The sequence below is a fragment of the Amblyomma americanum genome, chromosome 11, assembly GCF_052857255.1.
Source record: "Amblyomma americanum isolate KBUSLIRL-KWMA chromosome 11, ASM5285725v1, whole genome shotgun sequence".
NCBI lineage: Eukaryota > Metazoa > Arthropoda > Arachnida > Ixodida > Ixodidae > Amblyomma > Amblyomma americanum.
The window spans coordinates 49,881,299-49,986,147 of record NC_135507.1 but is presented as its reverse complement, the minus strand read 5'-3'; the positions used below and the strand labels follow the sequence as shown (position 1 = coordinate 49,986,147).

General features: G+C 47.8%; 2 protein-coding genes and 1 long non-coding RNA gene across 3 annotated transcripts; 2 read left to right on the top strand and 1 right to left on the bottom strand.

The window, feature by feature from the left end:
- Nucleotides 1–10,995: 10,995 nt before the first annotated feature.
- On the top strand, nucleotides 10,996–13,277 carry LOC144110302 (uncharacterized). Its single transcript, XR_013309795.1, has 2 exons — nucleotides 10,996–12,988; nucleotides 13,080–13,277. It is a non-coding gene; the product is annotated as an uncharacterized LOC144110302 (long non-coding RNA).
- A 9,743-nt stretch (nucleotides 13,278–23,020) lies between these two features.
- On the bottom strand, nucleotides 23,021–24,420 carry LOC144110937 (uncharacterized). The gene is made up of 2 exons (XM_077644007.1): nucleotides 23,798–24,420; nucleotides 23,021–23,714 (listed from the first exon to the last, which is right to left on the bottom strand). The coding sequence occupies exons 1-2, from the start codon at nucleotides 23,984–23,986 to the stop codon at nucleotides 23,463–23,465; spliced, it is 441 nt and encodes a 146-aa protein (XP_077500133.1). The 5' UTR covers nucleotides 23,987–24,420; the 3' UTR covers nucleotides 23,021–23,462.
- On the top strand, nucleotides 24,417–80,686 carry LOC144109595 (uncharacterized). The gene is made up of 3 exons (XM_077642413.1): nucleotides 24,417–25,231; nucleotides 77,621–78,174; nucleotides 80,655–80,686. The coding sequence occupies exons 2-3, from the start codon at nucleotides 77,811–77,813 to the stop codon at nucleotides 80,684–80,686; spliced, it is 396 nt and encodes a 131-aa protein (XP_077498539.1). The 5' UTR covers nucleotides 24,417–25,231; nucleotides 77,621–77,810.
- The last annotated feature ends 24,163 nt before the right edge of the window (nucleotides 80,687–104,849 follow it).

Below are 104,849 nucleotides of genomic sequence, written 5' to 3'. Positions count from 1 at the left end.
AGTGAAGTTGCTGTAAATCTTGTCATTCTTTTCCACACCCTATTGAAGCACCTTTTAATCTGCCTGTACTTGCAGTAGAGTTGCTGGAAGTTTTGATCCTTTTCTAAATCCTATTATATAGAAGCATGTTTTTGCAGTATTATGGAGCTCCTGACTGTAACTGCTGTGTAGTTGCTGGAAAGTTTGTGACCCTCTTCCACACCTTAATAGCACCTTTTTCTAGCATTGTGGAACACCTACTTGTACCTGCAGTGGAGTTGCTGTAAATGTCATCCTTTTGCACACCTTATTTTAAGCACGTTTTTGCTTTATTGTGAAGCACCTGTCTGTGCTTGATGGAAAATTTGTGATACTTTTCCGCACCCTATTAGAAGCACCTTTATGCAGTATTGTGGAGCGCCTGATTGTACAGGTGCCTGAAAAATTTCTCTGAACTGTGTTCGCATAGTGCTGAGCAGTCTAAGCGTGCAGCCTCAAACTGATTGGTGCGCATTTCACTTCATTGCCCAACCTGCGCAGTTCCTCAACCATTGCCTGGCTGCACCTGCAGGCAGTGAAGAAATTCATTTTTTGTGATTTTGGTGTTCAATGAATTTTTGTGGGCACCTGTGCACATACTAGAGAGTAATGTGCAAACATTCGAACTATTCATTTTGGGCTAATGTCATCAAGGGCCGCTACATTTTAACGTTTTTACAGTTGCCATATGACGGGGAAACCACTGTCCGGACGAAGCCACCCAACGTGCCTCCAGTGAAGTATAATCATCCCTATCTCTAGGGCTGGCACAGTCGGTTTGCCTCTTGATATTCGGGCCAGTTTTTCAACTCGCACCTCCATCCCTTGACCTTGAGCAGCTGCTTCACTTTGACCACCGCGATGTAGAGCAGCCTTGCTATCGACTGTGGCTCGGCATTGCTTTCATGAGCCGGTACTCCTCGCACGGTATGGCAAACAGTGCTACACTAAACATGAATACTCCTATATGGGAGTGAAGAGAAAGTAGGCTGTCCTCTAGTGCGCTCCCATTTAAGGGCAGGTGCTGCCCAAGTTCCGGAGCACATTTCGATCCCTAAATATACGGAATGGTTACAGTAGGCAGCAGGTATATTCCGACTGCAAATCACATTCTAACGATGCAGTTGGCAATGGGAGGAGGTTTTTAAATATGGCATCAGAGTTCTTGAAGTTTGCAAGTAGTGGAGGCTGAAACCTCGGCTAAAATTGTAACTGCTTGAACTTAACATCTTTTGAAGAGGGAATTGTTTCAGAAGACAACCATTATTCCATATTTTTAGTGATGGAAATGTTCCCCAGGGCTTGGGCAGCATACCTTGCCTCGTAAAGGGAATGCACTGGAGGACAGTTCACTTTTTACTGCTTTTTTGTTTAGAGTACGTGTAGCTGAGATGAGAATATAGGATGGTCTGCTTTATGAATTCCATGTGCTTGTAGCTTAAAGGTTGACTGCAGTGCTGTGTTGCTGTGCTTTATACTGTCTTGATAGATGCCCATTGTCGCAGAATAAAATCTTAATTAGCCCATCGTAAATAATGTCCATATCAGTTTCTAGAGTGCTCATCACACATCGGCGCGCCTGTAAAGTGCTCTCTGCCCGCTCGCCATTCCCACTCGGGCCAGGCGCCGACTTGTGACGTGTGCCCGCAGACGTGGCTCGCACTCTTTCCAGTCACGTACTGGTTTTGCTTTCGTCAATGTGAGGCCCCAAATTTCCTTTGCGCTGTAGCAGCGACGAGAATGGCATTTGCGAAAGTCTAAAAACTGATATGGATATTTTCAGTGGGCTACATACCCCTCAAATAAGTAGCTATCGTAATGAAAACCATTGAATTCACTAAACATTGATTCCTCCTCGATATCCTCCTTTATGATGGAGCTACTCTAGAGCCAGTGCTTTCTGCATTCTTTTCTCATGTTTTTCCTTTCTGTGTGCAAGGTGCATATATAGACCTTTCCAATAAGGGCTCCATGGGCGTCGCCATGTTGCCCTCTGGGCTGTTTGCACATGACGGCACTGTCGAAGCAGGAGCAGAACCCATTCGCGTTGTCGGAGTAGGGATGGCTAAAAACTTGTGGAGGTGTCGCCCTACTCGGAAGCAGCAAGCTAAAAAAAATTGTGGGTTATAGCTAGTTCCACGCAGAGCTTTTAAATTTGACTTGGATACTCGCAAAGACCACCCATGCAGGTTTGTTGTGTTAAATATGACTGTCAAAATCATTTCAGGGTCCCTTTAATAAAAAAACCTGCGTCTCACAGTATGGCTTTCAGTAAGCCCCACAAATATATTTAGTTCAGCTACTATAATTAAAGACAGCTGAATGATGGCACGTGCGCAGTACGTAGCTGCCTCTGTGAAATTCACCAATCGGAAATGTTCCGTAGTAGAAACTTCCACTGTTACTCTGTGCTGCTGTAAATTAGGCAAGCGCTGTTAATTATAGTGCACACATTTGACAATTTTAATGTTAACAAGCACGTAGACAAGAACTAAGATATCTCTGGGCGAAGTGAATTAAGGTGTAAGCGGATAACTAGTCACGATAAATGTGGATAGACAAAAAATTTTGGACGCTAGCAAACGATATGTTTTGCTTCATGGGCGTGACATATGCCTCCTATAGTAGTATACAATTTAAATATACAGCAGTTGCTAACACTAGGCCACTGTCCGCGGCGTACTGTATTACTCCACTGGCCAATCGCAATATTAAATGAAAAAAACTTTTTAGTGTTCGACTATTAAACGTGCCAGACATCAAAATTCTAAAGGTTATAATTTGTGTTCTGTTTTTGTTTCGATAAAAGTTTTAACAACGGACTACATTTTGTCATAAAGGAAATGTGTGCGGTGGTCGTGATTGTGGGCGGAACTTCACTGCAAACTTGTGTCCGACTATAGCAAGTTTCAGTCGCAGGCGTTAAGTAGTGGAACAAAATCTACATGATTTCGAATGCTGCGCCCGAGGGGCCACTTATTTCCACCCGCATAAAGTGACGTCACAGTGCATTTGCCCAATTATTGTGACGTCATACGAACGTGGTGGTTGCTCATGGAAACGATTTGCCGACGTCATCAGTATTGTGGTAGTCCAGGTTGGTCGAGGGACGTCAAGGTGCACATCAGCGCTGGCGCCGACCGAAACTGCCGGTACGAAATCGTTTGCAATTATTCACGCTTCGCACTGATGATTTAACGCGATAGCGTTAAGGAGCTCGTGTCACAGAAAATCCGGAGTCGTTGACCCTGAGAGAAAAGTCCACGAAAAATCCCCTGCGAAGCATTGGAGGCGTGCAGGTAGAACCGTTGGGTGGAACACCTAGGTTGCGTGACCTTCCAGCTTCATCACAGCCTTCCCACAGCCCACCGTGGCAGTGGCCGCTCGAGAAGAGCAACCTGGGTCGCAAATTAAGGCCCGCAGGTGGCAGCACCTGCCATCGCAGGGCAGTGCCGGATCGCTTGATTAACCACTGAATGTAAAAGAATGAATTCTGCATATAAGAGAATTAACCAATTACGCTATCGCGTCATACCTTTAATATAGATCTTAAGTGTAATCTTAAACTCCTTTCCCTCTTTCAAGGCAAAAATCGGATACGCAAAAACTAATCTAGCATAGGCAACACATTTGGCTGGGTGTTTTATTCCTTATAATGAAGCGTACGACATTATAACACCATTAGGTATTTGCCTACGACTGCTAAGTAATTTATAATCGCGATTCTTCTCTCACCTGTATCGGTTTCAGTAGCCGAGAGAGAACAACTTTTATTTCCACCAGAAAGGTACGTTTCCCTCAGGCCTGCGTGCCGGGGGCGGGGAGTTGCGCGTCCGCGGTTAGAGGCTGGCTGGCAGACCTTGACTGGTAGCGGCCTCTTCCGCCAGAGGTATGATGTTGCGTTGGAGCTCAGGGTCCGGGCTTCTCAGCAGGGTCTCCAAGTCGTCTCTACTATCAACATTTTTGCCCGCCCCGGGAGAATTTGGGCACTCCCAAATTATGTAGTCGAGGGTCCTTCTCGTCCCACAGTGTGTGCATCGATCATGCGACCTCAGCTCTGGGTACACGTGGTAAGCCCCTACCGGGTTCATAAATGTATTAGTTTGCAGCTGCCTCCACGCGACAGCTTCTCTATTGTTTAATTTTGGGTCTGGTGGGGGTACCAACCTACGTCCCAATTTGTAATGGTTAACAATTTCCACGTAATAGTAGCCGAGCATTATCTATGACGTCAGAGGTCGGTATAAGCGTCTTGAGACATGATAAAAAATATTGATATGAATGCTGCGTCGTTTTAATTCACTGCAGCGCTAAAGCCAGCCTGCCTTGAATTGAATTGGCTGTATGGGAAAGGAAATGGCGCAGTATTTCTTTCACATGTCGGCGGACACCTGAACCGCGCCGCAAGGGAAGGGATAAAGGAGGGACTGAGACTAGAAAGGAAGAAAGAGGTGCTGTAGTAGAGGGCTCCGGAATAATTTCGAACACCTGGGGATCTTTAACGAGCACTGACCGTACAGCACACACGGACGCCTTTGCATTTCTACTCCATGGAAAAAGTCAGGTTCGAACCCGGGTGCTTCGGATCAGTAGCCGAGCGCCTTAACCTTTGAACTACCGCGGCGAGCGTGCCTCAAAAGCCGAATTCACAGTAAGTGGAGAAGCGAAACCGAAACCGAAACAGTTCAAAGGAAAAATGTGCAACCAAAATTTACACAGATGATGTCCACTCCCAAGTTCATTTGTTGGTTAGGCATGAACGAAACTGCAGTAGTCATACCACATAAACTTTACATCAGCAATTACTATCTGGAATCGAACAGAGGATTTCGCTGCTCATCTAAATACCGCATGCGCGCGACCTGCCTCCATTCTTATTTCTTTTCCTCACCTGAATAATAATAATAATAATAAGCTCCGGTTTTTGGTACAAGGGCTTTAAATGCAGCCAGTTTCGAACTCTAGCAGCTGCGAAATTCCGAACCGAACCTGCAACTAATTCCTAAAGGTTGAATTAATTTAAAAGCTAACAGATTGCAGCGCTACCTATGATCAAGGAAAACAAGCTATTAGAGCTATAGTTGAATTAATATTTTTACGAACACAAATTTCAGCAGTTATTTTAAAGGCCACAAGTGGCGCGACAACTGATAAACTTTTAAACCTTCGCCTAAGCAGAGGGTTGCGTTTGGATGCAGGGTCCAATGGGGAGTTTCATCACTAATAGATTCATAGATCAACTGGCTTTGTGAGAGTGAGAGTAAAGATTTGTAGCGAGAAAGCGAGGGCGGATAGGAGGGGACAAGCGTTTCGGTGCAGGTGGGCTGGAAACGCTGATTGGTCGAACAAAATGTGACGTCACGCTTAAAACGTCACGTGACGTCATGGCCAAGTGACTTTTAATGACGTCGTGTCCGGTTGGGAAGAGACATATTTTCCCTAGGTTTTTCTCGGAATTCCCCACGTTTTTGACAGCGCGCGCGGGTTCAAAAAGCGCACCTGATGCGCCGCGCTTTCACACACTGCATGCGCGTTTCTATATTTTTATTATATATGATATCCTTGAACTGCTGGTGTATTATTTTAGTGCGCTCGAACGGCGCGCTTCGTTGTGCATTTATTATAATCGCCACTGCCTGGCGGACCCGATACAGCTTTTGCAGACCTGAGAGGTTAAACACGTACTATCCATGCAAAGCCACGCAAATGCGCCTACAGGTGACCACGCCCGTCTATCAGCGCTCCGTCGAGTGCCTGCATTTACAATCGAGTGCTGTAGGACTATGAACCTGACCTAGAGCATACATATTATAATTTTTGCTTGTATTCTACATTCTCTACATGCAGGAGACTACACTCATAGCTTTCGTTAGTGCAGAAATTTCGTACAACCGTGTCAAAATTTGGCGGTCCGGTTTTGTTCTACACGACGTTTTGGAGGAGAAAAGCATTGGGTCTTTGAAGGACGACAGTCTATATAAACTCCTATTCACTGTGTCGTCGTACCTATCGTAATTAATGACGACATATAAAGGCTTTTGATACAACTCTCGTGATTTAAAACAAAACTGTTCGTTTCACTAACCCGCGAAAAAATATTGCGCGCAATCATTCGCCACAGCCCGTTGCTGCGTAATTTTTGTTTTGTGCGGATTTTCTTTTATAATATGACAGCTGCACGCGATAGCTTATATATATAGTTGCGCAGCCGACCACTGCAGGTACCAGCAAACACGTACCCCGTTTAGAATGAATTTAAAAACGCGGTCGGGAGTTGGAATTATTTGTCCGGGACGCTGCGGTCAAAGTTCGCAGTTTTGAAAATTGAAACACGGAAATTTTTGCGCATAGCTAGTCACTCTTGCATAAGTAAATATCTTATTCCTACCCATCATCCCTTTGTCAGAACACATATATTAATGAGAAAAACGACCCATTTGATGCAATTAAGTTCACAGTCCTACAGGGTGGGTTCCACAACAAAGAGAGCAACGGGAGTCGTACTTTATTTACAAATTTGTAACAATTGCTCACGGCATTAATGAAAGTCCGGGTTTATTGACCTCCATCGCCCCTTTCAGAGCCAGTGCTGACCTTAGGAGTGCCGGCGCGTCAAACCTCGGTCGTTTGCCGCCAGCGGCATCTTTTTCAAGCTTCGCTGCCCGTCCGCTTACACAAAGCTCATAATTCATCCCCCCCACCCTGTCTTCCCAGTTCGACGTACCACCTTGTCGAGCGGGGTGCAATTGAAGAACCAAGAACCCTTGATTAAATGCTCCTACCGTTCACCTTTACCCCCCCACAGGACACTTTCGCGAACTCGTATGTTTTGCCGCCTTTTTCTTTTTCTTTTGTGTGTGTGTTTCATGCACAGTGCACGTGTGTGTAGTTAAGCTAACTGCGCCGCTGATTCCGCCTTCACTATTCGTACCGAAGACGCTCCTGGAACGTCTCCTGCCCTGTCTGAATTTATTGTTTATTTGTTTGCTCGTTTTGGCCGGCGGCACGGGCAGTACATGCATCTATGATTCTTATCTGCTCCGGGACTCCGCCAAAGTCTGTCATTGTTGCTTTGAGGGCCCGGATGCCCTCCCTCCCCTCGTTATTCCTTTTTTCCCCCGGGCTGGCCTCCCGCGCAAGCTCGCTGGGCGGCAGGGGACAAAGCGTTTTTCTTTTTCTCTTTATTTCTTTCTCCTTTTTCTAGTATTTTTCTTTTGTGCCCATCAAGGGTTCTTGGTTCTTCAATTGCACCCCGCTCGGCAAGGTGGTGCGTCGAACTGGCAAGACAGGGGTGGGGGATGAATTCAGAGCTTTGTGTAAGCGGGCAGCGAAGTTTGAAAAAGATGCCGCTGGCGACAAACGACCGAGGTTTGTCGCGCCGGAATTCCTAAGGTCAGCATTGGCTCTGCAAGGGGCGATGGAGGTCAATACACCCGGACTTTCATTAATGCCGTGAGGAATTGTTATTAAGTTTGTAAATAAAGTACGACTCGCGTTGCTCGAGATCTCTTTGTTGTGGAACCCACCCTGTAGGACTGTTAACTTAATTGCATCAAATGGGTCGTTTTTCTCATTAATATATGTGTTTTAACAAGGGGAGGTAGGGATAAAATATGCGCGCGGTGGTTATTAAAGCGAATTCGTATAAAGTTAACGGCCTGCCCAATGCACTGCGTACTGCACACACTGCATCCTAGGAGGTATATTACGTTGCAGAAATCCCAATCAGAGTTGTCATTAATTTTCCATTTGAATCCTGAAGCTGTGCTTATTTCACAGCTTGATGTTTGTAATGTGTTTGCAGACCTGGAATCTACTTTTTCCACAAGGTCGACACCCCAAAACCGGCTCTTTATGTGACTGAGTGTATTAGAATGTTTCGAATGTTTTTCGGTCGTCTGTAGACTGCATGAGGGAGAGCAGTGAAAATTTTGGCGAGGCGCTAGCTCGCTTTGTTTGAGAATGTTGAAATGTTTTTTTGAAGATTTTGTTTACGTACGTTAGGCGGCTGGGTTACTGGTGAAGGGAAGTACGAGATTTGCCTGATGGTCTGTTTGCTCGCTGTATCGACGTCACTCCAGTATTTGCTCTCGGTTGGGTTTAGATGTCCTTTGAATGGCATCGTCGGCAATGGCGACGGGTATCGCTGCTTAATGAGGACTTCTTGCATGCGTTTGGAATTTTTTACGAAGTCTTCATCTTGGGAACATATTCCTTTAGATCGATGTGCCTGAGAGTATGGGATGCTTGTTTTAGAGTGACGAGGATGGCAGCTTTGGAAGTGTACGTATTGTTGATGGTCCGTCGGTTTTCTATATACACTGGTGGTGAGTGAGCTTTCGTTTACCAAAATCTCAACATCTAGGAAGTTAATTGTGGTGTGGGCGCACGTGTAAGTGAAAGATATGTTGGGGTGGACGAGGTGTGTCAGTCCAAATTAAAAAGACGTCATCCAAGTAGCGTTTGTATAGGGTGGGCTTAATGGGACAATCTTTCAAAAATTTAGACTTATTACTATGCATGAAGATGTTGACGTAGGTGTGGGCCATCCTTGTACCCATGGCTGTGCCGTTAATTTGTGAAAAGTGTTGATTGATGAATTCGAAGTTGTTATATTCGAGTACGATTTTCGACAGTATTTATAAAACACGTGGAGCAGGGGAGCATCAAATCACTGATCGAAGCGTATGAACAAAACAGAAAGGAGGAATCCCCTGCTGCACGTGTATTAGATATGTTGTTCACAGCAACATCTTGCATGAAGCTGCAGGGAAGAGAAAAGTCGATGAGACGTAGCCAGTTGTACTTGAGCCGTCTACATCGAAGGAATCACCACCGATCCTCTCACCAGGTTTCGTGAAGCTTGCGCTTTATCGTGCCGGTTTACCACTGTCCTTGCTAGTGAAGCGATTATTTTTTTAATGTTCTCTTTTTGCCCCATTTGCCATCTGCCATTTTTGATCGTGCCATCTTCTGGGCAAGTACTACGTTTGAGGTTCGAAAAAGGTGCATAAGCGATCACGACCTATGCAAACAATAACAAAGACGAAACACGCTACAAGAGCACCACTAGCTGCATATCTGCTATAAAAGTAAATATTTCCAACAATACATTATCTTTTAGTATGCACCGTTTACTTGCCATACATACACACACACAAGCAAAAAAAAAAACACGCCATAATGAAGAAAACCGCGAAAAACAACGATAAACAAACCGGCCTCCGAACTCTACTTGCCACTTTTACACGCCAGAGCGCGCGGCACATTTCGGCGCGACATCTGAACCGCGCTGTGTGTGTCTTGTGTGTCCCTCCTGTGTCCGTGTCTTTTGCGCTGTTTAAAACAAGTATGCAGCACCAACTAGCCCGCACGTCTACCCTTGTAGCCTTCATTTAAACCGCTTTGAGCGGGCGCTCGAGGCCGCGCTTCCGCAGGACTGTTCCGCATAGTGTAGTCGATTTTTCTTTCGTTAAAATTTAAGCAGCGCTAACTTTTAGGACGAATACACAGAAGACATGACAGCGCCCGTCCTGTCATGTCTTCTGTGTATTCGTCCTAAAAGTTAGCGCTGCTTAAATTTTAACGAAAGAATATGCATAACCAACTAGCCCCGCAACGTGTTTTACTTAGTCGATTTTTCTGTGCCAAAATTCCAAATTTGATTTTTGGTGGAGGGTTACCCTACCATACTCCCTTAAAAACGCACTGATATCATTGCCTTCAATACCTTTGATATTACTTTATTCATCGGGCGCACACGTCCACAAGACAATAACGATAACACGAGGGGATCGCATTCCAGGATTCCACCACGCAATTGCATGCTTCAGCGTTAAAGTGGGTATTACGAGATAGTAACTAGGGCCACATAGCAAACACGCGTGCAGATATTGAGCCAGGTGATGGCAACAGAAGCATATAGCGCAAGTATCGCAAACCTTCGTGATATTGTTGAATTGGGCATTTGAATGCTGTATTTTCTGCAAAGTACAAAGTTCCGCTTTTTGGTATGTACAGTGTATACATGAAATTATGGTGCACATAATCCTCCATGTTTTTCGAATATTTTTCAAGCATTGTTCATTCGTCACTGACAATGACAGTGCCTTCAGTTTTAACACCTTTCTACACAATATTTTCTAAAGTATTTTTTATGCATTTTACAGAGTTCCATGATTGGAAAGGACAGGAGGAAGCGAGCCAGGTGTGCAAGTTCGTGCTATCCACAGGTGAAAAAAGGCTCGCCAACGGATGTACGAGCACCTACTACACTTGCAACAGGTCAGGAGTGGCACGACCAGGCCGAGGCAACAAGACTCGTGCGATGAAAAGTCAGGGAAGCTGCAAGTGCGGCTAGACATGCCTTTCTTTTATGATCGTTACAAGAGACGAGGGTACTGTCAAGGTCTCGTACCAATTAAAGGACGCATTATGGGCATGATGCAGATGTTGAACACCTGAGTATGACTGACCAGGAAAGGGCAAGCATTGCGGATGACCTTTCGAAAGGAGTGCCCATGAGGACAATATTGAAGAAAATAAGGGAATCGGTGACAAGCAAGCTAACTCCTCTGCATTTGACAAATCGCATGGACTTGCACAACATCAAGCGGCAATATAACCTCACAGTTCCTGAAAGATGTCATGATAATGATGCTGTGAGTGTAAGCATATGGGTGCAAAGCATGAGGAACAAGGGGCAACCTGTTGTTCGCTTGTACAAAGAGCAGGCAGTTGTTGACCCAACGAATACCTTTAGTACAAAAGACTTTGCTCTTGCCTTAATGACGGAGCCACAGGAAGAGCTGCTGAAAGTTCTAGGTACAGGAACAGTCTGTGTTGATTCCACACATGGAACAACGGGGTACCAATTTGAACTGGTGACTGTTCTGGTGCTGGATGAATATGGAGCAGGATTGCCTATGGCTTACTTCATCTACAGCACGATTAATGAGAAAACCCTATCAGCATTTTTTGAATCCCTGAAGTCCTCCACAGGAGCCCTGTCAGCTAGAACTTTCATGACAGATGATGCATCCGAATACTTCAAGGCCTGGTCAACAGTCATGGGCCCACCTCAACATCGACTACTCTGCACATGGCATGTGGACAAAAACTGGAAGCGAAGGATTTCTGAGAAGATAAAAGGAAAAGAACTCGCAGTAGATGTTTACCATGCTGTTCGTACACTGCTAGAGTGCCCAAAAAAAGACGAAGTGGCTGAGCTTCTCGAGTCATTTCTTGCCAACAAAGATCCCAGGCTTCAGGAGTTTATTCAGTACTTCAGAGGAAATTATGCTCACCGCCTGGAGATGTGGGCCTACAGTTTTCGAACTGGACTTGGCATCAACACAAACATGTATCTTGAAAGGATGCACAGGACTTTAAAGCATAGTTTCCTGGAAGGTAAGAAGAATCATCGTGTTGACAGGCTCATCACTGCACTGATGGACATGACATACGAGTCTTTGATGAAGAGGTTACAACACATTGTGAAAGCAAAGAGAACGAGCAAGATGAGCCGGATCGAGAAGAACCACAGATCTGCTGTGGCAATTACTACACCTGCCAAGAGGAATGAAGATGGAACATGGACTGTGCAATCCCAGTCCACAAGAGGCCTCACATACAGGATTTCAAAAGAGAAAGGTAGTGCCTGCTGCCCTCTGAAGTGCAGCGAGTGCATGGTGTGTGTGCATAGCTATTCATGTGATTGTGAGGAGCACGAATGAGCTTGACGATCTGCAAACACATTCACTGTGTGGTCATCGCTGGCGCACCTGAAGGAAGAGATCAGAAGATCCTGAAAGCTACTGAAGCAGTGTCATCCAATTCAAAGGCAAGCGAGGCTTTCCACATTTTGGAAAGTGTTCAAACAGCAGAAGCCTCTACAAGCATGACAAAATCTGACTTGGTCTTGGCCAAGATGGAATTGCTCAAAGAGTATGTCGCAGAGCAAGAAATTCCTCAAGAAGTGCACAACAAGGCCAGCAAGCTTTTGGACCCTGTACTGAAGATTTATGAAGGCACTAAGAAGCAAGAAATGCCCCACACATCAAGGGAGCCTGCAAACAAGAAAATCGAACACCAAGTCAGGTTTCATTCCACTAAGAAGCAGAGGCTGTCCAGCTCAGGTACAAGTTTTTCAAAGCCAACTGAGCTTCAGAAGGAGAACATAAAAAAGCAAATCCTTAACAGCAATGATGAGGCAACTGTTATAATAACATCTCCAGGACACAACTACATATGAAAGATGAGATCGACTCTATGGCACTCTCTTCTGGTTTACAACCCGTCTACAAGTTCATCTGTGTACTTTAGACCTCACCTATGAGGTGTGCAGCCGTCTCGAACCAGATGGATGGTGTGTGCGTTAGAGCGCGAGAGGCACCTCCATACTGGCCATATATGCTGCAGGTAAGTATATTTTCCTTTCAGCAGCAGCTTTGTGGTACCAGTAGGATGGTGTGTGCGTTAGAGCGCGAGAGGCACCTCCATACTGGCCATATATGCTGCAGGTAAGTATATTTTCCTTTCAGCTCAGTGTGTTGCACACTTAAACAACTGAAGCGAAACCTACAGCACAATGGTTTCTCTGCATCTGGCTTAGCCAGACCATTTTTTTCTCTCGGCAGAACCTGACTGCTAGAGAGCGCGTCTCCCAGGTGGCGGATAGGGAGGCTCTTACCAAGCACCTGAAGTGTGCAGCTTGCAAAAGGCACAATAAGTTTGATTAAATGAGGGAACCTTCTGGCATGGTGTGTCTTATAAGTACAGAGTGCTCGGTAAGAGTGGTGCGTGCACCCGCGGACCAACAGGGGTTTCACTGCCTTGACACATTCCCCACCTGTACATGCTTCCTTTTTCCTCAGGTCCATGGCTACACATTGCTGGCAATTCACAAAGTTGCTGTTAGGGTGCAACTTGATGCAGACATTTTCTGAACAACTCTGCTAAGTGGCACATGGTACTATTATGCGCTGTCAAATAAGAGTTCAGTGTGTGCAGAGCTAAAAGCGACGACTGTTCTAATTTGCGCTGTTGTGATTGTCTTTCAGGTGACAAACAACCAAAGAGACGTGAAGACAACATTGATGGCCTTTCATGATTGTACTGAAGATGTCATTAGCATCAGTTATTGAAATACTTGGAAGATCGCAACTTATACTATGCCTTACCTTTCCTTCAGATTCTAGTATATTGCAATCTGCCTGTCATAGCACAGAAATAAACCTATATTTATTTTGTTCCTGCAACTGCGTTGTCGTCCAATCTCTTTGCAGGTACATGCATCCAGAGATTTGAATTTATTACCAGCATTGTCTGGCGTGCAGTGCAGAAATAAACAAAGCTGCAACACTTTTTAAAGATGCATTGTCACCACAAGCAATCGTAAATTATTTTTCCAATAAAAACAATCTATACATTGTAGATTGTTTACATATTTTCTTAAGCACCCACATAAATTAAAGTAGATAAATTGAGGTGTGACAACTGAACAGATGTGTGAATTGAGATATGGTTAAGTGAGTGCACAAAATAGACAAAGGGACCACAATAACACTGTTCATAACACTGCTCAAAATGCTATACTGTTGCAGTACTGTAGAATCTGCAGAAAGGGCCACACAGCATTTCACTGAGTTAATAGGTAAGATAGATTAGCCTGCATTCATAGTGACAGTCATTAGAACAGCTGCATGGCAAACTCTTTAAGAATGCATCCAAGTCATCAGAGCCTTTTTTTATTAAATAATTATTGCATTAGCACTGCACAAATATTTACTGTTTACATTACAATAGACTACATTGGTAACAATAGCTTGGATTATCATCTCCTGATATGCGTATACAGTTGAGCTTAAAGTGGTATAGACACAAAATTTTTGCTTACATCTTCTTTGAAATGATGCATCAAACATTAGTATAGACGGGTCATCACTTGACATTTGCCTACGGCCGCTAAATAATTTGTAACAATGTCACTAATTAGGTTACATTGTTCACGATACAAAATGTGTGATGCATGTTCTAGGTTTGGGCTAGGATTAGTGTAATGTATGCAAGTCATTTTTCATTTACAGGAGCTTATTCTAGATGTTCAATAAAGCCCAGGAAGGTGTTAGCAGAACACACAGTTATTCTTTTGATTCCATGACAGGTATGACTTAAGATGAACACCAAGATATTTATATCTTGTGATAAGCACGCTAATAGCTGTTATCTGGAAACTATCTGGAGGATATTCGGGTACTCTGTGAATGATGAATTCAGCATTAGAGACATTAAGGAGCAAGAAATTGTTTCATCGAGATGTGACCTTTAATATTAGCAGTCCATATGAGCAATCACACTGAGGTAAATCAAAGCATCATCAGTGAATAATCTAGTCATGCAGACAATCTTATATTACGTGTCGATCAACGACTGGTTCCATGTGATGAGTATAGGGTAAACTGTGCTTGATGACCTGCTTCAATTCGAACTTCCTCCCCCATAAAAAGTAATGCTGATATTCATATGCCCATACACACGCCCATGCCAATATTCATATGCCCATACACAGAGTGTTTAGCGTGGGAGAGTTGAGATGCAAATATGCAGCAGTATGCAGGCCTCCATTACATTTCTGCTACAAAACAGCTCGAATGAGTTCTGCACCAATTGCGTGAATTAATTATCAACTCTTGCAGGAGAAAATATACAATTTAGATTTCAACAACATATATCATACAAATGCTCACACTGAATTCGAAAATTTTGCTGAGGCTCTTGAGTCTGCCATATCGAAATGCACATTATGCACTACCCGTAGGTACGAACAATTCTTTGTGGCTGTGGATGAATCAGAACATACTTGAGGCTATACAAGAGAAGGATCAATGGTATCGTAAGTGGAAACGTCAAAAAGAAAACATTTGTTATTCAAACAAGTTCAGATCCTCCAGAAACTATGGAGTGGCATTAATACAGATGAGAAAGAAAGAATACAACTGTATGCTAATACAGAAAGCAGAAGGAAACTCCTGAAAAATGTGGGATTTGGGAAATAGCATAATCGGTAGACAGTTAAAACAGCGCGTAGTTCCTGAACACATTGATGAAAACACAGTTGATAGGTTTGATAATTCCTTCACAAACATTGGCCCTGAGTTTGTAGCTCATATCCCTAATCTACCATGCTCTGTTAATGACCCTTGTGTTCATGACACCTTCTTACCGCAAGCTGTTGCCGATTGTGACATCACAGCAATCAAGAAAACTCGTTGCAAACAAGGCAACCAGACATGACGGGATTACTTTGAGAGCATTAAAGAGAACATCCACCAACTTGCTCCACTCCTATCAATAATAATGGATCATGCAGTTTACGAAGGTATTTATGCAAATATTTTGAGGATCGCTGCAGCTATACCAGTTCACAAACAAGGATAGTAATGATTCAGGCAGTTACCGTCCAATCTCGGTTTTGAGTATCATTAACACTGTGTTCGAAAAACTTGTCGGAAAGCAACTAAATGACTACTTGGAGAGAACTAGAATCATATCTCACTGTCAACAAGGCTTCAGAAATAACAGGTCTACATCTACAGCAGTAATGGCATTGTCTCAAGAGTTATGTTCATCTTTGCATAATTATGAAATGTCTGCAGCCTTGTTCCTAGACTTAAAGAAAGCATTTGATACTGTTAATCATAACATTTAATTTAATTCACAAGCTAATGAAATATCTGCAGCCTTGTTCCTAGACTTAAAGAAAGCATCTGATACTGTTAATCATAACATTTTAATTCACAAGCTAGAGCACTATGGTTTTAGGGATTCCACTCTTGATTTCTTTACAAGCTACATTACTAACAGAAAACAATTTTTCCACATAAAACACTTAAAATCATCTCGACAGCCTGTGTGTGCTGGAGTGCCTCCAGGGGTCAGTCTTAGGCCCTGTGCTGTTGAGTGTTGCTTGCTAATACTTTGTTCACTGATAATTTATAACCAAGTTTCATGTTGGCATCTTCTGTTGCTGTAATAACAAATGTGTGCATTGGGCCTATACTAGCTTCGGCTATTGACCCAGCAGTTTTTGCAAACGTTTTGTAGTATCTGAAGTTAAAAGAAAGTACATGCTCTGAATTAAGCATCTGTGATCACGACCACTGGTAGAGCCGGGTCAAACAAGTGCATTACGTCACAAGTTGAAAGTAGTTGCTTCACTTCATGAAAGCTTTGAACTGCCTCAGAGTCCCAAGCGAAAGCAACGTAGTGTCACAAGAGCCTGCGCAGAGGCTCAACAACACCTGCATAGTGAGACCACAATTGGGACCACTTGTTAAAACCACTTGTTTTGAGGTGGCACCACTTGAAAACAAGTGGGACCGTTTGGAATCCCACTTCATATTTGGAATCATTGTCTATAAAGTGGGGACATTTGGAATCCCACTTCATAGACACCTCGAATTGCCATGAACTACTTAAGCGCACACTCCAAGGGAATGTTGAAAATCCGCTGCAGCACGAAGAGGCTCATGACTGAAAAAATGCAGATGCAGGAACCATTGGAAGCAAGCTGTTGTCAATGCACAGTGTTTAGAGTAAATGGTACCACAGGCCCACAAAGCGCAGATTTTGTTTAAAAAATCGGCCGTCTTGTTAGCATCAATGCCGCAGTGTCCAGGTATCCAGTGAAAGCGCATTTCTTTAACATGTAGTGGAATGAAAAATCTTAGAGAATGGCCCAGAAGAGCGTCCTTCGAGCCTTCGAGTGAGTCAGGACAGAAAGGCTGTCAGCAAGTATAATGACATCAGTAACGATGCAAGAGACCTTATCTATAGGGCCAACTGAACCCCTAGAAAATGAACAGCGAATATAGGTGTATAATCAGGGGCCCGAAACGAATAACTGCAATCTAGAGCCAATAGCTGCCTATAGGCGACTTCATGCAAACATTTAAAGTGAAAGCCTTTAATGGCTCTCGTTATCCATCCGTCCGCGAAATCTGTCACACTATGACGTCATCAATGGTATAATAATTGATATAACCCATATAGTCTTAGTAATTAAGAAGTAATTGGTGATTAGAAATTGCGCATTAGTTTGTAATTACACATTAATTTGTGAAGTAAATTAATAGCTCAAAACGAAACGTTAAAAATAAAAATAAATAACAATTTTAAAGAAACAAAAATAAAAAGGAAAATTAACTTATGTGACAATGCAGTTTCAGAAGCGAAAAATTAAAAATAATTAAATAAAAATTAAAAGAAGCAGCCACAGTGGGCGCAGAAAGGCTTTCGCCTCGCGCACTTTACATCGCCAAAGTGACCACTGAATTTTAAAAAAAAAGTGCCTCTTCGTACAAGCGATTAATCGCCTTTTCCCGGTTCGCCCTGCACCTTCGAGCAACAATTTCATCTTATGAAGTTGTCCGACGCAACGCCAGAAACGAGCTGATCACGAACAACAGTGTTCACGGAATTGTCGAAGTCGCAGTTCTACGCAGGTTCGCGTAACTGAGCAATGTAAACCTGCAGCTGACAGGCTCGCCAGGGTTCTGTAAACATATCTTGAACCGCGGTAGCGTTCCGTCGTGGCTGAGGACAGACGGTTGCAAGTGCTGAGCGCGGTTTGAAACGTATCTTCGCCTTTCGTAACTTCACTTATGGCGAATTCCACTGGTGGATCTGAAGTGAGGCGCTCGAATCGCAAAAGAGCGCCCCAAACCGCCTCGGAGCAGATCCGCCACTGGTCGGCGTATCAACCTTGTGAGCTCCGTTGGAACGGAGTTGCTCCAATCGACCAGCGGAATTCGCGCGGTCGGTCCAGGTCGACCAGTTGAACTCGAATTCGTCGTCGCGGAGCAAGAAAAGCTGCTCCAGCACGACCAGTGGAAATCGCCATTAATTTAGGTCCCTGCTCCTTCATTTTGCGCTCGTGGCAGGAGGCGTTAATTGCGGAACGACGCTGACCTTCGACGCCGCGCGACTGCAAAGGCATGGCTTTGCGCCGGGTTGCAGCAAACTCAGGCCAGACGCCTCTAAGTAGGTAGAAAACAGTGCCTTCCACTGGTTCCATGGTACTGGTGACTGGCCCGGTGTTTCTAGGAATGTACGAGGGGGCGTAAGATCCCGTGCAACTACCTCGTCGACACGTTGTTGTATTGTAGATGCAAGATCGAACGACACACCGGAGCGAGCGATGTCATGATGACGCCAAGTTTCCGCCGAACCCCCCCCTCTACTTTTCTTGCGTCACGTATACGTGGTGTCAAGAGACATGCATGTGACTGAAACTCTGAAGAAGCGAAACTGAAAGTAAGACAACCGAAACTGAAAATAAGAGAAGAGAAACTGAAACTGCCGCACAGTTCATTGCCTGATGGACACATGCAGTATCACGTATTATTTAACGTCTTCATAAAACCGCTGTTTGTTCTACTATAGGATTAGCAGCATTAGTATATGTTTGCTATTAATGACACCCAGGTAATGAACATGATTTACCAACTTAAGTAGTGTTGGTTCTGGTGTAACACACGAAAAATTTATAGGCATGCCTTTGTGTATATGCCCGAAATGAAATTGTGAAGCAAGCCTTGAAACTGCCTGTGCATTTCTCATAAAAAAAAAGAAAAACATTATCTTGTTTTCAAAGCATGCGTGTCATCTATATCAGATGTGACTAATGTTGAGCTATAACTTTAAATGGCTCATGCTGGCTGCCATCAAAAATCACTTTTTTTATTCAACAAACCTCATAACTCATTTCTGTCACGAAAGCAACGAAATGCTTCACTTATATCTCATTGCTTTGGTGCAGTCATGGTTCATTATGCAATGTAAAATCTGATTCACGAATATTTTTGTTACTTGTTGCACGATACGTTTGTTCCTGAAATTCAGCACATCCACCAGTATTGCGTTCCCGCGCGGCTTTCTTTTTTTTAACTGAGTACAGGTGAATAGCCACCGGATTCTTGGCTGATCGCCCAGTGTAGGTATGTGCCATCTTTTGATAGGCTAACAACATCAACAAAATTCGTCTTTCACTTCCAATCATGTGTGCTGCGGTATACTTTTTCTTCGACTTTGTATTGATTCCATCCGTAGTAGGCATGGGAGGCATTGGCCACGCTATCAGCTTCCGCAAGTTAGGTTCACGCAGAATTTGTTAGCTCCGCTTCAAGTTGATCTGATCTCCTTGCAACGAGTTGCTGAAGAAAACGGGTGGACGGGGCAGTGCGGGAAGAAGAGTCGTCGAAGGAAGACATTTGTAATGTTTCTTGAATATAGCCAAAGTTTCTGTTACCGTTATTCAGTTTTTGTCCCCCTGTGATTTATCAGCTATTATTCGAACCCCCAAAGTTTAAAGTTCAAAGTAGTAGCATTACTTTTAAATTCAGAAGAAGCTACTAAACATTACAATTGGGATATATTCGCAGGATCTGGCTTGGAGGTATTCTGTTTGTATCCCTGATTATTCTCCTATATTCTTCGTAGATTTTTTGGTTATTTTGGCTCTTCTCTTAATTCCCAGGCATGTAGCTTGAGTTCTCATTCTTGCAGACTGCCTTTCAGTTCTAGTCTCCAAAATTCCGGAAAATCGTTATTGAATTGGTCGCTTAGGTTTTATGTTCCGTGCACAGTGCGTGAGATCCACTTGGTCTGAGTACCTGCCTATTCGGGTGTTTATTTTAACGAGGTGGCTGATTTATTGGCAAGGTCAGCTCTCAGCGCTCCTGTAATCTTTCCTGTCCTTCACCTCATTATGTTGAAAACTTCACGTTTCCAGCGGTTCCAACATATTTCAGCCAGCTTGAGTGATCCGTTGCTCAATACCGTGGATTTTCACCACTTAAATTACCCATGGAATGTCCAGTGGTGTAAATCAAGGCGTTGCGAGGTGTCAGTGACGCTTCTGCGATGCAAAATCCCTCACTTAAATTTATACTTGCGCCGATGCGGGTTCGCTGCGACAAACCTTTGTGTCTCATGTGGGCAAGTTGAAACAATAGGTCATTTTCTCGTCTCTTGCCGGCGGTTCGCAGTTCAAGGAAAGCAGTATTAGGAGGTCCCTCTTTCGAGGTTAGGCCTCCCTCTATCTCTTCCAGTTCTTCTCTCGTTCGGTGCGAGCGCCAAGGAATTCCCGTTAAGCAGTGTTTGTGGCTACCTTCATGATCGCATAAGTGCGACTGATCGGTCACCTTGTTAGCTGCATACAAAATTCTGTTGCATGTCTAAAATGCTTGATTCTATTCTCGGTAATTCATATTTCCTAAATTTTATTGAATTTTCCAATTTTTATTCTGATTCAGTCTTCTACGCCGCCGCCTCACGTCTTTTTTTCCCCCGTGCAAATATTTCATTGGCAATCTCCACTGTACCTTGGCAAATCCCCCCGCGTGGGTATGTGCCATATATATTTACTGACGTGAAGAAGAGTGTGGGCTACGAACACTGTCTGTACTTGTGCTCTTCCTTTTATTTGTTGTCTGTTTGCATTGTAAGGCATTAATAGGTAGAAAGGCATGCACGTAATGGGCATACCCTGTACGCATGAATGCGGAAGATGGTCATGGTTGTCCAAGCATTGCCATCAAAGCAACGGGACCTTCAAGAAACAGCTAGGATATGGTTGTGACCCCTCACATGCAGTGATACTCACACAATTTGAAAATGTTGCAAGTTACAGCAGTCCCGTGGTTATATCGCTGCAAAACAATTAAGCTAGCCCATTCATGCGGAAATATTTTTAGAGGCTGCCAAAAAGGAACATGTCAAAAAGTTACACGTCCTGTTTCATTGTGTTTGAAATGAGGCTTAAGATTAAATTAATGTTACAAATACGCGCTGAAGAAATGAAACGATTAAACTCTCATGTGAAGGAAATACAAAAGGGTATATTTACGAAAACTTATTTACAAGCTAAAATAGCATCGCACACACACTCTCACGGGTTCCTTGTCGTCTGTGAGTCGCCTCCAAGCGCTGCAGGCTACCGCGCACCTGCAGTGTACCGGAAGCGCACACACACACAAACACACACACTCTCACGCGCACACGTGCATGGGTCCACTTGAAAGGAGACGCCGCACGGCTCTCCGGTTCGTACTTCTGGCAGCGGCGGCATTTCCCGCGGCCCTAACGACCACACCAATAAGCTAACGAAGCGGGCGCCCATCGGTCCGTTCGCAGAACGGAGGGTGCCGCCAAGGACGCACTCCCGCACCGAAAGCACACATGCGGGCACAAAAGAACGCTCGCTGCGCAGAACGACACTCGCAGAGAAACACGTGTATATGAGAAATGGCCCCTTCTTACAAATGATGGTGGTAAACGAAATGAACAAGCAACTGCTGTGCAATCCATGCACTGTCATGCAGTACTTACACAATCACAGTCCAGTGACTGCAGAGCGGTCTGCAACCAGTAACTTGCAAAAAAACTATACTATGCAGCGAGCTTGTTTGCACGGTATTTGTTACATTTATCGAACGATCACATGAAATTGGTACGGCTATTTCTACACAGTGCATTTCCTAAAGACTCCTTTCTGCCATACTGTACTTTTTACCCAAAATGCTTCTTACAGAGTCATAAATTGTTACGTACGCGTATAAAGATGTTTGTAGCAGGTGTGTGAGCCTGAACAAAAAAAAAAACCTTTTATTTTCCTTAATTCTTCAGTATTCCTGATTATGACGACATATGGGCATTTATATGTTAGTACAATTTTTTTCACGCATCACAATTAACTGATGCACCGATGTGTTTGGTACACATTCATCTTCAGACATTTCATGTCTGTTTGGTCAAAAAAATACGAAATAATAGTTGACTGCATTAGTTTTGACTACCATCACACAGCATGCTCTTGAAATTCCTCTAGCTGTTGTACAGAAGTCTGTAATTGGCTTCATTGCATAGCTTCATACTTGAACCATTTAAACTCTGCAAACTGTTCTTTTTACCGCACATGGCGACATGGCATGCGAAGCCGCGTGGGAACGGGCGAGGAGGATTCGGAGGTACAGCTGCAACTTCGCTGGAATCCAAAGAAAGCTAGGCACTTGTCACGGTTAATTTCGGAAAGGCGGCTATGCCCCAGTAAAGTTGCGTAAGGTCTTTCCTTGCAGACCTTACTAAGTTCCTTCACTTCGCACCAGAAATGCTCACCGCCCGATTTTCACGGCAATGAATAAGCTTGCAAGGAATGTTATCGGCGGTCGCACGTGCATGACAATCTTTTCGACATGCGTGACGATGCCCACCGAAGGCATTTCAGGCTGTCGAAGGGACTTGTACGCTGGCTAAGCGAAGAGCGCGGAACATGCGTCACTGACAGCCCCCTTCCTTTCGCCGTCTTGTCCATCGTGCGTCGCGCCGAGCCCGACAAAGAAAAGGCCGTCACCCCCCCCCCCCTTCTGAATCGAGGGGCGGGGGGGGGGGGGGCGGAAATTCCGCAAATAGTTTCCCAGAGGCATCCTTTTTTTTTTCATGGGGTCAAGGAAGGTGGCCCAAACAGTGCGAGGCAACGTTCTCTGTTCATTCTAGAGAAGCAAGCTTACACTGCAAAATTAAACCTTGTCTTTCTCTTCCAAATGCAATTAACTAGGAGTCCTGTCCAAAACCATTTCAGGTTGTTATGTGGGCACCCCCAACCTTTTTTATTTCCGTGTAACTCCAGCACTTCTTCACCTTTGTCATTGTAGCCGCTATTGTTCAAGTACCATGCAACATCTTGTTATTAAAGGACCTTTTTAATTGGAAATGAGAGCATGTGCACAGGGTGGAAAGCGCGTGATCTGCCAGGAAACACTAAAGCGGCCCCGAGAAGGGATCTTTATTAAGGATGCCAGCCATCTTGGGCCTCTCCACTTGGCAACGACGACAAAGCGTGTGCGGTCCCTATGGTTAGGCCCCAGCTGTGGAAGCCATCCTCGGACACGACCATGACCTTCGACATCTGATGTTTTTATTTAAAAACACAGGGACCAAAGTCGTGCTGTATGCAGTGCAATCGCCATGTGGTTCCATAATCATCCATTTAGCCCGGCTCTTTGGACGGATTCAGGAAACGACTGAAAAGAACAAAAGTAACGAGCAAACAAAGGTGCGGTGCATAAAAGTTAGAACGTAAAGAGACGAAGGCACGCTGCGCTAATGCTGTAGCGAGGTCTAACATGTAAAATTTCGCGGCTGGCGTCGATTTCTACAAAGCGCGAGTAGTGCCTACGGAAATAAACAAAGGCGCACTGGAGATGGGTAAGTCTGTATACAAGCACGAGTTTTTGTCTCTACCAGCGATTTACTAGCTCACACCGCGCGATTTTGATGTCTGGCTTCGATTTCGACAGAGAGGGAATACGGGCACGAAACGGGACGCTCGCGATCTGCCAGGAAACAATGAGGTGGCCCTAAAAAGGGCCGTTTGCAGGAGCACTTCAACCGCGACCTGCAGCGGCGTGGCGGCGCGGTGAGCAGTAGGCCCACAGTGGTCCGTCTTGTGCCCTTTGGCTCCGCACCGACGACACCGGTGCACGACGTACACCTCTCCTGGTCTTGCCCTTGAAGCCGACGCTATCCCTGGTCCGTAGATCTTGACGAGGGCCGCGACGATAATCTTTCTGGTCGATGCCCCGGTCTGCGGCAAACAAGGACAGCATCGGCTCGCCAGAAGCATCCAGGAAACGATGCTGCAAAAAAAGTTACGTTACAAGCGCCGCAATTTGGCGAGTTCTGCACGAGAAAACTTGCGAAAACGTTGTTCAACCCTTACCTCGTGATTGAGAACGTGCACGCCAGACAAGCGCTTCATCGTGGCTGTCAGACGGCGGTTCAGATGGCGACGCCGGCGGTCCTCAAACCGCACCTTATGTGGGTCGTCGTAATGGAGTTGCAAAATTTTGAACACCAGCACGACGTGCTCCTGCAGCAGGAAAACGAGGTCCTGGAATGCGCAAGGCATGTAGGTAAGCGGTACAGCACTTCATGAAGCGAAATTTGAGATAAAATGCGTACCTTTATGTCGCTGGCGATTTCTCGCGGGTCAGCGCCTTTTGGGGGTCGTCGCAATGTCGTGGAAGCAAGAACTGTACAGAAATTTCAGCTGGCTGCGCCGACGAGCGCACCACGCAAAAAAAAAAAAGCCATACCTGGACAGCTTCCGAAACGCGCGCGCCGCCGCCTACGCTCACGAAGAGAATGCCCGCAGACCACGCACGCCCGGCGGCCGGCCAGCCGGCCCTAGCGATTCCCTAGGCACTCTAGGGACAGGCCGAGAGAGGCGCGGCGAACCCACGTCCGGTTGAGAACGAGGGAGAAGCAGAAAAACGTCACGGAGAAGCGCATCCCATCGACCAATCAGCGTTTCCAGCCCACCTGCACCGAAACGCTTCTAGGAGGGGACACTGGTGGGGGCGCTGCGTATCCCACGATGCAACGCGTGGTGGTGTTCCTGGTGATTATTATGAAGCTTGTGAATCATGGCTGTGATCCAACAGGAGGCTGCTCCGCGTTGCCGCCGCGGGCTGTTGTTTCCCGTTCGTCCGCCGCGCAGCTGAGTCGCGTGCGCCTGCCAAGTTTTTGCTAATCTCGAGCGTGCGGCGCCCCCCTCCCCATTGTTTGCGTGCGAACCTCGGCGGCGACGAGAGGAGCATCGTCTGCTATTGTAGTACGCTACGGCCCGCTATCGTCGTCTGCACCTGGATCGTGGACCTCCAGTTGTGCTGGAAGCAAGTCGGCAAACCTCCCTCATCGCTCGGCCAACGCAAGGCGTGGGAGAGATTATAGTGGTCGGGTAATCATGTTTCCGGCCGCTCCGTGCGTTTTTTGTGCGGACACACCGACTTGCTTCGCCGTTCTGAACGACGTGCTGCACAGCCGACCGTCGAAGTCGACGTGCCGCTGTGTGTGCCATAAACAACGAGTGTTGTGGTGTTTTTAGCGCCGCCGTCGAAAAGGAACAGGCCTTACCGCAACTTTGCGCATCGGCGGAAACGACGTTGGAAAGAAACAAGACTTGGTGCGGGCTCAAAATCAGCGATCGCAGGATATTTTGCTTCCTTCGTGCTTCCTCGCTTCTTTTTTAGTGCTTTTGTGTCAGTAGTGTTCCGCTTGCAATTTTTTTTTTTTCAACGACGACGGCTCGACCGACTTGCTTCGACGATGGCCTTCGTCGTGAACAAGTTTGCGCGCCGCCTCTCGAAGTCGGGTAAGTTTTTTCGTATTTTATTTTTTTTCTCCCACCTCTACGTTCATTTCAGCGCAGCTCGCGTTATTGCTAAAACGCATATCTGAAAGCTGCGCATAAATTGACCCTGTCACGCGCGCCTCCCTCTCTTCGAGTTTGCCGCGGGGTGCAATTGTCGCAGCTGGAGATCCTTTGCATGCGCGCGACACGGGGTGATAATGCGCCCTCCTTTTGCTTTGCGCGAGAAAAATAAAGAAGGAATCTGTGCTGGCCGTATCAGAGGTGACGAAGCCAGGTTATACACGCGGAGGCACTGTTTTCGCAATGATAACTACACTTGTCCCGCGCGGAGTTGTGCAGTCCCTGCGGATGTGCATTCGCTGGACGTGCCTCACAGCACATTAGTTCCCACTCAGCGGCAATCGAGTACTTCCATTCTGTCGTTGCTTGGTTGGGTAAGTCTCCAAAACGTGCGGAAGACCTTCACGCAACACATTTGGGTCCCGGAGGTTGCGCGAACTCCTTCCCGTCATCACGCTACTGGCGCGTGTAAAGAATGTATGACCGAAACCATGCACGAACCATTCATCGCGTCGCGATACAACGCGCGCTGATGTTTATTTCTTTTCATCGCATATGATCAAAGCTCGAGCGCTACCTACGCAGCATATTCCGGGTCTATGCGGACGTGTAGTACCTGATGCATTCAAGCGTTGCATGCTGTGATTAAGAGCGCTGCGAACCATGCGACGCCCGATGCAGACGATCGACAGGGCGATGTCGTCTGCAAACGGGCTTTGTACTTCGATGCAGATGTGTATGCACCGTACGTAGCGTCGTCCGCATAGCTGGTCAAGCGTTGCAGGCGACAGACTGTGTGGCACGGTGGGTGAAAGCCAATTATAGTCGTTTGCAAGCGGCATTTCAGCGCTAATTAATTATTGCACAACGGTGTGTGCTTCAAGGCTGAGCTACAGGTTTACGACCCCCAAGGCTGCGCGCCTCACCTGCTTGACGTGAGGTGTCATTTCGACAACTTTCACGTCTTGGGTTTGTTGCATAACAGGCACCGAGGTCGAGTTTTGAAGTGAGTGCTCCATTTCATCAGTGTTGTGTTGCAGCATTAATGTACGCTAGAGCTTTCAGTAGTTCATGTCCAGCTTTCTCGGGCGAAAATTTCGAAAATTGGAAAATTTTAAGACACTGTTATGGAAATATTGAAGGTAATGGTTCATTATTGTGATATTTAGCAAAATCTTTCTTTTAAAATGTTTCCATCGATCACATCGAACAGTTAAGACTGCCATAGAAAACCAATGGGTACGCTTTTGACGATAGCAAAAACGTGAATAGAAAAAAATACGAGACTGCCCTCGGGTGATCTGAGGTTATATTCATCGTCATAGCGAAATCGTACATTATATGAAAAATTGCATTCAGTAACAGTTCCTGCTCAAAAATGCTTTTGTCCAGAATTGCTGGGTATGGGATGGTGAAACGCATCAAAAGAAACAAGCTGGCATAGTAAACGTTGAGTTAATGTATTGCAGAATTAGGCCGCACTTGCTTTACGTAACTAAGCTGCAATTTACTGTTGCATGTGCCTTACATTTAAGCATGTGTATTAACCATAGCTGCCTCTCACTGCATTGTTCGTTGTATGCACTGTGTGCAAATGTCGCTGGGATGGGCTCCTTGTTGTCAAGCCACTTGTGCGGTTATCGCAAGGTGAGCTGCAAGGTGAAGCGCTGTAGTTGCCTTTACTCGCTCCGTCTTGCTGATTATGCAGCTGCTGTTTTTCTGAGGTGTACGCGATAGGTAGCACTTGATTGTACTGCTGCGAATTGCCTGACTACAGCACCCGCACAAGTTTCTAAATATAGCTCATACCTGAGTGCCTCTTGGGAAGCCATGAAGGCTCTTTGAAAAAACATATTTACTCGCTTTGCTACCCAAGCCAGTGAATATGTTTCCATAGGGACGTCTCCGAAACTTTTTCTGCACATAGCATTACTTCGTGTCTTATAAAGCTACCACTGTTCAATTTGACCTCGTAATCTACAGTACTACATAGAACATGCAGTAATTCATATAAACCACATGCATGGACATTCAAATTGTATACGTGGTGCATATAACTTAATGTTAGTCATAGTGCAAGAAGGAATGGAAACTAGTAAGCCAAAACAGAATATTCATAACAAAACCTCTCTTTGTTTCACATGACTTCATGTTATAGTATTCATTAATTTTTGATTGTAGCATCTTTCTGTACTCTTACCTGTCGTTCAGTTTGCAGCTTCAATACTTTTGCTCATTTATTCGTGTGTGCCTAAGTTTCAAAAACGTTAGTTTATGTTTGCTCAATGCAACATATGTTATGTGAGCGGCAGTCCTTTTTTCCATGTTTTATTAATGATTATAGCGTTGTTTATTTCCTGTACAGAAATACAAATGTCGGCTTGCCACAACCTCAGAAGGCTTGACTGGCACGCCGGGCAGCATGTAACACAACAGGCACGTACTGTCACTGGTTTTATTATAAAAGGAAGGGCTGCAATAAAGGCAGTAAAAGCAATAGAAACTATTATAACTGAAATTTGTATAAGGAATTGGATGGCTTTTGGAGCTGGAGTTGAATATTATCTGGCAAGACTTGCCTTTCCTGTATGATGTATGTACAGGCCATAAAAGGAAAAAACACTTGGAAAGGTGCATGCACCTGTAGTGGTATTGTTTACCAGTGACATGGAAAGATGTACAAGAAAGAAGGTTTTCATAGGCATGGCTCTGGTGAGAAAATTTTCTTCTCAGGAAAATGAAACCTGCTTGCTCGTCAGGGTGTCTGTTTGGGTTGACGAGAAAAGTTGTACACAGAGTGCTGCATAAAGAATGCATACTTCAGCAGTGCTTATAGGTATTTGGCTATTTAATTCAGCAAAAACCAAAATGGTTTATCTTGAGGTAGTTCTTTTTCTACATTTTCTTCACAGTTTGTGTCTGACATGCTCTTTTTTATTGATTATTGATGCTTTTCTCTTTTCTTCTTATACGGTTGAGAAATGCATGCCTTTGATCTGTCATTGAAGTTCTGCTGTCTAAAGTTTTCTTGGGCAGCTAAGTTTGCATGAAATGCACTCCTGTTGGACAGTGCTGGTAGACAGTCATTATCATTCTTTAATGGTTAGTGACCTTTTACATGCCCAAGCCGCAGTGTGGGCTGGGAGGCAGGCTGTAGTAGAGAGCTCCAAAGTAATTTGGACATTCTGGTGTTTTCGACTCGCTACGGCAGCTACGGCGAAGCCAGTGCCGTTAACACCAGAGAAAGTCCCGCACATCGTACTATGCATCGTCGCCACTTACGTACATGGCTTGAGGCGTGAAGGGATAGCATTTATCGTGGACAGCCTGTGTCGAACAGCCGCCGTGTTGGTGGGCCGGGGCCACGGGGAAAGCATGCGCGCTTACCTGATATATTTATCTCCACCTGGTCCGATGTGCACATAGTAGGTGGTCACAGTCACTGCGTTAGCTCTTTAGGGAACTGGTTGGAATCACAGTCGTACATAGACAGACATGGACGGCAGCACAATATGTGCTTAGTGGGCTTGTTGGGTGACTACTGCAAAGAACTTACGCCCAGGGCAGGGGTGGGGGTGGGGGGGGGGAAGTGCTGGTTTTTTCTGGTGGACGGTGGCACAGCACCCTGAGACATGGCTTCCAATGCTGTCATAGCGACCTCCATTGTTATGAAAACCAGCTTGCACCATGGAATCTATTTTTTGGCCACATGCGGTTCTTGCACTGGCACCACACATCACACGGGCGTTTTTGCATTTTGCCTGCGGTGAACTGTGGCCAGTATCCATGTCCGCTATTTCCTGCGGCAAGTGAAGACTGGTGCTCACAGCCCTATGGAGTTTTATGTGGTTACTATTGCTTTACTCAATTTACTATTACAGTAATTTCAGAAACTCTGTTCAACCCAATGTTTGGATACAGTACCGAACACAGTTTAGAGGCATGGAGAAGGCACAGGGTACAATCGCTTGCAGGGGACGGAGTGCGCCACATGATGGCGCATTAAGAAAAATAGTGGTTTCTGAGACAAGGAAATGGCGCAATAACCGTCTCGCTTCTCGGTGGACACCTCAACAGCGCCGCGAAGGAAGCCAGGAAGGTGGAAGTGAAAGAAAAAAAGAGGTGCCGAAGTGGAGGGCTCCGGAATATTTTCGACCACCTGGGGATCTTTCAAATTCACATGCCACCGCTGCCTTTTACGTTTCGCCTCCATCGAAACGCGGCCCGTGTGCTGTGCGATCCTCAGATGGTCGGGATCCTCCACTATGCGGCACCTCTTTCATGGTGCACCATGCAAATGCGTGAGGCACCATTTGCTACCCGTACAGCATTTACATTTGCGTCAAGCCTTTCCGTCCACTAGCCACGTGTCTCGCCGCGGAAAGCGTGGCGGACATAAAAACAATAAAGGAATGCACCGCCTCAATCACGTGGAGGCGGTTTTGTTTTTATCGGGGGCTTGGTGGCAAAGCTTCAAAAACGTCACGTGGTGTGATCGGTTGTACGGTTCTTTTCTTCCTCCTTGGCCGTAGACGTCGCACGTGTGGCCGTACGGCTCCTCTTAAGTGCCGCTCGAGTGTCTCGTCGACATCCGCTGCGCGGGTAGGCTCGCTGAACGTGGGCAGCGTTTAATTGACCTTCAAGTGCCGTCCGTCGCTCTGTAAGTCAGGTCACATGACGGAACTTGGCTGCCACAAATAGCTAGTGCTTTGCTTCTCAAGAGGCAAAGGCTAATAGAGACCTTTAGCAAAGCGGAGACGTACTGTAGTCGGATACAACTAAAAAACGCAGCGGCTTTTACCCCCCTCAAACGATCCCCTTCCAGCCAATGGCGTGCGACAACGCAGGGAGCGGTAGATGAAAGGAGCTTGCCTCTGTGGTCGGGGACAGACCCTTCTCTCCATTCTGGCGCCACTCCCTGGGAAATCCGCTGCGTTCTTGAGTTGTATCCGACTATAGATATAGAGTAGACGTGCACTCGTTTACCGGATGCCTCCTGCGCATGCCCAATGGCCACGCCCCTGCTATAAACTGGTATATACCCGCCGCGGTGGCTCAGTGGTTAGGGCGCTCGGCTACTGATCCGGAGTTCCCGGGTTCGAACCCGACCGCGGCGGCTGCGTTTTTATGGAGGCAAAACGCTAAGGCGCCCGTGTGCTGTGCGATGTCAGTGCAGGTTAAATATCCCCAGGTGGTCGAAATTATTCCGGAGCCCTCCACTACGGCACCTATCTCTTCCTTCCCTCTTACACTCCCTCCTTTATCCCTTCCCTTACGCGCGGTTCAGGTGCCCAACGATATACGAGACAGATACTGCGTCATTTCCTTTCCCCCAAAACCAATTATTATAAACTGGTATACGTCTGAACTATGTACCGGAGGTAAAGAGAAGCTTTCTGCGCCATAGTAATACCAGTGTTGGTGGACGTCACAAATTTTGCGAATCAAATCCTGTTAACTAATAAAGCGATGAACCCGGTTCTAATAATTGACTTTTTAACTATTGCCGATAGGCGCCTGATTGTAGTTAGAGACTTGTAGCCGACCGTTAGTATTAGCCATATTTAAATTAAAAGTAATAACCATTTTTGAAATTTCTGAAACGTGAATACCCTCGCCGCTATGGCTCAACAAATTTGATCATTTCTCGCGCCATTCGATGTTCCCATTGAAGTGATTTTAATGCACGTTGAATCAGTGGGTCGTTAATTTTGTGTCTCTTTGCGTGCAGGCACCATGGCGGCACCGGAAATGGTTAGTGCAACCACCTATCGCGTGCTTTAATCCATACTGGCCGACTGTTATGATAGCACCGTTGAGAACATGGATATAAGCCTGCTACGGTTGAGAGTCGTCAGTTGTTCAAGCTGGCCGAAGGAAAGTGATTTGCTCCGGAAGGGAAAACGCCAAGCAGCGTGCTGTAGAGCGAATCGTGTGCGGGACGACATTCCCCACCGTAGTTGTCGACAGGTGATTTAGAGTCGCTGGAGTGCAAAGCGTGCCTCTCCTATAGATTTCCTCCACTTAACCATGTCCTTCGTCAAGCTCCTTGTCCTCATCTCCTTACCTGACCCTTTTCCGCCCTTTGCAGAGCGTCCCTTCCCCTGTCCACTTTCCCATCCCCACGGTCCATCGACCATCTGCTGTGTGCGTTACGCGTCCCGCGTAATCCCGTTTCCCCATCTTCATTTCAGCCATTGCACACCCTAAACAAGACTAAACCAATATGGGAGTAAAAGGGAGTACAAACCCGAATACAACTGCACGGGAGTAAAAAGGGAATAAGCTGTTTAACGCACTCCATTCTATACAAAGGAGTGTGCTGGGGATGGCTTTCTCTCTTTCTGTTGTTTAGAGTGTATCAGCAGCCGGGCTCTCTTCTCAGATTCAAAATGTTCTCTTTCTGTCCTCATGTTATGCTTCCGTCGTCTCTTGAAGAGACCGGGATGGAAACTACTCCATACAATAATCGCTTTGCCCTATGTGCCTGCCTTGTGAACTTTTTTTTTTCTAGTTCGCGCTAACTTGTCTCCCACGAGGCAGAGTTCTGTTAATTGTAAAAATCGATTCTGCGGGTCTTTCTGGCACCCGCCGTGGTGGCTCAGTGGTTAGGGCGCTCGGCTACTGATCCGGAGTTCCCGGGCTCGAACCCGACCGCTGCGGCTGCGTTTTTATGGAGGCAAAACGCGAAGGCGCCCGTGTGCTGTGCGATGTCAGTGCGCGTTAAAGATCCCCAGGTGGTTGAAATTATTCCGGAGCCCTCAACTACGGCACCTCTCTCTTCCTTTTCTTCTTTCACTCCTTCTTCTGTCCCTTCCCTCACTGCGCGGTTCAGGTGTCCAACGATATACGAGACAGATACTGTGCCATTTCCTTTCCTCAAAAAACCAATATTTTTTTCTGGCCTCGCTGATGCTTGTTTGGCAGGGAAAGACGCGTTTATTGGTGAAAAAAGAAATTAGACCTAAAATTGGTCCCCTTTCCCACGCCATTTGATTCAACGTTTTGAAAATTGAAAATTGTTTTTTTTTTGGGGGGGGGGGGGGAAAGGAAGTGGCGCAATGTTTGTTTCACATATCGGTGACACCTGAACCGCGTCCTAAGGGAAGGGATAAAGGAGGGATTGAAAGAAGAAAGGAAGAAAGAGGTGCCGTAGTGGAGGGCTCTGGAATAATTTCGACCACCTGGGGATTTTTAGCGTGCACTGACATATCGTACAGCACACGGGCGCCTTTGCGTTTCGCCTCCATCGAAACGCGACCGCCGCGGTCGGGTTCGCGCCCGGGTACTCCGGATCAGTAGCCGAGCGCTCTAACCACTGAGCCACCGCAGCGGGTAAAGGAACTTTTTGTGTTTTTGTTATGAGGCTGCGGTAATGTATCGGTACATGCTAACTTCAGTTACCTTTAATTACCTCAGTGTACCTTTTAATTTTACTTTCCATCGCTCGTTGTGCTATCCTTGGCATTGTTTCGATCGTCTTCATCATCCTATCCTTACAAAAACCTTATTTAGACAGTCTATAGACTGTCCATAGACTTCTATCTATAAAGTAGATAGAACACTCTGTATAGACAAACCCTAGAGAACAGTCAATAGTCAATACAAATCTATAGACAGTCTATAGACAATGTATAGATTTATGGCCATACACTTTCAGCTGACTTTTGTCTATACGCGGTCTATAGACTATGAGTAGACAAAAATAAATATCTATAGGAAGGGAATAGAGCCTATAAGAAGTGTATGACTGTCTATAGACCATTTTTGTGAGGGTAGTTTCCGCCTCGCAGGCGATTATTGTTATTATATATGCATCGCTTATATCGGTAATCCGCTGAGCATCGCCTCGTAGCCTGCGTATAGTCAACCTCTCAGCCTACCATGCGGCATGGTTTCGATTCAGGTCACGCGCTGCGCTGTTGCACGCTGGTTGTGGTGGTGGTGACGCACACCTCGAGTCCCATTCGACGCAGCCTTGATTGTAAAGAAGATAGAGCCACTTCGTGAATATAGATGGCGTGCCGTGATGACGTCCCGCGTATCCTGCTTGACTTCGCGAATGCCGGGGAAATCCCCGTCAGCCCTAGGGATCCTGAGCTTGCTTGCTTGCTTGCGCGCCTCATATGGTGTTTTAGCCGATGATCGAGGATCCCCCGCTTTGGAAATGCAAATTTTATATCCGACCGAACGGAACACGTGCCGGTTGAGAACCGGTTTGTGGTATACAAAACTTGCACTGCTGCGTTGTCGATAGGAAAGGGAAAAATGACGGCTCGAATGCAACGGGGAAGAGTGATTCGTCCCTTTGTTTATTTATTTATTTGGTTATATATTAGTTCCCGCCCGCCACATGAGAGGTGGGTGGGGAGCACGGCAGTTATGACAAGAAATGGTTTTCGGTGGCAGACTTGAATTGTTGAACATCTGTTAAAGAAGCGACGTGGCCGGGTGTCGTCCTGAGCGCAGTTCTACCACCGAGCAATCCCCGGCTTCGAACCCGACCGCGGCGGCTGCGTTTTTATGGAGGCAAAACGCTAAGGCGCCCGTGTGCTGTGCGATGTCAGTGCACGTTAAAGATGCCCAGGTGGTCGAAATTATTCCGGAGCCCTCCACTACGGCACATCTTTCTTCATTCACTCGCTCCTTTATCCCTTCCCTTACGGCGCAGTTCGAGTGTCCAGCGATACATGAGACAGATACTGCGCCATTTCCTTTCCCCAAAACCAATTATTATTATTATTATTATCAAGCCAATCACACAACACTAACCCCGTCTGGGACCATTGCTGGCCATAATTTTCTTACCCGTCGCATCGCTGGCGTTTTCATGTCGACGTCTCTTCCAGTTCTACCGACCATACCTGTTTTATGGCACAGGAGGTTTACAGGTTGGGGGTAACGTAATTGAGAATCGCAGCTGATCGTGATTTTCATTTTATTTGGCGTGCTGTGCGATGTCAGTGCACGTTCAAGATCCCCAGGTGGTCGAAATTATTCCGGAGCCCCCCCCCCCTCTACGGGCACCTCTTTCTTCCTTGTTCTTTCACTTCCCTCCTTTATCCCTTCCCTTACAACGCGGTTCAGGTTCCCCGCTAAGATGTGACATATACTGCGCCATTTCCTGTCCCCAAAAATCAAATTTTTGAATTTACCTGAAGGTGCCTCGCAGAGCAGACAGGACACATACCTATATACGTAAAGAGAAAGGGACAGCATAGCACAGTACAGCAATAACTAAAGCTCGACCAACCATGCTCAGTCCAAGTAAAGTAACGTTAATAACAACAACAATAAAAGCTAGCAGCAATATTAACGACTTATTCCACTGGCCTTTTCTCTGATGAGTTCACCACTTGCAGGTCTCCCTGAGGACATCATCGTGGCTTCCTTAACTCGGTACATTATCAGGGAACTGGGGGCAGCGCCCAGCCAGTGTTCCGTAAAAACGCTGGTTAAGCCTAACTGCCTATATACCGCTTCAGTGGCAGCCACTCGGTCTTTCTTTCTTTCTTTCTTTCTTTCCTTTCTTTCTTTCTTTCTTTTTTCTTTCTTTCTTTCTTTCTTTCTTTCTTTCTTACGTCACGGATGTTGTCAATGCGCAATTTTTAATGTTCAAACCCTATTGAAAACGATAGAAAATTTTCTGTTTGTCACAATAGGTTTTCCTGTGGTATTTTGTGACTATACAACAGAACTTCTTGTAGTAACACCAGGACTCTCTGCCTATCTGCGGCGTTGGCCGGCGCAGTTCGGCCTAGAATCGCTGCCGGTCATCTCCTTTTCCGCTCGGATGAAGGAGGGAGAGGAGAAGGGGATGGTGGCCTAATCCTTTGGTGGGATTTGCACAGGCTGGGGATGGGAGTGCAGCGGATTATAGACAGGCTGATGCTGGGGCCGGATAATGGACTGTAAGGGGGCGAGGGAGAGAGGGGAGCTTAGGCCTCTGTGTCTCTCCGCACCCCTCCTCGAACTGCGGCGCCTGTGCTGTCCGAGATAAGGAGGTCTTAGATAGAGGGGGCGTGCCTGTCTGACCGCGTGCGTAGCAGGCATTTCCGTTCAAATAGGTGCAGTGTTGCGGATGCTACTGTGGCGGGTTTTCGACCTGGAACAATGAAGTCGGAGAGGAGGCGTTCGTTATGTCTGGATTATTGCCCCCCCTGGGCTGACCGCAACGTGCGCTCGTTGTCTGCCTTACTTCTCACCATAGGGCAAGCTGTTTAAAATGGCGTTGTTCGGGAACGTTCGCTGAGATAGAGAGAAATGGCGTAATGTCTGTAGAGGACTCGTAACACTGGTGAAAATTACCCACAACTTTATCGGCTTCTGAGAGGAGGTCTCGTTTCTTTTTTTTTGCAGCGTCATTTGTTAAAGGGTTTCTTGTGCAGGAGATAGCGTCGTTCGCACGAAATAACGCCGTAATCATGCGACCACTATTGGTGACGGTCATACAGAGTTGGCCACACTGATGGGCCCATGTGAATCATTGTGTGATTCGGTAATTGTCAGTGGCCTTCTGCGGAATTTGGATCGCTCGCACAAATGGCGTTGCCTTCACTAAGTCATGAGCGGTGATGCAATTATTCACATTAAGGGGCTATGTCCTCATTGCCATGTGACCTGTTAAATATAAATGGCGTCTGGGAGTGTGTGAATATCGTCAGTGACTTCATCGTCGATCGTGGTGGGCACACTGCCCTCTGTCATCGGTCACGTATACCCCCATGGATCACGTGAACCATTGGTCACATTCATATTGTCATATTCCTCGTCATGGTATACGTCGAGTGACCGAGCCGCCGCGGTGGACTCAGTGGTTGTGGTGCCCGGCTGCTGACCCGAAAGACGCGGGTTCGATCCCGGCCGCGTCGGTAGTTTCGATGGAGGCGAAATGCTAGAGGCCCGTGTACTGTGCAATATCAGTGCACGTCAAAGAACCCCAGGGGGTCGAAATTTCCTGAGCCCTCCACTACAGCCTTCCTCCTATCTTGAGTCGCTTTTTGACGTTAAACCCCCATAAAACCGCCATGTGACCGAATAAGCCTGGCTCTTGCAATATGCATGTCCCTGACCCGTTACATGATCCGACCCTCTTAGTACGTGACGGCCGAATGACGTGTGGTCACATTATGTGGACACGTAATGTGACCTTCAGCCTTGTTCTTCCAAGCTGCTCTTGACGGTGTATAATTAGTCGCCGCGACTATAGAGAGCCGTTCTGCACTGCGGCCGAATCGGCGAACACTTCGTTCGCCCGCATACAGACCGCTCCATTATGTCCCCGCCTCCGAAACCTGTCGCATGGCTTCGCTTTCCAACGTAATTGGGTTTCGGTTCGAAATCCCGTTTTGCCCTCTGGACTTTTTTTTTTCACTCGGAAAGAGCTGGACCTTCTCTAAAATTGATTTGAGTGCTTCCTTTTTAGCGGTGAATTTTTCATCCTCTCCTCGATTTTTTTTTCACTTGGGGCGTGTGGCATGCTTTAATGCTGATTAAGGCCATTTCTGCCTGGCTGTCGTTTTCTTCTCTCTATTATTATTACTATTATTTTGATGACCTGCACATATGGACACATATAACACGGAAAAAAGTCCGAAGTTTTCTTCCCGAAAACAATGGAGAACACAAGAGAGAAACGAGCCTATAAGCTTTAGGCAGCGCATCCCCGTATGACAAAGATGCATGTGGTCGAATAAGGCTTTTTGGAGGGCTAGTTGGTGCATAAAGTTAAGTGAAGGAAACAGCGCTAAAGACAGGGACGTGCCACGTCCCTGTCTTTTGCGCTGTTTCCTTCACTTTACGCATATGGTGAAATCTGTGGCAAAGTCGGAGAAGGGGGAGGGTGTATAATAATAATAATAATAACGCAGATACTGCGCCATTTCCTTTCCTCAAAACCAGTTTTCCTCCATCGAAACGGGTGCTTTTGCGTTTCGATGGATGCGGAATAATAATAATAATTGGTTTTTGGGGAAACGAAATGGCGCAGTATGTCTCATATATCGTTGGACACCTGAACCGCGCCGCAAGGGAAGGGATCAAGGAGGGAGTGAAAGAAGAAAGGAAGAAAGAGACGCCGTAGTGGAGGGCTCCGGAATAATTTCGACCACCTGGGGATCTTTAACGTGCACTGACATCGCACAGCACACGGGCGCCTTAGCGTTTTTCCTCCATAAGAACGCAGCCGCCGCGGTCGGGTTCGAACCCGGGAACTCCGGATCAGTAGTCGAGCGCCCTAACCACTGAGCCACCGCGGCGGGGCACGATGGATGCGGAAAAATTTGAAAATTGGTTTTTGGGGAAAGGAAATGGCGCAGTATCTGTCACAGATATCGTTGGACAACCGAACCGCGCCGTAAGGGAAGGGACAGAGGAGGGAGTGAAAGAAGAAAAGGAAGAAAGAGGTGCCGTAGTGGAGGGCTCCGGAATAATTTCGACCACCTGGGGATATTTTGAAAAGGAATTCCGTTACATCCTGTATTTGTGCGTAGTGCATACTACCCCCTACCCCTATCCTTTCTTATTATAGATCCCCCCGTTCTTTCCCTCTCCCTGTCCTTTCATTCCCGCTATTCGCAGCTCAGGCGCTTCAGGTTTCGATGGCAGATGCCGCGGCTAGCAGCATCTTTTCCCTCCATTGTTATTTTTATTAATAAGTAGCGACTAGCAACAACTGCATGCGTCTTATCAAGTTGAGTTCCACGGAGGTACAGAGAGCATTATTAAAAGCGGTAGCAAATGTATGTAAGTGTGCTGCCGATTTCTTTCTCTCCTTTTTTCTTTATTTCCTCGCATATTTCGAACCTTTCGCAACGCCGCCTGGTGTACATGGCAGTATGTAGACGGTATGTGCGCTCAACCGTGCACGTTGGCGGCGACGTCGGCGGTGTAGAGAGATCCTGCTCGTCGCGTGACGATGCGTTGAAGCTAAGCGGAGCGTAATATTTTCTTTTAAAAAATTTGTAACGTTGAACGCCTCTCGGCCGAGGCTGGAACAGGGGGAGTCTTTTGGATTGCGCCACAGCGGCAGATAAAGACCGCGATCCTGAAAGCTGGGCGCCGCAAATGGACCGTTGTGATGGGCGCACTTCTCTCTCTCTCTCTCCATATTTCTGCCTATCCCTTTCTCACGTCTCTCTCTCTCTCTCTCTCTCTCTCTGTGCTTTCTTCGAGGTTCCATCAGCGTCAAGTGAAACGTGAACAGGGGGAAAAAAGTACAAGAATTATTGCCTGCTGGAAGAGAAATGCAAATGGATTACATTAACGCTTTGATAAAAGCTGTTTTTGTAAAAAGTAAAAGTCAACTGCGCTAGTGATGATGCGTTCCTCAACCAATATCTTCCCACTTTGCTGTTCGAGGCTCAGAATTGTCTCGTTCGCATTTCGTCTGACGCGGATAGTAATAGGGAGATTTAACATCAGGGACTTTTAGAATAGGTTCGAACCCGACCGCGGCGGTTGCGTTTTTATGGAGGCGAAACGCTAAGGCGCCCGTGTGCTGTGCGATGTTAGTGCACGTTAAAGATCCGCAGGTGGTCGAAATTATTCCGCAGCCCTGCACTACGGCACCTCTCTCTTCCTTTCTTCTTTCACTCCCTCCTTTATTCCTTCCCTTACGGCGCGGTTCAGGTGCCCAATGATATATGTGACAGATACTGCGCCATTTCCTTTCCCCAGAAACCAATTATATTTTAGAATAGGGTGACGTTATCGGTCACGGGCATAGGGGAATAGCGGGAGGGGGGGGGGGGGGGTAGTGCGCAGGCAACCGGAGAGAGGCGACCCGTAACCGATAGCGTCGCCCTACTCTAAAACTCTCTATTGCAGATACCTACTAGCGTGGGCGTATACCGGACTAGCAGACGCGCAGTGGCCCCGCCCTTTCCACCGTGCGGGGCCTTTGCGCATGCGCAGCCCGCGTCTGCTGGTCCGGTATATACATCTACGCTAGCACGTCTCCGCTGTGATATATATCTCAGCTGGAGGCTTTTGACATACCGGAGACGCATTAGTCTATAGGCTGATGCGAAATACCCGGTATGGTGGGCTGCTGTGGTCACGCGTATCGTTGCTGCTGCAGCATGTGACCGGTGCATGTGAGCCCCCACCCCCGCCAGCTAGAAGGAAATATCTTGAGCCCCTCAAAGAACAGCAATAATAATTGTTTTTTGGGAAAGGAAATGGCGCAGTATCTGTCTCATATATCGTTGGACACCTGAACCGCGCCGTAAGGGAATGGATAAAGGAGGGAATGACAGAAGAAAGGAAGAATGGGGTGCTGTAGTGGAGGGCTCCGGAATAATTTCGACCACCTGGGGATCTTTAACGTGTACTGACATCGTACAGCACACGGGCGCCTTAGCGTTTTTCCTCCATAAGAACGCAGCCGCCGCGGTAAAAAAAACGAAAAAAAACAGAAAAATCCTGGCTACCTCCTTAGTCTCCAGGCATTCCGCTTGGTTCTGGTGGGACGGTGGGCGCAGATTCTTTGCGGTACCCTGGGTGTTGCTTATGGGAGAATCCTCAAGGATCCCGTCAGAACCACATCCTCTAGCAGGTGGGATGACAGCGTGCCATCTTCGCCTCTGCAGAGGTCGGGGCTTAAGCGTGTCGTCTTTGACTCTGCATTGTCTCCCCGTATGCGGGCACGATTAGGGCGCGGTCCCGTCAAGCTGACCAAGCAGCAGCTGTGTTCCCGTCGAGGAGGCGCGGTCCATTAGGCTAATGTCCCACTGCTCTTTAGTGCGGTGGAACTTATTGTGGCCATTCCACCCATTTTGCCGTTGTGTCTTTGTGTGTTGGAAGTCCCTGAAGCCTGAAAAAAAGGCACAAAATGAGTCGCCCGCGGCCTTGAGCCAACTTTGAAATGGTAACAGCGTCCCACGTGGTACCGGCTACGATCACTTGATCTGAAAGCATCGATGTTGCATATCAGCGCGCCCCGTATTTGGGCTTCCGAGTAACGGCCGGCTATCAACAGGCGTTACCATAATGGCGGAAACCCCGACGAGCAAAGATGTTAGAGAGAGTGACCATTGGAAGGAAGGAAGGCAGGCCTCAGACGTTGCTGGCACATACCCACTACGGGGTTGTGGCCAAGACACAGGCGGTTAATTGCTGGATACAGGAAAGTTTTGAAGGGAAAAGGAGTGGTAATAGTATGTAGTCTGATAGATTGGAAGAGGGAAGGACAGGGGTCCAGTTAACTTGGAGATCGAGGACGGGACAATGGCTTAATGTGCATAATAGTATACAATGCCTGTAATGTTTCAATGTCGTACAGACTGAGAGCGGGAAAAAGGAATTAGAATGGGAGGCGGTGCGTTTCTTGAAGAACATTTTGCACAGCAGAGCGCACACTCCTGTCGCTTCGTCCAAGCAAAGAAGCGCCAATGGAGAGAACAACCGCGGAGGACACAGGCAAGCCCACTTGATGAAATGGAACCATTGAAGCTGCCGCTTTCGATTTTTTTCTTTTCTTTGTCGGCCCCCGGCGTTAGCGGCTGGACGTGGGCAATATTTCCAAGAGCGCATCACACCCGATGCCGCCTTCGTGGAACATTTGCTTCTGATCGTAGTGGCCGTGTGCTGCGCAGTCACGTGCCTAGATTGGCTCTCCGCATACATTTGCAAGGCTTCAGGGAAGAACGGAAAGAGATAGCGAGGAGATAGAAAAAAGAATAACTACGGCGAACTATGTTTTCTTGCCGTTGTAGTATAGTCGTATTACGAGGCGCTTATCGTTTCCACTCGCGGAAACGTGTGTCGCTGAGAGGAGGCGGCGTTATTATTCTTCGCCGAAGGTCGTCGAAAGGCGCCTGGCGAACTCAATTTCCAAACTGCGATGAAACGGAGAGTTGGCGTGAAGCCACCGGCACGAGCCGCACCCCTCTGCCGAGGACCGGAGCGGTCTTAGCGCTTCTCTGGGTTCTGCTACTTTCCTGTAGTCGATACAACTCAAGAACGCGGCGGCTTCTCCCCGTCAGAGGACCCCCTTCCAGCCAATGGCGTCGGCCGATTCTCATGACCCTGCTAGCGTGATAAGCAGGGAGTGACAGTGAAAGGGTGTAGTCCCCTCCATTCATGGTTGGGGGCAGTCTCTTCCCTGCACTATCCCACTCCCTGCATTGTCACGCTAGTGTAGGATCAAGAGAATCGGTCGACGCCATTGGCTGGAAGGGGGTCCTTTGATCGAGAAAAACCGCTTCATTCCTGAGTTGTATCCGACTATAGGCAACACCCTCTCAATGCTAAGGCCTCTCCACCGGCCGCGTGACGTCACGCCAAGGGACCGTGCAGGCCCCGCGCTCCGCGATTTCAGCGCGCCGCGCCCGTCTGCACTATTCGGGTACTGCCGTACGTAGCTGCCTTATAAGTGATTCCTTCATTTTCATTTTTGTCGTTGCTGCAGAAAAGAAATTCGCTAGTTTGTGCGCGCCTTAGGCTATCATTTTATCTGCTTTATATATTTTTTTTATTGCAGAACACCTTATTGTCAAGAAAGTTCGAGCTGCTAATACAGTTTTTTATAATAAACAATTTAGCATACGGCCGCCAATTTCGCATTATTGGTCATTATAATAAAAAATTGATTAGTTAATTTCAATTAATCATCTAATTATTAGGTTCTATCACGTACATGATGTCTGCCGTGCGGTAAAATCCATCCGCACAGACCGCACATGCGTATATCTAGTTGTTAAAGTAGAAGTTCGTGAACATTGAAAAAAAAAACACCGTCTACTGCGCATTGTGTTAGTTTTATTCTGTATTGTGTTTTGCTTAAAGCTTTCACACACAGCAATAATGACACTCACAATAATGTTGCGCTGTTGAGTATTTGTACAGCTAATCTGACCCTTACAATAAAAAACGACGAGACACCAGCAATGAAGTGTGCGCAAAGCATTTTTATTGCTTGGGAATAAAACTTACTTCTTCTTAAGCGTTGCTGCTTTCCGGGCTGCGGCCTTCTGCTGCGCATTGTCTTGTATGGCATCATTTCTTAGTTTGCAAAAGTTGTTTAGAACAACGTTGGTTGCAACGCGTACTACCAAGCGCAGGAGAGTTTGTGCAGTGTGGCCATTTTCACATGTCTCAATGTCGTGTTCGTCCAGGAGGGAAATCGTCTGTGAAATCACGACACCACGTTGATTTCTACAGGAGAGAAAATCTTCCGCGGTTGCTCCAAAAGACAACTTCTCTGCAACTAGTTTAGTCATCAGTACCATGTGAACTGTGCATGGCTGGGGAAACTTCAGCCCTCCTCTCGACAGGTTAGCTATCATGGCAGTATTTTCCGCTTCGATCTCTCGATTTTCAATCACCAATGTGCTGAAGCAAGCAGAACATGAAAGCTTCTTTAAAGCAGCATGAGCAGCGTATCCTGCAATGTAGACAATAGCATCCATGTCAGAGTGGGCGTGTGTAATATCGTCGTCGCTGACAGCCACAGAAAAGTTGCATGGGACAAGATCCTCACTTACGTCTTCAAACTCTGTTTCCTCGCGTGGAAATGTCAAAAGTTTTTGAAGACGAAGCTTCTTCTCACATTCGTAGAGCTGACGCACGGAAATGTGGTACTGTGATCCTGCCAGCTGGCGGTAACGGCCGAACCGGTCTTCTAGCGCATCCGTCTGAAATTTGCCCAGCAGTACGTACTTGAAGTGAAGTTCTTCTAAGCAGTAGCGCGAGAGTTCTACCAGAGAATAGCATGTCAGTCGCAAAGCACTGTGAGTCTCTTTCGTCAGCGAGCCACTGGTGATGTTTATTCTTGCCCAAGCGTCCAACCAGTCCACAACGCCGCTCAGGAAAGCTAACTGTGTGTCATCAACAGACCTTACAGGGTCTTGCATGCTGTCCCTTAGCCTCTGGCCTTTGCAAGGGGTCTTAACATTGACTATTTGCCACCATGTGAGGATAACGTCAATGAAAAGAGCAGTCGACTCAGCTTGAGGAATCTTGAAAGCGGAACCATGTGTCCTGAGGGCATTTGAAACAAACTGATTAATGACGTCGAGAGCGAGCTTTACATTTTGCCGCTCCATTGAGGTTGGATTCACGGCTTTTGCGTTCAGTCTGTAAGCAGCCTTCACAAGCGACGTCTTCTCTGAAGAATAAAGCTGCCGCACAGCTGCGAAAGAAGCAGCTTTCATACGAGGAGGCCCTTCGGGCATTGCTCCACTCAAGTCCATTTCAGGGAAATAGAGGCATGTTCCAGGGTTTTTCTGGTTAATCCAATTGTTCCTAATGCACTTCAAGAGATGCACAGGATCGACCACGTAGAAAAGAGGGCGAGCGTTATCGGCTGGATGGGGATAGACAATGCTCACCGTTATCACAGCGATAATTTTGAGCCCCATTTTCTCAACATTAATGATTATGTTCTTAGCATGCTCGTGCAAAATTTCTGCGCTCAGTTTGCTCACAGGTAATATGTGAATGACGTCCTTGTTTGCAGAAAGGAGTGATTGTACCATGAACACATGGGCTGTTGTTGCTGGTTCCGTTGAATGAACCGACGATCCTACTATTGTGCCCCCTTTGTAGTCGAAGTATGGTTTTATGTGGATCTCATCGATCATCAGGGTCACTGTCTTCTCGTGGTCTTTCATTGATTTGACTCGTTCTCGGATGTAGGAGAGACAGTGCGGTTGATTTTGCTCCACAAGAGGGTCAGCTTTGTAATTTGAGCAAACACGGCGCAGTGTGGAAGGATGGGGCAGAATGATTCTTGATGCAGCTCTTGTGAAGTGATATGCGTGAGGAGAAATTGAATTCAAAATACTGGCGAATACCAGCAGCTCTGCGCTATACACATGCTGTTTCGCGAGGAGAACCTCTATCTGCTCAACCAGAAATTTCAGCAAAGAAGACTGTTCTTTCGTCGTATCACTGTCCTCAATGAGGTCTGCAAGCAGTGAACCGACAAACTGCAATACTTTAGTATGTTTCGACTCTTTCGTCACCTCAGGTATATTATGCAAGCCTATCTCGAGTTCTTCTAGCAGCAAGGACAGGCTGGAGGTGTCGCATACTTGAGCTGGCAGAATCCTGCCTGAAGGAAGCGACAGAAGCTTCACTCCATTCAAGAAAACAGAAAGTGACAGATCAGGGAGAACTACCAAGGCGCATTTCACATTAGGTGAAGGATCATTCTCGATGAGAAGGAACCTAACGCACTGCTCATCGACAGAAACGGTCCAGAATTTCGTGTTGCAGATTCCAGGCAACTTAGATTTGAACTCCTCGTAAGATGAAACTTTGTTTCTTTTCTGTTCAAGCTCATTAGACTGAAGTGACTTCCTCATAGCCTCCTGCAAAGCAGCGTTTTCCCTTCTTGCTTTTTTCGTCTCTGGCGATTCACTCCGTCCAGGCGTTGAGGACAAGTATTTTGGGCAGTTTGGAAAAACAGAAGGCGCAGCATCAATCTTCAACTGTAGCCTGTCACGCTTCACCTCTATTATTTTCCCTGTCAGTTCATCTTGGTGTGACAACGTCGTAATGAAGTCGCCTGCGTGGAAGTGCAGTTCACACACCTGCACGAGAAAATGAAGCAAGGCCATTCGCCATGACTCTCCATTGCCTAAAACACTAAGTAAAAAGAGTCTGAATAGTGAACAGCTTTTACATATTTACACAGCTTTTACACAAGCCTTATGCACATCCACAGAACTAAATGCTTCCTGGACAATTCATACATAAGTGTAAGAAGTGATATCATTGCCTACAAAGACAGCATGCCTTTCCGGGAGCGACAGCTCACAACTAAGATAATTACCAGCGCCTATTAAGCAATATTTCAGAGTCTTACCCTCGAATGCTCTGTAGGTGTGAAATCCTTCCGTGGAATGGCTCGCAACCAGGCTTTTCTTCGTACTTCGTCTCTTGGGAAGCAATAAACACGTACTTTGGGACCATTCTGGTAGTTCCCGCGGCACCCGGGAACACAGCACCGGCCCATGTTTCACGAAGTTGCACTCGCTACACGGCAGGCAATCAGTTTCCCATTCGTGCGCTAGCACAGGTACGCACGCCACACAAGAAACGGCCACACGAAACAGACACAGCCGTGCGAGGAGCGAACGGAAATGCACCCAACGCCAGGCTGAAAGACTCAAGCAGCAGCTAGACGCTCACTGCAAGACTGCGTTCGTGTCTGTGCTTGCCCGGGCAAGCGCGAGCACATCGAGGGAGACAACCGAGCGGAGCGGAGCCGCGCTTGGTGAGCAGCCTGACCGGACACTTGGCGTGACGTAGCGCGTGTGGAAAGGAGGGCCTGGAGAGGCCTGAAGAAAGTATTTAGAGGGTGTTGCTATAGGGGACTTTGGAGTACGCCTGACTCGAGGGATCCTATTTATTAGGGGGTTACTCCAGCCTTATTCCGAACTAAATAGAGCACGTGGCTGACCCATCCTGTATATTTTGTAGCCATTTTCGATAACCTAACAAAAAATTCAGGCGGGCTGAGGCCGTGAAGGCCGTTCAAAACCTCGTTTATTGATCACCATACTCTTCCTCGAACCACGCCCCACCACACGTGGACCGGCTCGTACACCCTGAGATTCGGCAATGGAAAATTTCACCGATACAATGGACAACGGAATCGCAGATGTGGCAGCCATTGAATCGGGTTTAATGCGTAAAAAAAAGCTACTTCCCACATAACGAACCCAAATGGAGATTAGTTGGAGGAACTGCTGGCCAGATGAGGCCTAGAGCACCACATCCTTCAGGCCTGCTTGAAGAGCCAACGGGCTTGCGGAAGCCATCGGAGCCGTGAAAGAGGGCCCCGACCAACGATAAGTCTCGCATGAGGCAAGCTCAATAACTAATAAATAAAGTTTATTCTCTGACTCACACTCTCAACTGCATTTAAGACCTGGGCTAGCTGTCTAGTGATTATTGCCAAAGTCTTATTGTTTCTCTCGCCTTCAGCAGTTCTCAGAAACGGGGGAGGGAGTGCAAGCAGCTTCTACAAGGTGGCGCTCAGAAAAAAAAGAGCGAATTGCCACGTATTAAGTACACGCAGCAAAGCACTTGTATCACTCCTTATAGTGTAGCTATACACACGTAATCGCAAATTTGTCCTAGAAAAGCTTAATTTTCCTTTGTGCTTCGGAGACCTGATAATTTTCGCGTTGTTGGACGTTGACCAACACTCAAGAAAAAATTTTGAAACGGAGCAAAATTGCGGTTTTTCTCACAATTCCGTGCCCCGCCGCGGTGGCTCAGTGGTTAGGGCGCTCGACTACTGATCCGGAGTTCCCGGGTTCGAACCCGATCGCGGCGGCTACGTTTTTACGGAGGAAAAACGCTAAGGCGCCCGTGTGCTGTGCGATGTCAGTGCACGTTAAAGATCCCCAGGTGGTCGAAATTATTCCGGAGCCCTCCACTACGGCACCTCTCTCTTCCTTTGTTCTTTCACTCCCTCCTTTACCCTTCCCTTACGGCGCGGTTCAGGTGTCCAACGACATGTGAGACAGATACTGCGCCATTTCCTTTCCCCCCAAAACCAATTATTATTATTATCTCGCAATTCCGTCGCCCTCTCATGTGAGGTTGTGCCTTGTATCGTGAGCGTCCTACCGGTTATAGACTTCTGTGTTGCCGGAACACGATGCATGGACCGATTCACAGTCCGGCATAGTTGGGAGCCCTCCACTACGGCACCTCCTTCCTCCTTTCTTCTTTCACTCCCCCCTTTATCCCTTCCCTTACGGCGCGGTTCAGGTGTCCCGCGATATATGAGACAGATACTGCGCCATTTTCTTTCCCCCAAAGCCAGTTATTATTATTATTATTAGTCCGGTATAGTTCGTAGTTTGGCCGTACGTGGCACGCGCTGGCGTCAGAAGGGGGGCGTGTCGACCCTTCGAGCGTTGTTGAACAGAGCCCCGTGAGCGGGTTGCGCTGGCGGCGGAATGGGCCTGAGAAATGGCACGCGGGATAACAGACATAGCATAGGTTGTTATAATAATAATAATAATAATAATAATAATAATAATAATAATAATAATAATAATAATAATAATAATAATAATAATAATAATAATAATAATAATAATAATAATAATCAATCAATCAATCAATCTTTATTTTTCGGTGCCCAGGAACAACCCAAAGGTCTTGGTGCTGGTACACCATTCACACGCACAAAATGTAAATTTGTCTTCCACAAAGGAAGAGGCTCACGGGAGTTAATGCAGCAGTCAAGGCGATAGAAAAAAAGACATATAAACTAGGCGTGACAGCAAGCATGAAGCAAAAAAGAGAAAACAAGAAAACAGCGAGAACAGCGGTAAATGAAAACAGCTAGAACAGGCAACAGACATATAAACAACTAATGAAACAATAAACAAAGAGAATGAACACAAGAACGACCGATAACAGCCAAGTACAGCATATAGCAAAATACAAACAAGAATAAAGCCAATACTAATATGAACGAATAAGAAACCTCTGAAATACAAGCTAGAAATACAATCATACACAATAAGAAATGTAATTAGTGAACGCGTTACAGACAATCAGGCGTGAGTACACAGTATTAAAGAAATAACATTAATGAAAACAAGTAGACGTGATGAACAATTAAGGAGAAAAAAAATATAATACCAGTGCAAATGCACAAGTGTAGTAAAGTCAAAATGCATGAAAGGGAAAGTTATGTATGAGAAAAAGAGTGCTCAAAGTGGAACGTCACGGACATCCAATATAAAGGAAGGGAGAGAATTTTCGAATATATCAAGGTGAGGACAAAGAGAATTGAACAACTTTTGCATTCTGTCCAGAGGGGAGAGGGAGTGCAGGAGCGCAGAAACTTGGAATGGTCTGAATTCCCTTATGCTCTTTCGCGGTACACGCAAAAGGATACGCGCTAGGAGCTGAGGGCATAGAATGTGACCATGAAGAAGTTTATACAAGAAAATTATACCTGCCCTCACGCGACGGCAGCTAAGAGAAGGAAGCTGCAATGAGTTACTCCGCCTGGGACGAGAGCTGGAAGTTTTGCAAGAAAACCGATGTTGAAATATGCGTAAAAACTTTAGCTGAACTCTGTCGATTTTTTCACAGTTCGACTGGCAAGTGCCGTTCCAAACAACAGACGCATATTCCAAAAGCGGCAAGCATATGGAGAGGTAGAGCTTTAAGAAAGGAAGTGGGGCTCGAAACTCTCTCGAAAGCCTGCAGATGAAGCCAAGTGTACGCATAGCCAGCAGAGCAATGCGTTTTGTATGAGAGGAGAAGCTGAGGCTGCGGTCGAAAAGTACGCCGAGGTCATTAATTTCATCAACCCTGGGCAGCGGCCTACCATTCACAGAATAAGAGTAGAGAAGACTGTGCGTTTTACGCGTAAATGAGACAACCTTGGTTTTAGATGAATTGAGAGTGAGCCCATTCTTCAAGCACCAATCAGAGAAGGCGGATATGTCCGATTGCAATGACAAGCAATCGTGAAGAGTATGTATTGCCTTGAACATTTTTATATCGTCCGCATAAAGGAGAAACGAGGAGTTTTTGACAACGGAGGAAACGTCATTGATAAAAACAGAGAACAGAAGCGGGCCTAATACCGAGCCCTGAGGAACTCCGCTGGTTGGAGTGTAAACAAATGAGGTCTGTCCATTTACACTGACAAAGCAGGACCGATCAAGAAGATAGTTGCGTAGGAGGGCTACAATTGAAACGTCGATCTCAAACAGCAGAAGCTTTTGAAGAAGTAATGAGTGAGTAACAACGTCGAAAGCTTTGCTCAAATCACAGTACACAGCGTCTACCTGACTCCTCTGAAGGACTTCAGCTGATGTATACGTCATAAAAGTCACAAGGTTAGTTGTAGTAGAACGACCTTTTATGAAACCATGCTGATTATGTATGATTAAATGTTTGAGGTGGAAGGAAAGTACTTTGTGCAAAGCTAGTTCAAAAAGCTTAGAGGTTGCACAAAGAAGAGAAATGGGGCGGTAGTTCGAAACATCAGATTTGTTTCCTGATTTGAACACAGGGAAAACACGCGTCGTTTTCCACACGCGGGGGAAGGCAGAATTTTTCAAACAGTTATTAAATATCGTGGTTAAAACAGGGACGAAGGTACTACTGAAGGCTTTTATTATGGCGGCTGGAATGCCATCAGGTCCAGGAGACAAAGATGGCTTTAAACACTTAAGACTCTCACTCACTAACTTCTCGTCAAGAAGAACGGAATTAGGTGCGCCAGCTGGAAGGCATACAGAATCGCAACGTGGAGATTTGTACACGGAGGAAAAGTGTTGAGCAAAGCCGTCAGCGACATTCCGAATTTCATTTCCATGAGGGTCAACTAAGTGAATATGACTATCAGATTTATTCGAACGCTTGCGAACATATCGCCAGAATTCAATAGGACGATTAGAGGCACTGTTCTCTAAATATTCAAGATAGGACTCATAATAATAATAATAATAATAATAATAATAATAATAATAATAATAATAATAATAATAATAATAATAATAATAATAATAATAATAATAATAATAATAATTGGTTTCTGTGTAGAAAGGAAATGGCGCTGTATCTGTCTCACATATTGGCGCACACCTGAACCGCGCCGTAAGGGAAGGCATAAAGGAGAGAGTGAAAGAAGAAAGGAAGTGAGAGGTGCCGTAGTGGAGGGCTCCGGAATAATTTCGACCACCTGGGGATCCTTAACGTGCACTGACATCGCACAGCATACAGGCGCCTTAGCGTTTTGCCTCCATAAAAACGCGGCCGCCTCGGTTGTTATCTTGTGTGTTTGGACATTTGGACTACGCGTACCGTCCACGTTTTGTGCGCACACCGTTCAGGCTCTGGGAAGCTGTCAGTCTGTGTGTCTGTCTCCGTCCTTTGGCCTGTGGATGGATACGAATTTATTTATTTGTTTTGTGATACTGCTAAAACTAGGAGTTCGAGCAGAGTGGTATTGCACTTAGCGTTTAAATCAAGACATGAAAGAAGAAAACATTGAAACTGAAACGCAGACGTAAGACAACATAATACATTGCTCTTTCAAATATAACTGGGAAATGCTGACTGTAGGTGACTCAGTGATCCAGAAATACAGCACGAATAAGCACAAATGTAGGAGGAACGGGAGAGAACATCGGAGGGAGAAGGCAGTTGTAAAAGCACTTGCATAGAGTAACCTGTTCTGAAGTTCTGGGATTTGGTGAATAATAATAATAATAATAATAATAATAATAATAATAATAATAATAATAATAATAATAATAATAATAATAATAATAATAATAATAATAATTGGTTTTTTGGGGAAAGGAAATGGCGCAGTATCTGTCTCATATCTTTGGACACCTGAACCGCGCCGTAAGAGAAGGGATAAAGGAGGGAGTGAAAGAAGAAAGGAAGAAGAGGTGCCGTAGTGGAGGGCTCCGGAATAATTTCGACCACCTGGGGATCTTTAACGTGCACTGACATCGCACAGCACACGGGCGCCTTAGCGTTTCGCCTCCATCGAGACGCAGCCGCCGCGGTCGGGTTCGAAGCCGGGAACTCCGGCTCAGTAGTCGAGCGCCCTAACCACTGAGCCACCGCAGCGGGGTAGGGATTTGGTGAAAAACCACGTTTTGGTTTTCCCTGTTCAAAAGAAAAATATACAAATGAACTGGTCGCTGGCTTCTACCATGTCCTACCACTGACGGTTTGTACAAGCGACAAAGCAGTACCTGACGGAGTCGACCTCGGATTTTTTGCCAGTGTTCGGAATGATAGATTTGACGCAAGGGCATTTGAACGTTGCATTGAAATGCACACAGCAGCAGAGAGAGGTTAGGTCTGTAGCAAGCATCATCTTCTTCATCATCATCATCTCATCACTCCCTCGCTCGAGGGTAGGACACAACTCTCGTGGGGACGCAGCAGCTCGAAGACGTCGGACATCACCTACAGATAGGCTTCGCCGCGCTACTGCCCGACGTCGAGCCGAATAAACGTGGCCGCGGCCACATTAATTGGCGACTTCGGACGGTCATGCTTTCCTGTCGCTTTTAAGCTTCCATCGCGTATGGCACATCGTGGCACTGGATCACAGCCGATCTGTAACTGTTCTCGGGTCCCAGCTGTGTCGTCGTCGTACGTGAGCCCCCCCCCCCCGTTCACCCGCTGGCCTGTATTAATTATCTGCGAGGGCCTTCCGTAATGAAGGCTTCATGAGCCAGGCAGTTGGACCCGCTGTCTCTGGCTTCATGGTGCAGATGGCTCGGAACGCCGGAAAATCTTGAAGCGTTCTTGTCTGTCGTGCTTTTTTTTGTGCCTTATTTGTCCCGAACAACAAATTCGTGATTCTTCCTTTCTTTCACTCCCTCCTTTATCCCTTCCCTTACGGCGCGGATACTGCGCCATTTTCTTTCCCCAAAAAACCAATTGTTATTATTGATTCTCCGCACTTCGGACGCCCCCTTATAGAGCCGTGGCAATGTACATGCCATCGAGCCGTCGTCCTAAAGATTCCCACCTTTGCGTTCTCCGCGGTTGGGTGCATAGTGCTCCACCGCTCGATTTCCGTGCCCTCCCCCCCCCCCCCCCCCTTTCTTAGTGGCGTGCACCAGCGAATGTGTTTTGCGAGTGCATCGAACCAGCCCTGAAGGCACGCACACTGTACTACACGCTGCCGCTGCGTCACAGGGGGCTTCACCGCATGACTCACGAAGCCCGCGTCGATCGCGACCACTTTGCGTGACTCCGGCTGGAGCAACGTGGCGGCTGAAGGTTTACCTCCTCCCCCCCCCCCCCCCCCTTTCAGTTTCCTTTTTTTTTCACGGAAAAAAAAAGACTGGAAGGAAATAAATGGAAGGCAAAAGAAAGGGGAAGTGAAGTATAGCAAATGAAAAAAAAGGTAAGATTTAAGGAAGGAAGCCAAGAAAAAATAAGGGGGAACGAAAGGAAGGAAGAAGAGAAAGAACGATGAAAAGAAAAGAAGGTCAAGAGAATCGCAAATGTGAAGGGGAAAAAAATGGAGGAATGAATTATTCCAAGATACAAGAAAAAAAAGCGAAGGAAGGAAGGAAGGAAATAAAGAACGAATGAGAGAAGGAAGGAAGGAAGGAATGAAAGAAATAAAACAAATGAGACAAGGAAGGAAAGGAGGTATGAAGGAAGAAAGGAAGCAGTGAAAAATAGAAAGGAATGAGAGAAGGAAGGAAAGAAGGAGGGTGGGAAGGAAGGAAAAGGGAGGAAGGAAGGAAGGAAAAAAGTAAGAAAAAAAGCAATAGGCGAGATAACGATTGGTAAAACGAAAGACAGGAATAGGCGAAATAACGATTGAAAGAATGAAAGAAAAAAAAAGAAAAGAAGCGGGAGACAGCCGTGGGCGTGCCGCGTACGCTGTCGAAATGCGAAACCAGCGAGTCTGAAGCGGGAATCAATATAACCGGACGCCCGAATGCGCACGCTGTCTACTGCTTCGTTCGGCGTCCTGTCCGACCTCGTGCCGCCGTCGTGTGTCCTGTGCGCGTGTGCACGGAACGAAAGAAGAAAGAAAGACAGAAAGCGAACCCGTCGCACGCACGGGGCATCGCCGCGTTGCTCAATCCGTGATCGTCTCTCGAATAAGGTCCAGATGTACGCGACCTGAGAGCTCTCTCCTCGTCTCGGGAGACGTCACCAACGATCCGTTCGTTTACTTCAATTCTTACTTCTTTTCAGCCGACTTTGATTCCTTTTCGACCGAACCTCGCAACACGTGTGCATCGCGCTGGCCGAGTCACGCTTGGCTCTACCGCTTCTTTATTTTCATTTTTTTCCCCCCGCTGGACGGAGTGTAGTGGCCCCCGAGGGTACTATAGTCGTATTCGTTCGTTGAGGCGCGTTTTAATTGCGTGACGGGCTTCAATGGTCGATCGTCCGGCTTCGCAGGCGCGTTAACCGGTGACTAATAAGGTAGAAAGAAAAGAAAAAAAATAACATCCACACCGCAAACTGTCGTTTCTGTCGACTTAACGAGCGCTTCGTTTCGCCGTATCGCCGCTGTGTAGAAGACAGCCGCAGCTGTGTCTCCCCCTCAATTGCCTAATGAGTCTCCGCGAGCTCCCTCCCACTCTTGTAGTGGATAAATAATTACGCTGCCAGAAAGCATCGTTCGACCCGGCGGGGTATACGTCGATCGCGCCGTTAATTCTTCGTCTCTCGTGGAAAGTTTTCCTGCGCAAGCCGTCTGGGGCAAACCACTGGCGATTGTCCCGTGTACAGGCACAAGGTTTAGTCACTTCAGTCATCCCTGCGCGCTGCATCGGATGAGTCGGCTCGTTATGACTCAACAGAGCTCTTTTTTTGGGTTTGGTTGTACGTATCGACAAGGTGCTATATTAGGACAATTAATCAATCAATCAATCAATCAATTGGTCAGTCCGTCGGTAAGTCAATAGGTCAGTCACTCAATCAGTCAGTCACACAATCACTCGATCATTCAGACAATTGGTCCGTTATTCGGTTGGTTCAATTAGTCAATTAGTCAGTCATTTAGTCAATTGGTCAGCCAATAAGTCAAGTGGTAAATCAATCGATCAATCAATCAGTCAGTCATTCAGTCAATCAACACTCATTTATACAGCCCAAGAGCGGCGAGAGCCTTTGCGCTGGCGCATTTTTCTGAGGGTAAAAAAAGAGGGAAATGCAGCGCAAATACACTATACATACAGATACGTTACAGTACAAGTAATGAATTAGATAAATGCATGATGGAGGTTACATAAGACGAATGGGTGCATTAAAGAGTGGATCACAATATTAGGGGAAAAGAATTTAAGGCAAAAGAAGAATAGTAGTGATATAGAAAAAAAAAGACGAAGCAGAGGAGCGACAAAGATAATGTGACAGACAAAAACAGGCTCAGAGTAGCAGCGAACAAAAAAAAAATTACGAAGAACAATGGAGCAAGAAAACTGGGTTGCAAGAAGCAATATTTCCGAATCAAATCAGCAGATACAGAGGCTGCACAATGAATGTAGGCAGCCAAGTCAGAAGCGCATTCTGAACTTCAGCCCGGAAAGAACAGAGTGAGTGTTAAATAGGTCGAGTTCATGTGAGTACATGTTATATGTTCGTTGTAATCTGAAGAATGGGCAGCCTCTTTTGCGTGGTGGGGATGTGTTGAAAAGGGAGATTTTCACGTAGTTTTCGGCGGCGTTCTAAGGCAGATTTCGGCCACCAGGTCTTGACAAGCTGTTGAGGCATTCGTAAGTTTACATAGAAAGACGAGGTCGGCCCGCGCCTGTCTGGCGCTCGGGGAGCAAAGGGGTTTAAAGTGAATGAGGGTGATATGGAGGGTCATCGACATTGCGAGAAAAACAGTGCTTTTATAGAACGACAAAAACTTAATTTGCACATTATCAATGTACTCTGTTCTCGATCAGGAAGTCCCGTTCCAAACAACTGTTGCGTAGCCAAGAAGAGGATGGCGTGCAAATGGTCTTGTATAACTTCAGGAAGGAACTAGAATGACCGAAGACTTTCGATTTGCGTTAAACACCCAGTCGATGAAGAGCTCGTTTTATAGGCCGAACATGAGTTGGGAATGTGAATGTAGCATCGAAAATCAAACCGAGGTCCATAATTAATGGCGATTATGATAATAATTGGGCATGAAGAAAGCGAAGGGGCAGTAACTCTCTCATGCAAGGTGCACACCCGGCACCACGAAGAAGGGCAAGTGAAAGGAGGGAGGGAGAGAAAGAGGCGATGCAGTTGAGGGCTTTCCTATTAATTTCGACCACTTTAACGCGCACAGACATCGCACGAGCTGGAACAAAGGCTGAATTACTTGGGGCCAGCGAGCCGCTCGACAGGGCTCTGCGGGCTTCCTTTCGTTGACCGTCTGCTAAGGGAGGCTTTCATACCCCCCCCCCCCCCCCCCCCCCCCCCCCCCCATTTTCGGTGGTTGATTGCGTGAACCTCTCCTGACAGCGACGCCTCCCCCACCGTGTTTTTCCCTCTCGTCTCCCGTTTCGTACGTGACCCGGGGTTCATAGATAGAGCGAGGTCAGTGCCCTTTCATCCCTAGCCGCCAGCAGAAGGCGTTTTCTTTGTGCGTTCACTCTGCTGACTGCGTGGGTACTGGTAAAGAACTGACGGCAAGAGAAATTAACGAAACTGGTGGGGGCGGTGGTGCCTGGCCAAATTGCAGTGACTCATTCTCTATTCTCTTGCACTGTTGGGTTGCACGTGGAAGTGCCTTGGGGAATTGCATAGCAACACCCATCAGTTTCAGGTGCTGTAGGGGTGCAGTGAAGCACTGTGGAGTTCCGTAGAAGAGCTGTAGAGTTTTCCTTAGAAGTATCGCAGAACTTCGTAGAGGCCGTTGGAGGGTTTGTAGAGTAATTGCGCTGAGCCGCTGTGGAAGCTGCATAGAAGAGCTTTAAAAATTTTCACGGAAGTACTGTGACACTTCGTAGAGGCTTTTCGGAGTTGCACTGAGCCACTGTGGAGTTCATGGAAGGGCTCTGAGTTTTTCATAGAAGTACTGTGACAGTTCACAGAGCTATTGCGGAGTTACACTGAACCACTGCGGAGTTGCATGGAATAGCTGCGGAGTTTTTCATAGAGGTATACGGCGACACTGCACCACGGTGGAGTTCAACCACTGTGGTGTTTTAACATCGATTTTTTTTTAGCGTGCAACTGGCATTTGAGCCCTGTCGTCATCGTGGCGCTTAACGGCATTAACCGTTGACGTGTAGCACCGGCTCCCAAAAATGAAGTCATTAAGAAACTCGAGATATTAAGCACTTGACGTCTTTTCTTGTCACGCGTCTGGCGCGGATATATATATAAGCCCCCTCGGTGACGTCGCGGAAAAGTCGCCCGTCGGAAACGCTATATACCTGGACGGCGTGCTTGAGGCAGCGGCAAGCACGTCACGAGCGCGGGCGGCTTTTCCTTGCGTCACCGCAGTTGACGGCTGTCTCCTTCTCGAGTCCCTTCACTTCCTGATGCTTCTTTTCCCTTTTTATTTTCCCCTCCGCCTTTATTCGTTGCTTCTGCTTTTCGTTCATCGGCTGTCTTCCCTAATGGGGAGCCGAAACCTTTCGGCGTCCCGGCGGATGTCTCTGGCAGTTATTTTCGCGGTTCATCGTGTACTGCTGGGCTTTCTGAAAATGGCCTCGCAACTCCCCCCCCCCCCTTTTTTTTTGGTCTTCGCTCTTGAGATGCGAGTGGCTCGTTACGTCATGACCCGTGTGAGGGTTTCTCTTTTTTGTTGTGGTTGTTTAGGGCTCAAGGGAGGTCAGTTTCGTAAAACGTCCAGATGAGAGAAAGCCAGTGATGTATCCTGCGCAGTGTATGTGGTGGTGATCTTACTTAAGGGAAAATAGCGCAAAAGATGGGGACGAGTGAAGAAAACAACAAGACCAGCGCTATTCTGTTGGTCCTGTTTTCTTTACTTGTCCTCGTATTTTGCGCAATTTTCCATAAGTGTGTATCACTAACTCCCCCGTCTTGCTATCGTGGTGATTTTACGGCTGTGGTATTAACGCGAGCAAAACCTGTCAACTGGTCAGTCATGAGTGTCATTCATTTGTCATGGTGTTGCGCGTATCGATGCTGTTGACAGATACACCGGAGTCTCTGCGGCTGTAAATTATTGTAGACTATATATAGTGTTTCACCAAAGATGTTCTGCAATTTTTAAAAGAGGGTAGTTTAGTTAGAACAGCGCTTTTATTCGCATAGCATTCCCGACGGTGTAGCGCTTCAGAATACAGCTGACATGTGCTACTAGTATACCGGTTAACTATGAATAGTCAACTTTTTAACTGTTAGCGTTAGTCTCTTGTTTATTTAAGGTGTGTCGCCCACCGTAAGTATTATCCATATCAGTTTTGAGAATTTCGAGAAAGCGCTTACCCTCAGCTCTGTGGCCAAACAAATTTTGCCTACATCGCGCCAAAATACACGCGTTCAGGAGAACCTTGCAGACAGAGCAACTTCTCCAGAGCACGTATAGGAAAATATGTTAAGTGACAGCGCCAAGCTTAACTGCGTTATCGAAATTCTAAAAACTGATATGGGTATTGCGGTGGGCTGTACACTCATCTCAATAAAGAAGACTAACTGTAATAGTTAAAAAGTGAACTCCGCAATATTAGTTAGCCAGCCTACTCGTGATTGCATCTTAGCTGTATTCTGATGCGCTGCACCTCTCGCAATGCTATGCAGAAAAAGCGCTCTTCTGACTCAAACAGCCTTTTTTTTTTTTACAAAATTGGAGAACATTTTAAGTACAATGAAACACCCGTTATACAGGATGAAATTAATAAAAAAAATTGGGAGGAAATTAGTACGGAGTGTCTGTCCTGCTTTTTAGCTTCTACGGCCACATTATTGTGCTGCTCTAAATTATCTGACACACATTTTTCATAAAGATGTCATAATGGCTACAGAGCACCGCCCTTAAGGTTCAGTTATGTGATCAAGCGTATATTAGTTAAAGCATATTTTTGAATGCTGTTTATTTACGTGTTCAAAATGGATTTTCATTGAACTTGTTCTGCATATTGTGTTCAGTGAGATGGAGAAGAAGGCAAAACACCGTGCGCACCGAAGAAATGCGAACAAGGTTCCCGTACTGGAGCCGAAACGTCATCAAGATTTCTTCAGCGCATGGCCGGTGTTTCGTCTTCTTCTTTATGGCCATCCCCCACCAGACGGGTTTCCGCCAAACCATGGACCAAATTAAATGGAGCAACACCGTGAAGGTTAATTGCTCCGTCTAGCCGTGTTGGAATGCTCATGCCTCAAGAACGTAGGGGACGCCTTTGCAATGGCTTAAATTACACTTTTGCAGTGTGCAAATGAAAAGAAAAAAGGTCCTTATAACTGCTTTTGCGGATTGCCTGCAGTCACGGCCCACCCCATGAAAAAATGGTCTATATATAGTCTATAGAGTTCTTATAGAATCTGTTGCCTTCGTATAGGTATTTCTTTTTGTCTATTCATAATCTCTAGAATCTCTATAGGTAAAAGTCTATTATAAGTGTATGGCCATAAATCTATAGATTGTCTATAGACTGTCTATATGATTTGTATTGCCTATAGATTGTTCTCTAGGGGTTATCTATAGAGAGCCTATAGACGTTATAGAGAAACGTCTATGGACAGTGTATAGACTGTATAAAGAAATTTTTGTAAGGTACTGCGCCTGCAGTTATTCTACCCTTACCATTTTTGTATTAAATAAGTGGAACACGGCTGTGTGTAAAATTTTCGTCTGGCCGCCTTTAAGTGCCGATGCGTCAAGAACGTAGATGGTGCTTAAGGAATGGCCTAAATTATTTTTTCGCGCGCTGCAAACGACAGCAGCAAAAACAGCTAACTTTCTCGAATCGTCCCCAGCCAGCGCCCACCGCGGCTAATGAGAATTTCTCTCTTTTTTTTACTCGTATACTTTCTGTATGTCTACGCGGCACGACTTACTGCGTCGCCAACGTCGCACACTCGGCCTACGATAACCGCGTTGTCCCGCCTCGTCGCCTCCGCATGCGAAATCTAATCGCGCCCCACTCACTAATGGCGGACGTGGTGGGGGACGCTTCTTCGCCAGCGTCGTCACGGCGCGAGCCTTTATACGCAATCAACGAGACGTGACAGGCATTAGCTTCGCCGCCGCCTTAATTGTTTTGCATAATCGGGTTACGTGCTGGGCTTTTAGTCGTTTCAGTTTGCCGAGAAGAAGGCCTAGGGTGGAGCCGGTAAAACGTTTTGGTCGACTCGCTTAACGCCGGGACTACGTATGGCGCAGGCGACAGGATGGCCCGTCGTAGTCAAAGTACGGACCGGTAGGTGGCACTGACAGAAAGAAAAACAACAAATAATGCAATTATGGCACCCATTTAGACAACGCTGTGGAGACCGGTCAGCGGCTTGTCTTTTGTTTAGTTATCGCCTTTACTTAGCGGATTTTGCAGAGATTTACGACATTAGAGCCTCTTTTTGGAGGCGCCGTCTCGGTGGCCATGTGGTTATGGTGCCCGGCTGCTGACCCGAAAGACGCGGGTTCGATCCCGGTCGCGGCGGTAGCATTTCGATCGAGGCGATATTGGAGGCAACTATAGCGTCCCTCATAGCCTGAGTCGCTTTGGAATGTTAAGCCCCCCATAAACCAAACCGAAGCTCGATTATCCGTGGCGCTGTAACTCAACGCAACTATAGTAGTTTCACACGCGATTCGAAAATTGCGCGCCGGCGGTGAGTGCGCGGCGACGTCCACCTGTGCACGTCACTCCGTGGCGCACGTGCCACGTGACCATCTCTCTCCAGCCTCGGCTGGAGCAGCGAGCGCCGCATCGCAGGGGGAAATTGAACGGAGGAGGTATGCTTGCACATTACGGAACCTCCGTTACGAACAGTGCAGAAGCGTGTGTTGCCAAGAAACAAATTCACTTCCGTGCATAGCATGACGTAACTTTTCGCAACTAAGAATACGGCAACCGTCGCACGAAATCTCTTTTTCTGACATTTAGTCCGCAACTCATGTCACGAAACGCCCTACGGCAACGCATTACCAGCAGGTTTCTCTGTACAGCGGAGCATTTTTTTTTTATTTTATACTCGACCTAAGGGAGGCTTTACTACTCAGCTCTACTTCAGAGATCCAACTGGAAGCCGTCAGACTGGACGAAGGCTCCGCCAAGAGTCAAGACCTCTTGGCCGTCGTCTAGGCGGGGCGGGGAGCCTAAAAAAAAAAACTCCCCTTTCTGTTGGATAATAAAAGTTTTACAATCCAATCCAATGCAGCGTATAAGGGATCGATATTAGGAAAGAACTGGCACTGCGCTGTGGTTCGTCTCTTCGAGATAGCTGCATGTCATCGACCTTTGTGATATTGCCCCGCGCACCACGAAACAACCGTGAATGCATGCATCGGGACGCTTTAGGCATTCTCTCCCGGGAGCTAAAAGCAACTCCAGTATGTATGCATAGTCTTCTCCGAGCGCGGCAGGTTCGTTCGGCCGTCGACTTTGGCATCCCGCGGGAGCCAGCAGACTCGAGAGGCAGAGTTCCCAGCCTCCTCCTGTGTTTGTGGAAGCCTCGTGTCAACGGAGATTCGGTGCCCGTGTCTTTCTTTCCTCCTGCGTTTGTCGGGTCCTTTTGTGAATGTTTTCTTTCTATTCCTCCCCGACTCCCATCGAAGGGGGAATATTTGCCTCGGCAAGAGCGGCCGGTCCCCTCTTTAAGTTGCAAATAAGCTGCTCGAACGGGAAAGAAAGCCCGCCGGCGCGGAGCGAGAGAAGGGATCGCATAGCGAGTGAGGTCTCGGAAGGAGAGTGAAGTCGGCGCAGTGTGTGAGTAGGTACGCTGCGCGTAATCATGCGTTATGGGCTTCCAAGGACGACGGTTGCTCACTGGCCTGGCTCTACTGCGGACCGCGTAGGCGGAAGCTCAGTGCGGTCATCTCTTCGTGGAGTGGAGTCGGGCAGTAAGAGTGCAGGATGTGTGGCGTTTGTTGTTGATCATGGTGGTGCGAGGAACGTGGAAGGACGCCATGTGGACGCTGGGTTCTTCCGACACAATGAGGCATGCTACCAGCGCTAGTAGACGAGGAGAGAAGAGATGGCTGTTCGGGGTGTCAGGTCCTCTGACCTCATCTTTTAGCGCCGGTACCGTGGCCCATTGCTTTAGTGTTACCAGCCTGCTGTTATATCTGCCCTGTGTTGTCGGGATAGCGCATGGTATGCACCTATTGAGCCGCCGCGGTGGCTGAGTGGTTATGGCACTCGGCTGCTGGCCCGAACGACGCGGATTCGATCCCGGCCGCGGCGGTCGAATTTCGATGGAGGCGAAATTCTAGAGACCCGTGTACTGTGCGATGTCAGTGCACGATAAAGAATCCCAGGTGGTCGAAATTTCCGGAGCCCTTCACTACGGCGTCTCTCATAGCCTGAGTTGCTTTGGGACGTAAAACCCTATACACCAAACCTATGCACCTTTTGATAAAGCTTTATATAGCTTCATCAGAGGCGTCCGGGCCAGCCGCGGCCAACTTGTTCGCACCAGATTTCCTAGTGCAATCAATCGACCAATTAGTCAGTCAATCAACATAGGAGTTATGCAGGCAGTCCATCAATCAACCAATCGATCGATCGATCAGTCAATCGATCGATGCGTCGGCTACACAGCAAGTCCATCTGTCAACTAACTTCATCAGCCTAGTAATAGCATCAATCACTCGGTCAGCCAAGCATTCAGTCAGTCAGTTAATTTATCAGGCAAGCAATCAATCAGAGAGTCAATTAATCACTACACGAGTCAAACAGTCACTAAGTTAATTCATCAGTAATTCAGTCAACCAAGCAATCCTCCTTTATGACAAGGCCGCTCTGCGCATGCGCACATCTCCTCCACCAGCTGCACTGGTTGAAAACAGCCAGCCCTTACTTTTCATGCGCAGTTCATATTAACGACAGACGCAGCGACAGATGGCGGCAGCGGTCAAACACACACTAGCCACTTCGCAATCGCAGTACGCGCCTCGTGGAACCGGATCACGCCGATCATGCGTTTGTTTTCAGCCAGTTTTCGCGACTACCCAGGAGGCGCCACATCTTACGTAAATGGCGTATTATTCAGTGAATCAATCGAATTATTCATTGTGCTGCTGTGGTTTACTGCACAGCGCATAGCCAGAGATCGGAATTCGCTTCACTGTTCCTGCGTTGGTGACTAAGGCACAGCGTCCTGTGGGGTGGACATAGCGGTGGCTCCGCTCCGGTGTGTAGTGTGTAGCCTGTCTCCCGTTCGCGTCAAGTCCTCAACGTCACCGACCCGTTCGATGGGTGCGAGCCGGAGATCTCTGGGTGGGTGGGTGACCTGCTCAGACACGGGGAGAGGGAGCGGCCGTTCGGACTGCTGCGCGCGCTCCGCGCACCTGGCAACTTTCCCGCTTCGAGCTGAGGAGTCGCTGAATTTTGTATTCTTATCGCTCCGCGTGGGATCTCGTCTCGATGTTTGTTTTGCGCCTCGTTCGCGTACTCTTTTTGACTTGCCACGACTTAGCTGTGTACATTAGAGAGTGTCTCGGAGATAAACAGAGTCTTCATGTCTCGGACTTCCTCCTTTCTTTTCCTAAAAAAAGAAAAAAAAAACAGCATGTGGCAACAGCCCTTGGCCGGCTGAGTCCTTTATTATTCCGGTGACCAGTATTTAGCGGGGGAATGAAATCAACATCTGAATATTAACCCCTCGCTACTAAACAAGCCAGATGCACCGACGTCATTGCGCGTATAGCTTCGTCTTGTGGCTACCTTTTTTTCTACCGTATCGAGAACGGACCGTTCCTTTGTTCCGGAGGGATTTTGTTTGGCGCTCATCAGTGTACGCGGAGTTTCAGTGTAGGCCCTACTTTTATCACTGTACAGAATGAATACATACTCAAAGCGGCTTTCTTGGCTATTTTGCTAGAATGGATACGTTATCCTGCAGCTAGATCGTGCCGGGCCATAAGTTGTCTATAGACAGTCTACATACATCTTATAGACTCTGTGGCCTTCATTTAGATATTTACTTTTGTCTATCCCCAGTCATAGACTGCCTATAGACAAAAGTCTGCTAACAGTGTATGGCCATAAATCTATAGATTGTCTATAGACTATCGATATGATTTGTATTGCCTTTAGACTATTCTCTGGGATTTGTCTATAGGCAGTTTATAGACTTTATAGACAAAAGCCTTTATGGACAGTCTATAGACTGTCTAAAGGAATTTTTTTCTTTCCACATGTATAGGCTCTCTACAGTCACAAGTCTGCTAAAAGTGTATGGCCATAAATATATAGATTGGCTATAGATGGTCGATATAATTTCTATTGTCTATAGAAAATTCTCTATGATTTGTCTATATGCACTCTATACAGTTCACAGACAAAAACTTATTGGCAGTATATTGATTGCCTAAAGAAACTTTTGTAATGGTTGGACCCACGGAGCATGTCCGTGAGGATTGAGACACACAAACTACTAATAGCTTCCGTTTTTTTTTTCAGGTTATTGGTTTGCCGTGGTAGTCGCACTATTCGTTTTCGCTGTTATTGTGAGATCTCGTTTGAATTCGTATTACATATCGTCGCGGTCCCCAATATCAGTGATAACCGGGTGCCAGTAATGTCATCTGCCGTGTTACTATTAATGTCTTGGCAGCATTAATGCCGTTAGCTGCCCCGCGCTTTGCCCATTCTGGGGAAGCGCGCCCCCATTATTATACGTGCCTCCAGGAAGCCCCGTATATAGCGGCCGGGTATGTCTGCACAGGCGGTTGTTCTCGTATTACCCGCTGAAAGTCGCATCGCATGACGTCACGCTATTATAACCCGCTGGCTTTTAATGGGCATCTGCTGCTGCTGCTGCTCCTGTCTCTTATAGGGCGTTCCTGTGCTCGAGCGGCCACAATGGAAGCTCGCTCCTCCGCTGGAAATTGCCTCTTCGATCAGCCGCGTCGCGTTATGGCATCCTCCGCCGGAGACAAACCGAAGAAAGGAATAATAAATAATGGAAGGAGATTGCGGGCTCTCCAGCCGCGGCAGTAATTCACCGCCGATATTACAGTCCGCCTGTATCGCCGGGGCAGCGGTGCTTTTTGTGCTCTTGCGAGTCGCATTTGGGAGGCCGCGCTTATTGCTGGAGCTCTCGTTTTTTATTTGTTTGTTTGTTTATTTCGCGGTATGAGGCGATGTGCACGGAGCTTGCTGCTGGGTGGACCGGCGGTAAAAAGGAAATTGGGGCACCCACTTTTCCCTTTTTATATTCTCTAAAGGGAGTAGGAGAGGTTGGATAGGGGTGTTTTATTTTGGAGGATGAGGTGTACGGTTCGTGCACTCTTGTGGAGATTTTATTGTTTAATGTTTTCAACTTCGGCATGTGGTGTAGAATCTGAGCACCATGGTTTAACCGGGTGATGCGTTTATTGGGGTCGTATGCAAATATCGTTATCGGCCTTCATGTTTTCACCGAATTATTGACGTCAGAGCTCGCTGGCGTCATTACTTGGGAGTAATTACTCGTCGCGTTTATGCGGCGACGCCTGTGGCGGTCTGGCGGGCTATGTCTGCGACCGCTACATGTAACTTATAAATAAAAGGAAAAAGAAAAGTTATGTTGGTGCGGAGCCATGGTATAGTGATGTAATCTACAGAGTCGTGCGAGCACTTTCTGGCTGCATTTGCAAAGCGGTGTACTTCTGAAGCGCGCGGAGTCGGTCGTAAACAATTTGTAACATTATTAAAGACCGAATGACCTTGAAATACTAGCAGAAGGTTTCTGCTCGCGCTAGAGAAGCTGCCTGCTTGACTTGTGTTTTGAATGATCCGTTCCACGGAGCATTCTGGGAACATTCATTTCGCTGCAGCTGAACGCTGTGGCCTTAAGACTTTTGACCAAGACTTGCCTGGCTAAGCTACAGTTGAAACCCGCTGTAACGAAGTTTAAGGGGTCCGGCGATTACTTCGCTATATCCGCAGCTTCGTTATAGCCGGTATTGACCGAGCTTCCAAGAGGAATCGTCGTTTCTTCGTTATATCAGCTATTTCGTTATAAACCGTTTCTTTATAACGAGGTTCGAGTGTATTCGGCTAGGCGTTTGACCAAGTAGTACAGGTATTTTTCCCCGCTTCTCAGAAATGCAAAGAACGTGGGAATGTTTTCTTGGTTCTTTGTTTCCCCCTACAGCCCTCGCTTCTGACACGCCGAATAAGTTTCTCGGTAAAAGGAAGGAGAGAAAGGCATAGACAGGAAAGGGAGAGTAGGTAAGAAAGCAGAAGCGCGATAAGCTTAAGGATAACAGCCGCCGAGCTATGTGGTCGTTGCGGTTGCAAAACGCGTCATTAAAATCCGGCCGTTTTCGGGAATCACTACTGCACGCGTTAGCTGCCTTTGTCATTAAAAAAAAAGCGACTCTAATAAACGAACAGTAGACATGTTCGGCGTCTCCAGTGCCCCTATTTTAATGGGCGCTGTCCCTGCATATACCGCTCTTACTGAACGCCCCAATGCCGTAGAACCTGCAGATTTTATGCAGGGCCAGTCTGGGGCGCCCTTTTCTGAGATGTAAATCCGATGTCGCGTTTCGAAAGTGTAGTCATTTGAGAGTTCCCGTGAACTGTGATCTCCACTGGCAGTGAATAATGCGCGGCGTCTATACCGGGGCGAGATTACGTCAGCTTAATTGGGTCGCTTATGTACGGAGCAGAGCTGAGGCCGAGGGCACGATTGCTCCTGGAAGATGAGAAAAGATCATTAGAGGCAGTCGCGTTTAGCCGATTGCGAAACTAAAGCCTTCGACGCGTGATAAGCTGTTTGGAAAAAAAAAATAAAACGTTAGAAACGAAACTGCGTCCTTCTTTCCAGAGCGCTTCATGTAACGGTTCTCACTGAAGCTTGCGCAATACCAGCTCTACGCGCTCGGCTTCCAAGGCGTGGGAGATAAGAAAGAAAGATGAAACATAAATGTAAAAGCCGTTAGCGAGCAGACGGTCCGGCCGAAGCGGCCATGATTGCCGCATCCGGTTTTGCTAAGTAGCCGCTCGCGCGCGGTGTCCTTGTTGCCTGCTTGGCTGTCGCGGTGTCGTCTGCCCTGCAGGAAGCCCGCCGTCTGCCTCCTTTGTAGTCTGCTCCGCGAAGCCCGTCGTCTGCCTCCTTGTCTGCTCGCTTGCCTCGCCCGAACCCGGGGAAAAGAAACCGTTGTGTCGTGTCGCTGCACCCAGACCTCTCTATTGTCTTTACTTGTTGTTTTGTTTGTTTAATTTCCCCCACGATGAAGCCGTGTTCTGTGGCGATTCGTTTTCGTATGCCTGTTTGCTATTGCTGCGAATCACGCTACCTAAAGGAACAGCGCCATGTATAGAAACTAGACGAAGGATGAAGGCAAGCACAGACACTGGCGCTGACTAACAACTGAATTGTTATTTCTGAGCAAGGCGATATAGCCTTAGCGTGAAGGGGTGGAGCCGGTGTGATTGATGCCGCGCTATCACCCGGAAAGCAGTTACAATGGTAAAAAAATTAATTAAAGAAAAGGTGGCGCGAAAAAACTAAACGCAATAAAAGCGGGCTGTGTAAACGGCCGAGACAAAAGAAAACAGGTGAAAAAAAGGTGTAACCGTAAGATATCAGCAAGCTGTCAGCCTCTGACATTACAGGCTGTAACTATACCAATGACAGAGGAGCCGCCGCGGTGTCTGAGTGGTTATGGCGCTCGGCTGCTGGCCCCAAAAGACGCGGGTTCGATCCCGGCCGCGGCGGTCGAATTTCGATGGAGGTGAAATTGCAGAGGCCCGTGTACTGCGCGACGTCAGTGCACGTGAAAGAACCCCGGGTGGTCGAAATTTCCGGAGCCCTCCACTACGGCGTCCCTCATAGCATGAGTCGCTTTGGGACGTTAAACCGCCATAAACCAAACCAATGACAGAGGGGCAACTGAAGCCTTGTTCTGGGATAATTCGATTTCTTTTGCCTGTTTGCTATTGGTGCAGTCCCGCTTATTTGAAACCGCAGCCGGCCAATTACTTTACTGATAGCTATCAGCCCCAGGTGTAACAGGCAGTAACCACCAATGGCAGAGGGGCATCTGAAGCAGTATTACATATGCGATTATTCGATTTCTTTTGCCTATTTGCTATTGGTGCAGCCTGACGCATTTGAAACCGGAGCCGGCGAATGACATTACCTAAAAGCTATCAGCCCCTGGTGTCACGGGCTGTAACTACCAATCGTAGACGGGCAGAAAAAAAAAAGACCCCCGAAAAGAATTGTTGCGAAAGTCACAGCCTCTGACTGTGCGCGCGTGCATGCGATCTTGTCGTTCGATCGTCTCCCCTCCCTATCGCTTTCGCCTGCAATTCTCTGTCGTCTGCTATTCCCGAGCGGCTGTCTGCGTCCGTTCTGATTGTGTGTGTGCTGTTTCTTTTCTGTCTTCATGGAACTCTGCCCCCCCCCCCACTTTTCACCCACGTGTTGTATTCTTTATGTTATTTAGTCCCCCCGTCCGTATAGGTATGCAGCTGAGCGCACCGCTTTGTATTCCGTGCGACTTATCTGTTCTTGCATTTGTGTTCTTTCGGTCGTGACTCGTCTGGCCTTGACTGGCTCTCAGTGAAGCGTATACGGTGCCCATCCGATTGCGTCGCCCTCCGACCGCAGCTTCGTATCTGTGCCTTCTTCTTCGCAGCATACTTCGGATTTTGCTCTATTTTTTTAAATATTTCTTCCTTCGCCGATATTTTGCAAGTCTTTGCTAAGGTATAGCTTCGAATGTAGCATACTGCGATTCAGTGATTCGTTCCTGCGCTACAGCGGAAAGGTCGTCTGGGTTTAGTCTGCCAGGGGCTTATAGTTATCGAGCTTCGCCAGTTTTTGTGACCTGTGCTTGCTGGCGAGCTCGCGGCCAGTGTTGTGATCCTTTCGTAACGTGAAGGAAACGATTTCGACCTTCTCGAGGTCGCCGTAAGTCGTTGGACGTCTGACTGCGGTCCTCGTGCCACGGACCGTTATCTAACGAGAGAAACCGTTGCAGTTAACCTCCAACCAGAGAGAGAGAGCAGCTAGCCGTACGGAGACGGAGAAAGGCTGTTGCCGAACCTTTGCAGTTGCACATAAATTCTATCCGATTCAGTTATAGTTTGGTCGATCGAAAAATAGTGCCAAGAAGGAGGCGTTTTGAATATAACGCGCGCACACACACACACACACACACACACACACACACACACACACACACACACACACACACACACACACACACACACACACACACACACACACACACACACACACACACACACACACACACACACACACACACACACACACACACACACACACACACACACACACACACACACACACACACACACACACACACACACACACACACACACACACACACACACACACACACACACACACACACACACACACACACACACACACACACACACACACACACACACACACACACACACACACACACACACACACACACACACACACACACACACACACACACACACACACACACACACACACACACACACACACACACACACACACACACACACACACACACACACACACACACACACACACACACACACACACACACACACACGCACGCACGCACGCACGCACGCACGCACGCACGCACGCACGCACGCACGCACGCACGCACGCACGCACGCACGCACACTCACTCACTCACACACACACACACACACACACACACACACACACACACATATATATATATATATATATATATATATATATATATATATATATATATATATATATATATATACTTGGTTGCTTCAGGTAAAATGCGAAGTTGAGAAATGCTTCATGTACATACACATTTATTTTGAGTCGACGTTTCGGATAGAGCCTGTCCTTTCTCATACTTAAAATAAATGTCTATGTGAATGCAGCGTTTCTCAACCTCACATATATGTAACCGCACTTTTGTAGTTCACTTGGGCTGCTCTATTGTATCGCTTGCTCATTTCCAGTTTCGTTTTATTTATTATTTTTTTCAGTCGTGCAGGATCGGATCCTGCCATCAGAATGGCTTACACCCGTCCCGAAAATTTTGTGAAACGTGACATTGGCAAATTTTCTAGGGTTCCGGGCCGCCCACTTTTGAGCTTCAATGGCGCTTGGAATCAGGCTGCACCTATATCTCCCGGGCCGCGCGCAGTGTCGGCTACAAAATTAGGGGTTTCTTTTTTTTTTTTAACTAATATTGCCTCCCACAAACTTTTGACCGCGGCCGTACACGCTTGGTCTAGCAGGCTGACTCGTGTGTATGAAAAAGTGATAATAAATTGATTGCATATTAATTGCAACAGCCATTAGTTGTGCATTTTGTTCTGTTCCATTTGACGAATGCCTGTCGAGGAAGCGTTTCCTTGCAAAAGGCATTGTTTCTGCTTTGCAATGCATTTACCAGTGTCCCTCCTCTGAAATGCTAATGCCCCGAGATTTCAGCCAATAAATGGATAAAATAATAAATAGATAAATAAATGATTGTTGCCGGCCCGAGTGGCTGCGCACGGTTTCCATGTAATCCCCAGGCAACTGCACGCCAGCGCGAAGCAGATATGAAACGAATGGACCTGCGAGCCATGTCGCCAGCTGGTCTATTACTGTAAACCCTGCAAGCTGTCGGAAGAGGCTATCCTTCGCTCCTGTTCACGAACATCAGCCCCAAAGTTTGGCGTGACTTGCGCCCGACGTCGAGAGAGGCGCTTCGCACAGGAGCGATGGGTGTTCTGCTGTCAGGGTTCCTTTTATCTCGTTCGGGACTGCGTTTCATCTCCACCACCCTTCTTGGGCCGAGCTATGTGTCAGGGCTGATCCCTTATCGATTTGTCCGTGCATCGGAAGCCTGCTGTCGGGGTCCTATAGTGTATGTGTCATGCCGCTCACGCAGTTATCAACTCGTCAAGCCCGTCATTGTCTTTCTCTTTTCACACCGTTTAATCTTTGTTATTATTGTTTTTCCCTGGGCTGATGACCTGCTTTAGTTCCATCCGAGAACTGAAGTCGACTGGAGCAGTTTTGCATTTGCCTTCACTATGCAGCTTCGACTTGGGGACTCTATTGGTTGTTTTTGTGGACTGCTGCATATTTTGTATCTTTTGTTAACTGTATACGTTTTTCGCCATAACGTGTGTTTCCTTTTTGGAATGTACGAGGGTGGGGTTCAGTAAGTTCGTTTCCTGGGCAGCAATTTCTTTTACAGAGGCGCGATCGAAAGTTGTTGCATTCAACCCACGTCTGTTGCGGAAGGAAGACAATATATACAAAAACTATACAGAAACTATACAAAAATATATACAAAAACTAAGAGCGAAAAATCAGACGAAGCAGGTCCAGGACACTGGACGTCGTCGTCAACGTCGCGATTTTGAATCGAGGTGGCGGGAAAAATTATTTCTAATTTCATTCATGAGAAATCTACCAGGCGCAGTGGCTGAGTGGTTACGGCGCTCGGCTGCTGACTCGAAAGACGCGGTTTCAATCCCGGCCGCGGCGGTCGAATTTCGATGGAGGCGAAATTCTAGAGGTCCGTGTACTGTGCGATGTCAGTGCACGTTAAAGAACCCCAGGTGGTCGAAATTTCCGGAGCCCTCCACTACGGCGTTCCTCATAGCGTGAGTTGCTTTGGGACGTAAAAACCCCATAAACCAGTCATGAGAAATCTATTTTTTTTTGCTTAACGAACGTCAGGTGACCCGCGAAAGACCCAGCTGGAGGATTTTGCTATACGAATACATGACAGATAAAATTGTCGTCAGTGTCCAACGTCGCAAGGTGCGGGTGACCTTTGGCGGCCGGCTCCATTCGCGTAGACGGGATGAAGGCAGGCACCGATGCACCGGCGAGACGGTAGTGAACCGATGCTAGCGGGAACTGCATCGATAAGTGGAGCCGTTCCAGACTTGGATTCAAAACGTGACACCATTTCAGTTGACTCGCGTCAAGAAAAATTACGAGACACTTTGGCGACTAAAGTGTCCAGAGGCGAAAGCCTTTGCTTGTCATGCTGCTATTGCGAATGATTTCGAGTCATTGCTTACTGTTTGCGAGTGCTGGATTGCGATTAAAGTACGCGGCAACTGTTTCTGAGCGTGCTAATGTTTTATTGAAATGCATGTGTTGGTGAGGCGCTGGAGGCGCCTACTCTTTGGGGACTTCTAGCTGTGGTGTCCATTGTGGAGCAAGCCAGGGGAGGAAATAAGTGCAAGGTTGGTTGGTTGGAAGCACAGGTGGGTCCCCGGGAGTATAATTCCATTGGCTGGATCCACCACACATACTTCCGGAGTCTGAAAAGCCGCGAAAAACACTTGACGGTTAGTAGCTGGGCAGCGTGACGCCAGTCCGAACCGGACCCCTGAAAGTCGTGGAGGAGCCCGAGGCAGCTGCCCGGGGTTAAGATTCCCTGTCTCCGAGTCGGAGCTATTGCGTCGTTGGGTGGTCGGGCATCCCGTGAGTGGAGCCGCACCATTGGACAACATCGACGCCCTCCCTGTCCTGGCCAGACAGGAGTCGACCGATGATAAAATGAGGGTCAATATCTCGCTGTCCCCATTTCCATCACATTACCCATAACCCTTCCCTCAGTCCCATTACCACAACCTATGTCCCACCCCCTCCGCTACGTCCCAGGGGAGATCAGGGGAGTCTCCCCGGGCCCGCTCCCCCGGCTGTGGGTCGCTTAGTAGCATTACCCCATTTTTTTATTTTCCCACCTTCGGGTGGCAAAAGCACAACATTGCCTTCGGGCCTTTTCATTTATATTACGATTGGGTTAAGCCTGTGATACTTTAGTGGTACAGGCAGGAGCTCATTGGTTTACGTTTTTTTTATGGCAGCTCCACCATACTCTTTGTGGTGTCCATTGCTTCGATGTCGTCTTCTGAGACGCATGCGTTCACGCGCCTTCGCACGTGGCGTAGAAGGGCTTTGGGGAACCCGTTCAGATGTGTCTGGCTGTTGATTGAGTGTCACACACACCGCAGCACCTGTCAATCAATGCCAGATTTCCAGAAAGTTCCACTGCTTCTCACACGTCACACCGTTCCCGTGGCGGTATCGATGCACAAATTATACATCTTTAGGGGGTCTTAGGAGTTAATTACACTTATTTACACATTTTTTCCATCTAATTTGACACAAATCCGACGTTTGTCCGACCATTCTGTGACAATTTGTACAACGCCATGACGACTTCCGGTGGGTGTGACGTCACACCGTTCCTGTGGCTATATAGATACCCAAATTATACATATTTCGAGGATCTTAAGTATTAATTACGCTTAATTACACATTTTAAATCTAATTTGACGCAAATCCGACGTTTTTCCGACCATTCTGTGACAATTTTCACTATGCCGTGACGACTTCCGGTGAATGTGACGTCACACCGTTTCCGTGGCTATATCGACGTCCGTGCTATTTCGACGCAATTTCGACATTTTTGCCTATAATTAATTAACTAATTGCTTTACAGTCACCAAACTTGGCTTCTAGGTTCATTTTTTCCCTCCTCTATCTGAAGCAACCATTCTTTTTCTGCTATCTTTTTACGAGTTAAACGTGTGACACCCTCTGCTAACGGCTTACAGGATGAGCCATTAAAGGCTTTCGCCTTAAAGAAATTTCTGCGACCCAGGTGGCAGGACGATGTGGACACCATTCGTGTTGTGTATGCCCCTTGCGCTTTTATTTTAGTGCTTGTATCACTGAGTAAAATAACTACAGTCGGAGACAAAAGTATTTGGACCGGGTACTACGTGCTCGTAGCCGAAAGTTCCATTATTAGCATCCGGATGGCGGCCACACTTGTGGAGGTAATAAAAGAACAGAATTTTTGCTTTCACCTCCGCAAGTTCGGTTTCCAGCCGGCGGCTAATACAACAGAACTATGTCCACTTCATGCACGGAGCACGCTGTCCATGTCCTTTTGTCCCCGGCAGTACAGCTAGATGCCGTCAAAAGTAAATGGAAGGCATTCTTAGCAAACAAATTTAATTTCATCGCCCTGATTTTACGCATGAATAATAATAATAATAATAATAATAATAATAATAATAATAATAATTGGTTTTTTTGGGGAAAGGAAATGGCGCAGTATCTGTCTCATATATCGTTGGACACCAGAACCACGCCGTAGGGGAAGGGATAGAGGAGGGAGTGAATGAAGAAAGGAAGAAAGACGTGCCGTAGTGGAGGGCTCCGGTATAATTTCGACCACCTGGTTATCTTTAACGTGCGCTGACATCGCACAGCACACTGGCGCCTTAGCGGTTTTCCTCCATAAAAACGCAGCCGCCGCGGTCTGGATCGAACCCGGGAACTCCGGATCAGTAGTCGAGCGCCCTAACCACTGACCCACCGCGGCATGTAATGAATAAATATAATTCAGCCAATTTGTGATTGTCCGTATTGCACAGTGCACCAATAAATCCTCGACCGCTATGCTTTGGATTCAGAGAAATTAAATTTTAATCGACATAATCGCCTTCCTTTTACTCTTGACGGCCGGTTTAGGTAAAAGAAAAAAAATGAACGGCGCTCCTTGTTTCAGTCACTGTGTCTACACATTGCCTTTCGAAAATCCCCTTCCGTGGTTCGCATACATCCCAGGAAAGGCGCCCGTTCCGGCCTCGGATTGAGCGCGCTCGTTGCGGATTTATGGGAGATCCACCGACACGGTCTCGTGGCTTTGTTCTCTTTATTTTCTTCCTCTGTTTATTTTTTTCTACTCACGCTTTTCTCTGACTCGTTCGTGGGCTTTGTTTCGTGCCTCGGGTTCGTGAGTTCTCTTTCTTTCAGCTTTCTCTTTTTCCCCCTTGTCGTTCGTTCCTGGGGCAGCGAAGGCAAAAAAAAAAAGAAAAGAAAAGAGACATTGCGAACAGAGCCGGTCGCGAGATGCGGTCGAAGAACCCGGGATTGAACCGAAGCCACTGGCGTTTAAGTCTGTGGCTTATTTGGGAGCAACTTTGCGAAAGCCTGACAGATTGGACAGGGTGTAGGCACTGTGATTGAAATTGAGATGGTCTCTCTCTCTCTCTCTCTCTCTCTCTCTCTCTCTCTCGCGCGCGCGCGTGTGTGTGTGGAGGGAGAGAGAGAGAGTGAAAACGAAGGTCTACTCGCCCTGGTTCCCAAAGCTTTGCGACGTTGAAATCACATGCCGTGTATAGTCGCATTTTGTTGCCTTCAACAGGTTTTTCGTTTTGTTTCGTTTCACGTTTTTACTGTGTCGAGGGGCCCAAATAACTGCTTGTGCAGTCGTCCAAGTACCCGTCTAGAAGGCTCAAACTGTGCGCTGTGTAGTGCGTTTACGACTAGCGCCGTTGCACGCCGGGTCCGATAGAGCTGTCAAAAGACATGAGGAGTTAAACGCTATCCATCGAAGTGCGCATGCGCGATAAGGTCAGGTTTGAGCTCTGGGCCACGAATAAATGGCGCAGGCGTTTTAGACAGGTGTACGGACGCTAAGCGGCACAACGAATCGGCCCAATATTGCGGCGGGTGGATGGTTTTACTCTAGTCTTCTGCTGAATTATTGAATTGATATGGGTCCCGGCTCACTCGGGGAACCCTGGTAACGAAGCGGCACACATAACAGCTCGACGATTCGTCAGCCGAGCAGGGGACGCTGTCGTTGCTGAGAGTTTTTCGAAGGACGGCCTATCATCTTTTCACGATATTACTAATCATTTTAAACTTGAAAGGAGGATATTCCCTCCTCCAGACAAAGCCTTTAATAAGGAGCAGGAGACCACTTGGAGGCGACTCCAGACGCGATCCTTCATGACGCCTTACCTGTTGTCAAACCCTGCATGTACATTATGTGGTGATTTAGCCACTTATGATCACCTATTGTTGAATTGTAAAGAGGAGCCGCCCCCGAAATCTCGAATACAGGTTCCTACTCTCGAGCAGTGGGAGGCCGTGTTGGTCAGCTCAGACTTGGAAGTTCAAACCCGGGTCATTGAATGGGCTACCCTGGTCGCTGTCAGCCGTGGACTGATAGCCACCTAGCACGGATCGTCGGCATTCTGCCTTTTCTGACGAATTAAATGTTTTCCAATCCAATCTGCTGGACCGGCCTTTGCCAATGCGTTTACAATGTTGGGTCGATTTCCTGTTCTTGGCTTTCTATGGGAGTCTTAACTGCCCGATGCGATCGTTGGAAACACTGTGAAAGAAAGATTTTGCAACATATGAGAATAATTGACCATTACCTTCAGTATTACCGTAAAAGTGTTTGCAGTGTTCAAAATTTTTGTCCGAAATTGGTGGACTTGAACCGGCTTACCTCCGCCAGCTCCGTGCTGCAGTGCAAAAATGGCGCCCGTGACGTCACGTGAGTGCCTCGGGTACCGTCGACGACACTTCGCTTTGTTTTTGGTCGCAGTCGTTCCCTTGCCTCGCAGTTTCACGCTATGCGACACTCTGACATGTTGCACCGCGGGACGAGGAAAACAGGTGGCGGGGACGCCCCGGGGCGGCGCAGGAAGTGCGAACCGAAACAATGCGCATTGTTGGCGCCATTTGGCACGTTTCTGCAGTACGGGTGGAGCAACAAAACAAGCAAAAAAGAGAGACGTCTACTAAGCAGTCGCCTTGAGGCGCAGCGCGAAGTACAGCGACCAGTTCGCCCTTACAAAAATGGTCTATAGACTGTCTAGAGACTTCTTATAGAGTCTATTGCTTTCCTGTAGATATTTCTTTGTCTATTCATAGTCTATAAACTATCTATAGACAAAAGTCTACTAAAAGTCTATGGCTATAAATCTATAGATTGTCTATAGACTGTCTATAGAGTTTGTATTGCGTGTAGACTGTTCTCTAGAGTTTGTCTATAGTCCTGTCTTGTTTGTTCCTTGTCTTCTGTGTGCGTTTTATTCATGCTGCGAAACTTGTCTCCGTTATGAACAGCAACCAACTAGCCCAATCCACCGCGTTACGTCTATAGAGAGTCTGTAGACTTTACAGACAGAAGTCTATGGACAGTCTGTAGACTGTATAAAGAAATTTTTGTTAGGGCGGATTCGATACGGTGACGCGAAGGTTGCTACTGGTATCTCCTACGGTTGCTCCGCCACCTCGCTCGCACTTGGGGAACTTGCCAGCGTTGGGGACCCTTGTGAAGCGACTGTATCTTCACTTACTGGGCTACTTGAATGTGGTGAATACGTTTGGTGGTGCAGGAATCCTGTGACTTTATTAAAATTAAAACACGCACACGCTTCCACAGTTGCTCGACAGACGGACGCATGGATGCTAAGAACGCTCCCTGAGCAGGGGAATGGTTGGACGGGCGGATATGCAGTGAGCGAATTTGAAGCGATTTTTCTAACCTTTTATCTCACCCTTTAAAAGTATTTTCTTCATTGGTGCCGTTTTCGGGATTCCGATTCCACTCACTTATAGGCTGAGCATATACTGACTCTAAATAATAACTTCTGTCTTTAGGTTACAGCCGTGCTTTTATCTTCCCACAATCCTTTTAATCCGATAGCGTTAAGAGTGGCGTGAAGGCGAAAACTGTCCGCGGTCTGTGCGATGCCTCCGCCTGCCAATTCTGGCAGGTGATGTGTAGGGTGGTTTTTTCCACCTCTCCACCTGCCAACTGTCACCCTCTCCACTTGTTGGGAAGAGGAGGGAATACCGCGCACTCGGCATTAATCAGCTGAAATTAATAAAAGAAGCGATTAACGAATGGAAATGCAATAAGAATAGAATCACCATTGTAATAGACTGGTGAGTGAAAGAAAAGTGCTGTCGAAAAAACCGTGGATTCAGCCACGGTTTTGTTTTGTTACAGTGCGGGGTTGTTTGGCTTTTGTTGTTGTTTGTTCCCTGCAGTCCATTTGCCTTGGTCACGTGCCCTGATATTCCCCTCTTAAATACGGCTTCGCCCTCTTTTCGAAATAAAACTTGTTAGTTCAGCGCTCCCTCCTGTCGTCCTCCTTGTTCTTGCGTTCCGTTCATTCTTGCGCTGTGTCCTGCAGACGTGATATCCTCAGGGACAAGCAGTGCCACCGCGTGTGAAATCCAGATAACTGCCTGTAGTGGTTTGAGCATCCGTGCGGGCTTCCATCTTCAGTGCCACCGAGTACTCACCGATGATGCAGTGGGTGCAACCAAGTTTTCCCTTGACTTGGTTTGCTGCGGTGGCCCAGTGGTTATAGCGCTGGGCTGCTGATCCGAAACACGTGGGTTCGATCCCGGCCGCGGCGGTCGAATTTCGGTGGAGGCGAAATTCTTGAGGCCCGTGTACTGTGCGATGTCAGTGCACGTTAAAGAACCCCAGGGGGTCGAAATTTCCGGAGCCCTCCACTACGGCGTCCCTCATAGCCTGAGTCGCTTTGGGACGTTAAGCCCCGATAAGAATAAACAAACAAGCAAACACATAAACAAATAAACCTTGACCTGTGACTCGGCTTGTCTTAGTTGAAATGGTTATGAAATCGGTCGTTGACCCCGCTCTTCGGCTAATGTTGCCCTTCCGTCATAAAGATATCCTAATGATCAAATGCAGTGGAAAGTGATGTCGCGAGCAATTTCAGTGTTACAAGGTATGCGTGGCAAGTATGCGGAACAGGGTATGAGTGACATGCCACGTGTGCCAGGTTATGTGCGGAATTTGGCTAAGCGTGACACGTTATGCGTGACAAGTGGAGCGAGTGTTGGCTGTTCCCATACAAGTGCTATGCATACGCACTGTGTGACACAGTTCGCGTTTTACTGATAACCTTCCCTCTTTCTCCCTGTTCTCCCCTTCCCCGTTCGCAGGCGGCCGCGACGTGTCCAGTGCTCAGCGCGGCAACCGAGGCACGATGCACTCCGAGGGCACGCTAAGACCGGGCGCCTCCTGAGCCTGCCCGCGAGCCTCTGAGGTTCAGCCGCCTCAGGTCTCTTGTCACCCGCGCCCCAGCCGGGGACGCGCTCACTCAGGAGCGGAGAGCGCGGTAGTGTCGGTAAGATGGACACGGCCGCCGGCCAAGTTGGCTCCGGAGGCCTGGACCCGCCACACGACCAACAGCAACCGCAACAACCTCCGCATGCACAACTGCAGCCTCGACAACTCGAGCAACAGCAACTTGCACAGCAGCCTGCCAAGCAACCTGCACTGCAACCTGCGCAGCAATTGCCGGTGCCGCCTCAGCAACTTCAGCAGCAGCAGCATCAGAGGCGCCGCGCCAGCATCGACGTGCCAGTCAGCTCGGACCAGTACGTCACACGACCGCGGAGGGCCAGCGGCTGCCGCGCCGCCGACTTCATGGTGAGTGAACGGCGGCGAGGCATCTGTCTTTATTTCCTGATAAGCGTGACAGTTCGTCTTTTAAGTGACTGGGTCCCTCAGGATCTGCTGATTTATCAAAGCCAGGCAGATTTAGCGACCCGCCTTGCGAATACAAACTCATCACCGCCTCGGCTCCTTCATTTGGACAATTTTACCCTCCTTTCATTAAGAAAGGAACTCCTCCGGCGCCGCACACGTGCTCTCATCCCTCCGTGTGCGGTAACACTCCCCCGCGGTCTTACCTGTGCAGTGGAGGTTGCGCTTAGGAGGATCCGGGTCGGGGTTGCCCTCACACCAGCCGTCACTCGGAAGTGGCCTCAGTACCGAGATTTGTTTCCTCGGCCAGGGTGTCCGATGTGTACACACGAGGAGATTGAGGCCGACATTCATCACTTACTGTGGGACTGCCCAGCTCTCAAGCCTACTAGGATCCGGCACCTGATGGTAGCAGGTCTTTCACCAAGAAACCCTACTTCATACATTGCCTGGATGCAGAGACCGCACCATCGTTCTCTTCTGGACTTCATCAAATCAGCTAGCCTTTTTCCATTCATTTAATCACTGATACATCATTCATCACACCTTCACCCATTATTGATGCCCTGGGGCAATAAATTTCGCTTAAAAAAGTGCGACAGCTTGTCTTTTAAGCGTGACAGTTCGTGTCTCTGACGTCGCAGCGTCAGTCGCATCACTCCGCGGAAAACCGCGGCAGGGGGCGCACATTCAAGTGCCCATAGTATGTGCATCGTTCCAGATTGTACTCTTTGACCCTCAGCATTTATCGCTTCTATCTTATCCGGTTTGGGCATTAATTGCTGAGTACCCACCCGCTCCAAAGGACCGCCACACCGTTGCGATAGGTATGACCGCGATGTCATCATCACTGTAAGATGTCTTCATGCCAGCGCATTCGTTCGGTGCCGTGACGGCCATTGCTGAATCAACAGGGACCACTTTGTTTCGCAAGGATCGCCAAGATGTCTGTGGTGTACACGCGTGACGGTTCACAACGTGTACATAAATTAAGATTTTTACGCCTGGCAACTGCAGTGAGCGATCTCGTGGCCCAAACTGGCTCGAATCGGCGTAGTTTCTATCACCGGCAGAACGTCGAGGCACCCTAAGTTGGGATTTAAGTTCCTAGACAGGCGACCAGCCCGTCCGTCCACTGTAGCTGGGCGCAGAGCTATTCTTGATCCCAGTGGGATAGCTGCACTGTTTTACAGGATCCACATCGCAGTAATGAGCTCCTCTGATTTGTTAACAGATCTGAGGTAAGCTGATCTGTCACTCGCCACTGGCGGAATTCGGAGTAGCTGTACTTAGGGCTACTCGATAAACCCGAAGACACTGACAGATGATCGGTGGTGCAAGGACGCCGCACAGTATAGTGCGCTGTCTTCAGTACGCATGGCTGCGGGACGTTCCCGTATTTGGACTTTCCGATTTTGAGTTCTGTAACCGGAAAGAATAAATGACTCTGGTTCGGACCTCCAGTCTCTTCGTGGGGGAAAAATTTGGGCCATCTATTTACTTATTTCTTTTTATTTATTTATTTATTTATTTATCACAGTACCCGCAGCGCCCTTAGGCATTACAGCGGGGGAGGGGGGGGGGGTAAAGAGGCAAGAATAATACAGGTAACGCAACATCTCGTGCACATCGTCAACACCATCAATAGCCGCCGCGGTGGCTGAGTGGTTACGGCGCTCGGCTGCTGGCCCGAAAGACGCGGGTTCGATCCCGGCCGCGGCGGTCGAAATTCGATGGAGGCGAAATTCTAGGCGCCTGTGTACTGTGCGATGTCAGTGTACGTTAAAGAACCCCAGGTGGTCGAAATTCCCGGAGCCCTTCACTACGGTGTCCCTCATAGCGTGAGTCGATTTGGGACGTTAAACCCCCATAAACCAAAACCAAAACATCAACACCATCAATACATCGTGAATATATTTCACGGGAACGCTTTAAAACAGACGCACACGCGCAAACATAACACGCACAGATATGAGTATTCTACTTCAAAAGGGACACGGAGCCTTGAAAATATTTCGTTTGAGTGTATTGACACGATATGAAATGGAAGCTTGTTCCATTCACCTATAGTTTTGGGAAAAAATGAAATTTTGAAAGCTTCAGTTTTACAGTGCATTTATTTAATCTTATTTACATGGTCTAGCCTCGATGACACGTAATCAGGCTTGGGTAAATACCTATCTGGGCCTACACATGTGCAAGAGTAAAATATGTTGTGAAAAAGTTTCAGTCTAAGATATTCCCTACGTTTCTGTAGTGATGTCCAGCCAAGGCTTTTTTTCCCGGTTGAAACACTAAAATTCCTAGTATAATTTGAAAAAAAGTAAGCGAATCGCTATGTTTTGGATTCTTTCTAATCGGTTTACATCGCATGCCACCCATGGACCTCACACAGCGCAGGCGTAATCAAGAATAGATCGCACATTTGATTTGTGCAATGATATCTTAATTGGTCTGAAGTGATAACTTCCTTGCATTTATGCGCAGGAAACCTAGAACTCGGCATGCTTTACTTGTGACGATCTATACCGCAGTAGGGCCCGGAAATATGAACCGGGTACATTTCTCTTGAATAGTATAATCGGCCAAAAACGGGAACTGAGTTCCGAGAATACAACACTGCTCGTTGAAATGCTTCCATAATTTCCGTACAGCATTTACTTGCAAGTTATTAAATGAATGAAATACGCATTGTTAAAATAATTTTCTTTGCGTACATTGGGAGCATCGCGGCGCAGCCAAGTTTTAAAAATAACATCCACGTTCTTGGTCAAACTATAGCCACGCCAAGCCTAACACGAAGTTCACGCTTCCCGGCGTTCCCTAGCGGGGATACTAAAGCGCTCGCTAAGAAACTGCCATAGGCGATTTCACCTCTTTTTCCCACTAGGCTATTTTGGGAAACGATGGTCACCTCTCTCTCTCTCTCTCTCTCTCTCTCTCTCTCTCTATATATATATATATATATATATATATATATATATATATATATATATATATATATATATATATATATATATATATATATATATATATATATATATATATATATATATATATATATATGTGTGTGTGTGTGTGTGTGTGTGTGTGTGTGTGTGTGTGTGTGTGTGTGTGTGTGTGTGTGTGTGTGTGTGTGTGTCGACAGCGTGCGCACGGTCCGCCATTTTATTCCTCGCTGCCGGAAGTTTTAGGCATAAATTTCCGTGGTGCGTCGGCGCGCACTTTTCCGCGTTCAAGTTTGCTTTTTCTGGGGCTGCAAAACCCGCGTTAGAAGGCGCAAAGAAATTAAACTGTCGCGAAACGCGTCCTCACGCCGACGAACCGCTCTGGGAAGGACGCAGTGGGCGGAAACAGTTTGCGTCCGGAAGCGGGGCTGCCGCTGGTCGTTATATATTAAAAAAAGGCACCGTATGCGCGCTGCGAACGTTATCTCTGTATGCTGAACTCTTTATAATAGGGGGGGGGGGGGAATTAGTACTTCCAGTAAATTTATTAGGCAGCACTGCCTCGTTGCGCGCGGAATCAGCACACGTGGTGAGTTACAGGTGCCCTGCGACACGTGCCGTAATAACGCAAGTTTAATGGGTGGCCGTTTTCTTCTACGCTGGAAACTTCGGAATTAGTGAAGGGTGGAAGTAAGTGTAGTTTGAGCCGCTGCTGGAAGCCTTGCGTATACCTTGAGAACGCGTGCCTTGCATGGACATACATCAGGACGCAGGAAAGCACGAACTCTGAAGCGCGTAAACTTATAATTTCGCACCAACTGCCTTCCATGCATCCGCTTTTAGATTCCCAGTGCTTCAATTTTTTGTTATTTACCAGTTAGTGCCATCAAAACTCGCGGGGTGATCATATAATCGCAAGGCGTGTAATTATGAGTCAATTAAAGTTGTACAGTCGAACTTCGTTGTAACGAAACGGGTTATAACTAAATAATGGACGTAACGAAGGAATGACAATTCCCCTTGAAAGCCCGGTCAACACGGGATATAACGAAACTACGGTTATTACGAAGTAATCGTCGGACCCCTTCAAATCCGTTATAACGAGGTTCAACTGTATCTCGTTATCATCACTTCATCTGCGGCATGCAGCACAAGGTGACACTTGGCACTGTCTCTCTTGATGTCATCGTGATCACAACAAACATTACGGCATGCTGAGGCCGTGAATTGCACAGTACGTTGGTTGTAATATCCCTGATGGCGGGAGGCTTGGCCACGCATCCGACTCCGCGTACAGCTCATGCGGCGACGTCAGCTGGGTTCTGCCAAGAAGGCCTACACAGAAACAGGCATGGCATTAGAGACTCACTTCTTCAACAAGCGTTGAAACCCATTTTTGAGAATTTTGTTTTCGCATTTCTGAGCTCCCTGATCTTGGATATGTTGCAGAAATGATGCCTGTATAGCGGTCCTCGTTGTACATGGCGAGGATATCACTGCATCTGTAAAGGTCGTTGTTACCAGTTTAGTTAGCGTTGTGTTTTGCAGTGATTATATACTAATTGGTTTTTGGGGAAAGGAAATGGCGCAGTATCTGTCTCATATATCGGCGGACACCTGAACCGCGCCGTAAGGAAAAGGGATAAAGGATGCTGTGAAAGAAGAAAGGAAGAAAGAGGTACCGTGGTGGAGGGCTCCGGAATAATTTCGACCACCTGGGGATCTTTAACGTGCACTGACATCGCACAGCACGCGGGCGCCTTAGCGTTTTTCCTCCATAAAAACGCGGCCGCCGCGGTCGGGTTCGAACCCGGGAACTCCGGATCAGTAGTCGAGCGCCCTAACCACTGAGCCACCGCGGCGGGTACGCAATGATTCACGGCTTGCTATCGAGAGACGTAACCTTAATGATTAGCCGCCGTCGCAAGAATGGCGAGAGGGCATGCGTGCGAGTGTGGTCGCTGCTTTCGCTGTTAACGCTTAGCGTTCCGTAGCTTGCACGCAGATCTCGACACAAACGGTATTTGGACTGTTGCAAACCGGTTTAAGCTCGCGCCGCGCTTTTTTTTTATTCGAGAAGTGTGCCATGATGCTTAAGTTGTGAAAGGGGGAATGGAATGCAGGAGACAGTCAGTTTAAAGAAAGAGTGAAGACCAGTTTCTCTGCGGTCCAACGTTCTATAGCGCCTGGTGCGCGCAACAGTCCAGCGAGCAATATGGCGACGCCCTGGGATCGCTTATCGCAGAGGTCTGTACTAACTCAAATGATGAACCAGAATCGATGGCGCAGAAGAGTGGTCGGATTCCTTCCGTCTGCAGACGATGCGCGGCGCCACGATCGATTGGGCTATTCCATTTGTGTGCGGTCGTCGCTCATTTCACGTCCTCGCCAAAAAACAAACAAAAACTTAAGCTAATGCTAAACTATCACTGCTATATACGACGATTCAACAGCAACGCCTCCGACTGGCATGAAATCGACCTTGCATTAGCATCGATGCATCGATCCCTGAAGGAATACGGTGATGTGTCTGTGTTCAAGCTTGGTGGGGTTTTTTTTTTTTCGGTGAGAACAGCCACTGTCGCTGTTTTTATTTCTCTTTGTAGGGGCTTATAACCAGCTCCATCTTGCGTTCGTGCAAAACTGCCTTCTTCAAATAAGGCGTCCCCCGCGGGCGCGTTGCTGGAGGCTCGTTCAATCCGCCAAGCTGTTGAGACGACACGCTTGAGCGAAGCCATTTTGCCGTTTCCCTGTAAAAGAAAAAAAAAATATAGAAACGTGGCGAACTTCTAACCGCGGTCTGACGCGAAGGTCATGGAGTTTCGGGAACGAATTTTCTCCTGCTGTGGTTTTCGAGTCTTTCAGCCTCGATTCTTTCATTTTCGCTGAGAAACCAACATTTACCCGGCCATCTTTTCTGGCGTGAGTTTAGCTGTATGTTGCCTCTCTTTTATTTCCCGCCCTTTCTCCATTACGAATTCCCTGACTAAATTACTCGGTTCAGCTTCAAATTTCCCGTCTTCCTGGTGGGCCCGTTCCGGCTGGTTTGGAAAAGGTGAACTCAGCTTTTTTTTTTTAGTTTTGTACCACGAGCACTTAGGGGCGTGCTGCGGGAGCTTCTTCGACGTTCGTGAAATCGATGGAATCAAATTAATTAAAGAGGGTTTTCTTGAATGCGAAGACAATGAGTTCACACATGTAAATTAAAGATGGCTCCCGAAGGTTCGAAGCGCAGTGTGCCCTTTTATGGATTAGGTATAGAAACAAAATACAAAAAGCAGGCGGCAGGAAATTTCAGTATAGTAATGATGCGGTGGTAACAGTGCGCAGAAAAATAAGTTCAAAAAATACGAGGCTTGCATTACGATGCTTAGAAAAATGCGTCTTTGACCGTACTTCCTGTAGACCAAGCACGTTTGTCACGACACTCGTATTCCAAGATGTCCTTGCGGCAATAAAGTCAGATGCTTCTAATACAGTACGCTGAATGCGTTACGAAGGTGTAAAAAGGGCAGACAGGTAGAAGAAGAAGCCATTATTACACTTCTAAGGATGACAAAATACGCGGATGTTTTGCAGTTTAGTATACAGCTCTCATTACAGTGTTTTGAAATTCGCATGACAAAATATCCATGATATGAAGTGCAATAAATATAAAGTTTTATAGAGAAAAAAAACTCGCTTCCTTCTAAGCCTTGTTCCATTCATAACGCTAAGGCGCCTGTGTGCTGTGCGATGTCAGTGCACGTTAAAGATCCCCAGGTGGTCGAAATTATTCCGGAGCCCTCCACTACGGCACCTCCTTCTTCCTTTTTTCTTTCACTCCCTCCCTTATCCCTTCCCTTAGGGCGCTGTTCAGGTGTCCGCCGATATGTGAGGCAGATACTGCGCCGTTTCCTTTCCCCCCGCCAAAAAAAAAACACAAGACAAACCAACCAACCATTCATAACGTGTGCTGCCTAAAGGAAAGGCGTGTCGTGAACCGGCAAAGGGGGATAGGCGGCAGCATTCTCGGAAAGCTCCCACTCGTGACGTCAGCGAGGCGTTGTCTTCAAGTACCGGCCAATCACGAGACCCGAACATATCTGTCGCGATGGGAAAGGTATACATCTTTCTTCCAGACGCGGACACGCAGGCCCAACACCGCACGGCGGACTTGGAACAAATGAACTCCAAATTTATTTCGCATCTTCGCAAAGGACCGTGATGCTTCCAGGGTCCGTATTCCGAGTTTGTGTCATAATAAAAAGCGGCATAATCTGCCACAGCGGGCACACCAGACTGGTCGAAACGCCGGAAGCGTATGCGGTGGTTCGGATGCGGGGAAAAGGGTCGAAGAAACCGGACGGTGACGTCAAGCACAGAGCGTAAGCAGCAGATGCTCGACAGCCAACATGGCGGCGCGCTCGGAAGTGCAGCCTCTCGCTTCGAAGTGAGCTCGTCGATGTTACTGCGTTTTTCGGCCCCTGAAATGGCTACAAACTGGGCACGGGACTTTCGCTTCGTCTTGTGTTGCCTACTACAAATTGGGTGGACGATAAATTCGTCCTGTTTTTTATTTCGTTGGACGAATCGGTAGCTCCTAGGCCTAACGAGCACCGGTTTGTTGCAGAAATTGTTCTCTTCATTCAAACTGGACGGCGCCACTATTAGCGATCTATCTCGTCTCCGTATGTTGAATAATGTAACATAAAGCAGAATGACCCACAAAATACTCGGGTTTACTGCGCGCAAACGTGAATTTCCTATTCTAGAGATCTCTATTAGCTGTTGAAGCGTCCTGCATCATGATCGATTGTGTGTAATGTCTGCCAGCGTGAAACCATGGACTCACGTGCACGGATGGTCAGTCGCCAGCGACGCGCTGTTACACCGAGGCGCTTGACATGGCAGAGGTGGTTTTTTGGCGTCCCTTACTGTTCTCGATAGCTGCAGTGGTGTGGCTCTGCATCATTGAGCTCGCTAGTTGGCTTGCAAGTTAGTTTTAAGACATTAATGGGCATGCGTACGCTTCGTACCATGGCGAACCTATGGAAACTTCGTCTGCGAAGTCTCCCAACGCATATATCAAGAGAAACACAGTAAGAAGATTTTTATAGCTCATCCCTTTTATTTATTTGCAGTGCCTGCATAAAATGAATGAAAAATCTAAATTACCGTCTCCACAACATTCCCATCACAGCACCAATTTACATTAAGCGATGTTGCAGACGGAAAGTCGTCACGGCGTCTTGGTTCAGCCCGGCACGGAGGGCGCATGGTGCAGCGAGTGAGTGCCTGCTGCAAATTTTCCTCTCCGTTCCCTTTTCCTCAAGATAAATATAAAACACGCTGTTGTGCGAACAAGCTAGCTGCCTTTTATTTACCATCGGCGATCGACGGCTGTAAGGGCCGCCTTCTGTCACTGAAAAGCCGTGCGTGGTTGCGTACAATATTTTCTTCTTTAACTACGCCTCCGGCCTTTACGGCGCAGAAAAGAGTGCCTGAACTATATTGTTTGTATTTGCTGATGTCAGTGGGGTAAATAAAGCAGCTTTGATGTTACTCCTTTACAGTGGAACCCGATGCACAACCAAACTTGTGGCTGAAAGTTTCTTCTGTCGCATTGGTCGCGTTCTTTTTCTCGGCAAAGAGCAAAAGCGACGCTGGACGTTTCGCTGCGGCAGCCGCAACGCAGTCACATCCTGCCGCGCTCACATTCGCAACCGGACCGACATCCGCTTCCGGTTTTCTTTTTATCAATCAGGTGCGGCCGCTGTGGCAGATTATGACGCCTCTTATTCTGACGCAAACTCGGAATACGGCGCCAGGAGTTGCACTGCTACCTTAACGCCCTTGACGTCGGAGTATTGATCGTATACTCGTAGCTTGATGGCTTTTTCCCACCCCGTAACTGTCTCGACTTATTCGTCTCGGCCAGCATTTATTGCTGCCGAATACTTTTACAAGGGTCATCTGAGCAGCTCGCGACCTGTTCGTAGCATGGCTGTTTCATCGTGTGATGATCCGTTCTCGTCTTATGTGGCGGAAGTAATGACCCAGTCGGCGAAGCGAGATTCCAAGCTGGGTCGCTGGTGCACGGGCTGTTCGAAGCCTATAGCTGGCGTTGGGATGGCCATTTAATGGAAACGCGTGCATCGCGTGCCGGGCATGCAGGAGTAGCGTGTGCAGTCGGCGCGAGCGTGCGATAGGCCGGCCAGCCGACGAGGCTGAATTTCAATTGGCTGTTCTCCCCTCACGGTAAGTATACGGTCGACGACGCCATTAGCTACGACAGCTTTCATAAATTCTGCCCCCCCTGCCTAGAGCGCTGGACACGTCAACCGCTCCTCCTCGGCGCCTTCGCGGATGTCTCGCTATAGACCGTGGAAAAATTGGAGAGGACACTTAAGCTCCGCCTTAATGACGTGACGGGATAGCGTCAGTGAGTTGATGCTCTTATCTGCGGAATTGGTCATTGGCAGCTTTACATTCGTATGTCCCCGGGAGCCCCCACACCACTCAGTAGAGTGGAGAGCTGGGCGAGTCGGTACTTGATTGCAGAAAGAAAACCAGCGCAAAGGACGGAGACACAGAACAGGAACACAGGACGCCACTCCTGGCGCAGTGGTGCAGCGGTTAAGGGAGGCGCCATGCACTGCCCTGCGATAGATGGCGCTGCGACCGCTATGTGGCTTGTAGAAGTAACCGAAGCGGGTAGTAGTAACCAAGCGAAGGTTATCTGATTGGTGGCTAAGATCAAGAGAAGAGTAATATTTCATAAGTCATGGCTAGGTGGCTTTAAAGGGTTCAGCCGTATCCATCCATCCATCCATCCATCCATCCATCCATCCATCCATCCATCCATCCATCCATCCATCCATCCATCCATCCATCCATCCATCCATCCATCCATCCATCCATCCATCCATCCATCCACCCATCCATCCATCCATCCATCCATCCATCCATCCATCCATCCATCCATCCATCCATCCATCCATCCATCCATCCATCCATCCATCCATCCATCCATCCATCCATCCATCCATCCATCCATCCATCCATCCATCCATCCATCCATCCATCCATCCATCCATCCATCCATCCATCCATCCATCCATCCATCCATCCATCCATCCATCCATCCATCCATCCATCCATCCATCCATCCATCCATCCATCCATCCATCCATCCATCCATCCATCCATCCATCCATCCATCCATCCATCCATCCATCCATCCATCCATCCATCCATCCATCCATCCATCCATCCATCCATCCATCCATCCATCCATCCATCCATCCATCCATCCATCCATCCATCCATCCATCCATCCATCCATCCATCCATCCATCCATCCATCCATCCATCCATCCATCCATCCATCCATCCATCCATCCATCCATCCATCCATCCATCCATCCATCCATCCATCCATCCATCCATCCATCCATCCATCCATCCATCCATCCATCCATCCATCCATCCATCCATCCATCCATCCATCCATCCATCCATCCATCCATCCATCCATCCATCCATCCATCCATCCATCCATCCATCCATCCATCCATCCATCCATCCATCCATCCATCCATCCATCCATCCATCCATCCATCCATCCATCCATCCATCCATCCATCCATCCATCCATCCATCCATCCATCCATCCATCCATCCATCCATCCATCCATCCATCCATCCATCCATCCATCCATCCATCCATCCATCCATCCATCCATCCATCCATCCATCCATCCATCCATCCATCCATCCATCCATCCATCCATCCATCCATCCATCCATCCATCCATCCATCCATCCATCCATCCATCCATCCATCCATCCATCCATCCATCCATCCATCCATCCATCCATCCATCCATCCATCCATCCATCCATCCATCCATCCATCCATCCATCCATCCATCCATCCATCCATCCATCCATCCCTCCGTCCGTCCCTCCGTCCGTCCGTCCGTCCTTCCGTCCGTCCGTCCGTCCGTCCGTCCGTCCGTCCGTCCGTCCGTCCGTCCGTCCGTCCTTGTACGACACAGGTTGCTCTTTCCGAGCAACCTCTCGCGAGCAGTCATTAATTAAACAGCAAGCTGCCACGCTGGTCAGCTTGCTCACAATCCGGTGAGCAGGTTACTCGATGACGCCACGTGGTCACATGACTTTGGTGGCCCGCCTAGGTTGCCTCTCCGACGGGTGGTCACCCGGGCCACCCTATTTCTCGCTCACAACGCCGGCGCCGGAATTTTCTGCGTAACGGGGCCTTTTAAGGCTATCGCGTTAAAAGGTCGGCATGTGATGGCGCCACGCTCACTGTTGTCAGAATTGTCTTTGACAGGCGTTTGGCGCTTTCCGGAAATTGTCGAGAGAGCTATGCTCTCACTACAATATATGCGATTTCGCCGTCATCATCGGCCAGCGACATAGCTGCGTCCGCAGCCGGCACAAAGGCCTCTCCCACCTACCTCCAGTTAGCTCCGTTCTTCCTGTGCCGTCTCTCATCCTTACTGTGTGCGGGCCCTAGCTTGGAACCCACTGTGCTGCTCTGAAGCGGTCCATCGGGAAGCTAGCTGTTCGCCGAATCGCACGTTCCGCTTACTTCCGCCTGCTGATTTCCTCTGGCATATCACTTAACCACGGTTGTTGGAGTTTGCAGTTCGGTAGCACATTTTGACCCGCCGCGGTGGCTCAGTGGTTAGGGCGCTCGACTACTGATCCGGAGTTCCCGGGTTCGATCCCGACCGCGGCGGCTGCGTTTTTATGGAGGAAAAACGCTAAGGCGCCCGTGTGCTGTGCGATGTCAGTGCACGTTAACGATCCCCACGTGGTCGAAATTATTCCGGAGCACTCCACTACGGCACCTCTTTCTCCCTCTCTTCTTTCACTCCCTCCTTTATCCCTTCCCTTACGGCGCGGTTCAGGTGTCCAAAGATATATGAGACAGACACTGCGCCATTTCCTTTCCCCCAAAACCAATTATTATTATTATTATTATTAGCACATTTTGAATGCGCTTTTTGACGGAGCTCCTTGTCTTAGGCATAGTAGCAGCGCAAGGAAAACACACACGCAAAAGAAGAAGAACTACACACCAAACAATTTCTCACCCTTTAGGGTGTAAATCAGCTGTCCCAGGCGAACACCCTTTTCCAATTGTTCGGTGCTAAACAAGAGCGCATAGATCAGCACCCTTAAGGAAGGGTGCACTTAATGATACTTTAGACGATGTAATGGTTGCACTCTCATTAAAGGATACTATTTTTCCATAACACCTCTACGAATGCATGTTGGAAGGGTGCTCCACGTTGATCTCCCCATGAAGCAAAATCCTTCGACTGATGCGCGCCCTCTAAACTTTCATACTGTGCACCCTTCCTGAAGGGTGCTGATCTCTGCACCCTTTTTAGCACCCAAAAAGGTGTTCGTCTGGGGACAGCTGATTTGCACCCTTGAGGGTGAGAATTTGTTTAGTGTGTAGACACCGAGAGACAGGCACAGACGCTGCTGTGTTTGTGTGTGTTTTGCGCTGCTACTGTGCCCAAGACAAGTAACCAACTCGCCCAAGAGCTGGTTTCACTGGAGCTCCTTGTGTTGGTTACAGAGCGCGCCGATCACATAGAGGCCATACATTCTAAACAGAGATGATCACAGCGGGCGGACGCTGTGTACTTCGCAGTGTTTGGCGAGCGCTACCGGTTCTCGAAAAAAAAAATGACTGGGCCTCAACATGGCTTGAACCTAGTTATACGAGCGAAAGCTCTGTTAAACATGGTCTCCACTGTCTCAAATCAAATGTCAAGGTCAAGAGCAGGTACCCAATGGTCATAGTCATATGATCACGTGGTCATACACCATAGCTCGGGGGATACCACCACCCAGTTAAGTTCGGTTTGACCCTGTGAGGCATTGGAGATCATCGTCTCATCCTCATCGAAATCGCAAGTGCGGGAGCAGAGCTCTCGCTCTCGAAAAGCGAGAACACTTGTCCGAATTCGCGTCGCCGCGGCGGTATACCCGGAGCGTGTCTCCGCCGGTGCGCGGCGCCCCTTCCTCTGCGGCCACGATCGGGCACCGGAAGCCCTGGCGTGCGTAGCGATGGGCGCTGCATTTCAATGCGTCCGTCCCTCCCTTCTTCTTCCATCTCTCTGTTTATTTATTTACTCTCTTACTTTCCCCGGGGGGCAGAAAAGGGCGTCTATAAGAGCGCACCCTCCTCCACCGTTATATAGGAGGCGCATGCAAATTTCGATTCGACGTCCTCATCGCAGTGCACGCACCCGCTGTTGTGGTACGTGGTCGGGGCTTCCCGCGTGTTGATGGCTTCTTCCGACGGAGTTCGCGGAAATGAAGGAAGAGGCGGAAGGGGGTGGGCACTTCTTCCGCCCTTATTACCGTTGAGCGTGCGCGCGCGGACTTCATTGCACACTGCTTGACGCGGCGTTGCGCTACGCTGTCTGGCGTCGTCGTTGCGGGGGGCTCTATAAAGCCGCCGCGGTCGATGAGCCAGGCTGTTGACTATATGCGCAGGTTGTATTAGCGGCGCTCTGAGCGTCCGCCCATTTGAGCGTGCAACGTCAGGGGTTCGAGTGCGACTGTTTTCAGTAGAGTCGCAATAATTCGTCTATAGAGTCTGTCTGAAGAAATTGTATGAGAGTTCATGCCTTTTAGTAGGTAGTCATAGAGCACTAGTACTTCTAGCACCGTGTCATAGACTGTCGAAAGAAATTCTATGATTGTTTATGGTTTGAAGGAACCGCAGCGGTGGCCTAGTGGTTGAGCATCCGCCTCGCATGCGGCAGGTGCGGGGTTCGATCCCCAGCGCCGTTGTGTACCCACCGGTGGTGCAGTGGGCACAAGCTTCCCCTGGCCTTGTGCTCGGCTTAATCAGGGTGAAATGCTTGGGAAATAGGTCTTTGACTCCGCCTTGAGTACAAGAAAAGTTGTTGCCATGGCGCTCTTTGGCCGCAGGTGTCCTTGCGCCATAAAAATTCATCATCATCATGGTTTGAAGGATATGAGAGACAAGCCGCGGTGGCTTAGTGGTCATGGCGCTCGGCTGCTGACCGGAAGCACGCGGGTTTGAACCCGGCCGCGGCGGCCGCATTTCGATGGAGGCGAAATGCTCTTAGAGACCCGTCCGTGTGCTGTGCGATGTAAGTGCACGTTAAATATCCCCAGGTGGTCAAAGCTATCCGGAGCCCTCCACTACGGCGTCCCTCATAGCCTGGGAAGCTTTGGGACGTTAAACCCCCGTAAATCAGCTCTGAGAGATGAAGAAGGAATTCGATAGTGAATAAAGACAATCTAAGGAAATGAATGTCAGCGCATAGTCATTATGCATCCCCTATTTTTTAGCTGTTCTTTTTACTTGTTGACCTTGTATCTGTAATATCTACATATGTATTTGTTCTGCTTGGATCTGTAAAATGATCTCCAGTATAAAAATAAAAATAGAAAGGGACTGCGGAGGGGATGCCACTGAGCCGTTTGCTTCGCTGTTGGTGCTGTACAGGTGGGCGCATTTCTCGACCGAATCCGTTTGCGTGGGCGTCCGTGAGCTCGCGAGCGGACGGCATCGGCCCAGTGATCAGTCGATCGACTTGTCGATAAATGGTCGTGACCCAGGTAATTAACTGATGATCGATAGGAGCGACTTGTCGATAACTGATCGATGATTCGGTTAGTGGCTTGATGAAGTGGTTAATGATTACCTTTTTTCTTACCTTGATACTGCGGTTTTGTGTCTATAGGGTCCTAGTAAGGTGGTCGCATTGGTTTTTAGTAATGTACTTGGTTTGCAGACCCCAATGCAAGCACTTGTAAACCAGTCGGAAGAGGCACAGGGCTTATTTTATCCAGAATGGGGAGGAGGAAAAAGGTATAAACGAGGCGTATGCGACGGCATTTACTGCAGAAAAAAACAAAAACAAAAAAGAACACAGGAAATCAAATCGCTCTGAACGCGAAAATGAGGCAAGCGTCTAGGTATAGAGCGCACGAATCAGGGCACACAGTGGACTGTGCAAAGTACCATTCCCAGTTGCAGCGTGTACAAAGCAAGCATGCTGAAAATTTCAACGTCGCAGGTTTCGTGACGTGTAGACGAAATCAGGTGTGATTTTATTAACTGTAGGCAATCTTGGGTTACAGCATTGTTTAGCAACAGCATTCCGCTCAACGGTAGATCTGGGGAGGGAATTTTATTTGAAGCAGTAATCGCTCGAAACTAATGGTTTGTGCGCGGAGTGTGAATTTCAAGTAGCATGAACAATCACTCGTTCGGTTGGCCCATCGATGAATGCGTTGTTCTTCGCACTTTTATTCTAATTGATTCGCTTATAGTATTCGGGACGTAAACAGCCCGCTTCGGATCGAAATACGGCTAAGGTGTTTAGTTATGTTGAAAGTATGTATTAAATAGGAAACGTTCTTCTTCCACGGAACTGATTCAGAAGCGGTGAGCCAAACGTAGGACACTTATCGCTCTATCTGCTGCTCAATCAGTGAATCGAGTACGAAATCTTGAATGAATTACGAGTTTTCGAATTGGGCCAAAAGGGACTGGAATCCATTTGGTGTATAAGAACTTCAATATCGCAGCCAGCGCCCCCAGGAGTGTTAAGAGCCGGAAAATGAAGGACGAACAAATGTCCAAACCATGTTCAAAAGCGCTCCCGCTTTGACGTCCTCGTAAGTCTCCAGGGCATATACCTTAGAATGGATCGGGGAACATATGTGAGACACGTCTTAAAAAAAAAAAAAAAGGTGCGTCGCCGGGCGATTTTTTACCTCCGCCAAGATCAAAAGAGACGCGATCAATAATTCATTACACTCGACCGACGTGCACCTTCAGGTAGTGAGGATGTTTCCGAAGAAAGAGTGAAGAAAAGATAGAAAGAAAGGCCGAGGAATGACTGAAGAGTGAAGAAAACACGAAATTTGTACTGTAACGCGTTTTTGGCGACCTGAGGAGGATGAACTGCGCTTGGGCGAAATAATTCATCGCGTATCTGCCAAGCTCCCCACCATCCCCGATTCGGAAAACGAATACATGAAAATAGAGACGAAGCGACCGCGGTCTGTTCGTTCCAGTACGGGTGCAGGAAATGAGATTTAGCGGGATCGAGTGTGTCGCATTGATAATGGCGAGAAACTAGGTTACGGCCAAGTGCGCGGGCTCATTATTATTATTAGCAGGCGCGCGGGGGAAAAAGGAATGTCGCGGTCTCCCAGAAATATTCGGGGCTCTCGAAGAGCTCGAATTCGTCTTTTATTATTTTTTTCGGTGTTAGGAACTGGGGCAAATCGCTGTTAATAAACGTAACGGGGTTTTGCGAGAGTCTCCTTTGACGATTAATGCGTAATGCGATTCGTGCCCGCCCGCTCGCGGTCGCGCGCGTTTACGGAGCGCGGCTTCGGCGAAGGAATTTAATTTTCTGCGCACGGAGCGCGCGCATTGGTTGAGGCTTATGCGGAGACCGAGGACAGAGGGAAGGTGGCTTGTAGCGGTGGATTTCCGCGTTCCGATAATGAGAGTGACGCTGCTTTAACTCAAATCTTAAGCTTATATAGAAGCTAGAAAATGTGTAAAAAAAAAACTCGCACGATGGTTACGAGTTTGTAAGCGAATGTTAAGCGTTAACTGGTGTGTAGGACGGGAGGAATTTCCGAAAACAGGGTTTAATTTTGGGGGAGATTCGAAGGTTTAGGGAAATAGGGAAAAATGGGGTGGGGGTACAATATTTATGTGTTGGACGTCCTTGATCAATTCTCTCGATCTCGATCCCCTTACAAAAATTGTCTGTAGACAGTCTATAGGCTTCTTATAGCCTATATTGCTTTCCTGTAGATATTTCTTTTTGTCTATTCATAGTCTATAGACTGTCTATAGACAAACGTCTACTAAAAGTGCATGGCCATAAATCTATAGATTGTCTATAGACCTTCTACAAGATTTGTATTGCCTATAGACTGTCCTCTAGGGTTTGTCTATGGAGGGTCTATAGACTCTATAGACCGAAGTCTATGGACAGTCTACTAGAGGAATTTTTGTGATGGGAGATTCTGTTTCCGGGATTTTGGAAGCAGGTGCATGGGTACAGATTCAACAAGCATATACGCGCCCCGTCTTTTATCAGTAGGTGAAACGTTGCTTTGAATGATTGAAATGCTTTGCGGTGACCTGGACTACTACATAGCCATCAGCAGTGGCTCCGGCCCCGCTGCCTCCCATCCGTATCGAGTTGGTCATAGCAGCATCGGCTACCATTTTTTTTTTGGGGGAGCCGTATATAAGCGGGATGAATTTGAGAGCTTCCAACAAAGAAAAAAAAGGGGGGGGGGAGCTGGTCATTTGCGGACGACCTAAGCTATCAAACCTGAGCCACATCTGTTAAAAGCCAACAGTGTAAAACACACGGGTATCGCCGGCACCGGCGATTTCGCAAAGTGCGCTGGCGTCGAGGATGTTTATGCGCGAATCCCCGAGGCCAGACTACGTCGCCACTCACTTTAAATCGGTTACCACGGAGCTCATTTCCTTCCCAGCTGCTATCCAGGCTGCCACGTATCTAGTGTGTGTCTGTAAGCTTGCATGGGTGGTCCTGATTGTTAGCCAGGTGAGGGCATTGCAGCGCCGACGCAGGAAGGAATGCAAAACGTGGGTGAACATCTGGCTCGGCATCACGGTTTAAATCGCGTATGCAGTGATCCCGTATACGCCACCTTTCTGGCGATGCCCAAACTTGGCGGTTCAGCATTCGACGGCGCTCTTCGACGGCTGGCTCAGCACAAATCGGGATGCCTTTAGTGCCTCCTCTCGGTACTTTGCCCCTAACACCCATCGAACTCGGTTAACACTTCTCAATGAGTAACCTTGGTCCCTTTTTGAGCACCTGTCTTATCGCTTGATCGGCGAACCGTTGGCAAGTGGAAGCATCGTTATCAGTTGCAGCGACACGTGGCAGACATCCGGACGCTTTTATTTTTTTTTTTGCGAAAGCGAGAGTTGCGGAGTGGAGGGATGCTTTTCGGTCTTCCCCGAGACGAACTATTGAGAACATAGAGTTTCTTACTATTAACTAGAGGGAAATCTGGCGGCGCTGCACCTGGACCTCCATGGGCGCGCAAAGCATCTTGGGGCGATGAGCTACTTGGTGCGGGACGGTACGTTTTTTGCAGGAACACAGCGTGGCGTTACTGAGATGTCCCATTCCGTATCCACGGTGCGCTCCGCGCGCAGACGACTTCGGCGAAAAAGTAGTGTGCAAAAGCCATAGTAGCGAAAACGCAACAGCACACGACGCCAATAAAAGATTTTTGTTTTTCCGAAATGCTGTGGAAAAACCGTTTAAAATGTTGAAGTGACATTTTTTTTCAAAAACTTATTTCTATTTAAAAGTGCGCCTGTTAAGCACGAAATATTGGCGTTTGTGGTCTGCAATGCTTGGGCAATAGGAGAGCAAACCATCGCTGATTTTGGGAAAACTTTGCATTTACGTGCTTTTCTGCTCGTTTGTTGCAATTTATAGACAAGATATTGAACGTTAGGACATTCTTAATTATAGAACAACTTTTGTTTTTTTTTTCATTATTTCTTGGCCAAAAGTTGTAGTTCTGCTGTCGGTAGCTCTCCTCCCCATGGTGCTTTGAGCGCCCATGGTGGTACAGGTGGTCTCGAGGGAGCTCCGTACAAACTCCCAATAGCGGGGCGCCAGCTTTCCCCCTAGTTAATAGTAAGAAACTCTATGATTGAGAACGACAGGAATAGCGGGTGCCATGTGTATGTGTAGCATGCGCAACCGCGTTTGGTTCTCCGGCCGCCGTTATAGTTCCACACGCCGCCCACCCGTTTTGCGTGGGAGGGCGTAGCAGGTACCCGCCGCGGTGGCTCAGTGGTTAGGGCGCTCGGCTACTGATCCGGAGTTCCCGGGTTCGAACCCGACCGCGGCGGCTGCGTTTTTATGGAGGCGAAACGCCAAAGCGCCCGTGTGCTGTGCGATGTCAGTGCACGTTAAAGATCCCCAGGTGGTCGAAATTATTCCGGAGCCCTCCACTACGGCACCTCTCTCTTCCTTTCTTCTTTCATTCCCCCCTTTATCCCTTCCGTTACGGCGCGGTTCAGGTGTCCAACGATATATGAGACAGATGCTGCGCCATCTCCTTTCCCCAAAGACCATTTATTATATTATAACAGGTTCGACAGCTGGCGCTGATCTGCCCCCATTCAAGCCCGGCTAGCGGCGTGTCTTCCAGGCCTGCGGACGCCGTTGAATGTCACGCCTTTGTAGCACCAGCGGCGCGAAAAGCCAGCTGAGGAACGCGTGTGCTCACAGCACAGAAGACACCTATAGTAGTCGTCATCATCATCCCAACTATGTCAACTGTGGGACACTGGCCTCTCCTATACCTTGGCCCGGCGTTTAGAGGAATCCCCCAGGGTAGGGTAGATTTGTAAAGAGATTGATAAGCAATATTCTCCCGTTGGTACACCGATGGTCGCGGGTTCGAACTCCGGGCAGGACGAATTTTTCTTCGTCGTCGAAGTTTCTGTGGCAGCTGTGTATAGCTTTCCTTTATGGCAGTATGGCTGCGCTTCGGTGTAGGCTAATGAGTAACTGCGACCGCAGCGGTGGTCGAGTGGTTGAGCATCCACCTCGCATGCGGGAGGTGCGGGGTTCGATCCCCAGTGCTGCCGGGTACCCACCGGTGATAGATTTAGTACATGCTTTCCCCTTACCTGGTGTTCTGCTTATTTAGGGTGAAATGCTTGGGAAATGGGTCTGTGACCCCACCTTCGGAAGAAGAAAATACCATGTGCCATGGCGCTCTTTGGCCTCAGATGCCCTTGCGCCATAAAAATTCATCATCATCATCATCAATGAGTAACTGCTCCCTTCTTACTGTCCCACATCTCTCCAATTAACCCTGTCCCGTACCAGCTGCGGTCACCTTATCCCTGCAAACTGCGTAATCTCGTTCGTCAACCGGACTGTCTGCCGCCGCCCCTGTAATGCGTGGCAGTATAATGCATGTGATAAGGGAGTAATTACTCATCGACACCCACCCAAGCGCAACATACGGCTACAGGCGAAAGCTTTCTCGGAAACTTCGTAGTTAAAGAAAAAATCGTCCTGGTCAGGGGTTCGAACCCGGGACCACCGCTACACCGGAGCAGTCGCTCTGCCAACTGAGCTAACCGGGACGGCAAGCCTCCCCTAAACATTTGATCTAGAGTAATGCACGTATAAATAACTGTAAAGCAACAAAGGGCACAGTAATACATCGCAATAATATGCGGCGAACAGTGCCGAGTCGCCTCGCATTAGAATTCACCTCCAGCCTGTTCGCGTCATTGTCGGTGCCTTATCATTGTGTTTATTTCATTCTTTTTTTCCCCGCGATTGCCACGGATCCGTTCACTTCACTTCACTTTGTTACCTTAAAGGCCCCCGGGATGGGGGGTGTTACATAAGGGGTGGGTTACATGTATAAAGCAGATTTAATAAACAAAGAAAACACGTAAGGTGCATAAATTATTCGCTGTTAAATATACTCTCTAAACAATTCACAAATGTTGTTGGACAGGTGATTGCGGCGATGTCGTGTGGAAGGCTGTTCCAGTCCGTGGCTGAACGTGGAAAGAATGACGATGCAAATGTAGTAGTGCGCGTACGAGGCCGGGCAACTTGAAGGGGATGACCAATGCGGGGGGAAATTCACGACTCTACTCCGCGATACGGTGTATAGCCACTGTAGATCCTGAAAAATCGCGGCGTGTCAGCGTCTTTCTCGCTAGGCCCGAAACATTCCGTCCGTGCTGCGTGTGGAAAAGACTGCACGGCAGCGCCGTGGTCCCGAATCATTCGCGTCGGTTTTTTTCGAGAAAGTAGAGCGCGTGTGCGCTGAATCGCGCAGTGAGGTGCGTATAACGAAGCCCTCTGAAGTGAGGCGGGTCTTGAGGAATTCTCCAGCGTTTTTTTTTTTTCCCGCGGTATAGAAAAAAAAAGGCGAGAGAAGAAATTTGAAATACGTCAAGACGGAGAGCGGACAGGAATCGTCAATGAATCGTCATCGATCGAAGCGAAGGCGAACGCCTTTTCGCGTATACGCGAGGGATGTAGAAATTCTATAGGCTGAGGACAGCGCAGCGACCTGCGCTCTGAATACGAATACGCCCATATGGGAGTAAAAAGGGAGTAATCTGTCCCCTAGCACACTCCCTTTTATGAGAGTGTGTGCGGTAGAGGAAATATTCTTTTTTTTTACTCCTTTCTGGTTACAGTGTATGGAAAGTAAAAGCAGAGGGAAACGTGCAGAGGCAGGAAGGGAGGAGCGTCGATTTGAAATGAAAATGTGCAACAAAGCAGGAAAGTCGCGAGGTTCAATGGACTCGGCCTTTACAAAAATGGTCTATAAACAGTCTATAGACTTCTTATAGACTCTATTGGTTTCCTATAGGTATTTCTTTTTGTCTATGCATAGTCTATGGACTCTATAGACGAAGGTCTACTGAAAGTGCATGGCCATAAATCTATGGAGAGTCTATAGAGTTTATAGACAGGAGTCTATGGACAGTCTATAGACTGTCTAAAGAAATTTTTGTAAGGGGGCGGTTCGTGAACGGGGCTTCCAAAGGAAAGGGGAGATGTTAGGGGAGGGCTCATGTCTCTATAGACACAACGCAACATACACCACCAAACACCAAGCTCATTACACGTGGTGTGTTCTTTGTGTTGTCTGTGCAGAGGTTAACGCTTCCCTGTGTCACTATGAATGACGAACTAGGTCCCCTTTAAAGCATTGCTGAAGCTAGGTATACGGAGATGAGGTCGCGAGATTTGCTGGGGTATTTTCAGGGCGACCGCGGCTTGAGCATGACAAGGCTGATTGGAGGTCGGTGGGAGAAACAGCCTCCATTGTGCAGTGGACGTAAGGTGATAAGATAATCTTCCCGATAATCTCTAGATAGATAGATGCGTATTCTTCGATGAAAGCAATCTCCTGATCAGATCACTGCTGATGCTTCTGCGCATGTGGAGAAGAATTGGAAGCTTCTAAACAGCTTCGATATTTGAAATAGTTCTCAGAGTTCTCTCTCTCTTTCTTTAACTCTCTCCCTCTCACACATGCGCACATGGATACCGACGGGACAACCCGAATGAAAACGCAGATATATTTGCCTCTAAGAAAAAAAAATTGATCATGAGAATACACGCGTATGGGGTGCGGGATTTATGTGTGGCCCGTGGCGGAAGGAAAGAAATGAGAAGAGGCCATTTACGTCACATTTTTTTGAAGCCGGACATGAGGGCTCCCCCTCGCTATAGTTGGCTGCCGTCTCGGCGCGCTTACGCATGCGCAGCAGACGGATGCGCCGGTGACTCGGACGACGCCGCTGCGCCCAGCCTTACCATCGGCTGCGCCATTCGCCAAACACTTCCGGTAGCCCCTGAGAAAACACCTGACTTCCGGCACGCGTTTTGTCGCGCAGCTCGGATAGCGAGGGACTTGCCTTCCCCCTTGGTGTGGCCGCTTATATAGTCCTCTCTGAATACGTATTTCCGCCTGTTGTTACTTGCCCTTTCGTTTTTTTTTTTTTGCTTCATTGGAATTTCAGTCGAGTGCCCGTGACGAAATCATAGCTCCTGGCCACGGAGGAAGACTATAAGGAGTGGAAACTCCCCCGTCTGCGGACCAGAAAAGGTCACAAGCCAGCGGCGCCACTATCCTGCTGGCGGCGCCTGGCGGCCTGGAAAGAAACTACTGAAATACAACGTCACGGCGTGCCCGCTGAAGCAAACGCCCGTTTCGTCTGCTTTGAGCGCGGGCCGCCGGAGTCGCCTGCCCTAAAGCCCCTCAATAGACTTAGTCTATGGAGGGGCTTTAGCCTGCCCGGGCGCTGCAATTTTTTTTAATTTTTTTTCCTGCTGCTTCTAGGAGGCGCCGCAAGGCGCCGCTACTGCATACGGCCTCGTCTGCGCCTACAATTGTGACTTTATCTGGTCGCCTGCGCTCGCTCGCGCAGACGGGAGTTTCACCTCCTGTATAGTCTTGCCCCGTGCTCCTGGCTCAGGTCTCGATTGCCGTGAAGTTGCGTCATATGTTTACCCCACACCCCGATGTCGTTTCGCGTAGCGGCCGCGTCGCCCCTACTTCGGCGCTCGCTCTGTTAATCCGGGGATAACACCAAGCACCGGGGATAACAACAAGAGGAAAGCACGGGTGAAAGAAGCGTGCAGTTCTTGGTCGAAGCAGTGGAGAAGCGTTGCCGCCTGCATTGACCGCGCAAGCTGCTTTCGTGCGCGCGTGCAATGCACGCGCTCGTTATTACGAAGACCTCGTTGTTGCGAAATCCTCCTCGTTACAGAAGCGCGCCTCGGCGGAAGGACACTCGCGGTGTTGCGAGACGTTGCCGTTATTGCGAAGTGCTCGTTATTGCGAAATTCTCGGCTAGGATTTCGGAATAAAGGGAATGCGGCGTTCGCGCGTACCTTATAACTGCCCCTTGCACGAATGCGTTTCGTGCGCGCTGACCTGAAACGGGAAGGCACGCGCGTTTCTCGAAAGATATGTACAGCTCTTAGGAACGCGGTCCATACCAGCCGTTGTGGATTGTTGGCTACGCAGTATTCCGCTGTACTGAGCACGAGCTCGTGTGCTTTGACCTGACGGCAAGATGGCGACAAAATGAAAATAGAGCCGCTGTGAACCAAAAACAGGGTAAGGTGAGGCCAACTACACAGCTGTTGTCAGTGCGCGTTAAAGAAGTCCAGGTATCCAAAATTAATCCGGAGTCCTCCGCTGCAGCATCTTTCGTAGCTCGTATACCTCTGAGACCTTAATGCACAAATGCCGCTTCGCACCCTACGACCTGCCACACAGCACGCCACGACCACGCAATAACCACAGCGCACGCTTCACCACCACCGCAACCACGCTACACCGAACCAAAAGCATAACCAGACACTGCACCACAACCGCACCAGACTCTTGTGACGTTGAACGGTTAAGGTGTGTGGGCGCTAACTACTCAGATAATCCCTTTGCAGTTAGTCTCCGGGGGAGTAATGGTCGATGTTTTGGGGGAACATTTGCATTTACTCCCACTCTGCACTCTGAACACGAAAGGGTTAAAAAGGGAGTAATATGTCCTCTACCGCACTCTCTTTCATAAAAGGAAGTGCGTATAGAGGACAGCTTACTCCTTTTTGTACTCCCTTATAGGCGTATTCGGGTTTAAAGTGTAGGGAGTTGCATCTTTATAACCTCTGGTTCCTTCTGTCGTATTTTGTCGGGTGAGCGAAATGAAACGCTCTGCTATACGGTGCACCTTGCAGTTCTCACAGTTCTGGTGCGTATAATAATTGTTTATTTACGATTACGTCTTAACCACCGTCGTACATAATGTTCAGCGATTTCGTGTAGCCACCTGGTTGATTAATAATAATAATAATAATAATAATAATAATAATAATAATAATAATAATAATAATAATAATAATAATAATAATAATAATTGGTTTTTGGGGAAAGGAAATGGCGCAGTATCTGTCTCATATATATCGTTGGACACCTGAACCGCACCGTAGGGGAAGGGAGTGAAAGAAGAAAGAGCTGCCGAAGTGGAGGGCTCCGGAATAATTTCGACCACCTGGGGATCTTTAACGTGCACTGACATCGCACAGCACACGGGCGCCTTAGCGTTTTTCAACCGGAACTGCGGGGTGGAAGAAATTCAATTACACATTCTTTCCTGGGCGCAGGTGCGTTCCACACGGTTATCCACGTGTACTGATGCCTTGAGCGTTGCTCGGAAGAAAGGAGACGGAATAAAAATTTGCTGTCTCTCTCATCATAGAGACAGCGGCCGACTTTATTTCCTAAATGAAGGCGATCATTGATTTCCTTTTTTTTTTAATTGACTGGGGGTCCACTTGCTCGTCGGGCTTCCTCCGTTCCTAATCTCCTTTCTCTGGTGACTTCGATGCCATTTAAACCGCCCTCCGGGACGGAAATACAACCGCAGACCGACCACTGAACGGCGAGCCAACACGATTCGCTGCGTCGTGGAAAAGTTCAGGCCGTCGTCGCAGCAGAGGCGGTGCCAGCCACGATCGGGTGGGCGAGCCGGCTCGCCCGGAAAATTCATTTTGCGGTCGCCTTTCGTTTTTAACCCGACCGTCTATAGGGGGGTGGAGACCTCGCCACGAATTTGTCGGCGCAGTTCTTTGACGTAATTTTTTCTCTCTCTCTTGTTTTATATTTGGGCATTATAAAATATGTCGCGTCGTTATTCGGGCGACTTGTGCGTTTTGTTAATTTCGTAGTCGTATTTTAACCGGCACGAAGCAGGCGAACAGAATCAGGGGGGGGGGGGGGGGGGGGGGGTGGGGGGCGAACGGGATAAATTGCTGAGCTAGCTGAGCTGTGGACGTGGCGACTTCGGGAAAATTTATAAGCGGCAGTGGTGGAAATGGGTTGGGTCGAGTTAAAGCGGGGGTTAAGGAAAACATACAGCAGCCTGGAGCCAACGACGCTGGGAAATAAAGCATTAACGAACAAAAACGCGGTTATATTGCTCGAAATCAGAAGCAGCCCCGCGGCAGTCCAGCGGGCAATATACCCGGTGTGTCAGCGAACACAAGGTAGTACTCCGACGAAGCACCACCCTCCCTCCCCCTGTAGATTTTGAAGTGACCTTTGTGGCATTGTAGTATCGGTGTTAGCAGGAGGCGGCTGAAAGTTAGGTGGGCAGTTGAGATTAAGAAGTTTGGGACGCAGCTGTTACAGGACAGGGTCAATTGGAGAGACACGGGAGAGACCTTTGCCCTGCAGTGGGCGTAATCACTCTGATGATAGTGCTGAAGAATACCGGTGGTGGCAGACGTTGGGAAACTCGTGCATCAGTGTTATTAACTAGTACGCTACACTTACGGAGTTATGACCGTTGACTGTTACAGTTAGACTCCGGGTTGCCAATTTGAGATTTGCATCTGGCCGTTAGTAAAAGTCGCATCAGTTGCTAGAATATATATAATTGTTCTGAGGAAATGAAAATGGCGCAGGTATCTGTCTCATATATCGGCGGGCACCCGAACCGCGCCGTAAGGGAAGGGATAAAGGAGGAGTGAAAGAAGAAAGAGGTGCCGTAGTGGAGGGCTCCGGAATAATTTCGACCACCTGGGGAGGTTTAACGTGCACATGACATCGCCACAGCACACGGGCGCCTTAGCGTTTTGCCTCCATAAAAACGCAGCCGCCGTGGTCGGGTTCGAACCCGGGAACTCCGGATCAGTAGCCGAGCGCTCTAACCACTGAGCCACCGCGGCGGGTTATTGCTAGAACTTCGAAATCTAAATTACGGGTGGCCCTGCGTCGCAGCTAATTCTGCCCATCCTACGCGGCATTCGAAAGCCGCAAGTTTGTGCAGCGTGCGCGGGACCAGTACAGGCCGCACTGCGGCGCATTTCTCAAGAGTGACGATGACGGTTTCTCCTGTCCCGGGCGAGACGCTAAAGGTCGCGTGATACTTGCGCGCCGGCCAAACAAGCTCAAATTTAGCGCTAGTCAGGCTTGGCCCCGACGAATTGCCAAAACCGGTAGGTGCGATTCTCGGACATATAAAGTTCACCACGAATGTACCGAGAGCGACTAGGATTTCGGAGGTTGTGACGAAATTTGTAGCGAAAAAAGAATCGCGTCGAGTCCCTTATTCTCGAGGGGGCCTACAGAG

Bases quoted from the DNA above. Each gene is read 5' to 3' on its own strand.
- LOC144109595 (XM_077642413.1), top strand. From the start codon at position 77,811: ATGGACACGGCCGCCGGCCAAGTTGGCTCCGGAGGCCTGGACCCGCCA. The intron at 78,175-80,654 runs GTGACTGGGTCC...ATTTATGCGCAG, and splicing joins CGTGACAGTTCGTCTTTTAA to GAAACCTAGAACTCGGCATG.
- LOC144110937 (XM_077644007.1), bottom strand. From the start codon at position 23,986: ATGCCTTGCGCATTCCAGGACCTCGTTTTCCTGCTGCAGGAGCACGTC. The intron at 23,715-23,797 runs GTAAGGGTTGAA...CTTTTTTTGCAG, and splicing joins TGCACGTTCTCAATCACGAG to CATCGTTTCCTGGATGCTTC.